General features: G+C 38.2%; 1 long non-coding RNA gene across 2 annotated transcripts; it reads right to left on the reverse strand.

Moving 5' to 3' along the window:
* Positions 1 to 17,133: 17,133 nt before the first annotated feature.
* On the reverse strand, positions 17,134 to 111,219 carry LOC141414073 (uncharacterized). 2 transcript variants are annotated; one of them, XR_012439170.1, is made up of 8 exons: positions 111,086 to 111,219; positions 57,065 to 57,255; positions 55,953 to 56,139; positions 51,404 to 51,450; positions 38,408 to 38,481; positions 37,944 to 38,148; positions 36,390 to 36,478; positions 17,134 to 17,198 (listed from the first exon to the last, which is right to left on the reverse strand). It is a non-coding gene; the product is annotated as an uncharacterized lncRNA (long non-coding RNA). The 2 variants fall into 2 exon arrangements; XR_012439171.1 differs by having other exon boundaries at positions 57,065 to 57,238; positions 111,086 to 111,214.
* Positions 111,220 to 121,896: the final 10,677 nt, after the last annotated feature.

Here is a 121,896-nt window from a genome sequence, read left to right on the forward strand (position 1 = left end):
CTTTCTTGTCTGATACCTTCTTCTGTTTTCTCCTTCTTGTCTGTGTATTTGTTTTCCCCATTTCTTTAACTTCTTGCTTTCCATCTCAGCTCACCCTTCCATTCTAAATATTACAATTGTTGTTATTACAAGCTAGAAAATACTTAATTGCACAGAGTACAGGGACAGTAACAACATCAAAGACAATGACGGGAAGACAGAAAAAACAGGGAAACCAGTTTCCCCACAGCAAAAAATGAGTACAGGAACCAGAGGGGAATGAAGAGAACAGAAACTCAGATCCAGACTCCAACAAAATGAAGATAAACTATGCCAAAGGACCCAATGAAGCCAAAAAGAATAATTTAAAAGAAGACATATTACAGGTACTCAATGAGAATTTTATAGAGATGATACTGGATAGAGTCAACCAAACTGTACAGGAGACACTCAAGAAATTCCAAGACAACAAAAATAGAGAATTTGAAAAAGCAAAAGAAGAAATAAAGGAAACCATAGAAGCACTGTATAAACACCAAAGTGAAACAGAGAACACAATGAATAAATGGATAAATGAACTCACAACGAAAATTGACAACATTAAAGAGGAAACCACCCAGGATATGGAAAACCTCAGGAAAAGAATGAAACAGAACTGCAAAACAAAACGGAAGGCCAATCCAGCAGAATAGAACAAACAGAAGACAGAATCTCAGAACTTGAAGATGAAATGGTAATTAAAGGAAAAACCAAAGAACTATTAATTAAATAACTCAAGACCTGTGAAAAGAAAATGCAAGAACTCACCAATTCCATCAAAAGACCAAACTTGAGAATCACGGGCATTGAAGAAGAAGAAGAGGTGCAAGTGAAGGGAATGCATAATATATTCAACAAAATAATAACAGAAAATTTCCCAAATCTAGAGAAAGATATTCCCATACAGATGCAAGAGGCCTCCAGGACACCAAACAGACCAGATCAAAATAGAACTACCCCATGACATATCATCATTAAAACAACAAGTTCAGAAACTAATGAAAGAATATTGAGGCTGTGAGAGAGAAAAAACAAGTAACATACAAAGGTAAACCCATCAAAATCACAGCAGACTTCTCAACAGAAACATTAAAAGCAAGAAGAGCATGGGGTGAGAACTTCCGGGCACTGAATGAAAATAACTTCAACCCCAGGATGCTCTACCTAGCAAAACCATCATTCAAAATAGATGGAGCAATAAAAGTCTTCCACAATAAGCAGAAACTAAAACAATATGTGACCACAAAGCCACCACTACAAAAGATTCTGCAAGGGATTCTGCACACAGAAAGTGAAACCCAACTTAACCATGAAAAGACAGGCAGCACCAAACCACAGGAAAAAAAAAAGCAAGACAGTAGAGAGTAACCTCAACTTAGGTACACACAATCAAACCATCAAACAACTAAGACAACTAAATGACAGGAATCACCACATACCTATCAGTACTAACGCTTAATGTTAACGGACTTAATTCACCCATCAAAAGGCACTGCTTGACGAAATGGATTAAAAAGGAAGATCCAACAATTTGTTGCTTACAGGAGACTCATCTCACTGACAGAAATAAGCATAGGCTTAGGATGAAAGGCTGGAAGAAGATTTACCAAGCCAATGGCCCCTGAAAACAGGCAGGAGTAGCAATACTTATCTCTGCCAAAGTAGACTTCAAGCCTACATTGATCAAACGAGATAAAGAAGGACATTCCATACTAATAAAAGGGGAAATAGACCAAAAGGAAATAATAATCATCAATCTGTATGCACCCAATGTCAACGCACCCAATTTCATCAAACATACCCTGAAAGACCTAAAAGCATATATAAACGCCAACACAGTGGTTGTGGGAGACTTTAACACTCCATTATCATCAATAGATAGGTCATCCAAACAAAAACTCAATAAAGAAATCCAAGATCTAAAATATGCAATAGGTCAAATGGACCTAATTGATGTCTACAGAACATTTCATCCAACTTCTACACAATATACATTCTTCTCAGCAGTCCATGGAACCTTCTCCAAAATAGATCATATCCTAGGGCACAAAGCAAGTCTCAGCAAACATGAGAAAATAGAAATTATACCATGCATACTATCTGATCACAATACAGTAAAAGTAGAACTCAACAACAAAAGTAAAGACAAAAAAACATGCAAACAGCTGGAAACTAAATAACTCATTACTTAATGAAGAATGGATCATCAATGAAATAAAAGAGGAAATTAAGAAGTTCCTGGAAGTCAATGAAAATGAAAACACAACCTACCGGAAGCTATGGGACACAGCTAAGGCAGTCCTGAGAGGAAAGTTATAGCCATGAGTGCATATATTGAAAAGACTGAAAGATCCCAAATCAATGACCTAATGATACATCTCAAACTCCTAGAAAAACAAGAACAAGCAAATCCCAAAACAAATAGAAGGAGAGAAATAATAAAAATAAGAGCTGAAATCAATGAAATAGAAACCAAAAAAACCATACAAAGAATTAATGAAACAAAAAGTTGGTTCTTTGAAAAAATAAACAAGATCAATAGACCCCTGGAAACCTGACTATAATGAGGAGAGAAAAAACTCAAATTAGTAGAATCGGGAATGCAAAAGGCGAGATAACAACAAATACCATGGAAGTCCAGGAAATTATCAGAGACTATTTATTTTCAAATAAATTTGAAAATCTGAGAGAAAATAAATAAATTTGAAAATCTGAGATTTCTAGATACATATGATCATCCAAAACTGAACCAAGAGGAAATTAATCACCTGAATAGACCTATAACACAAAATGAAATTGAAGCAGCAATCAAGAGTCTCCCCAAAAAGAAAAATCCAGGACCTGATGGATTCTCTGCTGAATTCTATCGGACCTTCAAAGAAGAATGGATACCAACCCTCCTTAAACCGTTCTATGAAATAGAAAGGGAAGGAAAACTGCCAAACACGTTTTATGAAGCCAGTATTACACTTATCCCAAAACCAGGCAAAGACACCTCCAAAAAGGAGGCCAATCTCCTTAATGAACATTGATGCAAAAATCCTCAACAAAATAATGGCAAACCAAATTCAACAACACATCAAAAAGATTATTCACCACGACCAAGTAGGCTTCATCCCAGGGATGCAGGGGTGGTCAACATAGGAAAATCAATAAATGTAATAAACCACATTAACAGAAGCAAAGACAAAAACCACTTGATCATCTCAATAGATGCAGAAAAAGCCTTTGATAAGATCCAACACAATTTCATGCTAAAAGCTCTAAGAAAACTAGGAATAGAAGGAAAGTACCTCAACATAATAAAAGCTATATATGACAAACCTATAGCCAACATTATACTTAACATAGAAAAACTGAAACCATTCCCTCTAAAATCAGGAACCAGACAAGGATGCCCACTATCCCCACTCCTATTCAACATAGTACTGGAATTCCTAGCCAGAGCAATTAGGCAAGAAGAAGGAATAAAAGGAATATAAATAGGTAAAGAAACTGTCAAAATATCCCTATTAGCAGATGACATGATCCTATACCTTAAAGACCCAAAAAACTCTACTCAGAAGCTTCTAGACATCATCAATAGCTATAGCAAGGTAGCAGGATATAAAATCAACATAGAAAAATAATTAGCATTTCTATACACTAACAATGAGCAAACTGAAAAAGAATGTATGAGATCAATTCCATTTACAATTGCCTCAAAAAAAATCAAATACATAGGTGTAAACCTAACAAAAGATGTGAAAGACCTCTACAAGGAAAACTCTACAGTTCTGAAGAAAAAGATTGAGGAAGACTATAGAAAGTGGAGAGATCTCCCATACTCATGGATTGGTAGAATCAACATAGTAAAAATGTCTATGCTCCCAAAAGTAATCTACATGTTCAATGCAATTCCCATCAAAATTCCAATGACATTCATTAAAGAGATTGAAAAATCTACTGTTAAATTTATATGGAAACACAAGAGGCCACGAATAGCCAAGGCAATACTCAGTCAAAAGAACAATGCAGGAGGTATCACAATACCTGACTTCAAACTATATTACAAAGCAATAACAATAAAAACAGCATGGTACTGGCACAAAAACAGACATGAAGACCAGTGGAACAGAATAGAGGACCCAGATATGAAGCCACACAACTATAACCAACTTATCTTTGACAAAGGAGCTAAAAATATACGATGGAGAAATAGCAGCCTCTTCAACAAAAACTGCTGGGAAAACTGGTTAGCAGTCTGCAAAAAACTGAAACTAGATCCATGTATATCACCCTATACCAAGATTAACTCAAAATGGATCAAGGATCTTCATATCAGACCACAAACTCTAATGTTGATACAGGAAAGAGTATGAAATACTCTGGAGTTAGTAGGTATAGGTAAGAACTTTCTCAATGAAACCCCAGCAGCACAGCAACTAAGAGATAGCATAGATAAATGGGACCTCATAAAGCTAAAAAGCTTCTGTTCATCAAAAGAAATGGTCTCTAAACTGAAGAGAACACCCACAGAGTGGGAGAAAATATTTGCCAACTATACATCAGACAAAGGACTGATAACAAGAATATATAGGGAACTTAAAAAACTAAATTCTCCCAAAACTAATGAACCAATAAAGAAATGGGCAAGTGAACTAAACAGAACCTTCTCAAAAGAAGAAATTCAAATGGCCAAAAAACACATGAAAAAATGCTCACCATCTCTAGCAATAAAGGAAATGCAAATTAAAACCACACTAAGATTCCACCTCACCCCTGTTAGAATAGCCATCATTAGCAATACCACCAACAACAGGTGTTGGCGAGGATGCGGGGGAAAAAGGCACCCTCTTACACTGTTGGTGGGAATGTAAACTAGTACAACCACTTTGGAAAAAAATTTGGAGGCTACTTAAAAAGCTAGACATTGATCTACCATTTGATCCAGTAATACCACTCTTGGGGATATACCCAAAAGACTGTGACACAGGTTACTCCAGAGGCACCTGCACACCCATGTTTATTGTGGCACTATTCACAATAGCCAAGTTTTGGAAACAGCCAAGATGCCTCACCACTGAAGAATGGATTAAGAAAATGTGGCATCTGTACACAGTGGAATTTTATGCAGCCATGAAGAAGAACAAAATGTTATCATTTGCTGGTAAATGGATGGAATTGGAGAACATCATTCTGAGTGAGGTTAGCCTGGCCCAAAAGACCAAAAATCCTATGTTCTTCCTCATATGTGGACATTAGATCAAGGGCAAACACAACAATGGGATTGGACTTTGAGCACATGATAAAAGCGAGAGCACACAAGGGAGAGGTGAGGATAGGTAAGACACCTAAAAAATCAGCTAGCATTTGTTGCCCTTAACGCAGAGAAACTAAAGCAGATACCTTAAAAGCAACTGAGGCCAATAGGAAAAGGGGACCAGGTACTAGAGAAAAGGTTAGATCAAAAAGAATTAACCTAGAAGGTAACACACACTCACAGGAAATCAATGTGAGTCAATGCCCTGTATAGCTATCCTTATCTCAACCAGCAAAACCCCTTGTTCCTTCCTATTATTGCTTATACTCTCTCTACAACAAAATTAGAGATAAGGGCAAAATAGTTTCTGCTGGGTATTGAGGAGGGTGAGCGGGAGGGGGCGGAGTGGGTGGTAAGGGAGGGGGTGGGGGCAGGGAGGAGAAATGAACCAAGCCTTGTATGCACATATGAATAATAAAAGAAAAATGAAAAAAAAATACATTTAAAAAATAAAACAAAATAAAATAAAAATTGGAAAAAAAAAAAAAAAGAATTAACCTAGAAGGTAACACACATGCACATGAAATTAATGTGAGTCAACTCCCTGTATAGCTATCCTTATCTCAACTAGCAAAAACCCTTGTTCCTTCCTATTATGGCTTATACTCTCTCTACAACAAAATTAGAGATAAGGGCAAAATAGTTTCTGCTGGGTATTGAGGGGGTAAGGGAAGGGGTGGGGGCAGAGGGGAGAAATGACCCAAGCCTTGTATGCACATATGAATAATAAAATAAAAATAAATAAATAAATAAAGACTGAATAATATTATTCTATCATTTTCTTTATCCATTCATCTGTTGATAAATACTTTGATGATTTCCATATCTTGGCCATTTTGAATAGTTCTGTAATGAGCAAGGAGTGCAAATATCTTTATGATGTAGTGATTTCATTTTCTTTGTATATATGCCCTGAAGAGAGATTCCTGGGTCATGTAGTATTTCTATGTTTAGTTTCTCCAGTACCACTACACTGTTTTCCAAAATGGCTGCACCCATCAGTGTTCTCGGGTTCCCTTTTCTTCACATCTCTGCCAACTTTTGTTAACTCTTGTCTTTTCCATAATAGGCATTCTGGCAGATAAAAGGTGATTGAAGACTTTAATTGATCTGGAAATTAATACTGCGTATTGTTGACAATAACCCTAGGGAGAGATTAGAATGAGAACAATTCCATGTCTCTTTTGAAACAGGAATACTTTGTTACCTCATTTTTACCAATTTAAAATTAAGCTAAGTGTCACATTGTAAACAGATCTCTTCATCTTATGTTCTGGATATCAGTTATTAATGGATGCCTGTGATTTAAGAGAATATGTACTTACCTGTGCACCATTGACCAAAGCAGGTAACATTCTGTCTTAACAGAAGCAATTGTTAAACTTGAAGTTTAATTTCAAGTTGGCAAATTCCTATGAAGAGAGCTCTCAGGTGGTCTTGTTACCTTTGAGAGGATCCTACAGTTCAAGTTTTCTCTCCTTTAAAATGCACAGTTCCCCTGATTCTCATGCACCATGCACCCTCTTCTTGTTACTGTCTTCTGATGTCCTGACCATTCTCCCTTACCCAAGTGTGAATTCAGCTCTTCATTCATAATGATCCCTTCCAACTCTGTAGATGCCATCACTCAAGGTTAACTTGATACCCTATGGCATAACCTCAGTCTATAAGTTCCTTGATTTTTTCTACTTCCCTTTCCTTTTTGCTCTTCATTCCCAAGCATCTCTCTCTCTCTCTCTCTCTCTCTGTTTCTCTTTTTCTCTCCTCTCTCCTCTCTCTCTCTCTGATTGTGTCCTCATCATTGAAGTCATTGAATGTTAATTCCATCCAAGAGATCCCATTCTCTAACCATCACCGCCTCTTCTCCCAGTGCAGTTCCTCCAGAATCTCCTCACATCAGTTCACCCCCAAGTCACCAATCCAATCCATTTTTACCCATCCACCTCTCATTTTTCTTTGCTTTCTTCTGTGCTCCACTTATACTCCATAATCCATCATCATCATCATCATGTTCTCCATCATACTCACCTGGTAAAACTCCGTATTTGTTGTCTAACTTTCTGCTTCATTGTTCCTGTAACTAAGAGATTGAACTGTTGAACACACCGTGATGGCTTGGTTTCATTTGAAATCTATGGATACAAACTTCAGCCAATAAGCAGCATTGTCTGGCAATCCTGTGTTTACTCATCAGTTTTTTTTCCATTTTCTGAAATGACTTTTTCTTAAAACACATACTCTCTCTTCAAATGACCCATGTCCCTTCTCTCCCCTGCTTTATTGATTAAAATAGAAGATATTAAAGCTATCTTTCTACTTCTGAGTAGAAAAAGTATTCATCCATCTTCTTTTTTTTCTTTTTTTTATTCATTTATTCTTATGTATATACATTGTTTGGGCCATCCTCCCCACCCTGCCACCCACCCCCTCCTAGATTCCAAGCAGAACCTGTTCTGCCCTTTTCTCCAATTTAGTTGAAGAATAGACATAAGCAATAATAAGAAAGACAAAGTACGTTTGCTAGTTGAGATAAGGATAGCTATACAGAGAGATCCCTAGCATTGCTTCTATGCACAAGTGTATTACAAGCTGGATTGATTCATCTCTACCTGACCTCTTCAGTACTTCCCAATCACCTTCCCATATTGATCTCTGTCATTTTAAGGTTACTGTATTAGCTCTTTCTATTCCTTTCTGTGCTGTGACTCTGGAGGCCATCCTGTGGGCCTCCAGTCTTCAGTCAGTGCATCCACAATTCTCTGCACCAGCTTGTCCTCTACTACATCAGTTGCATAGTACACAGATGCCAGCCAGTGTATCTTGTAGCCTCACAGCTTTTTTGTCTACAGAACCTACCTTTCCTGCTGATCTCAATAACACTTTGTGAAGTAGTTGACAAAACTATGAATCCCATTTCCTTATTTCATGTTCATTTTTCAGTTCATTCTAGTCTGATTTCTGTCTCTACCATTCAACTAAAATTGTGCTTTGGAAAGTTCCCAATGATTCCCATGTTGCTAAGTCCAGTGGACACTCTTTCATCTTAATGTATATACACTGCCCTGTAGCATTTTACACAGTTGACTGTGTACTTCTTTTTGAAAAGTCTTGTCTCTTCACCAAGTTACTCTAGACTCTTCATTTTCTTCTTATAATTTTGACTCATATTCTTAGTCCCTTATCTAGGTCCATCTCCTCTACCTGACCTCAAAGTGCTGAGTGCCCCATGTCTCAAGACTGGGTCCTTATGGCAACCTAGATTCTTTCTCTGTTCTCAGTGCTTTCAAAGCTACCTAAATTATGATGATTCTCAAATGGAAGTCATAAGCCTAACTTCTGCCCAAAGTTCCTGACTAATGTCTTACTGCCTACATGGTGTTAACATATGGATACTTAATCAGCACTTCAAATTTAATATTTCAAAGACAAATACTTAATTCTGCCTCCCTCTAACTCAAATTCCATCTCCCCGCCTATTTTCCTTATCTCAGTAAATGTCACTTCATCTATCAAACTTTTAAACCCTAAAGATATAACCAAGCAAACAAACAAAATAATAAAATAATCCTTTATTCCCCTCTTTTGCTCACCTCTCCCATTTGATCCATTACTTTGATCCCCTTATTACCTATTAGGATCTAATATTCTCCACAAATTATTTATCTAATTCATTGGAGGAGAGTTTTTGGTTTCTGTTGTGCCCCACTGCCATAATGTCTGAGATAGTAGATATGCTGTAAATTTTTCTTATATGTCTGCTTGAGCATGCCATAGCCTGAAATATCATAATAGTTGGCCATGTTTGGGTACTCAAGACAAAAAGCCACATGCTAGACAACATGTGCAGTAATATTTCTATTAATTTTCAAAATTATTGATTTTTCATGTATTTTTTCTTCTTGTTTCTCTTTCTTATTGAAGAAACAGAGTAAGGAGCTAACAAGGTTTACAAGTGAGGAAAAAGGGTCATGCCAAATAATTTTAGTCCAAATACCTCTTAAATTTGGAGTTATTAAGTAATTTGCCAAGGTCACGTGATTAGTTAGTGAGACAACCCATATGACAACCAGGTTTTCCAATTTCAAGACCACCTCACTGATATTCATGGTACTGAACTGCTGACCTAGCATGTGCTTTTTTAGACACATCTAATCAGGTGAATTTGAACATAAAGTATTTCCCTGTTGTAACTTTTTAAACAACTGTTGATTCTGAGAATTCATTCCTAGAGGAAGAATCAATGCACACATTAACTATAATACATGTGCTAATGAATTTAGCTTCACAGTAGGAAGATATTCAAGAGACAGAGTTTTCAGGTTAACTACATGCTTCTAGGATTTTCCAAGGATTAATAAGCATATGGTGGAGCCATGGGAGTCTCCAGAAATACAAGCATTTGTTGACTATTAGACATGTCTTGCTTGTGTTTCAGATACCCGAGAGAAGTAAAGCAGAAATGTGTTCTTGATCAATCCATTTGAGTTCACCATACATTTGTACTAGAATTATTGTAAAAGATCAGATTTTGGAAAACATGAGTACATTTTGAAAAATGGGGAATTCTATATTGGAGTTTGATTCAGAAATTTAAAGATATTTGTGATCTGTCTTCTTTCAACATGAGGTCCTAGAGCAGGAGGGATTGTTGAAAGCTTTTTTGTTGGAAAGAATCCAAGAGTCTATTGATTGGGTCCCACTTTTTATGTATCAGAATCTTTAAGACCATACAGACACAAATAATGGAGGTAGTTACAGCTTTCATCTTACTAAGCATGAACAGAAGCAAAAATATTTATTTATAAACATGCTGACTGCACAGAGATAGTTTTATGACTAAAGTGTTTAATGTAACAAATGAAAGGAAAAATTAAAGGAGCTAGTCTACTAGGATTTCCTAGCAGTAATCTACCATTTATGTGGCAACTCTTGACTGCTTGCCAATGGTTGGACTCAGGGGGGAAGACATGAGATATAAAAGAGGTGCTTGTTCCACAGTGGTCAGGGAGTTTACTGGGGGCCAAGACCACCTATCAAGTTAGCATAGAGAAGTTCTTTTCCTCTAGATAATGCATGTTTCAGCATAAATTTCACCTTTTCTAGTAAAAGAATTTCCATTTTAAAACTAAATCTTTTAAATTAGCTTCTTTTTAAAAAGTGTATTTCTCATGGAACTTGGTCTTGTCCTTCAGATTGCTTGTCATACTATATCGAAACTACTCATTTCCTTTTCTGACCCTGTTATTGAGGAAAAAGATTGATTCTTAGTTTCCATTGTTCCTTCAGTATTGTACTTAATAGATATTTCAAATTACTGTGGAGAAAATAAATGCAAGGATAAGAAACACATATCAACCCCACCTAATACTGAGAGAGGAATCAACTGAGTCATTAGGAATAAGGCATGCTTTGGAAGTTCAGATGCAGGTGACAAGAGTGAAGAATGGGTGGACTAGGAAGATTGAAGAATGGAAATAATGCCCATTGCTGGATCTTGAATGATGCATAGCAGGGTTTTGACAATGACTAGACAAGAGGGGAAAATGTCAGGCCAGAACTTGGGATAAAGACAATCTCAAAGCTTTGTCCTCCATTGTACTTAAATGGAGTTGAATTTTTACTCTAACCTTTCTCATCTCCCTATTCATCTGTTCCTCATGAACAACTCTCTGTGAACTTTTGTAGAAGATGTGCTGCCTATCACAGTCACATTCTGCCACCATGTGTGCATCAACTATGGATTTTTCCCCAAAGAGGGTTTATTCATCTCATCCCCTTAGCAACTTCATCTCACTTTGAAACAACCTAAAATGTTTTTTCCACCTACACTACTTTGGTTTTGCTCTACCACCTCCTTGCAATAATTGTATTGCTTACAGAAAAGACAATGTGATAACATAGAAAAATGGTAGAAAATAAAGCTTAATTGTCACTGTATTACTTCTGCCTCTCTTTGTTATTGAGTAGAGAGAGAAGCCATCTTAAAATAAATGGCTAAGGTGATATCTGCTAATAAATAACTGCCATCCTGAAGGATATGAAAGGGGCAGAGTGCCTTTGATGGTTTTCTGCTGTGCACACAGCTGGCAGGCACCTGGCTCACCAATGGAAGCTGCAGTCAAAAGATTTGGTTATTAGTGCAAGATGTTATTGTATACATTCTGAGATCAAACAGGAGGGATTGATGGAAGGAGGCTATGAAGTGGCAAAGAACTTTCTTTTACATTAAAGAAACTCTGACCTCTTTGGAGAACTGAGTTAACATGAAAAATCAGGAATGGATTCTAGGCAATTAGTTGCCAGGGATATACTAGAGAATGTATCAATTAGCACATCCTTTTATTTATTCTCTTTTCCTATGGGCCAAGCTTAATATAGTAAGTAATGGAGATAAGTTATGCGAAGCCATTAAAGACCATATTCTGGCTATTTTTAAAGCATAATCAAGTTGAGGGAGAAACCCAAAGATGAAGATCTGAGTATATTCTGTTTGTGCCACAGGCCCCAGAAGGAGTTGAGAAAGGGAAAAGCTTGGGGATAAGCAGAAGTTCACAACTTTCCCCTTGTGAACCCTCTACTCTCTTGAACACTGCAAGATGAAGTTTGAGAGAGGAGAGAGTTTGTGACTGGTCCTGGCTATTACTTGAAACCAGGATCTTGGATTGTAAATAGGCCTTCCCTTCTGTACAGCTTTCCTCTATCATTGTCTCCTGGCTTCAGAGGGGCATGGTGAACATAATTCAGCAAAACTTTAGAAATTAAAGCTTACTTACAGGTCAGTTTTGGATGTTACTAATGCTGCATTTACTCAGCAGCCAACTATTTAAGGTCTGAAACAAGGTCAGTTGAGGCAAAACCCAGCTTCTGTATGAGAGCCAACACGTCTCAGCAATTAAGTTCAGAGAAGCAAACAATTTTTTTGCAAAATGATAGCTCATTTATTAATGTACTGACTCAAGCCAAAACACAAATAATTCTAAGTTTGTGAGCTGTGAGGTAAAGGGAACTTTCATATTGTAAAATTTCCATTCCTTCAGCAATGTCTTCCTTTGATTGCTTTTGTTTGGTGCTTACCCTTTATCATGTAGTCTATCTTACTTTATCTTTTTTATTTATAAAGAAAGCAGAGAGGACTTTCTAGCAGGAAAAGGAGCAGACTTGTAGCATTTAGCAGGCTAAGTAGGGCAATGAGCATTCTGACATTCTCTTTGAATTCACTGACCTTGACTTAGAAGTGACTTCCCAGGCCAGGACCCTATTCACTTTCACATTGCCTTTTGCAGATAGCCACTAGGTTTGTGGCAACAAATAATGACAAACAGCGTCAATATTTGCCCCTCTACAGTGTTTATGGAAGGCGGACCATTTTTGATTCTGTACAGTGCTATGGTCATATGAGCTTAAGTTAATGAGTGATATTCTGAAGGGCACCTGCTGAACTCCTGAGCTTGGCATTTTCTCTGAGATGGAGCATATCCAGCTGGCATTATGCAAGAAATCAAGCCTAGCACCTGAATCAGCCCTGCTTTATGCCCAAAATGCTTGGTGTCAGAGGTTTAAGAGGGAGCGCTAAGCAGCTGTTGGCATGGGCCTGCAGAGGTCTAACATGATCAGCTCCCTGCTGGGAGGTGATGGAGGATAAGGAGAGAACTGGACTATCAAAACTCCAGGGAAAAAAATTCTGCTTGCCTCAGGCTTGGGAGAATATTTAGAGGTTATTTTAAGGGGTTCAACTGAGCTCAAAAACTGCAGCTTGAGTAACTGGACCCTATATAAGCTATGCTTCCTGAATAATCTTGTGTTCTCATCACTACCTCCCCTTCCCATGGCACTCTGAGAATATCCTGGATTTGCTTTGAAAAGATTGGAATGTTTTAGCCACTACCAGAAAAGGAAGCTAAATTTCCAAGGATAGTATGTATTAATGGAGTCCATCATCTTTCAGCAAGGACACTAAACACCACTTCACACCAAGCTCTGTGCTCTGGAACCATTCAGAGGCGGACTGACAACAGACAAGCAATGGAATTATGAGATGACTTGTACTACCACTACGTAGACAAAGGGACTGTCTCAGGGAGCTCAGTTTAGTCTAGATGCCTTGAAAAATGCTTTCCCTATATCTCTGCATGGTTGGTATACAAAAAGGCTACTCATTTTTGTAAATTGATTTTGTATTCTGTTTCTTTGCTGAAAGTGTTTATGATGTCTAGGAGGGTTTTGGTAGAGTTTTCCATTTACAATAGCCTAAAAGCAAATAAAATATACAGGAATAAATTTAACAAAGAATTGAAAGACCTCTACAATGAAAACTAAACCATTGAAGAAGGAAATTGAAGGAGACTACAGAAGGTGGAAAAATCTCCCATGCTCATGAATTGACAGAATCAATATTGTGAAAATGGCTATATTACATGTTCAATGCAATCCCCATCAAAATTCCAAAGACATTCATCCCAATTTGAAAGATCAACCCTAAAGTTCATATGGAAGCACAAAAGATCGCGAACAGCCAAGGTAGTACTGTGCAAAAAGAACAACAATTCCTGACTTTCAACTATATTACAGAGCCACAGCAATTAAAAAAAAAAAAACAGCATGGTACTGGTACAAAAGCATACATGAAGACCAGTGGAACAGAATAGAAGACCAAAATATGAATTCACACAGCTACTCCTATCTGTTTTTTGACAAAGGCACCATAATAATCGTTGAAGAAAAGACAGCCTCTTCAACAAATGTTGCTGGGAAAATTGGATATCTGCCTTCAGAAAACTGAAACTAGTTCCATGTCTTTCACTCTATACAAGTACCAACTTGAAGTGGATTAAGGACCTTAATACAAGACCTGAAACTTTGAAGCAAGTGCAGAGCAAGAAATACATTGGAATTAATAGGCACAAGCAATGACTTCTTCAATAGAACTCAAAAGGCTCAACAACTAAGAGAAAGGACTGACAAATGGGACTACATGAAACTAAAAAGCTTCTGCACAACAAAAGAAAAGGTCTCTAAGTTGAAGAGGCCACCCATAGAATAGGAGAAAATCTTTATCAGCTATACATCAGACAAGGGATTAATAACCAGAATATACTGGGAGCTCAAAAACCTAAAAAAAATCAACAACCCAATGAAGAAATGGGCCAAAGAACTGAACAGAGCTTTTTCAAAGGAAGAAGTCCAAATGGCCAAAACACATGAAAAAATGTTCACCATCCCGGTCATAAAGGAAATGCAAATCAAAACCAGGTTAAGATGCCACCTCACTGCTGTCAGAATGGCCACCAAGAACACAAACAACAACAAATGTTGGCAATGACGGGGGAAAAAGGAACCCTCATAGCCACTGTGAGAAATAGTATGGAGGCTCCTCAGGAAACTAAGAATAGAACTGCCATATGATCCAGCAATTCCACTCCTAGAGATGTACCCAAAGGAATGTAAGTCAGGTGACAATAAAGGCACCTGCACACCTATGTTTATTGCAGCATTATTCACAATAACTAAGCTATGAAAATAGCCAAGATGCCCCACTAATGATGAATAGATTAAGAAAATGTAGTATTTATATAAAATGGAATTTTATTCAGCCATAAAGAAGAATGAAATTTTGTTGTTGGCACGTAAATGGATGGAGCTGGAGAACGACATTTTAAGTGAAGTTAGCCAGCTTCAGAGAGCAAAAGACTGCATGTTTTCTCTCATATGTGGAATATAGACCCAATACAAATACAAACAATATTATGAAAAAAACAGGTCATGCTAAGGGGAGGTCACATATGAGAGATAGAGGGAAAAAGGATGAAGAAGGTGAATATGGTTGATCTATTTCCTATGTAAGAATGAATATAGAAATTAAACCTGTTGAAATCACTATAAGAAGGGGACAATGGTGACAGGAGAAAAATAGAATGAATCAATTTGGGTTATAATACATTTATACATGGAAATATAACAATGAAACACACTGTATAGCTATCTTAAATAAACAAAAATGAATTTTTTTTTCTGAAATGGAGGATGGAAGGTAAAACAGGTCCTGTCTGTGGGGCTGGTACCAGTGGGAGAGGGAAGATATAAGGAAAGGGTGAAAATAGTGGAAATATTATGTACTCATGTATGTAAATGGAAAAATGATACCTGTTGAAACTATTCCAGGAATGGGTGTTGGCGAAACAAAGGAGAATGATGGAGATGAATTCAACTATGACATAGTGTAAGAACTTTTATAAATGTCACAATGCAACCCAGTAGAACAATAATAATAAAAAATTGAACAGAAAAATGCTTTCCAAAAAGAGGTAACCTAGCAGCTATGGCTGGAAAAGGAGAGTCAAGAGGTAGGGAGTAGAACGGAGAGATGAGACTGTAGGCATAGTAGAAGGATGCTTAGAGCCAGGACAAGCCTAAGCCTGCATATGCTAACAGTGTGCTAAGACTTTCCCTGCCTTCACGCAGTGGCCTCTGGAGACTGATGGCATAAGGGGACAGCAGGGTCAGAGGTGTGTGTGTATTGGGTTAGCTTTAGAACACAGTTTTGCAAGTACTACTTTTTGCAACCTTGAGCACTGCATTTTGGACATCAATGCCACAGCCATTTGTGTTCCACGTCAGATAAATCTAGGGGACCAAGGTTATTTAGGAGATAGTTTTGGACTATCAGATTTGTCTGGTTTGGGTGAAAGTATGGAGAAAATAGTGCTTCAGGAGGTGTCTGGAGATCAGAATCTAAATGCTGGCAACACTGGCAATTACTAGCATTTAATTTCCCTAGTGTCCTTCTTGGCATCCATAAAATGGGCTTAGTAATACCCAGTCTCTTTTTCTCATAAGCAGTAATGGAACCAAAGTGAAATGATGTATCTCAGAGTGCTTTATAAAACATCTACATTCACATAAGTGTGAATGCTCCTAATGCCACAACACTGTACATATAAAAATTGTTAAAATGGCTAATTTTATTATATGCATGCTTTATCACAATAGAAAAACTATTAAAAATACTGTTCTTACTAGTTTTTATACAGGATTGAGCACTGTATGGAGAGAGGAGTAATACTACAAACACACAAATCTCCAAACTTGTGTGACTGCAAACCTCTAATGATAAGAGGTAGCTTTATCAATGTATTCAACCCTCAGTACTCAAGAGGGATTGGCTCTAGGAACCCCAGTGGATACCAGAATCTATGGGTGCTCAAATCCTTTGTACAAAATGGTACAGTATTTGCATACATCCTCTCATATACTTTAAATCATCTCCAGATGACTTACAAGGAGGCAGCTTCTGCTTCCTAGTAGCCACTCTCATTTGCTTAATAGCACCCCCAGTTCTCAAGATCTCAATGCTTTTAAAATAGTTTCTTAAACTTTTATTTACCCTTAAAATCCATCACTAATTAACAGGATTTTGTGAGTCTGAGTTTCCTCTAATTAACATGAATGTTTGAATTATCTTCCCAATATTCTCAATATACATGTTTTTATTGCACTGTGAGATAATTTACAAGTATTTGCCAAAAAATGCATTGGAGAGCATAAGAAGCCTATGATCTTTTTTCACTTAATATTCTCAACTAGTTTTCTGCATTCTTAGATTTGGAATGGAATTAATCAATGTTTCTTGTGAAGAAGTAAATTCAAATTCTTTATTACCATTGCTTTGACATTTAATATTTGTAAATTGGCCTTGTAATTATTTGAATGCATAGAATTAGAACAGCTGCTAAAATGAAATTTTTCTTAGGTCCTGGCTGCAGAAGAGTTTAATAACAATAATAAAGTATTATAATAACAATGACAATAGTAACAACTTGCCTTGGCATAGATTCACAGTCCTTGAAGTAGAAGTGGGTACATTCATTGTAGATATTATTAGCTGTTGACAAAAGAGAAAATGTGTTCCAAAGATGCATAACTAAAAACAAATAACAAACATTTATTGGGTATTTATTGCAAGGCACCATGCCAAAGTGCATATAAATGTTTGTTAAGTCGGTGGGCTAGGGAGTTAGGGTATTACCCTGTAGCTCCACTAGACCTGAGGACTCAGATCTCTCTAGATAGACTGCAGCTTTCCCAGGTGAAGTTTGTAATTCAACTCTAAAAGGTCTTCCAAGATCTTGACAACTCAGGATTAAGTCAGAGGACCCCTGCTGCTTGATCTGGAATTGTAGAAAACAGGAGGATTTAGCTCCCTGGAAGTGCATGAATTGTGTTTGCGCAAACATTACCACCTTCTTTTGTTTCAGCACTGAAATCCCTTCATCCAGGAAACTCCTCTATCACAGATAGACTGGAATAATTAGTCACTCCAGATCCAGTTGAGCATTTGGGAATAAAAGATGACGGCGTGGGTTTTATTGAAGAGTTAGTAGCTTCTGCAAAACCCCCTTAGATTTCACAGTTCAGCATTGTAACTCTTTCCTTGCAAATACCTTCAGTTCCTTTCTCTCCTGCAAGCTTGTCCACCTGGCAAAACTCCAAACTTGGATGAGCTCAACCAGCACACACTTGTGCCCAAGTACCATAAGGTTGCTGGAGATAATCAGGTAACCCTTCTTTTTCTTCTTACTGTAAATCACAAATGGGTATTTTTTTTCCATTCCATTCTCCAATAACTTCACTTTCTCACCCTTTCAGAAGCCTAGTGCAACTTCTTTCTTATCTTCCAATCACTAATACTCATTTTTGAGCCCACTGTCAGTAATTCATTGGGAAAAACAGATGCTGTTATAGGTCAACAGTCTCCCTCATTCTGTGGCCAGCTCTGCCTTCTCTCCCTGCAATGCAAACGCATCTTTGCTAAGGGTAAAGAGTTGACACACACACTTCTGCCATAATTCCATCCTTCTTTCTTCTTGCAGTTTTTAAATTTTCTCTTTTGTTTGGTCATTTCTCCCTTCTTTTTGGCACAGTCACAGCCACGTTCAAATACTAATAACTGTAGAAACAAATGTCTCTTCAACTCCTCTGTCCCTTTAGCTACAGGCATTTCTCTATTTCCATTTAAGGAAAGACAACTAACTACAAATTTTTATTTTTCTCATTTCTCATTGTCTTCTCAATTTACCCCTTTCTTGGGGCTTTTGTTGTCCTATCATATGGAATTTTTTATTCTCAAATTAGAGTGTGATTACCTTTTTTTACATTACATATATTTCAACTCAAATAGCACCTTTTGAGACAAAACTTCCTAGGTCATCATGGTTTTTATTTGTTTTCTTTCCTGATCTTTTCATGCTCTTCTTGGTCAATTGTATGTATTCTTTCGTAAAGTATATGTTCAGCTTTTCCCCATTTTTATTGATTTGGTCACTCACTGAATTGTAGACATTCTTTACATTGTCTTGATACAAAACTCTGTCAGATATGTGAGAGGTTTTTTTGGTTTTGTTTTTGAATTTGTTGGTTAATGAAGTTTGTACTCAGGGCCTTGCAATTGCCAAGCAGGTGCTATAACCCCTAAGCCACGCTTAGCTCTTTTTTGCTTTAGTTATTTTTCAGATAGAGTCTCACATTTTTCCCTGGGCCATGCTCAAATCATGATCCTTCAACTTAGGCCTTCAAAGTAGCTGAGATCACTGACGTATACCACCACCCAACTTATGGGCAGGGATGGGATCTTGCTAACTTTTTGCCTGTGATGGCCTCAAACTGTAATCCTCCAGATCTTCACCCTTCAAGTAGCTGGGATTTCAGATGTGAGGCTACTGTGCCTGGCCCAGATATGTGTACTGAAAAAATTTTCTCCAGTATATAGATTTCCTTTACCTTTTCTTAATAGTAACTTTTGAAGAGGAGAAATTTCAAATTTTGAAATCTAGTCAATCATTTCTAAGTTGATCATAGATTTTTCATCCTATTAGGGAATTTTTGCCAAGATCATGAAGATTTTTCTCATCTAGAAGTTTTATAACTTTAGCCTTTATGTGTATATCTATGATTTGTTTGGAGTAAATGTTGCTTTTTGTCTTCATTTTTTGGAGGAACTAGAGTTTGAAATTAGGGCCTTGTGCTTGCTAGGCAAATGTTCTAACACTTTAGCCATGCCCCTATGCCCCTTTTGCTTTGAATTATTTTTCATATGGGTTCTCATACTTTCTGCCCAGGCTGGTCTTAGAACATTATCCTCCTACCTTTATCTCCCTTATAGCTGAGATTATAGCCACAAGCTACCATGCCTAGTTTGTTTTTGAGACAGGGTCTCCTTAACACTTTTGCCCAGGCTGTCCTCAAACCACAATGCTCCCATGTGTGCTTCACACATAGCTAGGTGGAGTAAATGTTTATGGTGTGAGATATGGGTAAACATTTCTTACATATTTGCATACAAATGTGCAATTATTCCAGGACCAGCTGCTGAAATCCTATTCTTTCTTTCCACTGAGTTGTCTTAGCATCTTTGTCAAAATCAATCCAAGCCAGGTTTAGAAAGACAAGTATTTCACATTCTCCCTCATTTGTGGAAACAGAATATTGTTCTCCTGAAAGAGGAGAGCAGAATAGTGTTCACTAGATACTGGGAAGGGTAGGAGGAAAGGGGATAACAACAGGTTATATAAAGGACACTAAAACACTGTTAAGTGGGAGGAATTTGTTCTGGTATTCTTTAGCTTAGTAGAGTAACTATAGTCCACAACAATGTATGACATATTTCAAAATAACTAGAAAAGCTGAGCACTGGTTGCTCACTTGCTTACAATCCTAGCTAGTTGGGAAGATAATGGTTCAAGGCTAGGCAGGGAAAAAAGCTCATGAGATCCTCTCTCAACCAATAGCTGGGCATAGTAACGTGAACCAATTATCCCAGGCTATGCAAGAGACTGATATCAGGAGAATTGAAGTTCTAGGCCAACCAGGGCAAAAAGCAAGATCCTATCTCCAAAATAACCAGAGCAAAAAAGGCCTGGAGGCATGGCTCAAGCTCTGTGTTCAAACTCCAGTAGCACTAAAACTAAAATGAAATAAAAAATAGCTAGAAGAGAGGACAGGAATTATGAAACCAACTGTAATCCCAGCTCCACGGGAAGAAGAGATAGGAGTATCACTTTTTGAGGCCCCAGGCAAAAAGCTCAAGACCTTATAGGAAAAATAACTAAAACTAAAAGGGCTAAGAGTATGGCTGAAGTAGTAAAGCATTTGCCTGGCAAGCTCAAGGCCCTAAGTTTAAACCCCAGTACTATCAAAAAAAAAAAAAAAAATCAGTCTTTTAGACTAGCACTGTGCAAAGAACTTTAGGCAATGATGAATATATGCTCTTTCTGTGTTGTCTGATGAGATGTGTCTACCTAAAGCACAGCAAGAACTAAAAGCTTAATTTTATTCACATTTAATTTATTTAAATTTACATTTGAATAGTCACATAAGGCTAGAAGCTACCTTATTTTACAACATAATATTGGAAGAATCTTCCATCTGTTCCACTGTGTCTCTCTTTATACCAGCACTAAACTGTTTTATTTACTGTAGCTTTTTGATGAATTCTGAAATCAGATAGTGAAATCATCTAATTTTTTTATAATTTCCAAAGTTGTCTTTGTCTACTTTAGGTCATTTACAAAGCTGTATAAATTTTGAAGCAGCTTGTCAGTTTCTACAATAGCCTGCTGAGATCTAACTATGATTAGGTTTTGAAAGATTTGGTATTCTTATTTATTATTCCTCTGTGAACATCATATATCACCTGGGGTATTATATCTTTCTTAAATTCTCTTAGCAATACTCTATAATTTGACATGTTTTTTTATTTAATCCATATTTTATATTGTAAGTTTTGCAAACAGTATTATTTAAATTTAATTTTTGAGATGTTTACTCCTATACATAGAAATATGATTGAGTTTTCTACACGATCTTCTATCTTATGATTTTGCTACTTCACTTGTGTCTGTTAGCTTTTTCATTGATTCTTCAAGGTTTTCTACATTCACAATTATGTTTTCAGCAAAAAGAAAAGAACACATGCCTTTTACTTCTTCTTCTGCCCTTGTGCTTTATCCTAGATGCAAATCATTCAGTTTTTCTATCTGAATGTACACAATGATGGCTTTAGATTTTTGTTCTTTGTTTTGCTTTTCAAGATGTCTTTTACTAGGGTAAGGAAATTCCCTTTGACTCTTGATTTGCTGAGAGTTTCTTTCATGACTGGTAGCTGGATTTTGTCAAACAAGTTTTCTGTATCCATAGAGATAATTGCTTAGAGATAATTGCTTAGTTTTTCTTCTTAGTCCATTAATCTTCTTAGTATATTAATATGATCAATTGCTTGAAAACATTAGAAAATCAAGGTTTGATCTTCTAACGTTAAACCATGCTTGCTCTCATGAAACAAACTCTACTTGTTGATTATGTGTTTTTCCATTTATTGCATAATAATTTTGAAAAATTTTTTAAGAATTTTGGCTTCTCTTTTTAGAAGAGGTTTCAACCAGTGGTTTCCTTTTCTTGTGGTGCATTCCTAACCTTTGGGCAACAGGGTAATGACAACCGTATCAAATGAGTTAGTGAGTGAGTTAATTGAAAGAGTTAGAGTTTGATAATACTATTTCTTATTTAAATATTTGATAGAACTCCCTAGTGAGTCTGGACCTAAAGTTTTCTTATGCAAGGATTTTATCTATGCTTTGTTTAAAGAATTCCTTCAACAAATTTAGGGCAGTAATTCTCAAAAAGGATTAATTCTGCCCCCAGGGCACATGTGCCATGTCTGGAGACATTTAGGTCAATAACCAGGTAGCTACAGCTGGTATCTAGTGGGTAGAGACCACAAATTCTGCTACATGTTTTGTAGCTCACAGGTCACCCCTAACATACAACAGAATTATTTTCTCCAAAATGTCAATATTGCCATGGGTGAGAATCCCTAGTTTAGAGCTATTTGTCAATACCAAATTTACTGGCATGAAGTTGTTCTCAGTGTTTACGTATCATCTACTTTCTGTAATATCTAAAGCAATATCTTCTCTTTCTCCTTCATGATACTAGAATTTCCTTCCTCTCTCTCTCTATCCCTCCCTCTCTCTTTCCTTTTCTTCCTTCCTTCTTCCCTCTCCTTCCCTTCCTTCCTTTCTTCCTTCTTCTTTGTCTAACTAGAGGTTTACAATGACATTGAGTTTTTTACAACAAATACTTCAGTCCTAGGTGTTATAATTACCTGTCCCTTGTTTCACAGGCAAGTTCCTGGCTTGCTTTGCTATTGGAGAAACGTGTGACTGCTGTGGGTAGCTTTCCTACCTGCCAGAATGCTAATCCTAAAAGCCTATCAGGTCACACCTGCTGCCTGCTCCTCTTAAGACACAGCTGTTCTCCATGAACACATGGGAGCATGTGATTAAACAATTCCCTTAGGTTGTATCTAGAGATGAAGTAGAAACACTACGGTCTGCAACTATTTAAAGAGGCAAGGAAGAATTTCTTAATCATGAAGAAGTGTTCTGACTTGACCACAAATCCAGGTCCTATAACATAAGGCACTACCTCATACAAATCCTGCTCTTGTCACTGTGGCAGGCAACAAGGCAGAAATGCACACCATGTTCACTGCCCTGAACCTTCAAAAACCCCTCCTCATTATGTCACCCTTTTCCATCTCTGTTCAAACCACTGGAATTCCTGTACACAGACAGAAATTCTTTCCTAACTCTTCTTCCACAGATAGTCACTTGTGAAGTTTGGATTTTTATCTTTATTTCTTAACAGAGCTTCTAAAGAAATCTAATCAGTAGGAACAAAACTAAAAAATGAGGACTTTGGAAAATAGGCCATCAATGTCTTTGCTGAGTATTTGGCTATAGTTACATCCTTCTCATTCTAAATATTATCATTTCTGAACATGGTATAATTCAATGATTGTCAAACAAAATTAATGAACTGTTCATTTAAAAACTTTCCTTGCAAGTTCTTTTCTTGCAAGAACATCTATTGTTCCCACAGACTTCCATTCATAAGAATGAAAGAAAGCAGAACACACTGAAGATTGCAGTCAGCATAGTCTATGATTCCCACACTTTTACTTATTTTAGTTTGAAATAATCTAAAACTTACAGAAAAGGAGGAGATACAGTATGAAGCAGTATGAAGAAACTTTTGTCCCTGAACCATTCGAGAGTAAGTTGCCAACATGTTGGCCTTCATTCTATGTAATAAAATGTATATTTCTTAAAACTAAGAGCATCCTTATACAACCACAATACTATCATCAATGTCAGGAAATTAACAACCCCCATTCAAGAACTGCCAGATGTTTCAATAACAAGATGACCTAACTCATGTTGTACTTTTCCTGCCTCTACTGTTATTCCATAATTCAAAGATCCCTGGATCTTGTAAGCAGAATGGTGTTTAGAAGTAAACATTGCTTTCTGCTGGTGCTTATTAATTTTGAGTGTTGCTTCACTCTGGCTATCTCAGGAGACAGAGCTAAGATATGTTTGCATGTGCACATACACATTTATATCTGTAACTATTTCTACATATGAAAAAATGAGCTCACATCAATACCTCCAGTTTCAACCTAACATTACAGAATGAATTCTTGTTTTCTCCCATTTTGTATAAGTCCCTTCTCCACAGGAAGAAACTTCACTCCCATTATCCTTAACATATTTACTTCTTTGATCAATCCCCCACATACAATCCCTGATGGCCTCTTCACTCTCTTTAACTCTGACTAATTGCACTATGCTGCCTCCTGCTTTCTTTACTCTGTATGTCCTCTAACATCCCACCCTGGGATGCCCCCCCGTGGATGCCCTGCTGACCCAGCTGTTGCTGTAATGTTGAAGATGTTTTCCTGAGACAGTCCTATACTTTGAACACTTAACAAGTTCCCTGAGTTCTCCAGTGATCCCCAAGTTCATTGTTTTGACATGGAAGAGAATCGGCAAACAGCAGCAATTAATTTTGCAGAATTCGTGTTAAGTTTAAAGTGTGTCCCTTCAGGAAAGGGAGAGATATGCTATGACAGTGATTCTGCTGTTAGATAAGAAGACCAAGGACCTCCCACTTGCTTGTTCTCTGGAACAAATGTTGTTAGTAACTTACATAGCTGTGCTGATGCACCACTGACCCAAGAGGAAAGAAGCAGACAAAATGATAGTGGTAAGGACCATGCATTGTATAGGCCACAGTATACTGAGGAGACATAAGGGGTTGTAACAAAGAGAAAAGTTCATGTCATCTTTTGGATAACGTCAGTAGGAGCTGGCCGTTACTTATTCACAATCAATATTTTTAGATTGTAAATGCACTTTCACTTCCACTTCCTCCCATGAGTTTGAGTTTGCAGTCTTTTCCATTTATAAGAACAGAAATTCAGTGTTACATTTTGGAGTGAAGCTTCTATGGATTTGTGAATCAAATGTAGGGGAATTTCTAACTGAAGCCTATGGTGTAGGTGAGAGCAGTGGCTTTGTGCGCACTGGGAGAAATGGCTCCTAGTGTTTAGCTGTAGGCACTGTCATGATGATGTTCCCATTAACTTCCATTTCCTTGATCTTCCCATTGTGACATGCTGCCATAGTGTCCAGAGACAACTTCTGGAAAAATCATTTAGATTACTTTCTGATGAAGCTATGGTTGACCTGAAAGATTGTTTAAAGCATGGAGAACACAAAGCTTCCACTGCTATTTCTCATGGGTAGATTTCTAGAAGACCTGATTGGAGAAATTCTAGAGGTTTCTCTCAAACCTTATCTCTTTTAATGGTATGTAATCCATATGTTTCTTTTGTGTTCCCAGAGAATTCTACAAAATCCCTACTCTAGGTCTTTCTCAAGGTGGTGTTTTACTCCTGTCTACCGAAGGGCCATTATTTAAACTTTGCCACTAGGAAAACAAGTTGGACACAAACAGCTCTTCTGACTGAAATAAAGCAATAAAAATTTTAAGTCATTTTTCCTCCATAACAAAATGCTGGAATCAAAACCATATGAAACCCAAAACATCCTATCTCTCGTTCCCCAAACTCTCCTCCTTTTCCCTCCAAAGAAACCTGATTGTCAAGTTGTATTTCTGTCCTTCTGTAAAGAATAACCAGGCCTCAAAGTAAGAAGGTCAAATGGAATGGTCCAGATTCTCCACAATGCTTTTTTCCTTCTATTTCTCATGTTCCCTTATGCCACTGCCTAGATGACAAGGGCAAGGCAACAGGCAAAAATGCAGAACCAGAGTGGTATACAGAACAGCTTAGCAGGAGCTTAGTGGCCTCACAGGAGTACCCTAGGCGAGATTTCACCTGTGTGGGCTGTGGAACATGGCAAGCCATGGAGAAAACATGGGAGGCTTGCACACAAAGTAGACTTCCTCTGGGTCCCTATACCAACTTCTACCCAAATTTAGGGAGCATATTGCTGGCTTCTTCGGAAAGTAAAATACACAGGTGCTAGATACCAGCCTTCCCTATTTTTGAAGAGAAGAAAGGTAAGATAATTTAAAATGTCTCCCCTGGATTTGGTGGCGGCACTATATTGCATGCTGGCGATGTCTATGGGCTTGGAGGTACAGAGTGTTCTTCCTGTCCTGCACTAATGGACAGATTACTGAACTTGCTTTGTTCTTACATTTGCTCTTCATTTCCTGGCTCATTCTTCACTGTCAGGAAGTCAGATAGCACATCCTGTTGTTGTTCTGCTCTTCTTTAATGTCCACATTCTCTTCTAATTTGCTTCGGGCAAATGACCCAAATGAAACCAGATTTTAGATGTGAATTTTAAAATGACCTTGGAAAATATACATTCTTAACTAATAGACTTTTGCACATAAGTTGGACTGTCAGTCCATATGCTCATGAGCTTTGAACATTTGCTTTCGCATTGAGCTGCTGTTAAAGAGGATATTTGAGGTCTCATCTCCAGATATTATACTGGGTTGCTATTTTGCATTAGTTTGATAACTTGATTTCACAACAGAGTTACCCTCAATCAACACACATATACAAGCACACACACACACACACACACACACACACACTCAATTAAGCTCTTATGGTCATAGTTGAATTGCAAAGAAAAAAATCCTCCTGAGCTAGTCTACATGGAAAGGAATGTGGTGCAAATTAATAGGAGGTTTACAGCATCATGGAAAAAGCTGGAGGAACAGGCTTTTAGGCTGACATTCAGCAACACTCACAGTCTCTAGATTTATTCTGCTGGTGTTACAAAATAGGAAAGCTGACAAACCAGGAAGCTGTTGCTTCCATTTTACACTGTCCCCAGCACAGCGCATGCCCACTGGATGGACATTTCCCTCAATGCCATGTCTCACTGGAGTGTTTGCGACCAGTGGACCACTGAAGGGGCACTGGTGGACTTTTCAGCATCCTGAGTACCAGAAATACCACTAAAAGATCGGGAGCATGTGTTGAGGAAATAATCCACAGGCAGCCTCCTCACATCTAGTAATCATATCAGACAGTTTGATTTAATCAGGTGTTACCTATATCAAAAGTACCATAAAGAAGAAAATCTAAACAATGTACTAGTGGCTTGCACCCAATGAAGTCTTTATTTTTGGGGTCTAGTATGTAGTTCTGTGTATTTCTGTTTGTATGTATGTATTTTCGTACCAAAATGGAACATATATTTGAAACAATATATATTTTTATGTATGTATAAGCATATATATTTGGATGTATATATATACATATACACACACATATACATACAACAATGTATAGCAGAGAGAGAGTCATGTGCACTAAACTTGACTGACCACAGTTATCTTGAGCAGGGCTGGTAGGTAAGAATGGAGCCCTTACAATCACTGGTGGTGGACTCAACACAACTCTGTGCTGGGTGCTAGCTATACAAAGGCAGACACAGTATCTTTGAAGTAATTCACATGTAAGAGATACCCACAGGCAAATAATTATATGACAATAGGATAAATTCTATGGTGGGAATACACCTTCTAAATTTTTCATCAAAATATCTGTTATCTGTAGGTAAGTATAGGCATGCAGGTTAAAGTAACCCTCTGTAAAGGATAAAATTATTGTTCGGCATGGTGGTGCATGCCTCTAATTCCAGTACTTGGGAGGCTGAGGCAAGCGGATTGAGAAGTGAGGCCAGCCTGGGTTATAGACTCTGAGGCTTGAGACTCTGTCTTGAAAAGAGAAAAAATAAAAGAAATAATTTGACATTCCATATTTTATCTTTGAAATTCATGTGCATTTGGGGGGTCTATTTGTGACATATTTTAATTAAATAGACATATATACATTATTTTAAATAACTTGCTATTGAAAAAAGTTGTCTTTTGGGTTCATAGACAAAAAACATTGTTACACTGAGTCTATTATTCACAGAAAAACTAAAGAGGGTTGATGCTGAACCAGGAAATTCCTTTCTCTGCCTCAATGTCAGAATATTTCTTAAATCTGGGCACACCTACATATGTGCCTATAAATAGCAACTGCTTTCAGGATTTTTGTGAGCATCATCACTTTGTGAGTTATCTCTAATTCTCATGGTTAACAATGAACAAATTCACCTTATTCAAGGTTTTTCCTTTTATTGTAATGTTTCTCATGCTGAAAACTAATGAAACCGTGAGTCCATAAATCCTGGGAACTATATTCTCCCTAGGAGGCAGCACTCAGCCAGGAGGGGGTTGGAAAGGGAGCCGGGGCGCTATGAGTACCTGTGTGGGAGAGTATATACATTATCACTGAAATTACCTACAACTGTGGAACATGTGGTGATAATTAAAAGAAGACCTAATTATAGCGGTTTTGTGATTACTTTTAAATTCTCTGCAGAAAATGCACCCCTTCATTGTCTGTCCCCAGGACCGATAGCTTCCACTGTCCTGTTTAAGTGGTTACTGTTGTATATAACTTGAGTCACTTCCCAATGTGCTTCAGTTTATCTACAATACACTTACAGCTACTTAACACGTTATTCCTTTATAAAATTTATCTTTTTGACCACTTTATTAAACACACACAAGCAATTCATAACAGGAGGGACCAGAAGTAGGCCAGTTCATTATGTATATGTGCTCATTAAAATAGAACGTGAATAACTAGGTTACATTTGTTATCCACCCAGTTGTGTATCAAGGGTACCTTTTACACCTTGTTACTACATTGGGGTTCTTAAAATAGCTTAAAATTACTATTCACAACTCTGACACCTTTTCCTCCTTTTCTGTTGCTTGACTCTGCAAAGTGCATCCGAAACTGATTTTGAGGGAAGCCTCAAGCCATTTTTAATGTACTGGTTCAATTGTGTTTTATATACTGATCCTGGCACATTGTAAACATTCTTGTGATTATTGTTAAAATTCCACATGGTTGATTCAAAAACATCTGTACAATAGTGACAGCTTCATGTAAAAATGGCCCAGGGTGTCTGGTACTGTACAGGAGCACAGGTGAGAAGAACAGTAACACTGGGTTGTCTGAGAACCTCAAAGTACCAAGCTTTCCAGTCACTTCTCCAAACAACAATGGCCTATTTCTTTAGCTCACAGACTTTGGAATTCTTTCTTAGACGAGGGGGCCCCAGTTCTTCTGGAACTTTTGTTCTCCAACAATCTAGCCTGAACTTTCTGACATAGTGGCAGTGTTCTAGGAGGAGCAAGCCAATAAACAACACTGTCCAAATTTCTGCAGCATCACATGTTGCAACTACCAGGGAACTCAAGGACTAGATGAATACTCTAGGAAGGATGTGGCTAGGGAGAATGAAAGAATGTGTGGCCATATTTGCATCCTACTCCACATTTGAGCATGTATTCACACCCAATTAAAGTAACATGGAAAAAGCGGGATTCTATGAATATATATTAAGTATGGATACATACAAATTTTTAAAGTTTAAAAATATTTTCTAAATCTTCAAGTAAAATTGACTTGAGAAAGGTATTCTACGTTTTGGCTGCCATCTGACTCACTGCTTCGTATTCCTGGGAGTGCTGCACTGTATTTGAGAAATGACCAGTGTTATGGTAGCATAAGTCACTGGCATTAACTGTGCTTGTTACTAGGGTGTTGGGAAAGAAGAAAGAGGTCATACAATACTAAATTGAAGAAGTAACACTCAAATTGAAATTTGATCATAGATAGATGGAAGGAGATGGTCATAAAATGGGGAAGAATAGCCTTCTAAGGCTGGAGAAAGGAACAAAAAAAATACAGGGAAGAACTTATTATATTATCTCTTTAGCACTGAGGATGCAGGGCCATCCACCAAGTATAAGGTAAATCAATACAATAAATCTTTATCTGTCACTTTGAAAACTTGAAGTTGGGATTTCAGCAACCTCTCTAAAATTATTTTTAGAAAGTTAATTGAATTAGAATAGAAATAGGCCAACCGATTATGTATTTTCTATCAAATTTCTAAAAGATTATGATGCATTTGGTTTATGTTGCTTGGAGATATATAATAGTAACCATAAATAAACACAGGTGAGGAAAAATGATATTCCACTTAGAAATGCTGAAAATGGAGGTCCTTTTGGAAAGCTTCTGGAGGAAATATTTGAGTTTGATGTAACCATGTGGAAGATCTATTTAGACTGGAAGCTTGCCTGGACTGCCACTACCTTATCCACTTCATCTGTGTCTCATAGTGGGTTTTGGAGATAGGGAACAGAGCCAGAAAAGTTGCTACCATTGACTAGATGGTCAGGCAATCCCTTGGATGGAATAGTCACATGACCTTCTTCCACTCACACTGGGCTTGTCTCCAACATCTGCTGTTGCTGCAGGTACCTGCATGGATTTTGAAGGTTTGGACATTGCCCACTCCTTTCTGGCTAACAAACAATCACACATACAAAACAGCAACAAAGCTGCAGGCCTTTCCCCTAGCAAAAGGACTTGAGGGTGTGAAGTTTGGACTGAGGGTGGAGCTCAGTGGTAGAGAGCTTTCCATGCATGTATGAGACTTGGGTTTAATCCCGCCCACCCCCCACAAACATTTGCAATCTTAGGGGAGGGAAATGAAAGAAACTGTACAGTGCATTTTTGGTGATGGGGGTGGTGAGAAGTTGTTATTAGCACTTCCTTGAGGATGAGGCTAAAGTCATGGCATAAACCTAGACAGTGTCCTTCCCACCCTCATTTCTTTCTACTTCTCCCAGTACCCAAGTCCTTTCAATTCTGTCCCTGGCAATTTACCCAGTATTCTTTTGATAGATGCCTTCAGGTGTCTACCAGACCTTAAGTAGTGTGGTGGTTAAATGCAAAATTCTAATGGCAAACTGCTAGGGTGCAGTCTTTGCCCCATTCATTAGTTGTGTGACTTGAAACAACTCATTTAACTTTCCCAAACCTCAGTTTTCCCATCTTTAAAATGGGGATTATGATGGTATCCACCTTAGGAAGTTATTGTAAGTTAACACACTGAAAGTGCTAGGAGCAGTGCTGGCAACTAGGAAAGCCACATCAGTTTTAGCAACAGCATTCCTTGAAGATTTTGTCCCTAGGTGTCCTCATGCAAGCAACCTCTGGCTAGCTGCCCTAGAACTTCACAGTGCATCTGGACATCCTGCCTAGACACCACTTAAGGTGAATACTGAAAACCATTATTAAGTGTGGGGAGTGGATTATGAGAAGCCTATGAGAATTTGGCACAAGCATAGCTGTGCCCAATAATCTGCAGGCTGAGGTTGGCATGGCCCCAGCCTCAGAAGAGTGCAAGAAGCAGCACAGCTGCTTTTCCTAAGTTGTTTAGGGTCAGAGAAGCAGGTTTCTCTTGTTACAATGTCACACCCCTTCCTGAGAACTGTTGCTCCACCTCCTTGTTTACCACTGGATATAAAAGACTGGTTGAAGGAGGATGTGAGGCTTTTTGATGGGAGATTTTGATTGGCTAATGCTGCTGCTGGCTGTTGTGTCTCCACCAGCACAGCTTTCTGCACCAAGAACTTTATACATAGGCTTTAGAAAAGCTACACTAAATAAAACATGGGACAGAGCGAGTCTAAAGAAAGAGACTTTAAAGAACAGAAAAGAAAGACTTTAGAAGCAAGGCCTTAAAGAATAAAGATAAGAGAAAAGAAGAAAAGTAAATGAAGAGGATAATAAAGAAAAGAAGCAATAAGGCTGCTGTGCGTCTCCATCCAAGTGCCCAGTACACCTGACCCCAACTTTATGCATGTCTATTTGTCTATCCTTTGTCCTTTCTGCATCTCCCATCTCCCCCAGTTAGGCCCAGTTAAGTTCAGTAGTAAGAGGAGAGAGAAAAGGCTCACTTCAATTAAAATCATTTTTAAGACATTATCCACTTGAGGTTTGATGTTGTTACCAGATCTGGGTCACTGGTTTTAGAGTCCAGAAGGTTCTTAGTCCCATAAGAGGAAGAATTTAAAGACAGGCAGAGAGAGTGGGACCAGGTTTATTAATGCAAAGCAAAAATAAAGTGAAAGTACTCTACTCTCTCAAAGGAAGAGGGTGGGTGGGCTCAAGAGACAGTTGTGCTGAGGGTCCACAGACATAGGGGTGGTCACTCCACGAGAACTGGGGTATGTGTCATTGACTCCTGAAGACTGGATTATGCATCATTAACTCCTCCCACATGTCTAGTGAGGGAGTTTTGGGCTTTTGATGGTCAGACAGGGACTTTTCATTTTTCTTCAGGCTCTGGACGCTTAAGGTCAGGTCATGAGTCATTCTGTTAAATGTCAGTGGACCAGAATGTGATTTTTATTATCAACATACAAGCCATCATTCTCAGCCATCAGGTTTTCTAACTGCTTGCCTAATCTCTATTGAGGCAGGTTAGCAACAAAAAATAACTTGCCATAGGACTCTGTTCTCTTAAACAAGCAGATCTCCTACTCCCCAAGCATGGCCCTGAACCATCTCTAAAGCAATAAATCTGCTCTGAATTGTAAATGCCCTGGCGGTCATAAATATCTCTGCAAGTTAATATCCAAAGAGGAGCCTCTGGGACTGGCTTGCCTGCTTAAAAAAAAAAAATGTGAGGGGGAGGAGACTTGCCACAATTTGACCTCTCAGACCAAGTCCTTAACTTAATGCTTTATGAATATCAGCCACATCTCAGACATGCAATTAAACACCTTAAAATCAGTACAAGCACATGTGCAGAATATCCTATGTTATGTGATAAGGCTGTGTTAAATAAACCTGCCAGCCACCTTAGCCCCTTCATAAAGACTGCCCAGATTTTTCCCACCTTATAATTTATAAATTGGGCTTATACAAAGAAATTAATGCTCTGTGCCACCTGGCAGAGCCCACTACTTCTCTTGCAGTGCTTTGGAGGCAGGCTAGAATTAAAGAAAGTTCAGGACTCTTAGAACATATATGACTTCATATTGTGTTTTAGGTTGAACATTTTTCTCTTTCTTTGAGTCTTCTTTTCAATTGCAAATGTGACTCAGCCCAGGGACCACCCATGCCCTACCCCACTCATAAATTATTGGTGGTTAGAAATCATCAGGCTCTTCTCTTCCCATAGGTTAACATAAGTTTTAAAAGCACCAGGGAAAGAGACAGTCTCTCTGCTTCCAGCTTCCACCTGGTTCCACCATGCCCTTTTGTAATTCTCTTCCCTAACTTCTCACAAACTCCATCACTCCCACGTGTCCTGCCTGGATTCTTCCATGTGGGTCACAAGGAATCTGAAAATCTTCTGGTCAGAGACTTCATTATTGCTGTTAACAACTTCTCTTACTCTTTCTTTCCTTTTCTTTCAATAAAGTTTTGCTACTGTTTTGTAATTTATTTCTCTGTCCAGTTCTCTCTTCAGGTGACACAAGAACTTGGGTCTTCTTAGGCCACTCACCCGTAACACTATATCAATGGAACATTTATTTATTGTGACTCTTCCCAACTCAAATTTTCGGACTTTATTTCTTGAGTAGTTAATAGTGCAAACATATGTTTAGATGGCTGTGTCAGTCAGCTTGTATCATCATAACAAAATACCTGAGATGATAAACTTATAAAAAAGACAAGGTTTATTTTGTCTCACAGATTTGGAAGTTCTAGTTCACACCTGGGCAGACCTGGGTCTTTAGGCTTCTGGTGCAAATGCCAGGTGGCAGTGCCAGGGAGTATGGTGGAACAAAACTGCACAACTTCTGGTCAGGAAGGGAAAAGAAAAGAGGAAGGGACTGAGTTCCCAAAATACCCATGAGGACATGTCAGCATAGCCCAGTAATATAAGATCACCTACAAACCCTTACCTCCCAAAGGTTCCTTAATCGCAATAGCACCACCTTGGGAGCAAGCTTTTAATAAATACACGGGTCTTTAGGGGACCTTTCAGATCCAAACTATAGCAATTATTTATATTAACATATAAATAATATTAGTTAATTTGCTATTAAGTGAATCTTCCCCATGGATAAAGTGATGGAAAAATTATTAGTGTAAATTATCTCCCAAAGTTCAAATTCCTACAGTAACCTCTGGCAGAATAATTTCAATATGGCCTCAGGTGTTGATTTCTGAAATGCAAATACAGCTCCATTAGGCACAGCAGCTGTGGCTACAGTCTCTGCCTAAGCTATAGCTTTAATCAGAATGACTCCTCTGTACTTGCATTTTAGGAGTTGCTGAGGTTTCTGGCCCCCATACTCTGTCAAACTCTCTTAATGAAGTGACTCTCACACGAGCCAATTAGTGCCTTGTTTGTGCATTTTACATGAGAAAATGTGTCTTTTACCTTTTTTTGAGAAAAGGTCTCCTTATATAGCCCAGGCTGGCCTGAAACTTATGATCCTTCTATATCAGTCTTCTAAGTACCAAGATTCAGGCATGTACCACCACATCCAACATACAATTTTAGTCTCCCTAAGATTAAAAACATTTCTGGCACAAAGTACACTTCATCTAGTATTTGTTAGTAAATACATAAATGACTGAAATGTAAATTTCTAAAAGGTCAAAGAATTTGACCATGTTCTGCTTATAATACATTTTTAAATTGCTCTTTATTTATCTACAAAGAAACTATTCTTTGTATCCTTGCTATAATATTGTTGTATCCTATATAGGGAGCATTTCATAAAGTTATTAAAAATAAGCAGATGGTTATTCCCATTTTCTAGGCAAAAATATTCAAATTAGAATGTTTCAATGACTTGTCCCAGATTACCAAACCAGTGATTGGAAAACTCCAGAGCCTGTGTTCTTTTTAGCGTTAGGACTCTTAAGACAAATTATAGTCAGTACTATTCATCAGTAAACATCTAACAGCTAGAAATAAATGGAAGAGAACCTAAAGCAATTTAGAAACTGTCAGGGAAATCACTGCTTGAAAATATATTCACAAACTGTTCTAGTGAGCAACTCATCCTACTATTTCACCATACCCACTTTGCAGAAAGTATTTCAATGTTCTACTCGTACATAGGGGAATTCTGATGGGGTATTTGGGGACGGGCAGGTGGACATACCTGTGTCCATCCACCCTTGTAACCCAACCACAGTTTCCTCTAAATTTTGGACACATAGAATCATCTCTCCACAGGAGACTGTAGAATCTGTCTTTCAACTACCTAATGCATGCCTTCTCCTAATGACCCTTGGCTGGTGTAACATCTCTAATGCACTTTAACCATGCTACTAGACCAAGCAAATGGGATGCCATAAGAGCTTTACAATAGATGAGGTACCATCCAACAGCCCAGTCACTCACTATATTCAAAGGGTTTCCATTTCCTTCTGCCCATATACTACATACTTTTTCTAATAACTAACTACCACTGTGTCTGAAAGAAGGCTGGTCTTTTTTTAGCCCCTGGCCAACTTTACTCATGGCTTACAAAGAGGATAAATTATTGACCATTGTGATTACCTTAATTTTCATCCCTTTTCCCTTCCTGGACTTGGGGGGAGGGGCAAGGCTGATGTCCCAAACCTCTCATCTCATGGTTGGTTCCCCTGGCAACCAGCCTTTATTCTGTAGCTATCAGGGGCTTCACCTTTTCATGACCTCCAGTGTGGTTGCAAAGAGCTTATTATGAAAGTGGTCTTCTCACGCCTATCACTCAGGAAATTCCAGCACTTTCAGAAACTGGGTCAGGAATAGGAGATTAAGAGAAAATCTACATTTCCTACATCACAATATCACCATGGGCTTAACAGACAAATAAGTCAGAAAATATTAATATAGAGTTTTCTTCTGAAATTTTGAAGGGTTGCTCTCAGTGACTATTTCTGATTTATGTTACCAAGCTAAATGTTTTGGTTCAAACATCCTCTGACTTGGCAATACATGGAGTGAAAAATAGCCTCAAATCTGGCCTTATAAAGTGCCATTAAATAACTGAAATACAATTAAAGTTTAAGATGTTACAGAAATCCTGCCAAGATTCATTAGCCCCCAAAATCACTTCCAGTGTTTTCTACTTTATAAGAAAACAAAGTTTGATGGAATCTTAGGAGACACTCTGAATGACCTTGACATTCTAAGTTGGAAACCTAAAGATACGAAATCCAAGTTTTATTTATGATTATAAGAACAGGACAGAAACTGTTTATTTGCCTGTACACATGCCAGACTTTCATTTCCAGGTCCAAAACCTTATGCTAGGATGATGAATTCTTGCAACCTTGAGATGAATAAAGTTGCACTAAGGTAAACAGAAGCCTCCATAGGTTGGTGGATGTTTTCCTCTCATCTCTCAAGTCCATTACCAGCATATAAGGAGATATGCTCTGTGTCTCCTCATTCCAGGTTTAGTGTTGTCAGAGCAACAAGCATCTTAGATATCATTGTTGCTGTGATAAAGGGAAAGACAGTTTTGGAAGACCATGCCTTGGCAATCAAATACTCTTCTAAAAGTAATACTGTGCACATGTATATGTAAATGGAAAAATATAGCTCTTGGAACTCTGCCAGGAATTGTTGGGGGGAGATAAAGGGGAATGGTGGAGGGGGTGAATCCAAGAATGATATATTTGATATATTGTAAGAACTTTCATAAATGCCATAATGTACCCACACACAGCATAATGATAATAAAAATTTAAAACATGTATCCCAGGATATATGAAGGATCTTATATTCCTGAGTTGATCCTGGAATAACATATTTTTTCTGAATTAAAAAATTAAAAATTGAAAAATAAAAGCAATACTCACCTTTTCCACTGAGCATACTGTGGGCAAGAATTGGTCACCAGGCCCCACCTGACCTTAAGATCACCAAGAAGTACATCCATACATGTCCCCTGAAAGCAGAACGACAGAAATACTGAGTGGACATCACAAGGACCATCACACTGAACAATGGCTGGAAGTCTATTAACAAATTCTGAGAAGAATAAGTCCAGTATTGAAAATGATCTAAAGGAAAACAACCAAATATTTGGACAATTTTTAGAGAAAGCTCAGACAAAACTGCAAGATAAGAAGATATGGAAGCTTATGCATTTAAGGAAAATTTTATTCTTTAATGTTGGGTAATATTAACATATTTCTTATGTTGAGGAACTTAACATTTAGCTGCTTTTAGTGTGCCTGATTACAAATTGCTTACATTATAACTTTCAGAGAGTCAATAATAAAATGATCTCATAAATATCCTTAAGTGTAGGTGGGCTGAATATATGCCTGAAATGTGTAAGTGGGTGGGTGGGTGGGCCTTCTTCCTTTCTGGAAAAATCTATAAGTATGTAAAGGGAAAAAGAGAAAGAATCTAGAACCAAGCAAATTGCCTGGAATCTACCAATGATTCTAAACAATTGTTGAATGAAAGATTCCTATATATAAGGAAAGTATTTCTTTGTATAAAGAATTCCTTAGATGATAAACTCATATACTTGCTGGAATACACCCAGAGCAGGGCCTCCCTGGTACACAATAGCTGCTATTTAGAAGGTGTTGGATTGTGTGTATTGAATCCAGCAATGGATAATAATAGAGTGAAGAAAAGAAGGGACAAAGAGAGAAAAGATACTGGAAGGGAAGATATAATATAGCCAACCAACCAGAGAAAGTGAACAAGTAATTGAGATGGAAATGTAAATATTTACAGTCAGATACGAGATGATCCGACTCCTTCAAAGAAGTTTTAGTCTTCTACGTAAGACACTGTTCGATAATAAATTTTTGGCTAACCTTGGTCACAGTTCATCTCTCAATTTATAGGAGATGGTAAAGAAGCTTCTCTTTTGTATTTAGTCATCAAAATTAAAAATATGAATTCGGCAAAATATTTCTGAAATTCATCCTACAATGGCTTATAAGCACAGTGCACAGGTAATCAGACCTAAATATTGACATTAAAGGAAAGTAACTGGGTTGAGAATGTCCATGGGGTCCCTCTATATTAAAACTTGAGTAACTTTTATGGTTCATATCCTAGCCATATAGTATCTAGAATACAAACAGGACTCTTTTTAGCTACAAGTATACAAAGAAGCCACCTGGGCAATGGATTGCCACAAGGTCCTCAGTACCAGGTAATTCAGTTTAAATTCTAAGTATCAGCCCAAAGCTCCTGAGCACTGATGTTTGAAGCAAAGGGAAGGCATGTACTTACGAAAACACAGGCACATTTGGGTACCACAGTGTGACACATTAAGCACTACTTTCGCATTGCGAAAATTAAATTTGTTTATATTAAAATTTTACATTAATGGGTAGAAACTCTAGTTGTAATATTTGGAGAACGAAAAGACACTGATAATTCACCACATGTGGGAATGAAGCAAAGGAGATCTTGAGCTGACACTGCACTCGTCACACATCCTGTAGCATGCCACATTGAAGCCCAGGCAGAAAGCCAGAACAAGATGGTTCCCAGGATCCTGGCAGCCTGAGATGCTGTGATGGTGGGAGAGCCTTCACAGGTGGAGGAGGGAGAAATGTTCACATTGTATCCAGGATGAAAGCAGAGCTATGATGGAAGTCAAGAGTCAGTTTGTGTTGTAGGATGGATAGGCTTAAACACAATTAAAATCAAGTCTCCCTAGTACTTCTCATTTTCAATAATCAGTCTTGTGTGATTATTCAGAAGCAGCTGAAAGAATGTAAAACATCCTTTACACCCTTTTATAACTTAACCTGCACCTGTGCATTCATCCATTTCTTCTTATTTCTTATAACCTCATTAACATCATTTAAGGGTTTTCTTTGGACCAAAGTGGTTAACTTACTATGTCTTTATGGCTGGTGATCAGTATGGCTGTTCATCTCTACAAGTGCTTTCTTTTCTTCTTTAAAGAGAATTCTGTCGAAAAGAGCGCACACAATTTCTACAGTGAGTACAGGTTTGGGTTTTGTTTCTACCATGTCCATACTAACTAGTCAGGTCACATAGACACCCTGTCTCCCTCTCTACAGAGAAGGTAATAATATCATGTACTTCTGAATAATGCTAAAGGAAGAAAACATTGTGGATGTGAAATGCTTGTTATATTCTGCACTGTAATTACTGTTTACCGACATTCCTTTTATACTATCAACCTGCCAAAGAGATTATCGACAGAATTCCTTTGGGATGTTAAGCTGATTTTCATATGATGTGGGCAGAAATAAAGTAAAATTTGATCTTTACTTTACAGAAAATAAAATGAAAAGATAGAGAAATTGCATACTGACAAATTTCACTTGAAATGTAAACATATGATATAGGCCAGTATACAACCTAGTTTCAACAGTCCTCTAAAAATACCACTAGCTCATTGGTAAAACTAGAATTGGCTATTCACAATAGCCAAGTTATGGAAACAGCCAAGATGCCCCAGCACTGATGAATGGATTAAGAAAATGTGGTATCTATACACAATGGAATTTTATGCAGCCATGAAGAAGAACGAAATGTTATCATTCGCTGGTAAATGGATGGAATTGGAGAACATCATTCTGAGTGAGGTTAGCCTGGCTCAAAAGACCAAAAATCGTATGTTCTCCCTCATATGTGGACATTAGATCAAGGGCAAACACAACAAGGGGATTGGACTATGAGCACATGATAAAAGCGAGAGCACACAAGGGAGGGGTGAGGATAGGTAAGACACCTAAAAAACTAGCTAGCATTTGTTGCCCTTAATGCAGAGAAACTAAAGCAGACACCTTAAAGCAACTGAGGCCAATAGGAAAAGGGGACCAGGTACTAGAGAAAAGGTTAGATCAAAAAGAATTAACCTAGAAGGTACCACCCACGCACAGGAAATCAATGTGAGTCAATGCCCTGTATAGCTATCCTTATCTCAACCAGAAAAACCCCTTGTTCCTTCCTATTATTGCTTATACTCTCTCTACAACAAAATTAGAGATAAGGGCAAAATAGTTTCTGCTGGGTATTGAGGGGGGGAGAGGGAGGGGGCGGAGTGGGTGGTAAGGGAGGGGGTGGGGGCAGGGGGGAGAAATGAACCAAGCCTTGTATGCACATATGAATAATAAAAGAAAAATGAAAAAAAAATAAATAAATAAATAAAATGATTCACGAGATGGTCTTCCAGAGTATACCTCAAGATTTGCTTTCTATTTTTCATTAAATACAGGCATGTATACAAAGATCATGCAAAACCATTGATCAGGTAAATTTGAAACCACTTTCAAAGAACTTGAGAACACTTAGAAGAAAAATGTCAGAAATGCACAACAACATCTTCTCACACTGCACAAGGGAAGAACATGCCAGAAAGGTAATTTTTAAAATCTAAATTCATTCTTAATCAATTGCTAAGGGTGGCAGCAGATATTATGAGAGCTGTGTATATTCCAGATTTTCCTAAATTCCTGAAGTTTTTAGGTGTCTGGTTTGTTTTCTCAGAATGCAGTCAATATTCACTTGAAAACATTTTTGTTGTGTTTTTGAATGGATTGATGAGAGCTCTTGTAAGCACTGTTGCTCTTTTGGTGGCAGTTCTATACGTGGCTTTGAATTTTTTCAAATTTCATGAAGTTTTTGTCCTGATTCCTTTTATTTGCAGCACCTTCAGAACACATTGTAGGTTTTCAATTTCTAAGAATAACAAAAACTTGCAAGAAAAAAAATAACAACTTTGATCTGTATAAACTATGAGTGCTAAGTAGTACTGAAAATTATAAACCAGTCAAATTCTATCATTCCATGCTACCAGAAACCATATATAGGAGCTACTGCACTTCCTAATCCCAGGATGAGATGGCAAGGGTCATTTAGACAGCTACTGAATTTGAGTTCTTTGATAACTTTGGCCACATACCAAAAACATGAGGAAAAGGTGGCAGATTTCAATCTCTCAGATAATGAAAGCTAAAGCAAATTTTCATCTCATGATATATACATTAGGGAATAACATCATGCAATGAAATAGCTGAGTTTTAGAAAAGATATCACTAGACTATAAGCTGTATAAGGCAAGGATTTTGCCTATGTTGGTTACTAATTGATCTATATCTGACAGAGTACCCACGAGTACTATGCAGCTAAGAAATACTTGTTGAATTGTTGGAGAAACAGAAATCTTCTCCCAACCCAGAAATCCTCTCACAAAGGGGATAGAGAATATTACTGTTGACTAATATTAAGCCAGAATATGACATAGGAAATCCACTAAGAGATCCACAGTCCATAAGAACAGGAAGAAATCTCATTCTTACATATAGCCATGCAAGACACAACACATCCAGAGGTATTTCCAGGACAACCAGTAACCAGTCCTCAGGTAGGAAGACCTGACTATATCATCTGCCATGCAGAGTTCACCTAAAAGTGGCCTGATAATTGGGTGATCATCTATGTTATCTCATTGACTTTATTTAGAGGAAAATTCAAGTTTCTCATCTCTTTATGACAGAAGATACTTTTGCAAACTGACACAATTTGCTACCTGGAGTCAGGTTCCCCTCCCAGGAAGTGGGAGATAAGGATGCTATCCTTCCTAGGAGACGGCTCCCATGTGCTTGAGAAAGACATTCGAGCATCCCAAAGCTGTCAAAGGCCAATCTAGTCTGAGATAGCTTAATGGAGCTAACACATGCACTTAAATGCATTACAATAGTAGAGAGTACTTACTTTCTAAAGTGGATGCTCTAAGAAGGTGGGAAGGGAAATCTCTTCCCTTAATTTCAGTAGGGAGAATTAAGCTTCTTATTTTTAATTTGTATTTGTTCTTAAAAAATGAATGAAGGCATTTTCTACCATCAAAACTATTTTATCCTACAAGTAAGCACATCTGTTACCTTGATTACCAATAACAATATCTGAAGGGTTTATTAATATTGGGATTTTATTCTAAAAACAAGATTGGAGAAAGTCCAAATATGTTATCAACAAACAAAATTATGTTCTTTGATATCATATGTATAAACAGGACCCTAAATTGTAAGTTTGTTAATCATTCCTTCCTATCATGAGCACTAGTCTGTAAGTGTGTGCAACTAGGTAAATATTCATTAACTAATTATTAATGCTCTTCCAGGATCAAGCCAGAATTTTCAAAGTAACTAAAACAGTGTAACAAAGAAATGGATTAAATTAGGAAAAGTGTGTGAAGTCCTTCTCATCTCATCTTTTAATACTAGATTAATCACAGGCACAAAAATGCTCCCTTAATTGAGGTAAAAATACTCTTTGATTGGAGTTATTTTAATGAGGACTCCAATTTACTTTTTACGTGTAAATCAAACCACAGGGTGCTCAGAAGATGTTAATTGGTGATGAAATTAATCATTCCTTTGGGTTCAATTCACTTGATATTAAACCCCACCTATGACGTTAGGGATAGTCAAAATTTTCTGTTCCTACACTCATCACTAAGCACCACAGGCACTACATGTAGGAAACAATAATGAAGTAAAGATCTTCTTGCCCTTCGTGAAGAATTTTTCCCTATCCCCTTATCTATTTCTCAGATGTAAGATGACTTAAATTGCCCTAAGGCTAGTCTTTTTTAGGTACAGTGGTGCATACTTGGGCATTAGAAGGATTCCAAGAATCTCTGCATTTTAAGCTCAAATATCTTTGCCAACCAGGACCCATGTGCTGATCTTGTCTACAATGTAGCCAGAAGACTCTAATTTAGCAACGCTCCTCAGGGAAGGTCACTTGTGCCAGGATCGTGCCTTGTGCTCTCTGTGCATTATCTCATGTAGTAATCACAGAAACCTGGATGTGGCTTTTCACAGATGAGGAAATTGAGTATCAAATGTTAAGTAACTGTGTCTCCTGTATTGCAAAAAGCAGGATAGAAATTGAACCGGAATCTGTCCAACTTGAAAGAACATGCTCTAATTCAGACTTCTTTTTCACATGATCACAGACAATTCAATTTAACTAAATTCTAGTTAAGTTCCAGGACCTAAAGGAAACCAAGACCTGTTTAAGGAAAATCTCAAATTAAAACACTTAACAACTTGAGAAAAAGGATGAGAAACTAGGGCCTGATGAAAGCTGCAGAGGGAGATGATCAAGTGTCTGCCTTGCTTTTGGGCTTTCATTGGGGAATTTAGAGCTCTCCTTCAGGCAGTTGCTGAGGACAGCTTGTCAACTGGACAACACCTTTCAAGCCCTCTAACAGCCATTCTGAGGCACAGGCAGCAGCATCCTTGGGAAACATTAAGAATGGAGAGTGGAAGGATTTCACCCACACAAGTAAATATCTCCTGGGTGACAAAATAGTATAGTTTAAAAAAAAAGTGGCAAAGGCCTGTTAGCCTGTCCAGCTTTCCACTATGTGCTTAAGAAGAAATGGAGCAGATTACACCTCACCCCCGTTAGAATAACCATCATCAAAAACACCAACAACAAGTGTTGGCGAGGATGTGGGGAAAAAGGAACTCTTTTACACCGCTGGTGGGAATGCAAACTAGTGCAACCACTCTGGAAAAAAATTTGGAGGCTTCTTAAAAATCTAAACATAGATCTGCCATGTGATCCAGCAATCCCACTCCTGGGGATATACCCAAAGGAATGCAACACAGATTACTCCAGAGGCACCTGCACACCCATGTTTATTGTAGCACTATTCATGATAGCCAAATTATGGAAACAGCCAAGATGCCCCACTACTGACAAATGGATCAAAAAAATGTGGTATTTATACACAGTGGAATTTTACTCAGCCATGAAGAAAAATGAAATCTTATCATTTGCAGGTAAATGGATGGAACTGGAGAACATCATCCTGAGTGAGGTTAGCCAGGCCCAGAAGACCAAAAATCATATATTCTCCCACATAGCTGGAATTACAACCATGTCCTACCATGCCCAACCCTTATCTTGAGCACTTCAAAGGAGTATTCTGTGTCCAATGTTTACATCTTTATGTTTTGTTGTGTAAATGGATTCTAGCAGTATCATATCATACTTGTCTGGTTTCATCAGTTAGGTTTCAACTAGAAAGCCTGTATAAGGTAGAAATGGCATAAAAACCAAAAAAGAAAACACAATGAGAGAAAGCACTATATGCATACATAAAATATAGCTATGTGTAAGAAAGTTGATTGAGTAGGAGAGGAGGATGGACTCAAATGTGTCCAGCCATGTGTTCCATGTGTGCCATGGACTGGATAAAGGTGAGAACTTAACAACATCCCTTCCCAAGGTGGTTGAATTAATTCAGTAACTATCATCCATGATTTAGATTAAATATTTCTAGATAAATTGTCCAGTTGACTATGTTTCTTATTCGTTTGCTTGTTTTCAAACTTTATTAGTTCACTGTTTTAGGTTTTGGAACTTAAGACAAACAACCTTAGGATATCTGAGAGCAGCTGTTTGGCACAGCTTTTACCCTGAGATCCAGGGTCCTTTTCAGTCCCACCGAGCCACATGGAGATCTGAGAACCTCCTGGAAGTCTGTGCAAAGACATGTCTGAATGTGTGATTTTATGATAGGAGACTTTCCAGCAGACAAGTCATGGTTTGCAACTTCTAAACAAGTTCATGATTCTGCTAAGTTTAAAAACCACTGTATGTAGATTTTTTTTTTATCCAGAAAGTTAATGAAAATGAGAGACCAGTGAAGGCTCTAAACTTACTGGATTTTCAAATTTTTAAAAAATACTTATTTTTGTTCTTGAATATAATTTCTAACCTTTAGTCTCAGACATGATGTAGAAAACAATATCAAATCTTTGCATCATGATGAAATTTAGGAAATTGCATGCAAATATTGTTTGATTTGTATCTGTGTCAAGCCCTAAAAGCAGACACCTTTGGTTGGCAGCTTCATCACTAATCAAGCAGGAATATTACATCTTATCTGAGCCAATTTGCCTGCTGAGAATTTGAGGTTCCCCGCATGATTCATTCTGCATAAAATCATTTGGGTTTTGCTCACTGTAGATAATTGGTTCTTGGCACCAGAACTTAAACTATTTACAGTTCAAGTCTGTTAAAATGACATTGAGATTTAGCTTAAACAAACAGAATCAAAGTCAAGGGTGTGTTTTTGAAATGTTCTTTATTGTACATGTAAAATATGAAGTTTTTAAATGCCTGCAAGAATTTATGGTAGAAATGTAAACGAGGAACTCCAAATTCTAATTAACTGACACATTTTATTTGGCAGGCATAGGGAGAAGGGAGAAAACTAAGGGTTAAGAAGGAGTTTTCCCTCTTTGGGAAAGCATCACACAAAATGAGACTTGTCCTGTGGCGAGTGACACATGAGGTAATTTGAGGGTGTACAAAACATCAAATCTTTAAGAACAAAAAGCCAAAGACTCTGTAAAAACAGAAACGTCTTATGTAGAAGGCAATATTATGACACTGTAGCATATTTCTCTGACCTATGTAGACTAGTGAAGAACTGGAAGCAAACTGGAATAGGACCTGGGACAATGGCTTTCTGCCACTGGAAGGCAGAAAGCAAGGCAAAATTTTTGAAATTAGAAGTGATTATAAAAGTAGCCATAGTAAGTAGTATTTATTGAATATATAAGATATACTAGACACTGCTCTAAATTGTGAAGACTAGATAATACATAAAATATTCATGCCCGCTCTCTGGCATATGTAAATGCTCAGTGTAGTAACTACTTTTCTTAAATTTAATTTTTATCACTAGGTGAATCTTAGCAATCTTTATTTCCTTTTTCATTTTGGAATTAAATGTAATATTTTTTGAGCTTTTCAGATTCAGTAAAGGTGTTTAGATGAATTCATCTTTCAAAACAATTTTATGTAAGTTTTTCCAACAAACATGAGCATCTTAACACAGAGAAGACAATGCTTATGCTAATAAATTTGAAGATGCTGGAGCCCCAAGACTGCCCATGTCCTGAATTTATTTGTTGATGTAGCAAGTTGGGTCCTGGCTCCTGAACTGAGTAAGCCATGGGCAAAAGCCAAAACAAAAGAGCAAAAAAGATAGAGGGTCTGGAACTCACCAGAGTAAGGGGAAACCAGATGTAAACCAACCCACTACACCCTAATCCCAGAGAGCTGCAATATAAGTGTAAATGCTCTTAGGAGCGGGAAGGAGAGCTCCTAAGAAGTTGTGTGTCCTCTGCCCTCTTGTGAGCTGTGTAAGACAGTAACAATAATATCTAAAGGGATTAAGAGACAGCAAAAGTAAACTAGATTAATAATATGAAGTATAAATAACATAAAGGCTAAGAGGAAGGTAAAAAGAATTAAAATGTTATTACCCATTTGCATTATCTCAGAGAAAGATACAGGTCTCAGATGAATTAAGTGAGCATATTGTAACTTCTAGGGTAACCATTTAAGTAATAGAAACAAAATGAAACTTTCAATCCTGTAGAAAGACAAATGGCATAATAAAATAAAGTTAATTTCTCCCCAGAAATCAAGAAGAATAGTTTAAAAAAATGCTGGACAGATGGAACAAATAGAAAATATGAAATAGGATGGCAAAATGAATCTAAATGAATTTCCAATTAATTATATGTAGACAGACTGTTGAGTTAAAAGACTATTATAGTCAGGCAGTATTGTAAAGCAAAACATAACATGATAAAGTCTAGCAATATGGTGTCTGTAAGACAATTCTAAAATATATTCAGAAAGGCTGAATATAAAAAATATGCAAAATACTAAACGACATAAACACTAAAAAAAAATCATTGAGGTACTCTTTATACAAGAATGAATACAGAATTCTTAAACCATTTGAAACCACCATTAAGACGAGCTCAGGCGCGTTCAGGGTGGTATGGCCATAGACGCCAGCTGAAACCACCATAAGAAAGGGACTAAGGTTGAAAGAAGAAAAACAGAGTAGATGAACCAGTTTGGGCTATAATACATACATCCATGGAAGTACCACAAGGAAACTTCCTATGTAGCTATCTTAAGCAAAAATGTCATTTTTTTTTCCTTTTACAAAATTGGAGAATAAGGGGATGGAACAACTCCTGGGTGGGAGTTGGTACCAGTGGGAAGGGGAAGGAGGTGGGGAAAGGGTGTGGGAAGGTGAATATAGTGCAAGTTCTGTGTACATGTGTATATAAATGGAAAAAATGATACTTTTTGAAACTATTCCAGGAATAGGGAGAGGAAAGGATAAAGGAGAACAGTAGAGGGGGTGAATTCAAGTATGATATATTTGATACATTGTAAGAACTTTTGTAAGTGCCACAATGTACTCCCATCCAGCACAACAATAAAAAAAAAAAGAACCTGTGAAGATAAATGTAAGGTCAAAGAACATTCCTAATGATAAGAAGGTTCATTTCATAAGGATAAAAGTTTCCATTTGCCATGGGGTACAATTTGAAGTTTATAAACACCAAATAACATAGCCTCAAAATATACAAAGAAAGGCCAGGTGTGGTAGTACAAGCTATAATCCCAGCACACAGGAAGCTAAGATGGTAGGATCACAAGTTCAAGGTCAACTTGGGCTCAGAAAAATACTATGTAGTGGAGGCGCCAGTGGCGCTTGCCTATAATCCTGGCACTCAGGAGACAGACATTAGGAGGATCACAGTTCAAAGGCAGTCCCAGGCAAAGAGTTCGTGAGACATTATCGCAAAAAAACAAAAACAAAAAAATCACACAAAAGGGCTGACAGAGTGACTAAAGTGATAAGAGTGCCTACCTTGTAAGTGTGAGGCTCTGAGTTCAAACTCCGGTGCCACCGAGAAAATAAAAAATCTTGTGCACCGTTGTATGTGTGTATGTGTGTACAAAGAAAACAAAATGACAGGACTAGAAACAAGAAGATAAATCTACAAGCATGGTAAGGGATTAAAGTACACATCCACAAGTGCTTTATCACATAAGCAGAAAAAACAGCGTTATTCACATATTGACTTAGTGGACATTGAGTTCAACATCACACACATCGCCTTCCTTGACCTTCAAGATTTTCCTCACAAGTATGGCCTAATGCTCTTTTTGGCACCCTGGCTAAAGAAATTTCCTAGATATTTTGAATGAAAGGCCTTCCTCTAGCTGCCCTGACTTACTAACGGGCCAACTATGTGGTGAGCATCTTGGAGGCAGATCCAGTTCAGACATCAGATGATTGTAACAATGACTGACAACTTTACTGCTCCTTCATGGGCAGCCTGAGCCAGAACCACCACTGAGACATTCCCAATTCCCAACCCACTGAAAGTGAGAAATAATGATGCTTTAACTTCTGTTTTTTGCATGAGAAGAGAACTGTTGCATTCATTTAGTGGAATACTACACCTTTCTAAGTACTCCCCCACATTTCAAGGGCTATGATTGCATGTAACTTCAAAGCTATACTACAAAGTCTAGATGTTATATTGGATTTTCTCAGATTTTCAACAATCAAAGGCAAAACTGTGCCCTAGAAGGGTTAATGAAGATTGTGGCAGGTAGAACCTGGAGTCAGAGGTGAACTGATGCAGCCTCAGCTTTTTCAACAAACTCACCATTTGAAGGCTGGCATTTTTTCCTTGAGCACTGTGTTTCTCAGGTAAAGTGATTACTGTGTAACCACCAGAGCACTGTGTTGCCTTAGCAACGGGCATGTTTGGTTTCTAAGTTTGAAGTAAGAATGTCCACCTATGTGGGATGTGGGTGGAAGAGAAGGCTAGAAAAATCTCACAGAAGCTTCTAGGACATTAGAACTGCATGAGTAAGAAGAGAAGAAAGATCTAAGGATAAATTTAATCTACAATTTAAGGGAAAAGAGAAACCAAAGCAGAAAGCCCAACCTGCTGTCCAGTTCACAGGGAGAGGAGTGATGTGGAGGAGATAAATCAAATGAAGATACAGCACCAGGACAAGTATGGATGGTTCAGTGGTTGACAAAGCTACCTTCCAGAGCCAAAACAAGAGCAGACTGCAAGTGCATACCTATAATCCAGAACTTGGGTGGTAAAGACAGGAGAAACATGAGTTCAAGGCCAGCCTGAGCTATATAGGAAGACCTTGTCTCAAGATAGCAACCACAGGCTAGAATTAGGAGCCAGGAACAAGGGCAGATAAAGCAGAGAGGGCTTTCTGTGAACAGAAACCCTAGTCCTCTGACTAGGTCTGAGACTCATGTCTATTGGGCATCAGCAGAGCCTTCAGATGCCCAGGGAGGCCTAGACAACTTCTGTTTTTAAAGGCTCCAATAGATTACAAAAATCAAGGAAAGCCAAAGTAAAGTTATGAAAATAGTGATGTATATAAAATGTTTATATTTAACAAGGTAATATTTTTAACAAGAATGAACACAATGTTTTTGACATTCACAAGATGATTATTGTACATTTTATTTGAAAATGACCAGGTCTAAGTCCAAAGCCCTTAGTGAAGGAAGAACAGGCATCCTCCCCTGCTTGCCCCATCCAGTGAGTGTTGGGGTCCAGCTGCCTGATGGTGGGCTTGGCAGAGCTAATGTAAAGATAGAAGATGGGAGTAGATAAAAGCATAATTTGGGTGAAGAAGGAATTGAGAGGGATGGATGGAAGAAGGAAGGGCAGCAGAACAGTGCTGCTCCTGTGGCTTCTGGATCACTTAGGAAAAGTGGGTCCAGTCTTCTCTAGGGTATTTTGCCACCCCAGTTTGACTTCATTCTTAGATGCTATTTTACTGTAGGAAACTAACTCAATTTTGTCCTATATCCATTGCTTATCTTGGGATGTGCTTTAACCCTATGCTGTAGTTTGGTTCTGGAATGCCCTCCCCCAAAGGCTCATTGTGTTGAAGAGTTGGTCCCCAGTCAGGGTATTAGGACTTAGTGGAATCTTTAATAGTCAGGGCCCAGTGGGAGGTCTTCTAGTCCTTGGAAGTGTGACCTTAAAGGGGATCACGGTTCCCTGGCTCCTTTTCTTTTCCTCTTTCCTTTTCATCCTGGCCATGAGGACAGCAGCTTTGCTCTGCACATACTCCCCACCATGATGTGCTACCTTACCACAGGCCCAAAAGCAACAGCAGCACCTAATCCTGAACCAGAGTCTCTAAAACAGTGAGCCAAAATAACCCCTTTCTCTTTACGAATTGATTATATCAGATATTTGTTACAGTAATAGATAACTGACTAACCTCATAAAGAAAAATGTCAGTAGAATAGTTGGGTGGACACTTCCACATGGTGTCCACTCACTTGGCAATTCACCACTATGAATGTTGTAGCACTACTTTAGCCAAGTGTCATGAAAAATCTTCGCCCCTTTAAAGAATGGTCTCTGCTATACTTTCAAAATCAATAGAAAACCTTCAATCATTTCATTGAGACAGTTATTTTTCACAGTATACATTAGAGACAATATGGTCTTTGTGTTTTCTCTGCAGTGGAGATAAAACACCCGGTATTTCTAAAGGAAAAAAATGAATGGATTTCCACACATGCCCAGTACTCAGTGTTGTTAACACTTAGGCCCAGATAGAATCAGCCCAGCTGGTCTTGACAGTGAGGGCTACCTCATTAGGCTCCCAGTGGAAATGCTGCCCGTTTTCTAAGGTCTTTTCCAAAGGACCATAAATGTTCAATGATAATTGCTGTGAAGCTTTAAAATATGCAATGCAATAAAAATGTCTCATTAATAAAATAACATTAAACGTTTTACCATTATAGAAGTGATTTAAATTCTGAACTAATTGGAATAATAAGTGAATCCCTATGGTTTTTTTCCACAGATCTTTTCAAGAACATTTTAGAGTTCACGTGATCTAGTGAATAAAAGTTCATTTATAATACAAATCCTTTAAAGTTATCTTCCATTTGTTGTCATTATCTATGTTGCTTATTTGGACTACATGCTCTAGTGACACATGTACTCACACACACACATCTGTCTCTCATACTGGCTGTTTTGGTGTCATTCATGCTCAGGTTATCTCATTTCTCAACACAGAGTAAGCAACATACTGAGGTGGCCTGGAATCTTCCTGAAACAGCCCCTGAGTGGCTCCTTGCCACATTTTGTTCTGGTGACAGAGACATAAAGGAAGCTTCTCTTATTGATGCCTCATTCTGCACTGTACCTGCATTGTGCAGTCTGTGGATCATGATACCTAAAATCTATATGGTGCCTTAGAGTTCATTACCATTTCTAGTTATAATATTTCTTGGTTCTCTTTATATAACACTTCCTAACCCTTGTTTACCACAGTGCAATTTCTAACAATTAGGTTGAAGTTATTCTTTTAACTTTACACTGGATTACACAGACGTCCATATTATTCTTGTAGTTTAATCTTATCCAAACAAACAGATAGCAAATGCTCAACTCTGAGAGACCGGTGCAATTAGATTCCTTCTGTTTTCTAAGTTCTAATGAGCTAACAGCTCGCTAAAGTCCCAGGCCAGCCAGTGTCAAGGCTGCTGCTGGCTAGTTCACAGAAATGCAAAGTAGTTCTGTTTGAAAACTCTTCTACAGATATAAATTCTCCAGGAAACAGTAGCATCAAACAGAAAATAATGATGCTACTTATAGTCACTTTCAGTCACTTCTATAAAGCAATGTATCTCTTTCTCTAAATCTCAAATGGCTTTCTTGCATTACATAGCCATGAAAGAGGGAAAGAAAGCACACAAGGGGTCCCTAGTCCATAGGGCTGACTGGCAAATAAATAAAGGATGTTTGCTGTCTGCAATAAACCATATTAGTTACAACTATTGTTTTTTCCAAAAGAAAGATGATTAAGCCAAATTATAAGTTTGTAACTTCCAGTCTCCTAAGAGAGTATGTGTGTACCCTCTGGAGCTACACACAGTGTTAGCTAGCTTTCTGCTACAAACAACTGACATAATCAACTTATAAAGAAGAAAAGCTGAGCTTACCTGCAGTTTTGAATTTTCAGTTCATAACTGGTCCCATTGCTTTGAGCCTGTGGCAGCATGGAGCATCATGGCAGGGATACATAGGAGTTGAAGACCAGGTGATTCATGGGAGGGAAGCAAAAAAGAAAGGAAGAGACAAGGATGCCACAATCTCCTTCAAGGGCATGTCCTAGGGGCAAAAGTTATCTGCTAACCCCATCTCTTACAAGTTTCACCACCTCCAGTAGAGACAGAGTCTTTAATCAATGTCTTTGGAGGGACATTCCAATTCCAAACCAAAGCAGTTAATCTCCTCATTCTCCCGCCTGCTACCCATTTAGCTATGTCCCTGCACTCTGCATTTTGCCCAATGAGGAGATATTTGGTCCTGCCCTCATTAGACCATATTAAGTAATTACTAGAATTGGCAATATTGCCAATGTTTTTCACTGTATGTCCCAAGGACCTAGAAGAACACTAGGCCCATTGTAGGCACTCAATTAATATTAATTACTGTAATTCTGATGAATGGAAAAATGAGTGAAGACTTAGGGCAAGGCCTGTAATTTGAGAAATTTACCAAGAAATTGAAATAAAGATGTTATATATCAAAAAGGGGCAAACCTAAAATACAAAGTTTTCTCTTTAATATTTGGGGCTTGAGAGAATAAGCAGCAACTTCTTAATGCAGAACAGCAGACTCAGGAGAAATGGTTTATCTTCAGCCCTAGCAGAGGGTTGTTTAGTATGGACTTGGAGTTCTAAAACGCTGTAGCTGTACCCAACACTATTATATTTAGCTTTCTGCAGTAATTCTTAGGCACAGCCAAGGCTGAGACCTGGTGCCATTATGGAGTGAGTGTGATAAATTTCAGGCCTAACTCTGGCTACCAACCTGTACATAGTGGAAGACAGCTAGCATCTTATGGCAATTCTTTATATATGAGAAACAACAACCACCATAACTACAACTGTGAAAAACAACCCAGCTAACAAAGACAATAGCACACAAAATTCAGTAAATGTGTGCTAACTTCTCTGTTTGGTCATCTGGGACTCAGATACAAACCTATACAGTCTCAGTATTGCACAACCACTCCCTATTCCTGGGCTAGACTAGAGTTAAGACCTTTGTGTGTGCTTCCATATCCTATGAAAACTCTTTCTACATTTGTAAGGAATAATTTCTTGTTTAATATCCACCTTCTCAATTAACTAACTGTGAGATCCCTTGAAGGCAAGGATTCTGTCTTGCTTATTCACTGTCATATCCCCAGGACTTAACAAATGCCTGGCACAGAAAAGAAACTCAATATATGTGGAATTAATGAAGAGGTGAATAAGTGAGTGGATGGTTGGCCCCATTTATCACTCTTTTTGTTTATAGAATGTCCCGTCAGAGTCTGAGGATCTGAGCAACCAGTGCCACCAGCTGTGGTTCCCTGGGACACACTTACTGTTTCTCTCTCTTAGAGCACGACCCCACATCAATATCACTTTTATAATGTAAGCCTGCATGTAAGGCAGGGTAAATTTGACTGAGCTCTATGTCCTCAAGGTATCTAGCATAGTGCTTTGTGTACAGTGAAGAAAAGGAAGAAGAGGAGGGGGAGGAAGAAGAAGAAGAAGAAGGAGAGAAGAAGAAGAAGAAGAAGAAGAAGAAGAAGAAGAAGAAGAAGAAGAAGAAGAAGAAGAAGAAGAAGAAGAAGAAGAAAGATGAATGTTGATCCTCATAGAAGTATGTATGCACATCACAACCTAAAGAAGTCAAAAAGAAACTCCAACACAAAAACCTCCAAGGTGGAATTTTAGACATTGTGCACTTGGGTGGTAAGGAAATGTCCTCCTACGGAGGACAAGGCAGACTTTCCGGAGGTGATTAGATCACAAATTTGTTCACCCAGTAAATATTACTGAGGGTCTGCTGTGTGCCAGGCATTGCTCCAGGTATTCAACCTATGTTCCTGAGGAAGACAAACATCCCTGCACTTCTGGAACTTACATTTTAAAACTTACATTTTATATTAGTAGCTGTAATAAACAGATAAGTTATACAGTGTAATTAAAGAGTATACAGTCTCTGAAGAAAAATGCAGCTGAGCTGGTGAGGGGGTCAGGGGTCCAGAAGGTGGGGTGCTGTGTTTCACTGGTAGCTATTCTGTGTTCAGGGCAGCTGTATGGTGATCTCAGACTCGGATTATGGGGATCAGGAAAACCAGAGGTTGCTGGATTTGCCAAGGAAGGCTTGTGTGTGCTTTTAAAAAGTTGCTTGAATCTACAGAACCCAAATATTAATTAAAAACTAAGGAGAAAGGTAGATGATAAACAATGTCATTCAGAAGTCTTAATGAGCTCTGCTTACAAACACTTAAAGAAGTGGAGAAGAACAGAAAGAAAGAGCAATTTGTCTGATTTGGTGAATACTCACTATAAACTTTAATGTGTGTTTTGAGTAATTAGGTGTTGCCTTCATAGTAAGTGATATTCACTGCTACTGAATGGATGATTTGAAAACTGGCACTGTTAGCAACGTGAGCATGCGTTTGGGAAGAGTCAAGTCTGGGCTAGGCTAGAACTGATCCAGTGGTCTGAAATTAAGAGGCAGAATGTTCCAACACCTACTTTCCAGAAAGGACTCTCTGGGTTGTTTGCCTTTCCAGCCAAACAACGATAGGGGAAGCTTCATAGGTCTCTAGCTAGCTGTTACAGAACCACAAGATATGTGGGGCTAAGTGAGACACAACTTCTCTCTGCCTCCTTCAGAAGCTATTGTTTAGCATAGCCCTGAATGAAACAGTGTTGAATTGAAGATGAACATACTAGGTTTAGTTAGCCGAAATCATTTAATTCAGTAATGACACTGGGAGATATGGATAAAATTAGGAGAAGATGCTACATAGTGCTTAGCTGTCTGTGACCTCAAACTAGAGTTGGTGATCTAGACTGAAGTGGAGTCTCCATGTGAGACCACACTGAGAAAGCCCCAGCTGCTTACCAAACTGGGGGACTGATACTTATGTTAACATTATAAAGAGAAAATCTACATGCAAATGAGAAAAATAATACTTAGGTTCTGCTTTCTAACCAGATTCAAATTGGAAGAAAGTTTGGTGAAGGCTTAACAGATGCATACCAATAGAAGAAGGCTACTCTCATGTTGAGCTTGTCTTGAGTTATAAATAAAAAGACTTGTGTTGAGCTGTTATGCTACATCAACACACTTCCTAGTATTATGCATAGTTATGTTGTCCTTCCTGCAGGTATGATTGTAGGTAGAAAAAGCCTACACCATAGGAATCACATTGCCTCAGTTAGCACAGTGAGGTCCACATCTACAGAGCAAGAAGTTCTCAGAAGATAGTAGAGCTGATTCCTTGAACGGTGGCTTTTTATTAAGTGACTTGAATTCATGCAGTTATAGCCACCACCTGCTATCTTAATTATTCTAGTTGGCCTTTTCTACTTCCAAGGGGGGTGAATCCAAGCAAAGAGGTAAGGGTAGGTTGAAGGAGAAGTCAATAGTAGTAAAATCTTCTTATTTCACTCCTGTATATTATAAGGACTTGACTAAAAATTTAGGTCTAAGGTCAAAGTCGGTGAAGAGATTTTTTAGATATTTGAATAAAATACAAATGAAAACACTGTAGTAAACTCTGGGCATGTAAAAAATTTGGTATATTAAGATGAAAATTCCAATTCTATGACAATTTTTAATTTTTCTTGAAGTTATTAAACAATAATCCTTAATAATAGTATGCTTAATTCTATAAACTTGTCCTTCCATATTTATTACCATTTATACATAGTAAAAGTATATTAAAACATACAAATTACACTTTTTAAAGCAATAAGGACAAAGTATAGATAACAAAATGAAGAATCAGTCATTACTACTCAGAGATGAACACTGTTTCATTTTGGTGTCTATTCTTCTAAACTTTTTAAAAATCTGTAATTTACAAATTATTTTATAACTGTGATAAAAATAAAACAAATGATAAATTATTTTCCTTATATCTACAATATATGGTTTGTAATCATTTAATAGGCATATCTGAGAAAACCTTACTCTTAGTAACTAGTAACAGATAAGTGAAAATAATCATAAGAAAAAGGGCTATATTTTGACTAAAATATAAAATATTTAGAAGAAAATCTTTGTAATATTGGGCTAGGCAATGTTTTAATCAGGACACAAAAATTATGAACAAAACCAAACAAAAAAAGAATTTTTACAAAGGATTTTTGTCAAAAATATATATTTAAAAACATTAATTAAAAGAAGATAAATAATATCCCCATCCCCTCAAAAAACTGTATCAAATATTTGAATAGACACTTCACTAAAAAGGATATGTGAATAGTCATTATGGTTAATTTTATGTGTCAACTTGATTGGGCCATGGGTGTCTAGACATTTGGTCACACATTATTCTAGGTGTCTATGTACGGGTTTTCTCAGAGAGGTTAAGTTATGAATCAGTAGACTGAGTAAAGTAGATTGCCCACTCCTGAATGTCAAGGGCCTCAGCTAATCAATTGTAGACTTGACCTTTGCAAAAAAAGTTACCTGACTGCTGAGATGGGGCATTGGTCTTCTCCTTCCTTCCAGGAACTTATACAAGTGGCGCTCCTTGTCCTCAGGCCTTTGGAACCAGACAAGAACTGTGCTAGCAGCTCTCCTGGGTCTCCTGCTCACCAAATGCAGATGTTGAGAAAACCTCAGCCAGCTTCTTATAATGAGTCCCCCTGTGTACCTGTGTGTTTATATATATGTATATGTAGAAACATCAGATAAATGACAGATTAGACAGATAGATGTGTAGATACATAGATACATAGGCACATAGATCAATACATAGATAGATAAATATTCAATTGGTTCGGTTTCTCTAGAGAAATCTGTCATGTACATAAAATGTCATTAGTCATCAGAAAAATGCAAATTAAAATCACAAAGCATTATCACTACATACTTATTAGAATAGCCAAAATCAAAATGGCAGACTATGCCAACTATTGCAGAAGATCAGAGCAGCTGAAATTCTTGTACACTACTATTAGGAATCTAAAAAAGTACAACCACTTTGGAAAACAGTTTGGCAACATTGTATGAAGTAAAATGTATGCTAACTGTAAACTAAGCAAACTTCTCCCCAGAGAAATGAAGGTGTATGTTCACAGAAACTCTTACATTCATGAATGTTCACCATTGTTCCTAATAGTCAAAAGTGTGAATAACAGAAAGTATATCATCTGTTGAATGGCTAAACAAATTGTGGAATACTCACAAAGGAATAAAATATTAAACATACAGAAACATGGATGAATCTAAAAAAATACTGTGTCTAGTGAAAGAACTAAAATACAAAAGACTATATGGTATCACTGCATTTGTGTGAAATAGTAGAAGATATAGGTCAGAGGATGGTTGGGTCACAGAAGAGCATTATAGTTCATGATTGTGCACAAAGTATGTGTTTGAAAAGATGAATTTCATTATAAATTAAGCCTGAATAATCTGGAATAAAAATAGAGAAAAAAAAGGAAGTAGAAAAGAGCTATTATTAGAATGCTTTGACCATGCTAAAGTCACGAAATCAAAAGAGATTTCCCCAACTTCTCCCTTTAGCATCAGGCCACCTCTGATAGATATGACTTTCAGAAAAGACATTTCTTTACCTTAGTCAGCAATTTTTTTATTTGTCTTTTGGATCCACATAGCCAGTATTCTTCAGAACCCTCAAATCTTTTTCACAGAAACTGAATGTTGTCTACTTTCATGATTTGTGAACTTGCAGGGTAAGAAAGATGTGATTGTTTTCCTTCCCATCATAAGATTCTTGACCAAAACTCCTGCAACAAAAGACACACTAACAAAGACAAGAATAATGAATTTATTTAATCAAAGTTTTACATGAGGCAGGGACATTTAGAAGTGGAAACCAAAAGACCCAGGGAAAACTTTTCTGTTTTTAGTCTTAAGTTTGAGAAGAATGGACAATATATACAGATGCAATTGGACAAAATGTTGTGATCTTTTGTCCAATCAGATATGGGAGCAATTAATTAATTAGTAAGAATACACTAACAAGATCTATCTGTTCAGATTCTTCTTGGTGTTTCCATGGAGCATTCTTTTCTCCCATGTGTTGGGAGGGACTTTTCCAGAATAAGGATTTAAGAGGAAAACGAGAGAGAAGCTGTTCTAGGATTTATGGCTTGCTTTGAAGAAGAGAGGTTCTACATTCTATAAAATGTTTTGAGGAATGGGAATTCTGCTTTCTCTGACTCACTTCAGGGGAGAATGACATTAAGAAACAGGAGGGCAGGGGAAGGTTAGAGACAGACTTGCTTCTGAGGGCTTCCAATATTCTTTAATTCAAAGTACCCAAGATGCCAAAGAGTCATACTTTTCGATATCATTTTCTGAGTTCCAACAGAGTGAAAACAACAAAGCATCCAGGCAGTTTCTCATGCCTGTAATCCTAGATATAGGGGAGGCTGAGATCCAGAGGATCACAGTTCCAGATCAGTCCAGGCAAATAGTTTGTGAAACACAGCTCCAAAATAACCAGAGCAAAATGGACAGATGTGGCCCAAGCAGTAGGGTGCCTGCTTTGAAAGCACAATAACCTAAGTTCAAACCCCAGTCTCACCAAAAAAAAAAAAAACAAACAAAAAGAAAACAGCAAATGAAATAGGATAGGGATGGCATAAAAGGGCGAGGAAATACAGTAAGCATTGCAAAATCAAGGGAATTCATCGCAATAAGTGAAAGTGCAATTAAGTCAGCAACTGCCTCATGGGTGAAGAACTTTAAGGTTACTATATATTTTGGAGATATATATCTGTGCTTACATAAAGGGCACAGATATATAATTTAAATGAACACTTATGCAGTCTTTACAAAGTACTAGACTTTTTCTAGGTCGTTAGGGTTCAGACATCAGGACACACGGTATTTATCCTTGGATGATCTAGAAGAAACAAGCACTCCAGAAAATTTCTACAATTCAAAGATTGTCATAATGGAACTATATATAAAAATGCAATGGCAACCAGCTGTAAGAGCAATTAATTCAACCTGGGAAATTTAACAATGGCTTCTAAGTGTGACATTTGAGCTAGAGTTTTTCAGGTGAGCAGGAATGAAGTGAGTTTCATGCAGAAAGAGGAAGAAGAGTAAAAAGAAGGAGGTATGAGCATATGGAGGAGATTCAGAATGCCAATAGGGAAAATTTGAATCAAGATAACAGGTAAAGGAGAGGATGGAAAGAAATAATGCTGGCAAGGGTCAAACAGAGAAGGACCAGGGCCAGTGGTTTTCATTCTGTTCTTCTTGAATCTCCAATGTCTATTTTAGGCCATTAAGTGTGGTACAGCAGCTTCTCTGAGACCTTGCCCAGGTGCACTTTACTGAGCTAACACACACATGTTGGCTGAAGGCTTACAACTACTTCTTTGGAGACTTGTTTTGGCGAGCTACTTTGCCTTGGATATTATTCCTCTTCCCCCACCAATATCATGGGCAATCCAGAGTCTGAGATGCAGCCATCTGAGGATACAAAAGCCAGTCCTTTTACTTCAAAAGAAAAATTTCAGTATTTCTGCTGGAGAACTCCACCCCCAACCTATCGATCAGGCCAATGCTTGGACTTAACCCAATTCCTTTCCTCTTCACAACCTTTCCTCTTCACTCTCTCCTGGAAGGTTTTTCCTGAGAGGACTCCCTCAGTAAACCACAACCACCTCAACTCTTGTTTTAGGCTCTATTTCTAAAAAATCTGACACCAGAAATAAGCTGAGCAGATTTGTGTTTCAGACTGAGATCTCAGAATCATGGAAGTCAGACAGATTTTGGCAGAGGGGAAAGTTCAAGAACAAAAGATTTGGGAGGTGCTGGGGGCCTGCAGCCAAGGTGTCAATAGTATGGAAATAGGAAGAAGAGTGTGATGCCATCTCTTGGGTCAGAGGATCTGTGAAGAAGAGAGAAAAGTGTAGAAAGAGCCTCAAATTTTGAGAACACTTGGATAACCTTTGGTATCATTTACTGAAGTACACATGAAAGAAAGGAAACTTATCTGAGAGGTAAATTTCAGACACAGTTGAGCCTGATACATCTCTTAAATGGAGAAGCAAATGGTGCATCCAAGAGATAATAGCCAGTAAATAATTTGAAATAAAATTCTAGAGCCCGGGTAAGAAGGCCAGATAGAAAGCCAGGTTTGGGAGCCATCAGCAGGTACTTGGCCACTGAAGCCATAACCATGGATGAAGGAACATGGGCCATGGACAATCTGTGTAAACCTAAAGCTTGAGAAGTGATTGGAGGAAGAAAAACCAGCTGGAGAGATAATTGAATGATTCCAAGGGGTAAGAGGAGAATTCAAAGACAGTTGTAATTCCAAACAAGAGTAATGACATTTGGGGAAAAAGGATGGTCTCAGACACTAAGCATAGCTCAGAATTCAAGTAGATGATAACCAGGAATAGACCAATAAATCTGGCAGTCTGAAGGTTCCAGATGACTTTGACAGAATATTTCAGTCCAGGAGCTAAGGAACATTGGGATCCAAGGTGCACAGACAGTGAGATGGAGGGGCCAGATGTTTGCAATGCTAGCCATTTGTTCTGTGATTTCTTCCTGCATGTTAAGCATTCAGTTATTTTTATTTCTCCTTCATAGCCATTTTTCTTTTGGGGCTATGAAAGTCAGCTGTGTACCTGCAGAAAGCAGAAGCATCCCTCAATTGGGAAGCACAAGCAGTCAAAAACTTTTTAAACAGATAAAGTAAGATCTTAGCCAATCTTTCTGCCCACCCAAAAGTTCACAAAGGGACTATTCAACCAGTCCCTGCTAGCTTTGCAGACATCCCTGCCTGCTTTGGGCATGCAGTTATGCACTGCAATCTTGGAATCACAGTCAGCATTAGAAGGAACTACAAGTCACAGGAAAAACTCATTTCCTGTGGAATCACATAAACTCCACATTTGTGAGAAAATGGGCAAGAATGACAAGAAAACATAAGATAAAGCTGCACTTCCCAAACTGCTTTGTTTTATATCTTTTTCTGTCTTGCAACTTTCTTTCCTTTCAGTTTGTCTTTCTTTGTGTTTGAGTAATCCATTCTCTTGGTTTTCTGGTTTCTGCTCCTACCTGTAGAACACACTTCCTGAGTTTGTATTTGTTTGTTTGTGGTTTTTGTCATGCTAGAGATTGAATCCAGGGCCTTGCACATTCTAGGCAAGCACTTCCAAAATGCTACACCTGCCTAAGTTTTAGTGTCGGATCAAAAGCTCAAATTCAGAAGAGAGTTAGAAGCAGGCATTGATGTCGCAGGACAGACTAGCCTGTGTGTCTTCTCTGTCTGTTTGGGACTTGACCACTCAGTGAAGAGACCTGACTGCTGCCATCTGGCTTAGGCTCCTAACACTTCAGGCTTCTTAATTTCCCTTGGGGGTGAGACCAGCAGGGGCAGGGTGGAGACCTTGTCATATGACCTCACTTCACCATACAGACATCTAGATGCAGGTAAAGCACCCACTTCAAGGTAGAGAATCTAGCTTTTTAGCAACTATGAGGAAAGGCCAGGTGACACAACCTAGAAATGCAGGGTGACCAACATCCTGCAGGGTCCAACTTTGACCAGAAAGAAACAAAATATGGAAAGAAGTAGGCAGGTAAGTTTTCTTTTGCTCTGAACCAGACTGCATGGAAGCACAGTGTTTTTGCTTAGCCTATCTGGAAGATGGTCCCCTGGTCATCCCCAAGTGGGGTTCTTAGGAGGTGGTAGACAGATGAGCATGGCATCTCTTTAATTTTGCTTTGCTTCTTTCTCATAGTACGTTCTTCTTCCCCTCACACTGTCTTGAAAAATATACCTTCCAATAAACCCCAGTAAGCAAATTTTACTTCAGGCTTCGTTTGGTATGGGATCCAGTGTAAGTCAGAAACATAATCTTGGAAGAGAGATTGTTTATAGAACTTAGAGTTGGAAGGGTCTTTGAAGATCATCAAATTCAAGCTCCTATCCACCTGAGAAACTCTTCCACGTGCTTGGATGCGTACTTCCTCAAGAGTCCTTCAGCTCCTTGTAGAGAACACAGTACATGGATATTTCTTTCTTGTATTGGAACCAAAGTCTTCTGGGGATTTGGGGATTTTTTTTTTGGTTTGTTTGTTTGGTTGGTTGGTTGTTTTAATTCATTCTAGCCATTAGTTCTAGCATTTGTATCTATTGTAAAAATTAAGGGAGGCCATTGTTTTGGACTGAGCTCTTGCACAAGACCAAGCCAAATTGAGTCACTCATGCTGTATTCCACATAATCAAACTAAAACTTAAAGAAAGCAGGTAGATTCCAAAGCAGAACAGTTTTTTTCTGAAAACAGGACTCTAGTCTACCTAGTCAGTGTCATTAGGAAGTTCTCTCTGCTTTAATTCTTTAAAAACAAGGTAACCTGAAGTAGTCTGATGTTAATCAATCAGCTTTTTTCCATTGTTCTGTTTCTTTGTTTACACCTTACAACACCCACTGTTCTACGTTCCCCCAGTGGGCATGCTCCTTCTGTTCCATAGAATATGCTACAGTTTGATTTGAACTGCAAATCAAAGCCAATTAGATCTATAACTAATCTGTCACAGTCTTGCTTTTTGACACTTCTTTTATTTGAATGTCAGGCTTTAAAGAAAAGCATGATGCCAGAGTTACCCATTTGGGAATACTAGTCCTGAAAAAGGAGACTTAAAAATTATTCTGTTTTTATCATATTACAAAAGTAGGTAGCAGAACTAACATAAATTACTTTATTTACTTAACTTTTCCAGTTAATCGATGGTTATATGCTGGGTATTTCTTCCCAATTTGCATCTGTCTCCCTCTCAGTGTTCTAAGTTAAGTTTATTGAAATTGAACAAAAGGGGACTGTGCCATTACATAACACTTCTCTAGAGACTGCACTCCAACAAGCACCCATGTCATTTTCCTACAGAGACTGCTGTTCATTCCCCATATTCCCATTCCTATTCTACCTGCTTTCATCACGACACCTACCTTATGTTAGAACCCCTTGTTTATGTATATTGCTTGCCAAAAAGAAGAACTGCTAGCAGCGTGTTCCTGGCCCACCTTCTGCTTCTGATCCCTGTGAAAAACCTCAGCATCCTGGATACTGTAGTCCTCCAATGTGTAAAGCCTGGGTTAACTGCAGTCCCATTTCCTTATAGTCTTATAAATGCAGGTGGCCCTGCCTATCTGTCAAGTGAGGGTGATTAGTACTAAGGGACTTGGATAAAACATCTGAAAATTGCACACTTTTTTCTAGGCTTGTAAAGCAAAACATAAACATATGTTGACATTCCCAGTAGTGTTTTGGGTAAGTGACTTGAATGAGATTTGTGGGGGAAAAAAAATGTTACTTGTTATTTCTCTTCCTTTTGATGTTAATCCCATGGCATCATGTTAATTTCTTCACATCAAAGTTCTTTTTCCTCCAAACAGAGATATTGATTCCTTTCCTAGTGCCCTGAAGAAGGCTTCCAGGCCAGAATCTTTGAATCATGCTGTGACCCATTACCTCTGCAAATTGTGCACAAGGAACTTTTCTTTTCACCACTGTTTCTTGACATACTTCCCAGAACTAAGGTTTGACGTGGTTATCATTTTCCCTCTTTTCTTGCAAATGCCAAGTGAAGAGGCATGCTTATACATGAAGAGCAAAGCTGGCATTTCACTTTCATTTTCTCTCAGTGGTAATGAGTGTGTGCCTCTTCATCCACTTACATCATTTCTGCCTCTTGTGATGAACAATGTACATTTGTTAAAAAAAAAAAAAAGAAGAAAAAGAAAAAGCTTCATATAAGACTGTGGTCTATGGCCTTGCACAAAATGTTAAAGGGCTGACCTACTCCAAGACACCTTTCACCTGGCTGACACAAAGACAACTAACTTGTTGGTGTCCTCACACTAATAAGAGGGGAGAGGGTATAAAAGAAGCAAGCTAAGAAGATTAATACGGCTGATGTACTTCCTATGCAAAAATGAATGTGGAATTTAAAACCTGTTGAAATTACCATAAGAAGGGGACCAAGGTAGAAAAGAGAAAAACAGAGAGGATGAGCCAATCCAGATTATGCTATATATATATGCATGGAAATGCCAAAATCCCCTGTACAGCTATTTTATACAAAAAAAAGGGGTTTTCAAAAATGGAGAATAACATTGTAAGAACCTTTGCAAATGTAGATGTCATATGTATCCCCACCCAGCACAACAATAAAAGAAAAAAATGGAGAACAGGAAGGTAAAACAGGTCCTGTCTAAGTGTTGGCACCAGTGGGAAGGGGGAGGTTATAAGGACAGAGTGTAGGAGGTGAATATGGTGGAAATATGATGTACTAATGTATGAAAATGGAAAAATGAGACCTGTTGAAACTCTTCCAGGAATGTGGAGAAGGCGGTTAAAGGAGAATGATAGAGGAGGTGAATTCAGCTATGATATATATTGTATGAACTTGGGTAAATGTCACAATGTAGCCCCAGAACAACAGTAAGAAAAAAGAAGATCTCCCCAAAGAAAATTCACTCTTCCTCATCCAGACTCAAATTTGGGGCATGCATATTTTTAACTTCTGCCTGGAAGTGAGGAGGGAGGGGGGAGGAGGCAGAGGGGAGAAATGACCCAAACAATGTACACACATGTGAATAAATGAATAATAAAAAAATTTTTTTTAAAAGTTGAGCACAGAGGCATATACCTGTGATTCCAGCTACAAAGGAAGCATAAATAGGAAGACCACAGTCCAAGCCCGCCAGGCATAAACATAAGACACATTCAGTCTCAAAAAATATATAAAGCTATAAGAACTAGGAAGGACGAGGCTCAAGTGGTAAAGCATCTGCCTAATAAGCCCAAAGCCTTGAGTTCATACCCTAGTAACACAAAAAAAAAAAAAAAAGAAAAGAAAAAAAGACATAGGAGCCTTGCCAGGTGGGTGCGGTGGTGCACCTATATGATTCCAGCTACTCAGGAAGCAGAGATTAGGAAGATTCTAGTTCAAGGTCAATCTGGAGAAAAAATTAGATTCCAATCTTAGCAAATAAGCCAGGCATGGTGTTTTCACATCTATAATCTCAGCTACTGGGAAACAAAGGTAGGAGGATGTCTGTTCAAGGTTGGTCCTGAACAAAAAGAAAAACCCTATCCAAAAAAAAAAAAAAAAAACCTTAAAAAAAAAAAGGGCTAAGTGTGGTTCAAGTGGTAGAGTGCCTATCTAGCAGCTGTGAGGCCCTCAGTTCAAAACCCCAGGACCACAAAAAAAAATTAGGAACCTTATTCTGTAGGTTCTACATCTTAAATCAGATGTTTTTGTCTATAACTCAAGAACTCAGAGCTCCAAGTATTATTTTGTTTAAATTAAATCTAACATAAGCATGCAATAAGATACAAAATAAGTAAATTAAATAAAATAGGGATTTAAAATAAAATTAAAATCTGTTTAAGAAATGATGTCTATAGAAATAACTTATTACATAATTTGAACCATATCCCCAAAGAGAATTTGAACTTAAACCAAGTACAGTGTGGCCATTGCCCCTACTGGACAAGTGAGGCAGTGCATGCTTAGCCTGTTGGGCCATGTCAATACCCATGTACTTGGAGAAGTAAAGATTTGCCAGGACCTGGTCGCTATGGTCAGGGCATTTCCTAATCCTGGAATGAGAGCACCAGTGTGGTATAGTGGAGAGAACTGAGACAGAGATATGCAAAAACTGTTGCTACTGAGTAAAAGGAATTGTCCTATAGAAACAACTCCCAGCCTAAGGCAGTCCTGGAGTATATCAGCCTGTTTACCTCTTTACCTTTTCCTCCTTCAGAGCACTTGGGTAAACTTTGTCCTGTGAAAACATACCTTGATTTTTACAAAAGAACCTTAGGGAACAAAAAAATCTAATTTATTCATTATGACATAGACCCCAACATTGAGAAAATATGTTTATTCAACATACTAATATTATTAAATTTATCCAACATGCACTGAATACAAAATATGTATTAATTCATATGATATTAAACATACAAATAAATACATTTATTCCATGCACCGTTCATTGTGTAAATTGAAAAGCAACATATTAAAGCAAGAGACTGAAAAGAAAAAAAAGGAAAAAAGTGTATTAGTCATATTTTTGCCACTATGACCAAATGCCTGGCACAATCAGCTTATAAGAAAGGTTTATTTTGGCTCCAGGTTTGAAAGATTTCAGTCCATGGTCACTTGGTCCCTTTGCTTGGTCCTGCGGTAGCACGGTGTGCATGGCAGGAATTTGTCAAAGGAGGCCATTCACCTTATGATGGCTGGAAAGTAAAAAGAGAGTAGAGGAGGTGCTGGCGACCTTCAAGGGCATACTCCCGATGACTAACTTTTTCTCACTAGGCCCCACCTCCTGACGCTTCCACCACCTCCAGTAGTGCTGAGGCTTAGGGACCAAGCGTGCAACACATGGACTTTTGAGGTACATTCAAGATCCATGATATGACAAATACGTATTCCATAAAAATGCACAAAATTGCCTGAGAAAGCTAATTTAGGTCATCACAGTCATTAATGCCTGTGTTCCATCTACTTTATCTAATTAGCCAGTAATGAGGCAAGTTCCTAGGAGAAGATCCTGATGGATCAGGGGCAGAAAATACCAAGATTCTCTCTGGAGCCTGGAAAATGTTAAGTAAGTCCAGTAGGGCGCAGTATAGAGGGCCTATGGCTGTCAGAGGAAAGGTGCTTTGAACACAAGAATAGGATCTCTGAAGAAATTTAAGAGGCATTTAGCTTACTTTGCAATTTTGACTAGAGCCCATTCTGCTTGAAAACAGCAGCTGCTGCCTCATCAGGAAGCAGGACTGGAAGAGGGAGAGTCAAGTGCAACAAATATTCCAATTTGAAACACTAGCCTAGCTCTGTTCATTAAATATGGTATTTTTTGGAGCTGCTGGTGATATACCTTGTAAACAAAACATACAACCAGACACACACACATCACAACTTGAAAAATACTTAAGTCTTAATATCATCTGTAGTGGGCACACTTATTTACTCTGGAGTTAGCTGGACCAAAACAATAGCTTCCTATATTTGGAGAAACTGCAGAGTGTACTCTTTCAACCTGTAAAGTGATACTGAGCAGAGTTCTCCAGATTTTAATGTGAAGAGACAATGAGCTTGAAAGAACATATGCCAGCCAGGTCAGGTGGCTCACACCTATAATCTTAGCTACTTAGGAGGCAGAGATCAGGAGAATGGTGGTCTGAGGCCAGCCCAGTCAAAAAGCAAAACCCTATCTCAAAAATACCCAACACAAAAATAAAAGGGCTGATGGAGTGGCTCAAGTGGAAGAGCACCTGCTTAACAAGTCTGAAGCCCTGAGTTCAATCCCCAGTACCACCAAAAAAAAAAAAAAAAAGAATGTATGCTGGTTTGCTCCATGCTCATTTACCCACAAGTAAAAGAGGGATGGGGGGAAACACATTTCTCCTGGAGTGGTTGATATGCTCACCATCCACCTATCCATGAGAGCAGTCTCCACTTAACACAAAATCCATGTGTGTATGGTGGAGGGATGGTTATGTGAGGGAGAACTGAGCCACCAAGCAAAGGCATGTTAGCCATCCATTTAAATTAAATTAAATTATTCTCTTCAAGATAAATCCTTTATGTCCACTTTGGAGGAAACAGTGGACACAGTGGGAATAATAGAGTGGAGAAAACAAGAGTTTTCATAGTTGCTCTGGCTACAATTTAGAATTGTACCAAAGAGTGGTGACATAGTTGCAGAGTAGAATGAAGCCCTGCCCATTTCTGTCTCTTCAGGCTCCTTTCTACTACTAATGCCACCCCCAGACCCATCCAAATAACCTTTCAAGACTGAGTGATGCATAGTTTGAAAACCATTGCTTCAACATAGTTCTCCCAGTTCAAGAGCCAACTTTAAATAATGGTGAGACAGTGATCAAGCCATTTAAAATTTGCTTTAATTTCTAGTAAGTTTTTATCTTAATAAAAAAAAAACTAGAAAGTTTAGAATTGAAAATATCTTTACTCTATATCTTTACTCTTCTATGTACTGCAGAATTTTACAGAATTTAAGTTGACAGAATGGGAAAGTATCTGGGAATAAAATGCCTACAAAATATATCAAAGTTAACAGAACTTACTAAAGGTTTATTCATCCCCTGTGTCTACTAACTTAGTCTGCTTGATGGCACTATTCATGGTTTGAGACTTGGTTTTACTGCTCAACTTTCCATTCTTTGAATTTATAACTAAACTCCTTTCTTTGAGTACAGCTGCGGGGATATGCAGATAACTCTACAAAGTCATGGGGAGCGTTTATTACCATCATTATTGAACCCAAGGTTTCAAAAGCTATAAAATGGAAACAATCATACTGTGAAACCTCAGGAGAAAAATGCTGACCAATTAATTCTGTGTATGAAAGTCATGGATGAAAGCTTCTTAATATGGAAGAAAATTAATCCAGCTGTGTTCTACCCTTTAAGACACTGAGAAGTGAAATGCCAAAAAAAAATATGGCAAATAAGACTCCATCTTTGCCAAAACCCCAGTTGCACAAGGGAGATTGTCTTTATATAAGCAGAATCCCATTAACCTCCATTTGCTGCTCTGTGGAAGATCTTGATACGGCAACAATACAAACATATTTAGTACTCAATTGTTTTCCCTCATCAAGTGCACCATAGCCATGAAGAACAGAACTGTAAATCAAAGCCATTAGATATTGCGCTTTCTCTGCTACCCAGTCTCCCAGGTCATCTGAACTCCTTGACCATCAACTCCTTTATTTATAAAGTGAGGTTACAAGACTAGATAAACTCATTAGTTTACACATTAGAAAGTAAGTGCTCTCTAAAACTCTGCTGAGGCTGACCCCAACCATGACCACCTTCTCCTGGCCATCTGCCTCACTGCATTTTAAGCATGGGAAAGGACCAGCAAAGGGAATGGGGAAAAGAAGTGGAAGAAGAAATGAAGCCCAAGGTTTGTCAGTGACAAAAATTGGACAGTAGCTGCCTTCATTTCATTTTTTTCTCCTCCTTGCCCCACATCACATTCAGATCTATAAAAAATGCAAGCTAGCATTACCTGCTCTCACCCCAACACACACATACACACACACACACACATACACACACACACACGCACACACACACACCTCCTAGTCATTCTCCTGAATGAAAGGAAAGAATTGCAGAAAGGAAGCCCTGGGAAGCTGTCCCCATATTGTTGCTAATTTGCTGTGACAATCCAAGGCTGCACTTGGTCTGACCTCCTGACTAGGTTTCAGTCTTAAGCTTGTGTCACAGTATCCCCTTATTCTCTGAAAACTAAGAGGGATACGAAGAGTTTTCTGGCTTCAAATGAGGTGGATACATGAATCCATGTCGCTCACCCAACAATGTTTTTCTTCCTAGTTCTGGAGTAGAAAGAAGCAGATGCCAAGGGGTCATCTGCCTCCTCAGGTACGGTGCTGTGTGGATCAGGCTGCAAGGCAGATTCTTCCTAAGGACCAGGAGAAGGAAGAAGTTGGCCAGACAGAATTTGCTGAGAGAGAATCCAGCAAATTCTACTGCTTTGGACCTCAGCTCCTTAAGGAGAGGTCAGAGTGAGAGAAAGATCCCAAAGCTGGATGTGAGACAGGACTGAGAACAGGGACAGGTGAGAGTGTCATTGGCTCTTGAATACTCATTGGTAAGTATCTCATATCTTGATTTCATCACCTATATTTGAAGGACAATACTGAAAATTCAGAAAACATTTACTGAGTATCAGCTCAGTCCTAGGCACCTGGACCTTGGTTTTAATGATCTCACAATCTAGTGAGAATGACCAATACCTGGTCAATTACACATGAAGGCAGACAGTAACAACTGCTAAGTCAGAGACACAGAGAAATGCTGGGTGACTCAGCACATTCTTTTCTCTCTCTCTTATCTGGGACAACACAGCCTTTTCCCCTTTCTGCTGAAATTCATAGCACAGAATGTCTCTTTCTAGAATTCTGGTCATTTGTCTTTCAAATACCTCACCACTGCCAAGCACCTTGTTAATATTCAATAAAGACAGAATTGGTTGACTGTCACTTCTGATTATAGATGACATTGGGTATGTATTCCTAACCATTGGGAGCATAGATGGGCAGGGAGAGATGGAAATCTTTTCCTAGCAAAGTTTCCCATGGATTCAACTCTCCCATAGCCACAATCACCGTGTGCAAGTCACATCCTCTTCCTTCTACTTTGTCAGTACCTGTGTGGCCCAGGAAGCAGATTTCTTATGATTTCAGAAGCAGACCCTGAGACAAAGGAAAATGAGTTAAAACCCATTTAGAAAAATAATTAGCCAGCCCTTTAAAAGGAGGAGATTTTTTATATAAAGAGGAAAAAAGTTATGTATAGAAAAGGAGATTTTCTAACTTCTTGGATGATTCTACTTAGCCCAAGTATTATAGGTGTAAAGATTTCTCTAATATGTGTTCCTAATTACTGTGATTGAATCAGAAAATGATGCCATATTCCTCCTTTCAGTAGAAAAGAGGACAAACTTTGAGATGTTCTACTGTTTCCTGTAGTGCTTATGCAGGGTTTGAATTTAGTCAACCTGGATTTGAGTCACAGGTGTGCCATTGACAATAGACCCCTTTCCTTGTCAGAACCTGTTTCCTTTTGTACCTCAGTTTTCATCTTATGAAATGTGAGCAATAACTATACCTATTTCATAGTAGTCTTATGAGAATTTGAGGAGGAGATCTATTTAAAACTCCTGGAGCAGTACCAGGCACATAGCAAACACTTAGAACATATAAGTTTACTATTAGAGAAGAATGTACTCTTAGTGTGTGCTCAAAAGCTTGGGAGCTCCTTGGCCTACACTTTTAGAGGATGTGGTCTCTACCTTCAAGGAAACTTAGGCTACTAAACTTTGGGGACACTTAAAACATAGTAATCTATTGGAGTACTTTTTCTGCCATTTACAAACTGCCATGATGAAGTTTCTTTTCCTAAAAGTAGGGATAAGAAAATCTACCCCATGTGTTTGCTGGGGCCTGAAGTAAGCTAATGTATGCAGCATAGAAAAAGACTTTAAATAAATTGGCCAGTTTAGGTTCCTGCTTTGCTAAGCAGAATGGTTCTCACCATCACTAGGTATGATTGGGTCTTAAGCAGCCAAGTTATGTACACCTTAGAGCAAAATTCTTACTTGCAGCCATTCCTTGGACTGTGACCCAAGGCAGCCACAAGTTACACAAGAAGCATAAAAAGAAAGATGAATGAGACCAATCAAACACTTGGTTTTAGAAATTTAAATTGGGAGAATACCACAAGAATTAACTGTTAGCAGTGGAATAACAAAACTGAGAAAAATAATTTACTCTGGATCATGAGGACACATGTCAATTTCACTTAGAAGAGAAGGACAGCAGCAAGAAGAGAATGGAGCAAACCACTGAAAGTATTTGAGCTCCTTTGATGGTGGATACCTGAAAGAAAACATACAAAATGTCATTGACTTCTCCTGAAAGCCACTTTTGAAGCTGGGTGAAAGTCTGGTTTCTGTTCTTGGTTTCCTGCACAACTCTCCTGTACCTTTTCTACAATATGCCTTCTCTTGCCCCATCCCCTTCCTTTCTTAAATTAATTTGTATGAGTCTCTGTTTCTTACAGCCAGAAGAGCCTAAACTGTAATATAGATACATAGAAGACCTTTAAATATCAATTATTATTATTAATAACTGGGAAATAAATGAATTATTGTGTGTTAAACCAGTAAAACCCCACAAGGAGACCTCCAAAATATGTAGGTGAGGGGTTTAGGAGCATCCAAAACTCCAAGGAGAGTCAAATGAAATAAAGCTCATTTTTTTTAAATCAAAACACCAATTATAAACTGCTCTTCTTGAAGAAAGAGGGTGTGAACAGAAAATGTAACTTTCTAGCTATCATAGAAGAATAAATTTCAAAAGCTTAATGCTGGCTGTGTTTACCTAATACCATCTAGGAACAGAAACAATAAACCCAGAGTATAGATGTTTCCCAACTGCTGAGGAAACTCACTGCCAAGAGCAGAAGTGATTCCTGGTTAGAAACCCCTTCAGGATAGTTATCATTTCAACTATGCTCTGAATTCATACTCACAAAGTAGTCTTTTGATTACTATTTTGTCATTCCAGGTATTCTGATACCAAAATGGTAAATGAAGTTAGCCAGGCTCAAAAATCCAAAGGCTACATGTTTTATCATGTATGTGGAATATAGACCAAATACAAATACAGCACTATTATTAAAAACAGGTTACACTAAGGGGAGGTCACATATGAGAGAGGGAGTGTAAAAGAAGGAAGCTCAGAAGGTGGATATGGTTGATGTACTTCCTATCCTAGAATGAATATAAAAATTTTAACCCTATTGAAATCACCATAAGAATGGGACTAAAGGAGAAAGGAGAAAAATAATAACCAATGAATTTGGATTATAATACATATATACATGGGAATGTCACAATGCAACACCATTTTTAGCTATCTTAGATGAACAAAAACTCAATTTTTTTACAGAAACAGAGAATAATGAGGCAAAACAGGTCCTCTCTTGGAGGGTTGGTACCAGTGGGAGGGGGGAGGATATAAGGAAAGGGGGTCAGAGGGTTAATATGGTGGAAATATTCTGTACACATATATGTAACAGAAAAAATTAGACCTGTTGAAACTTTTCCAGGAAGGAGAATGATGGATGGGGTGAATTCAACTATGATAAATTGTGAGAAATTTTCTAAATTTCACAATGTACTCCTAGGACAACAATAATAAAAATAAAGTATATTTTAAAAAAAGATGTTACCCAAATGGAAGATAAAAGCATCCAATGACAGGAAAAGGAAGCTTCTTCCTACATATGCACATGTGGCTGTGCTAAGACTACAGACTTCAGTGTTTGTGAGTGTCATAGCTGAAAGTGAGTCCCTCTCTGACCAGGACAAGTCTACAACACTGACTAAACTGACAAACAAGATTTTTAGGGTGGGACCAGATCCAAGATGGTGTCTAGGGTGCTGAAGCAGACAGCACAACCTTCATGACACCAAAACTTCACTAAGACACTGGAGCCACACTTGGCAGAAATAAAGCAGCAAGAAGAATCAAAACTTAATTCAAGAAGAATTAACTTAGAATTAATTAATTTCACATGCACGGGAAAGCAATGCAAGTCAACTCCCTATATAGTATCCTTATCTCAACTAGTAAAAACCCTTGGTCCTTCCTATTATTGCTTTTACTGTCTCTTCAACAAAATTAGAGATAAGGGCAAAATAGTTTCTGCTGGGTAGCGAAGAGTAAAGGGGGTTAAGGGAGGGAGCAGGGCGGGGTTAGGGAGGGGGTCGGGGGAAGGGAGGAGAAATGACCCAAACATTGTATGCACATATGAATAAAATAAAAATTAAAAAAAAAAAAACTTAGATACCCTGAACCCCTAGCCGATGGAAAGCTTCTCCATGCCACATTACACTGAGAAAAAAAGAGGGCTGCCATGCTGCCAGATGCCAACTCCAAACCTGTTTGGGGGACATTTGGCAGACCAACAGGTGAGCACCAAGCTTCACACAGTATTCCCATAGCCACCTCTAGGATAAACCAGCATAGCACCCTGGGCAGACTAACTCCACACCCCCACAAAAAAAACTGAACAATAAACAAGGAACTGAAAACTAACACACAGCAGAGGGACAGAGTTGCTGAAAGCACAGAAACAGAAGGGGGAGGGACAAGGAGCTGATCTCTGTGTGAAATTTCAGTAAACAAAGGCTGAAAAAGCAGAAGGGCAGACAGCGGGCAGGTGAAAAGCCACTGCCTGAAATAGGGCAGGCAGTGGTCCACAAAGCTCATCTCCTGAGACAGTGAGCAACGTCCAAAGTCAAATGACACTGCAAAATTGAAAAACAATCAGCAAACCTTCACAACACACTGACAGCAGGGGGCCGGTTGATGAATCACTGACCTTGCCCCAGAGAAAGGGAGCAAGGCAAAGAAACAAGTCCCCAGTAATCAAGTACAGCAAAAACCCAACTCCAATGCAGGACAGCTGGTGGACTACAGAGCTGATTCGGGAACCTGAGGACAACATACAAACTTAAACTGCCAAACCCCATTGAGGGAGGAGCTGACCAAGCACCTGCCTCTGAAAGAATTAAAAAAAATAAAACAGTACATAACCACCTGGCAAGAATAGGATGGTGCTTCTGCTTAAACACCAAAACCGGGATTGGATGCTGGAGGTGTAACACAATAACTTAACATATGACGGAAATTCTATTGTTCCTGAACCTGGAATTTTTGTTTGTTTGTTTGTTTGTGTTTGTTTGTTCATCTCTCTATGTTGATTTCTTTGGACTTTTTGTTGTTGTTGTTAGTTTTACTATTGTGAATTAGCAAATATTAAATTAACCCAGACCAGGGACAGAAATAACATACACACACTTAGCTACAAACCCAATACAGCCACAAAACAAAATAAAACCAAGGGAAAGAAAACAGATAACCACCAACTAGCCTATCAAGAACATAGTTGCACAGTATCAAGTGGAGTGATGGGAAGAAGAAAAAATAATGGAAACCATTCTCCCCCAAAAAATAATTTAATACAGGATTCAGAAGAAAATGAAGAAAATGGGTACCCAGTTTCAGACTCAAAATAAACAAAGATAAATGATGCCAAGGAACCCAATAATGCCCTGAAGAACAACCTCAAAGAAGAAATCCTGCAAGTAATCACTGAGAATTTCATGGAGATGTTACTAAACATGGTTAACCAAAACATTTAAGAGGCACTAAGAAATTTCAAGACACCAAGAATAAAGACAATGAGAAGACACAGAAACAAACAAATGAACTCAGAAGAGCCCTAAATAAACATCAAAGTGAAACAGAACACTATAAATAGAGAGATAGATGAGTTAAAGATGAAAATAAACAATACTAAAGAGGAAGTGACCCGTGATATGGAAAAATCTCAGAAAAAAGAATGAAACAGAAATACAAAACACAATGGAAGGCCACTACAGCAGACTAGAATAAGCAGAAGACAGAATCTCAGAACTTGAAGATAGAATGGAAATTAAAGGAAAAACTGAAGAGCTATTAGTCAAACCACTCAAGACCTGTGAAAGAATATGCAGGAACTCACCAACTCCATCAAAAGACCAAACCTGAGAATCATGGGCATTGAAGAAGGAGAAGAGGTCCAAGCAAAAGGGATTTTAAATATATTCAACAAAATAATAACAGATTACTTCCCAAACCAAGAGAAAGCTATGCCCATTCAGGTACAGGAAGCCTCCAAGACACGAAACAGACTTGACTAAAATAGAGCTACAACACGACATATTATCATTAAAACAACAAACACAGAGACTAGAGAAAGATTATTGAAGGCTGTAAGAGAAAAAATAAATAACATACAAAGGTAAACCCATCAAAATCACAGCAGATTTCTCAATGGAAACCTTAAAAGCAAGAAGGGCATGGACTGAGGTATTCCAAGCACTGAATTTAAACAACTTCAACCCTAGGATTCTCTACCTAGCAAAACTATCACTCAAAATAGATGGAGAAATAGAAGTCTTCCACGATAAACAGAAACTAAAACAATATATGACGACCAAGCCACCACTCAAAAGATTCTTCAAGGAATTCTGCACACAGAAAATGAAAGCAAACAAAACCATGAGAAGACAGGCAGTACCAAACCAGAGGAGAAGAAAGACAAGGAATCAGAGAGTAACAGTAATGCACACAATCAAACCCTCAAACAACAAAAACAACTAAATGACAGGAATCACCACATACTTATCAATATTAACACTGATTGTTAATGGACTTAACTCCCCTATCAAAAGACACCGTCTGGCAAACTGGATTAAAAAAAGAAGATCCAACAATCTGTTGTTTACAGAAGACCAATCTCATTGACAGAAACAAGCACTGGCTTAGGGTGAAAGGTTGGAAGAAAATTTACCAAGCCAATGGCCCCCCAAAACAGGCAGGAGTAGCAATACTTATTTTGGACAAAGTATACTTCAAACTTACATTGTTCAAACAAGATAAAGAAGGACACTCCATACTAATGAAAGGGGAAATACACCAAAAGGAAATAACAATTATCAACCTATATGCACCTAATGTGAGTGCACCCAATTTCATCAAACATACTCTGAAGGATCTAAAAACATATATATACTCCAAAATAGTGGTAGCAGGAGACTTTAATATCCCCTATCACCAATAAATAGGTCATCCAAACAAAAAAATCAATAAACAAATTCTAGAACTAAATCACACCATAGATATAATGAACATAGCTGATATCTACAGAATATTTCATACAACTTCCACACAATATACATTCTTCTCAGCAACCCATAGAACTTTCTCCAAAATTGATCATATCTTAGGGCACAAAGCAAACCTCAGCAAATATAACAAAATAGAAATAATCCCCTGCATTCTGTCTGATCACAAAGCATTAAAACTAGAACTCAACAACAAAAACAACAGTAGAAAACATGCAAACAATTGGAAGATGAACAACACATTGCTCAATGATCAGTGAGTCATTGATGAAATAAGAGAGGAAATTAAAAGGCTCCTGGAAGTTAATGAAAATGAAAACACAGCCTACCAGAACCTATAGGACACAGCAAAGGCAGTCCTAAGGGGCAAGTTTATAGCCATGATCATATATATTAAAAGGTTAGAAAGATCTCAAATCCATGACCTAATGCTACATCTCAAACTCCTAGGAAAACAAGAAGAAGCAAAACCCAAAAGAAGCAGGAGAGAAATAATAAAAAATAAGGGCCAAAATTAATGAAATAGAAACAAACAAACAAAAAAAATACAAAGAATCAAAGAAACAAAAAATTGGTTCTTTGAAAAGCTAAACAAGATTGACAGACCCCTGGCAAACCTGACTAAAATGAGGAGAGAAAATACCCAAATCAGTAAAATCAATGAGAAAGGGGAGATAACAACATACACCATGGAAATACAGGGAATCATCAGAGACTACTTTGAGAACCTATATTCCAATAAATTTGAAAATCTTGAAGAAATGCACAAATTCCTAGATACTTATGACCACCCAAAATTGAACAAAGAGGATATTAATCACCTGACTAGATCAACATAGTAAAAATGGCTATACTACCAAAAGAAATCTACATGCTTAATGCAATTCCCATCAAAATCCCAATGACTTTTATCACATGGATTGAAAAATCTACCCTATAGTTCATTTGGAAACACATGAGACTGCGAATAGCCAAGGCAATACTCAGCAAAAAGAACAATGCTAGAAATATCAAGATACCCAACTTCAAACTATATTACAAAGCAACAGCAATAAAAATAGCATGGTATTGGCACAAAAACAGACATGAAGACCAGTGGAACAGAATAGAGGACCCGGATATGAATCCACAAAGCTATGCCCACCTTATTTTTGACAAAGGCACCAAAGACATATGATGAAGAAAAGACAGCCTCTTCAACAAATGTTGTGGTAACAGTGTTATCTGCCTGCAAAAAACTGAAACTAGATCCATGTTTATCACCCTGTACTAGTATCAACTCAAAATGGATCAAGGACTTTAATATCAGACCCAAAACTCCTAAGTTAATAAAGGAACGTGCAGGGAATACTTTGGAAGCAATAAGTATAGGCAAGGACTTCCTCAATAGAACCCCAGCAGCTCAGCAACTAAGAGAAAGGATGCACAAATGGGACTATATCAAATTAAAAAGCTTCTGCACAACAAAAGAAATGGTCTCTAAACTGAAGAGACCACCCACAGAGTGGGGGAAAATATTTGCCAGCTATACATCAGACAAAGGACTGATAACTAGAATATACAGGGTGCTCAAAAAACTAAACTCTCCCCAAATCAATAAACCAATAAAGAAATGGGCATCTGAACTACACAGAACTTTTTCAAAAGATGAAATTCAACTGGCCAAAAAACACATGAAAAAATGCTCACCATCACTGGTCATAAAGGAAATGCAAATCAAAACCACACTAACATTCCACCTCACCCCTGTTAGAAGAGCTATCATCAAAAACACCAACAACAACAGGTGTTGGAAAGGATGTGGGGGAAAAAGGAACTCTTGTTCACTGCTGGTGGGAATGTAAGCTAGTGCAACCACTCTGGAAAACAATATAGAGGCTACTTAAAAAACTAAACATATGATCTAGCAATATCCCACTTCTAGGGATATACCCAAAGGAATGCGACTCAGGTTACTCCAGAGGCATCTTCACACCTATGTTTATTGAAGCACTTCACAATAGCCAAGTTATGGAAACAGCCAAGATGCCCCACTACTGATGAGTGGATCAAGAAAATGTGGTATTTATACACAATGGAGTTTTACTCAGCCATGAGGAAGAATGAAATCTTATCATTCGCAAGTAAATGGATGGAACTGGAGAACACCATTCTGAGTGAGGTTAGCCTGGCCCAAAAGACCAAAAATCATATGTTCTCCCTTATATGCACACTTTAGATCTAGGGCAAATGTAGCAATGTTGTTGGACTTGGGTTACACACTAAGGGGAGAGCACATACGGGAGGAATGGATATAATAAGCAGGAAACCCAAAACTTGAAAGTGTTTGATGTCCCTACTGCAAAGGAACTAACACAGAAACCTTAAAGTGACAGAGGTCAGTATGGGAAGGTGACCGGGAAATAGTGAAGAGGTCAGGTAGAGATGAATCAATTCAGGTTGTAATACACTTGTGCATGGAAGCAATGCTAGGAATCTCTCTATATAGCTATCCTTATCTCTACTAGCAAAAACACTTTGTCTTTCTTGTTATTGCGTATGTCTTCTCTTCAACAAAATTGGAGAAAAGGGCAGAACAGGTTCTTCCTGGAAGCAAAGGGGGTGGGAGGAGATAAAGGGGGTGGGAGACAGGGGGAAGAAATGACCCAAGCAATGTATGCACATAAGAATATTTTAATAAAGAAAAATAAAATAAAAAAGATTTTTTGGGTGAACCCAACTAGAAAATGCCACTCTGAAAAACAACACACTTGTAAAAAGTATACAATCAACTATGTAGAAAACATATTTAATATATATATATTATGAAGCAAATATATGTACATATATATAAAGCATATATATGCTATCTACTATGAATGCTTTTTATTATACATTATACACATATATACATACACAAAACACACACACATATGTCTTTTGTTCTTGGTTCCATGTACAGAATCTCCTGCTTGATGTGTGTCTTTTGTATGCTAATGAGATGACAGTTATGGGAATCTTTCAGGAGCTTCAGGGTAGAGGTTGGCTCCAGAAAGATCAAGCCATAACTAGGGGTTGAGATTTGAATCTCTCCACTGGAATCTCCCACTACACCCTGAAGCAGATATGTCCAAAATAGTTTTCCTTACAAATTCCTCCTTTCTAACTTCCCCACCTCTGTGGAAGATGCTGTCATCCTCTGGGCTGCAAACCTTAGAATGGATCAGGACCTCACTGATCCTCTATGTTATGGTCAGTTAACATACTCAATAGCTTCCTCCTCTATATTCTAATCACTAGCTTGACCAGTAATATGACAGAGAACAAAGAGCACAGCTTTTCTCAAAGCCCTTCCTTAATCCACTAGGAAATGTCAGCTCACATATGATTAAACAACCAAAGTCTCCTCCAACAACTAAGCTTTTCTCTTTCCTCACACTACAAGTGGCCACTCCTTCAGCTGTGTACAGGGCAGCAGTTTTCCCACTGCCATTCCTTCCCATTTCTTCATTTCTATGGTCAGCATTAGGTAGGGTAGTGCATATTTATTATGGATGTGTGGCAGCTGTACTATCACTTACATTTTGATTCTGATTATTGCCACCAGTGCAATGACTGACTTCACCCAGGAAGAGAGGAACAATAGCACAAGCCACAGGACAACTGGCATGGCTCAGCCCCAAGCTGCCTGCTCATTGTGAATTGTGATCACGCCCCAGCTGTCAATGGAACTGAATAGGGCAGAGATTCCCTCAACCGTCCACGTCACTGTGCACAGCACAGTGGCCTTGTGATTTGTCAGAACCAGCTTCTGCTGCATCTGGCTGCTCTAGGTACATTAGGCATTCTCCTCACACTGTGACTTTTCCAATTCTGTGTGCAGGTCAAGGTTGCCTTCTAAATGTGGTATAAAGCCAAGATGTGGGCACTGAGGAGAATGTGACCTCCCAAAAGTGAGAATTTACTGAAAAATGCAGTCACACATGCAGGTGAGCTAGGCATCATAGATCCCCATTGCCTGAGATGCTGCATTTTCTGAAACTTTGATAGAAAACTTTATCTTTCAGAGGGTTGGTGACAAATGCACTGATGCTGACTGTGTGTTCGAAGGGACAAAGGAAAAGAGATCTCACAATCTTGTACTCTCAAATGCAAATGAAGTCAAATCCTTTAAGAAAATGAAGGTATTATAATGCTATGTATGTACAAACTCAAAAGATCTCACTTTGTGTTAAAAAACAAAACCCAAATCTACAAAATCTGCTGTGTCTTCTTATGGATTTGTGACTGGATTCCAAATTTATTTTAGCAAGTTTTATTACTTGCTTTTCCCACAGATAATTTAGGATTCTCTTTACTCCTCATGCACTGAGCCTTGATGCCACCAGACACCAGTGTAAGAACATGGGAACAGATTCTTGATCTCTTCCTGAGTCAGGGAGAGATGTGTATGCACATGTGTATGCAAATGTGCACAAGTGAACAAAGACAGGCACACAAGCTCACAGCCATCCCAAGAATGGAACTCCAATGTCAGTGAATGATACTTTCATTATCAAGTAGCTGACAGGTCAAACTCTAAAAAACGAGATGAATTAATGTCCTTCATTGTGTTTGCTCAAACATAGTTGGAAGTCATTTTCTCTGCAGTTTACAGTCCTGTATACTCATTACTCATTCTCTCTCTCTTCCTTTCTTTCAGTGTGACTGAGGAGTCCTAGAAATAGAAAGCTTAGCCAAAGGATGTATTTTTTACTATTCATTCCCCTCAAATAACCATTGCGTGTTTAACAGTTTAAACCTATGATTTAACATGAAGGGTTAGTTTTGTTCGTTTGTTTGCTTGTCACTCAAGCTTCAGGCTCCAAACAAATCAGCAGCAAGTGGGCAGGCTGAGTTACCCCATGGCCCAGGGACCAAAGCTGTTAGGGGTTTCATGCTTTGGAATGCTGCCCTCATGACACTCCAGACTCATCAAGTGGAAAGGAGCCCATGAAGAACAGTAACGTCCCCTGAAGGCAAGGTTAGTATTTGAATGAAGATGGTATAGTATTTGATCTGAAACTGCCACAATACTACAACCACTTCACCAACAACAAAAGTTAGGATTACTGCTATTTTTACATATATTGTCTGCATTTAATACAGCCTTGATTCATTCCATCCCCACTAACTACCTTGTGGTATACAAGGCATCCTACTGGCTCCTGGAGAAACAGTCCCCAGTTCCCAAATGTACATTCCAGTGACTACTGATAGAAAATACATGAGCAAAAAATAATAAATATATAAAAAAGAATTTGGTAAATGTGATCAAGAAAGTGAAGAATGCTAGAGAATAATAAGTTGTGTCGGGAAGTTAGGTCAGTTAGATGGGGTACTCCTGATTAAATTGTCTCTCGTAAGCTAAAAGAGGAGATAGAATCATATATTCAGTGAACACAAGTGAGTGTTTTAGGTAGAGTGAGGTGTGAAGAGAACACTTGGCTTGCTGTAGAAACAAAAAGAAGCTCTTCTCTTCAGAAAAAACCTGAAGAAAAAGAAGTAAGTTGGAGAAGAAGTTAGATAGAGTCCAGATCATATAAGGATTTTGACTAAAGATAGAATTTGAGGTTTTGTTCTATGTTCCAAGGGAAGTCACAGAAAAGAAAGGCAGCATAATCACAATTGTGCTCAAAAAGGTCATTCTAGTTCTTCCTTATCCAGCCATAGCAGACTAGGTAATCCTCTCAGTTCCAAAGTGTACTAAAGTGGTCCTCCATGACTAGTGACCTCAAATGCTTGGGAGAAGAAAACAAAAGTCCTCACTGGAGAGCTGCACATTTATTCTAGTTTTTAAATGTTCCCTAAAAATTAAATTTTGTAACATCAAACATAACCAGATACACTAAAAAACCATACACATACAATTAGAAAAAAAACATTAACCACTGGTTTTGGGGCCAGCTTGACTATTTTCCTGGGATTTACTGTGTCTGGTATTCACCCTGGTTTCCCCACTCTGAGTCTACAAGCAGCTTTCTGCTAACTCTGCAATTTTTCCTGTAACTGTGACCACATTCTGTAGAGGGTGTGGGGACAAACTCTGTAAGTATTTAGCCAAGCCCCTGACACATATTGGGGCTCAGGGCTTTGAGAAATTACCTCCCCTGAGTCTGCTAGCATAATAAACTCCCTCCTTCTTCCTGTGAAAATGGTCTCGGTGGCTTCGTTTCCCTCACTGTTTCCTGTAACATTTCTGATGCATTGGCCGGGAATGGGAGAGACCAAAGCTGGCATTTTTGCCTCCCTGGCTGTCAGGCTGTGACCCAACTCCTGGGGATGCAACCCAGTCAAGGTGCCACTGGACACTTAGTCCAGACTGCTAGGGAAGCCTCAAGTACATACATGCCAACAGAACCTAGGTAGAGACCTCAGGAACCAGGAAAATTTGGAACAGCACCCATCTGGAACAGTGAGGACCTGGGTCCATCAGAATAGGCCCATCCATGAAAGGCAGAAGAGGAGTTTGATCACACCTCTTGATTTTTGTGATTATTCAAGAGGAGGCTGGGATACCTTCCAGAATAGGTTAGTTAGGTTGGATGAATATCTGATGTGCAATTGATTGCATGAAAGGAGTGTGACTTCAGTCACCACATGGTGTGTGGAGTTCATTTCCAGAAGTCAGGGACATTCTCATTTGATCTAGGGTGACTCCTCCTTGGGATACCATTCTGGGTTTATGAGGATTTGCTAAGGCTATGAAATGTCTGAAATATCTCTGCAAGGAGAATGGGTAGGGGTAGAAAGCAAAAGTTGTCTGTCTTCCCTTTGAGGATCCTGTATCTCATTTCCAAACTCCCTGATCCTCTTGTACCTTGTCTTAATATGGGTGGGAGCCAAAGTAAAAAGACTCCCTTACAACGTATGCTTGACAACTTTAAGAGAAGGTACATAGTGATTACGGGGGAACTCACACCCCAAAACCTTTGAAAATTCTGTCAAATAGATTGGGTGACTTTTAAGGTCAGATGGCCTTCTGAAGGGATCTCTGGATCAAGAAACCATTTGGAGAGTCCATCAGGTAGTGACAGGGACACCAGGTCATCCTAACCATAGACAAATGGCAGTCATTGGCAGCTCATCCTGGCTTAAGACGTGCTTTGAGGACAATTGTCAGATTCTGATGGCTAAAACAATGACTACTGGGATGGTTAAAAGAAAAAAAAAAGGAGAGACTCTTAAACTGTGGAATCCTGAAACCTTAACAATCTGCCTGGAGCACTCCTTTGCTGCCAGTTCAGAAACCAGGCACCAATGATACTGCCCAGTGCACGATCTCCTAGCAGTCAATCCAGCAACAGTGACTTCGCATCCTGTTCTTCTAAACTCATACACTTTGTTGGTCTTGACACCAGCAGAAGCAACCTGATTCTCATGTTTGAACTTAAAAGATGCATTCTTCTGCATCCAGTTGTCACCTGTGAGTCAACCCATCTTTGCTTTCAAATGGGAGGACCCCCAGTCAGTGGACAACAGCAGCTAACCTGGACTCATCTCCCATAAGGCTTCAAAAACTCCCCAACCATCTTTGGAACTTCCCTGACATCAGATTTGTGGGCATACCCAGCAGAGGAAGTGGCTGAACTCTCTTATAATATGTGGAAGACCTCTTCCTCATGCCAGCTAATCACCAAGACTGTCTTAAAGGGACAGAGCTCTTACTCCATCTCTTTTGGGAAGCTAGACACAAAGTATCCAAAAAAAGGCTCAGATCTGTCAAAACCAACTCAAATATTTGGGGTTCCACATCTCCCAAGACTAGTGGAAACTTGGTGCAGAAAGAAAACCAGCTCTCTGCTCAATCCTGACTCTGACTACAGGAAGACAGATCCATGAGTTCTTGGGAGCAGCTAGGTTCTGCCAGATTTGTGTGGGGAGAGGATTAAACCCTATGAGAATTGGACACAAGCAAGGTGAGATGCAGTTAATTGCTTTTACCTGTAGGTTGAGATAGGCACAGCCCCCAGCCATGAAACAGGGAAAGACAGAAGAGCTGTGTCTCCTAAGTTGTATTCAGAGAAGGAGGAATGCAGGTTTCTCCTGTTGCAAATGTCATGCCTCTTGCCGTGGCTCTACCCTGTTTGCTGCTATAAAAGACCCCTGAAGGAACAAGAGGGTCTTTTGCCTTTTGGGGCTTTACTTTGGGCTTTTGGGTTTTTGGACTTTTCACTTTGCTTTTGGTGTGGGAAGCTTTTGGAAGAGAAAAGAATTATTAAAGGGGAAAATTGCTGAAGGGAAAAGAATCGAAGGAAAAATGCTAAAGAGGGGTTGATAGAAAGTCTGTACTGAGAACTTTAACATAGGCTTCAGAAAGCAAAGCTGAGAAAGAACTTTAGACATAGGCCTTAGGAAAGCTAAAGCTAAAGAAAAGCCAAAGAGAACATGGGACAGTGCACAGTGCAAGTCTAAGGATGAGACCTTAGGAGTTATGCATATGCAGTTTTTAGGCATGGCTGCTGGTTTTCAAGTTTGAGCACTGAGGCTTTAAGAGAGCCAAAGATAAATGAGACAGTGCAAGCCTGGGGGCAAAAGACTTTAAGAGTAATTAGGCTAAAGATAAGCTAACAGCACACCTGGGACAGTGGGAGCCTAAAGAAAGAGGTTTTAAGCAAGGTTTTAAAGAAGGCTTTAGAAGCAAGGTTTTAAAGAACTGCAAGGAGTAAGACCTTAAAGAATCAAGATAGAGAAAAGAAGCAATAAGGGCTGTGTGTCTCCACCTGAATGTGCAACACACCTGACCCCAACTTTATGTCTGTCTGTCTGTCTGTTTATCCTGTGTCTTTTCTAAAATCTCCAGTTGCCCCCAATTAAGCCCAGTTAGGTCTAGGAATAACCAAGGAGCAAGAGAGAAAGCTTGCTCCAGCAAGGGAGGGAGTGTGAGAAACAGCACCCCCTTCAGATTTGCATACCTAATTTCTCATTACTAGCAAAGCCTTTGTATAAAGTCATAAAGGGGGGTGAAAGGGAGCCCTTAATCTGGGAGTCTAAGCAACACCAGGCTTTTCAAGCCATCAAGGAGGCATTATTCAGTCCCCTGCTCTGGGACTCCCAGATGTGAGAAAGCCTTTCTTCCTCTATGTGCATGAGAGAAGAGGCATGGCAGTTGGAGTCCTGACCCAATACCTGGGCTCATGGCATCAGCCTGTGGCTTATCTCTCCAAGCATTTAGACTCAGTGGCAAAGAGATGGCCTCCCTGCCTGCAAGCTCTCGCAGCCACACACTTGTTAGTAGCAGAGGCAGAAAAGCCAACACAGAAGGGACCATTACTGTACAGATCCCACATTCTCTTGTGACCTTAATGGAATACAAGGGGCAGCACTGGCTGACAAATGCCAGGATGATCAGATATCAGAGTGTGCTCTGTAAAAATCCACAAGTAAAGCTAGAGATTGTCTGGACTTTAAAGCTGACAACCCTCCTCCTGTCAGCTGTGAGGCCTCCAGACCATTACTGTGTTAAAGTGATTAATGGGGTCTTCTCAAGCTGCCCTGACATTTGGGACCAACTCCTATCTCTGCCTGACCTCGAGCTGTTCATAGACAGGAGCAGTTTCCTTAAAAAGAAAACAAGATACACTGGCTATACAGTAGTGACTTTGGACTCAGTCCTAAAAGCTCAGGCACTAGCTCCGGACAGGTCAACACAAAAGAAAGAGCTCATTGCTCTGACAAGCTCTCTACAGCTGACAGACTGTTAATATGTACACAGACTCTAAATATGACTAAAAATAACCTAAAACCATCACACAACATACCGGCCTCAAAGATCACACAAGGTTGAGAGGATGAATCAAACACTAAATCTCAGATAAGTAAACTCTGTCAGGAAACTCACCTAACTTGAAAATACATCTTGCCATTAGCTTTACTTAGGATCAGGTGCAGCCCCACCAAACAAACTGGGTTCTCACTCTATGAGATTCTCTTTAGAAGGTCACCTCCACTAGTAAAAGGCATTAAGAGAGATTTTTAAAAAATAGAAAATCTAACCTTGCTCCAACAGATGCACAGTTTGGGAGAAATGCTCAGTGACCTACAACACCATGTTGGAGAAAAACTCCCTATCAGCTTAACCACTGATGTACATTCCTTTAAGCCAAGTGACTAGGTTTGGATAAAAGAGTAAAATCTCTAGCCTCTCCAGCCTCTCCAGCCTCTCCAGCCTCAGTGGAGGGGACACTTTTCAGTGATCCTGACTATTCCCATGGCAATCAAGGTGGTGAAATCACCTGGATCCATCACACCTGAGTAAAAAAACAGTTTCTGAGTGGAAGAGACAACTAGACTCTAAAAATCCACTTGAACTAACCCTGAAGAGGGGACCTTCAGCATTGCCCTAGTCACAAACCAGAAGCTGACTAGTCAACTCACAGCGGAAGCTTGAGGAATCAACTAAACAGACAATTAATGAACTATTGTTTTACATAGTTAGTGTTCTGTAGTGATACTTAAGTTCTGCCATCCCTTGCCTATCTCTGTTCTTGATAGTGTAACCTTGCTTTGCTTTGGTCGATGGGAATAGCAGTAACTGCCCCAGTGGGATAAAGCCAGATCAAAAAGCTTTCTCTGACAACTTTCTTCTTTTCTCCTGCTAACAGGATGTGGTATTGTCTTTGGTTGCTTCTATTCTGGGTTCCTTTTGAAAATCTGAACCCCTCATCCTATGAGTTGTGCTTACTTACTACTCAGACTAAAAATGCCTTTACATGGGAAAGATAACAAAGAAATCACAGATAAAATAAAAAAGATTGTTCATATTCCAGTTCAAACTTGGAAAAGGGTGAAATGCTGATAATTTGCTTAGAGGATGATTCTGTACAACAGGAGGATTTAAAACAATGTTAGGGGCTTATTATTTATGGTGTTGGGCTGTCTTATACTCCCATGCTTGCTGCCACTGGTCATGTGGTCCGTATAGACCCTGATAAAAGCCATAGTGAAATGAAAAATGGCCACACAATTATATCTATTGCAAGGTTACCAGAGGGTAAATCCCATCCCTAAAAAAGAAAGAGATGATTCATTTTGAAAAACAAAATATCAAAGCATCAAAAGGGGAAATGTTGGGGCCAGCTTAGCTATTTTCCTGGGATTTACAGTGTCTGGTATTCACTTTGGTTTCCCCACTCTGAGTCTACAAGCAGCTTTCTACTAGCTCTGCAAAGTTGCAAGCCTCCAGCTAGCTCTGCAATGTTTCCTGTAACTGTAACCACATTCTGTAGGAGGATGGGGGACAAACTCTGTAAGTATTTAACCAAGTCCCTGACACAGATTGGTGCTCAGGGTTTTGAGAAATTATCTCTGCTGAGTCTGCTAGTGTAATAAACTCCTTGCTTCCTGTAAAAATTGTCTCAGTGACTTTGTTTCCCTTGCCATTTCCTACAACATTTCAACTCCATAAATTGGAACCATATTTTACAGATTTTGAATTAAATTTAATATATCCTTGTCTAGGTTGAAGATTTTAGCCAAGAACTAAGAACATTTAGAGGTGGCATCAAATTAGAGAAGAATCAACTAGAAAATTTTAATTTAAAAGACAAGAGCTAAAATTAAAGATGTAATTAATGGTTTATCAGCAGATCGCACATGGTCAAAGAGAGAGTTAATGGTTTAGAAGATGGTCAGCAGGAAATATTCAGAAGGAGCATGTGCGCTCACAAATATGTGTGTAGGCCCAAATGAGAGAATATAGTGGTAACAGACTAGCGTATTAAATAATAAGAACTGAAAGAAGTAAGACCAAGAATGGAGCAGAGACAGTATTTGAGTTAATGTATCAAAATTATTGAAAGGTAAAAGACCCAATAACCCTCCACAGGATACACACACGCATAAACTCTACACACATCATAGTAAGACTGAAAAGTTAAAGAGAAAATCTGAAACGCCATAGAGAAAAATAATCAGATTGTCTTGATAAAAGGAACACTGTCACTTGGCTTTTCAACTAAAAAAACTTAAGCCAGAAGATAATGAAGTGAAAATTTTCAAAATGTTGGGAGAAATAACTTCTAATCTAGAAGAAATAGCTATAGATCCTATAGTCTTTAAAACATAGCAAGAGGATATTATGAATGACTTAAGCCTATGCATTTAAAATGTTCAATGAAAGTCACAAAGTAACAAATATACATATAAAGGCACTAACTAACTTCACAGAAGAGATATAAAAACAAATAGAAAATCTGTGTATTCCTATGACTAAAGACATTGAATCCATAATTAAAGTGTAGTTCAGGTAATTTCACTAAGGAATTCTACTTAGAATTTAAGCATTAAATATCCCAGAAAAAATCTTTTAAGGTAAAGTTTCCAAGCTTGTATTTTGGGGAGTCAGCATTACTTTGATTCTAAAACTCAATAAGTGCATTATAAGAATTCTAGAATAATTTCATCAAAATTTTATTCATGAGTAAATTTTAAAAAATCATCAAACAGAATTTGGCAAGATATAAGAAGGATAAACATGATGAAGTTGTATCATGATTACAAGTTTGGGATTAGAAACTGAATAAATGAAATTCTCCATATTGACGTTAGGAATACAATCTATGCAATTTTCCATATTGACAGAATAGAGATGGAAGATTCTATAACTATCTCATCAGATGCAGATAAAGTCATAAATTCAATTCCGTTTTTGACAAAAATCCGTATTCTTAACAAACTAGGAATAGAAGAATAGCGTCCTAAACTGATAAGTGATTTCTACAAAAAAACCTTATACCAAACTTAACCTTTTTTTAAATTAGCATATAAGAGTGTATGGGGGGGTGCACTGTGACATTTACATATGTACTTACAACATATCTTAATTAGATTCACCCCCTCCACCATTTTTCCTCCGACACCCCCCTCCTTTTTAGAATCATTTCAGCAGGGTTCATTGTTCTATTTTCATAAATGAATACAAAATAAATCCACTTTATTTGCCCTCCTTCACCCTTTCTTTATACCCTCTCCCCTCCCACTGGTATCCACCCCTGGGCAGGACCTATTTTACCTTCTGGTCTTTCAATTTTTTAAGTGTATATTGGTAGTTCAAAGGGGTTTTACCCTGGTATTTCAGACACGTATATATTGTACTTTAGTCAGATTAACCACCTGTCTTACTGACTCTTTCTCTATCATCCCGCTTCCCTATTATTCAACAGCATACGGTGCATTGCTCTAAAATATTTTCATACAAAGAAGCAATGTTTTAATATTTTTCACTTTTCAACAATCTCATTCTCATTCCCTCTCCTTCCGTCCAGGAGTTCTCTCAGATAGACCCACTAATACAATCATTTTCTCTCCATAGATAGATAGATAAACAGATAGATAGATAGATACATAGATAATCATATGTGCATTTCTGTGTATATTTATTTTATAGGTATAGATTCCACTTATGAGGGAAAACATGCAACATTTGACATTTTGAGCCTGGCTTATTGTGCTTAATAATGTTCTCCATTCATTTACCTGCAAACAACATATTTTAATTCCTTTTATTCCTGAATAATATTCAATTGTGCATATATACATTTTCTTAAGCCATTCACCAAGGGGCATCTGAGTTATTTTCAAAGCTTCGCTATTGTGAATAGTTCTGCAATAAACATAGGTATACAAGTGACTTTATCATATCCTAGAGCATATTCCTTCAGGTATATGCCTAGGAGTGCTATCACTGGATCATATGGTAGTTATATTTCTAGCTTTTCTGAGGAACTTCCATACTACTTTTCATAGTAGTTGCAACAATTTGCATTTCCATCAATAATGTGTGTGTTCCTTTTCCCCATATTGTCACCAGCATTTGTTGTTATGTGTGTTAATGATGATAGCCATTCTCACTGGAGTGAGGTAAAATCTCAATGCATTTTGATTTGTATTTCCTTTATAGCCAAGAATGTCGAGCAGTTCTTCATGTATTTATTGAATATTTGTACTTCTTTTGATAATTGTTTATTCAGTCCATTTGCCCATTTATTAGTGGGTTTTTGATTCATTATGGGGTTACAGTTTTTTTGAGCTCCCTGTATATTCTAGTTATTAGTCCTTTGTTAGATGTATAGCTGCCAAAGATTTTCTCCCATTCTATAAGCTATCCCTTCAATCTAGTGAGTGTTTCTTTTTGCTTTGCAGAAGGATTTTAGTTCCATGCAGTCTTATTTGTCAATACTTTATCTTCATTGCTGAACTACTGAAGTTCTATTCATAAAGTTAATACTTAGGCCTACATGATCCAGTGTGTTCCCTATTTTTTCCTGGAGTAATTTCACAGCTTCAGATCTTTGATCACTTGGAACTAATACAAGTAACAGGTGAGAGACTGGGATTTAGCTTCAGTCTTATACAGGTGGATATCCATTTTTCCCACCACCATTTGTTGCAGAGCTATCTTTTTTCCAATGCATATTTTGGCTCTTTCATCAAAAATCAAATGGCTGTAGCTATGTGAGTTTGGAATGTAATAGGGTCTTCTATTCCATTCTATTGGTCTTCTTGTCTGTTTTTGTGCCAGTACAACATTGTCTTTAACACTATGCTGTGGTCAGGTATTGTGACACCTCCAGCATTGCTCTTTTTGTTCAGGATTGCTCTGGGTATTTGAGGTCTTCTGTGTTCTATCTGAACTTTAGGATGGACTTGTATGTCTTGTTGAAGAATGTCATTGAAATTTTGATAAGGATTTCATTTACCATATAGATTGCTTTTGGTAGTATAGGAATTTTCCAAAACAATGATTCTGTCAATCCATGAGCATGGGAATTTTATTAAAGGCTTTTCTTGCATCTATTGATATGATGATGTGGTTTTTGTCCTTGATTCTATTTATGTGTTGTATTATGTTTACTGATTTGCATATGTTGTACCATCCTTGCATCTCTGGAATGAAACCTACTTGATCATGGTGTATGAACTTTCTAATATGTTGTTAGATTCTATAAGCAAATACTGTATTGAGGATTTTTTTCATCTTTGCTTATCAGGGATATTTCTCTAACTTTCTTTTTTATTAATAAGATAGTATTGACTTCATAGAATGAGTTTGATAGTATTCCTTCCTTTTGTATTTTATGGAATAGTCTGAGAAGCATTGGAGTGAGTTCTTCTAGAAAGGTTTGATATATTTCAGCAGTGAATCCATCAAGACCTGGGTTTTTCTTTGTTGGCAGGCTCCATATAACTGACTCAATCTCATTGTTTCTAATAGATCTATTCAAGTTATTAATGTCCTCTTGATTTAATTTTGGTGGCTCATAAATATCAAGAAATTTGTATTTTCTTCTCCATTTTTTCAAAAATGATTATTTGGATTCCCAAATAATCTTCTTAATTTCTTTCGTATCTGTTGTAATATGCCCCATTTATCTCATATTTTATTGATTTGGGCCTTCTCCTTTCTTCTTTAGTTAATTTGGCTAGGTGTTTGTTGATCCTGTTTATTTCTTTTTTTTTTTTTTTGGAGAACCAACTCTTTGTTTCATTGGTACATTGTATCACTCTTTTATCCTCCAATTCATTGATTTCTGCCCTGAGTTTTTTATAGTTTATTCATTTATTCATATGTGCATACATTGTTTGGACCATCTCTCCCCCTCCCCAACCCCACCCCTTCCTTTGCCCCTCACCCCCTCCCTTCCAGACAGAACCTTTTTACCCTCTTCTCCAATTTTGTTGAAGAGAAGACATAAACAATAGCTAGTTTGAAAAAAAGATAGCTATACAGACAGATTCCTAGTATTGCTTCCATCCATATGTATGTTATAACCCAAATTGGGTAATCTCTATGAGATCTCTTCACTACTTCCTGCTCAACTTCCCAAAGTGGCCTCTGTCAGTTTAAGATTAATTTATTTCCTCCTCTACAGTGGGCACATCAAATACTTTCAAGTTTTGGGTTTCCTTCTGTTTCCTTATTCCTTCTGTATGTGTTCTCCCCTTAGCATGTGACCCATGTCCAATAATATTTCTGAATTTGTTTTAGGTCTAAAGTCCGCATATGTGGGTGGTCTCTTCAGTTTAGAGACCATTTCTTTTGCTGTGCAGAAGCTTTTTAATTTCATGTAGTCCCATTTGTCCATCCTTTCTCTTAATTGCTGTGTTGGTGGAGTTCTATTGAGGAAGTCCTTTCCTATACCTATTGCTTCCTAAGTATGCCCCGCTCTTTCCTACACTACCTTCAGTTTTGCATCTAATATTAAGGATCTTAATCCACTCTGAGTTGATACTAGTACAGGGTGATAGATATGGATCTAGTTTCCATTTCCTGCAGGCAGATAACCACTATTCCCAGCAACATTTGTTGAAGAGGCTGTCAATTCTCTACTGTATATTTTTGGCAGCTTCATATCTGTTTTTGTGCCAATACCATGCTGTTTTTATTGCTATGGCTCTGTAATATAGTTTGAAATCAGGTATTGTGATACCTCTAGCATTGTTCTTTTTGCTGAGTATTGGGTTGGCTATTCAGTGTCTTGTGTTTCCAAATGAACTTTAGTGTAGATTTTTTTATCTCTGTGATGAATGTCATTGGGATTTTGATGGGAATTGCATTGAACAGGTAGATTACTTTTGGTAGTATAGCCATTTTCACTATGCTGATTCTACCAATCAATGAGCATGGGAGATCTTCCCACCTTCTGTAGTCTTCCTCGATCACTTTCTTCAGGGGTTTGTAGTTCTCCTTGTAGAGGTCATTCACATCCTTTGTTAAGTTTACTCCTAGGTATTTGATTTCTTTGAAGCTATTGTAAATGGAATTGTTTTCATATACTCTTTCTCAATTTGTTCATTGTTAGTATATAAAAAAGCTAATGATTTTTGTAAATTGATTTTGTATCCTGCCATATTGCTGAAGCTGTTTATGGTGTCTAGGAGTTCTTGGGTAGAATTTTTTGGGTCTTTGAGGTGTAGGATCATGTCATCTGCAAATAGGGATACTTTGACAGTTTCTTTACCTATTTGTATTCCTTTTATTACTACTTCTTGCCTTATTGCTCTGGCTAGGAATTCCAGGACTATGTTGAATACGAGTGGTGAGAGTGGGCACCCTTGTCTCATTCCTGATTTTAGGGGAAGTGGTTTCAGTTTTTTTCCATTAAGTATGATGTTGGCTATAGGTTTGTCAAATATAGCCTTTATAATGTTGTGGTACATTCCTTCTATTCCTAATTTTCTTAGAATCTTTATCATGAAGTGGTATTGGAGCTTATCAAAGGCTCTTTCTGCATCTATTGAGATGATCAAGTGGTTTTTGTCTTTGCTTCTATTAATGTGCTAGATAACATTTATTGATTTGTGCATGTTGAATCATCACTGCATCCCTGGGATGAAGCCAACTTGGTCATGGTGATTGATCTTTCTGATATGCTTTTGGATTCAGTTTGCCATTATTTTCTTGAGGATTTTTACATCAATGTTCATTAAGGAGATTGGTCTGTAGTTCTCTTTTTCAGATGTGTCCTTGTCTGGTTTTGGGAAGAGTGTAATGCTGATTTCATAGAATGAGTTAGGCAGTGTTCCTTCACTTTCTATTTCATGGAAAAGTTTAAGGAGTGTTGATATCAGTTCTTTAAAGGTCTGATAGAATTCAGCAAAGAATCCATCAGATCCTGGACATTTTTCGGGGGGGAGATTCTTTATTGCTGCTTCAATTTCATTTAATGTTATAGATCTGACTAGGTAGTTCAGTTTTGGATGGTCATGAATATCTAGAAATTTGTCCATTTCTTCAAGATTTTCCAATTTATTGGAATATAGGTTCTTAAATTAGTCTCTTATGATTCCCTGGATTTCCTTGGTGTTTGTTGTTATCTCCCCTTTTCATTTCTGATTTTATGATTTGGGTCTTTTCCTTCCTCATTTTAGTCAGGTTTACCAGGGGCTTGTCAATCTTTCTGACTTTTTCAAAGAACCAGTTTTTTGTTTCATTGATTCTTTGGATGGTTTTTTTGGTCTCTAATTCATTGTTTTTAGATCTTATTTTTATTATTTCTCTCTTTCTACTTGATTTAGGTTTTGCTTTTTCTTTATGTAGGGGTTTGAGGTGTAGCATTAGATTGTTTATTTGAGATCTTTCTGTCCTTTTAATATATGCACTCTTGCCTTTGCTGTATCCCATAGGTTCTGGTAGGTTGTGTTATTTTCATTAACTTCCTGGAACCTTTTAATTTCCTCTTGTATTTCATCAATGACCCACTGATCATTGAGCAATGTTTTGTTTGGCTTCCAATTGTTAGCATATTTTCTGCTGTTGTTTTTGTTGTTGAGTTTTAGTTTTAATGTATTGTGATCAGATAGAATTCAGGGGATTCTTTCTATTTGCACTTATTTGCTGAGGCTTGCTTTGTGCCCTAAGATATGCTGCTGAGAAGAATGTATATTGTGTGGATGTTGGATGAAATATTCTGCAGATATCAAGTAGGTCCATTTGATCTATGGTGTGATTTAGTTCTAGAATTTCTTTATTGATTTTTTGTTTGGATGACCTATCAGTTGGTGATGGGGGGTATTAAAGTCTCCTGCTACTACTGTGTTTGAGTCTATATGTGCTTTTACTTCCTTTAGAGTATGTTTGATGAAATTGGGTGCACTGACAATGGGTGCATATAGGTTGATAATTGTTATTTCCTGTTGGTGTATTTCCCCTTTTATAAGTATGGAGTGTCTTTCTTTATCTCATTTGATCAATGTAAGTTTGAAGTCTACCTTGAGATATATATTCTACTCCTGCCTGTTTTAGGGGGCCACTGTCTTGGTAAATCTTCTTCCAGCCTTTTACCTAAGCCAGTGTTTGTTTCTGTCAATGAGATGAGTCTCCTGTAAACAACAGATTGTTGGATCTTCCTTTTTAGTCCAATTTTCAAAGTGATGTCTTTTGATAGGAAATTGAGTCCACTGACATTCAGTCTTAATATTGATAGGTATGTGGTGATTTCTGCCCTTTGGTTGTCTTTGTTGTTTAAGGGTTCAGAGATATTGATTTCCCCAGCTGTTAGCTGTGTTATGGTACCCTTCAGCTGAAGCTGTTTGGTCAGGTCCTCCTCCAACAAGGTGGGGCAGTCTAGTTTTGAATGCTGCTGTCTTGTTCAGGAGATCAGTTCTATGATCCACTACCTGTCCTGCTTTGGAGGTAGGTTATTGCTGTGTTTGTTATTGGAATTTCCCCACTGGGAGTTTATTTCTTTGCCCCACCCCTTTCTCTGGGGCAGGTTGTGTTCCACCCACCTTCTCTGCTATCTGTGTTTTATTATAGTTTGCTGTTTGTTTTTCAATTTTGTGGGGCAGTTCAGTTTGGATGCTGCTCTCTGACTCAGGAGGTCAGCTCTATGATCCACTACCTTCCCTGCTTCAGGAAGTGGCTTATTGCCTGTTAACTGTCAGTCTTTGCTGTCTTTCCTGTGTTTGTTTATTGATAGTTTGGTGATGAGATTAGCTCCTTGCTCCTCCCCCTTTCTCCAGGGCAGTTTCAGCATTCCATCTGCCATTTACACTGTCTATGGTAGATAACAGTTAGCTGTTTGTTATTCAGTTTTTTGCTGGGGGGAATCAATTGCCCATGGACTGTACTGGTTTATGTTCCTGGAGATGGATACAGGAGATCCATGTGGTGCATGGTGCTCACCTGTTTGTTCTGTCAATTGACATACAGGTAGGTTTGGGGCCGGTGGCACTTGAAGTGGTGGCAGTGGCAGCAGCAGCAGCAATGGCAAAAAATGGCACCAAATTTTCTCAGTGTAATGTGGTGTGGGGAGGCTTTCCATGTGCTAGGGGTTAGGATGTCAAAAGTTTGATTCTGGTTGGTGCTTTATTTCCACTTGATGGAGGAAGAAGAAGAGAAGGAAAAAGGAAAAAAAGAAGAAAAAAAATCACCATGGGGAATGAGGGTTTCCCCTGGGCTGAACCACTGACTGTGCAGTGGGTTGCAGCTGTTAGGTGCAATTAAAGGCTGATTTGAGGGTCAGTCTTTGAATTTTTTCCTGCACCTAGTGTGGTGGCAATTATTATTTTAGCTAGAAGAAGTCAGAATTACCCAAGTATGGCTGCAATGTCTCAGGGAGGTTTTTGAAGTCAGGGAGCTTAGGCTTTACATTTCTGTACCTTAGTCACCATCTTGGATCTCTCCTCCCCTGATTTTTATAATTTCTTTCTATCTATTACTTTTTGGATTGGTTTGTTTTTCTAAGAGCATCAACTGCATCATCAGATGATTTATTTAACATCTAATTTTCTGATGTGGATGCTCATGGCTAGAAACTTTCTTTTTAAGACTTCTTGTGCTATGTCCCACATGGTCTGGCAATTTGTGTCCTCAGTTTCCATTGAATTTAGGAATTTGTTAATTTCTTTCCTAATTTCTTCAATGCCAATTAATGATTCAAAAGTGTGTTATTCAGTTTCTGTGAGTTTGAATGGTTTTCATGTTTTTCCTTGCTGTTGATTTCTACATTTATTATATTATGGTCACTATTTTGACTTTTTTGTATTTTTTGAGGTTTGCTTTATGGCCTAGGATGTGATCCATTTTGGGTAAAGTTCCATGGGCTGCTGAGAAAAATGTGTAATCTGCTGCCATAAGATGAAATACTCTAAAATGTCAGTTAAGTCAATTTTGTTCACACTATTGTTTAGTTCTAGGAGATTTTTGTTAATTTTTGTCTGGATGTTCTGTCTACTGATAAGAGTAGAATGTTGAAATCTACTACTATTATTGTATGTGGAAATGTCTGTTCCTTTAAACTCAGAAGTGTTTGTTTTATGAACTTCTTGCTAAATCATTACCTTTATTAATATCTAGTGACCTCCCTTATCTCTTCTGCCTGATTTTTACATAAAATCTGTTTTGGCTAATATGAAGATAGCTATTCCTACTTACTTTCAGTTTCCACATGCCTGTTAAATCTTTTTCAACCTTTCACTTTTAGTTTGTGGGTCTTTTGTTTTGAGGTGTGTTTCATAATAGACAACAGATTGTTGGATCTTGCATTTTGACCCAATCAGATAATCAATGTCTTTTGATTGGAGTGTTAGGGTTATGATTGAGAGGCATTTACTGATTCACATGTTTCTGTTGCTTTTTTTTTGAGATTTAGTCTCTTTTTAGTTGTTATTTTGGCTTTGTTCATCTCTGGGTTTGATGGTTTACTGAGTTAATCATACTTGCTACTTTCCTAGCTCACATGGGTTAATTCCCCTTTTGAGTTTTATTCTTTCTTGACCTCTCATGTTTATGATTATTTTTCTTCCTCTTCTGTTTTAATTATTCCCTTAAGTATCTTTTGTAAAGCAGGCTTGGTGGACATGAATAGCTTTAGCTTATCCTTGTCCTGCAAGGTCCTTATTTCTCCATCAAGACTGAAGAACAGCTTTGCTGAATATGGTATTCTTGGTTGGCAGTCACTTTCTCAGAACTTGAATTATCTTGCTCCATGATTTCCTAGCTCTTAGGGTTTGGACTGAGAAGTCTGAGGTGATTCTTAAATGTTTACCTTTGGATGTAAGCTGGCATTTTACCCTTGCAATCTTTCAGTACCCTTTCTTTGTTCTCTAGTATTGTCAGTTTAATTTTCATATGATGTGGGATTTTTCTTTTGTGGTTATGTCCATTTGGAGTTTGAAGTGCCTTCTTTACTTAGGTGTCTATATCATTACATAGATTTGGGAAATTTTCTCCTATGATTTCATTAAGTATGTTTCCTATGCCTTTAGTTTGTATTTCAGCTCCTTTCCAACAGAAGGAAAGAAGGGGAAATAGGTTTGGTACTTTGATCATGTCCCAGACACCTCATATGCTGCAATCATATGTATTCATTTTTTTCTTTTTTGATTTTCTGGGTGCAATATATCCTCAATCGTGTCCTCCATCTCTGATATTCTTCCTTCTGTTTGATATTATCTGTGGTTAACATTATATATCCACTGTGGTTTTTATTTCTAACATTTCTACATGGTTATTTTTCATAATTTCCATTTCCTTAGTGAATTTCTCTTCCATGTTGTTTACTTTCTCATCGACTTCTTAGGTTGATTTCATCACTTCATTTATCTGTTAATTTGAATCCTCTTTGAGGTCATTGATTGTTTTTTAACAGTGGGCTTCTAAATTTTCTCTGACATTAAGGACAATTCATTATCTTTGGATTCAAATGTTGACTTGTTGTGGTGGAAATTTGGAGGTGAGACATTGTCTTTGTTATTTATATTTAAATTTCTACACTATGATTTATACATCTGTTGGACTAAGTTTCCTTTTACTTCCTCATGTAAGAAGATAATAAACTACAGTAACAAAGTTAACAACTAAGCAATAAGTCAAATATTTGAATGAGTAATTGGAATCCTTACCTGTCTCCCCCTAAGGTTGTACTGGAACCAAAATCTGGTTTCTAGGGGTGATGATCTGGGATTAGAAATTGAGTATTATGGGAGCTGGGCATGGGAAATGGAGGGCAGTGGAATTGATGGAAAGAAGAGGACATAGTTGTAGAAGAGAGTAGTATGAGAGACATCTATACATTTATTTATATGTAAAAATGAAACACAGTGCCCTGTGTTTCATTTCTTTAATTGACCTTATTCAATGGAGCTGCTGTGGCAAGATGTTCTATATATTTATAATGGAGAGTGGTTTGAGAATAAGGAGAAAAAAAGAGGTATTAAAAAAAAAGAAAAAGTTTTCAACAATTGTAAACCAAATTTTAAAAAGAAGAAAAAGAATAAATAAAAGAAAAAAGGAAAGAAACAGCCAAATGAAAACAAATTGGATGAATGGCTGATAAAGGACAAAGAAACAAAAAAACCCCAACAAAATAAATTAAAAACCCACATATTTTTTGTTGGAGAGAAGTGTCCTTGTACCCCCTCCATTTTTCCAAGTTAGTCCCTTTTGCAGAGGTTCCTATGCAAAGAGCTTCAGGAGGGTGGAGTTGTAACTCTAGCTTAGGGTACAGAAGGGTCCTCAAGGAAGGGCAGTTGGAACAGCATGATTGACAAACTGCAGGGAAATTCTCTTACACAGCTTTGCCCTTTGAATTGTTTTGGGTCTTCTAGGCCTCTGCAGATAGGAAGATGAGACTTCTGTTGAAATGTGAAGAGACTTGAGTGGGTGGGGCCACTTGTTCTGTTAGTGGGGTGCAGACAACTGGAAAGGGTAGAGCTGCTGAGCTCTGGACGTTTTTCTGTTTTTCAGATTGTCCCAGTCAAAAACCTCACCTTCTTTACATTTGCATCTGGTGACAGTCTCCCATGCAGACATGTGGTTCTGAGACCTGGAATTCCCCAGGCTGCAACATTTTAAATCTCCAGATTTGATCAGTTTCAAAGCTCTTTCCTTGTCATTGTTTGCTCCAGCAGCTGCTCCAACTTGAATTTTCCCTTAGTAAGGGCACTATGTTTCATTTCTTTAATTGACCTTATTCACTGGAGCTGCTGCAAGATTGGGTAGGGATGCTGACCTCTGTGCATTTTTGCTCTTTTCCTAGTTCATGCCAAAAACCCTCAGATTGCCCACTCTGACTTCCCTCACAATGTTTGCCCCTAGTGGCAGATTCTCACATGGACACTGTGGCTGGGAGTCCCCAACCTCTCTGGGCTGTGATTTTTTCAAATCTTATTGATCGCTCATTCTCCAAGCTCATTTGCCTGCAAGGAGCTTCAGATAGCTGAGCTTTCTGCCGGTGAAAGCTAGGTGCTTTGTTTTGGAAAATTTCAACAAGCAGTTAGGCAAATGAGCTTCTACTTCTCTCCATCTTGCCCCCCTCCCAAGCATTAACCTTAATGGTGATGTTAAAAATACATCATAAGAGAACGGGAACAAAGCACTATTATCTACTGTTAACACCACTGTACTACAACATGATGGAATTCATGTCTAGTGCTGTGTATTATGAAAAGGAAACAGACATGAATAAAATTGGAAAGAAAGACAAAAATAATCACTTGTCCTCCAAAGAGACATGTATCCTATGCCCCAGCTCCTGGAAGGTAACATTAGGAATTTCCTGAGTGCTAAGAGTCTCTGTCATTCATGGTGGGCCCCTCACATACCATCTTATAGTTTATATGGCAATGAGTTGATTTTTGTCAGCCCAACCTGTGGAAGGGTGGCTAGAGGTGGAGTTTAACCACATGAGAAATAACTAAATCAATAGTGCCTATGCTATGAAACACTAAAGCAGTTCTGGATAACATTACTCAGGAGAGTTTCCTTGGTTGACAATACTCTGTGCAGAGTCACACATGGCCAGGAAGAGGTTATGCCATCCAGGAATCCACAGGCACAGGACAACTAGAAGCTCTACATCTTCCCAGACCCTGCCTAGTATGGCTCTTCCTTTGTGTGGTTCTTTCTAATTTGCATCTTTCCCCTTAATAAATGTATTCTTGCTGAATAGCATATGGTGAGTTCTGAGAGTCTTTTTGGCAAATTTCCAAACCAAAGATTAGTTTTGGGAAGTTCTTGAACTTTTATTTGGATAGATTTGAAGCCTGGTGAACTGTGCTCTTGACCTCAGATTTGATTAACTTCACAAATTATTTGATTGTGAACATATAAAAAAACTATACATACTATATATACTGAAATACATATTTATACTGGAATATATATATAGATAAGTTTTTGCATTGATATTGACTACAATTTACAGATACAAAGTCAATGTAAAAATTTTAATTGTACTAGTACCAGCAACAAATCCAAATTTTTAAATAAAACTACTATTTTCAATAGTATAAAAAATATCATTTACCTAAGAAATACATTTTGTAAAACTAGAGAAATTCCTATGTAGAAAACTATTAATATTTTTAGGGAAATTTAAAGTGCTCTGAATAAATCAAGACATATATATTACTTGGATTGAAGACTCAGGATTTTTTAAATGTCAGTTATTCACAAATTTGTGTATAAACTTAATGTAGTCCAACTAACATTCCAGCTAGTTTCTTTGTGTGTTTTAATCAGAAAGTATAGAGGGAAATACACAGCCATGAATAGCCAGAACAATAATAATACAGAATAATAATATGAATGAAGTTATTCTACAAGTTAGCAATATTTTTATAAAGTAAGTTGAGGGTTAGACATGGTGGTTCATGCCTGCATTCCTAGCACTCAACAGACTGAGGTCAGAGGATCATGAGTTCAAGGTCAGTGTGGGCTACATGGCATGACCCTATCTCAAAAAAGGAAGTTATTCAATCTATTATTATTATCATAGAGTGAGAAAAAATAATACAGGAGGTCCAAGGACAGGGTCACTTATATACTGAAACTGTATTTAGCATAAATGAAGAGCAGCTGGGAGAAAATAACTCCCTTTGATAAACGGTACTGAAACAATCAAATGGCTACTTTACACCAAAACTGAATTCTAGATCTAAGTGTTGAAAGCATGACAAAAAAATTTTTGAGAATAACACACAAGAGTGTCTGTAAGATCTCATGTTAAGGAAATAATTTTTAAACAAAAAAGTAATAAGCATAAAAGAAAAATGAATTTGAATACTCCAAAAGCAAGTACTTTTATTAGCCCAAAGTCATCATTTGCTTATTATGTGTGATTGAAGACTATTTAAAGATGGGTTATGTAATTTACAATTTATATTAGGTTTAAAGTATAAAATGGAATACTTTCCCTAGCAGTTAGAAGAGGTAGCTACACTAATATTACCTGATAGGCTTTATTTTAAAGTTTATATTAATACAGGTTTTTAATATAATAATATGATATAACATAATAAAAAGCCTATATTAATAGAATATAAAGTCTATGCTAATAACCTATCTTAATAGACTATACAGCCTATGTTAATATAGCCTTTAACATAAAGTTAGAGATTCAAATAAGTATCAGATTATATTTTTCTACATTTTGCATAAAACTGTCTTTACATAGTGGGTCATGAAATTTATGTACATGCTATTCCAAATATATGTAAAAGTTTTTCAATAACTGAATCAAATATTAGTTTTTAAACACTTAAAAACTCAAGAAAGAGTCACCATCAAGAGAGCCATCAACCTTCAGCACGAGTTTCAGAGAGAATAAACCACCGGGCTCCAGTGGCTCACTCTTGCAATCCTAGCTACTTGGGAGGCAGAGACCAGAAGAATCATGGTTTGAGGCAAGCTCCCGCAAACAGTTCACAGATCCTATCTCAAAAATACTCAACACAAAAAAATGGGCTGATGGAGTGTCTCAAATGGTAGAGTACTTGCCTAGCAAGCTTAAGACCCTGAGTTCAAGTCCCAGTACCACCAAAAATAAGTAAATAAAACCATATTGATTCATAGCAATACCCATTACCCAAATAGGAAACTAGTCTCTAAACTTATAAAAAAACTATAAATTAGAAAGTCAGGCATCACATTAGTGTTAGGTCCCTGGCATTCTTGGAGCAGGCAGAAGTTCCCAAGGCTAGCACCAAAACCAGACCCCCTGATTAATGACTGCTTACCAAACTCCCCTAATTGTTTCCTGCTTGTTTCTCTGCTTACAAAACTCAGGAACTTCCAGTTACTCAACTAGCCAGGCATGTCGACCTGTTCCATCTGGTGATCACAGAATATCGGAGACCAGAGACTCTCTCCCTCCCCCATAACTCCTCCTATAAAGCCCACTACCCATTTCAGCCAAGCCACTGCACCATGAACCTGAGGGTCAGCCCAGCAGTCTGTAAGAAATCTTTCTTTTCCACATGTGGCATGGTCTATATTCAGCAGTTCCTTACACTTAGGAAATTAGACAAGAGATTCAAATAAGAACTTCACAAAAGAGGATACTCAAATGGCCAACAAATATATGGTAAGATATCAATGTTTTTATGATCAGGGAAACTTGAATTAAATTTGCTATGAGATACCAGCAATGGCAAAAAAGAAAATGACTATTGAGTATGGATTAACAAAGTTATTAGGCACTTCTGGAATAAGGTAAATGCATACAGTCACTTTGTAAATAATATGACATTATCTCCTAGTTGAATACACACTTGATAAGTCAATCCACTCCAAGTCACACACCAAACAGAAATACACCTACATGCTTCAGCAGCACACAGCTTGGGAGACCTACTCGTACACATCTCTTTCTACCTTCACATTCAAAGACTTTGCACTGGTGACTTGAAATTAGCCATGTGGAAGAATTTACACTATGAAAATAGTCAAGTGTTATAACCAAGCTTTTCTCCCCAGGGAATCAGTTCTTAAATGTTTACTGCCATGCCTCTGGCCCCAGGAAAAATGTGTGAGAATGCTCTTAAGAGTGTTGTTGACAAAAATCGTATGTTCTCCCTCATATGTGGACATTAGATCAAGGGCAAACACAACAAGGGGACTGAACTTTGATCACAAGATAAAAGCGAGAGCACACAAGGGAGATATGAGGATAGGTAAGACACCTAAAAAACTAGCTAGCATTTGTTGCCCTCAACGCAGAGAAACTAAAGCAGATACCATAAAAGCAACCGAGGCCAATAGGAGAAGGGGACCAGGAACTAGAGAAAAGGTTAGATCAAAAAGAATTAACCTAGAAGGTAACACACACGCACAGGAAATTAATGAGTCAACTCCCTGTATAGCTATCCTTATCTCAACTAGCAAAAACCTTTGTTCCTTCCTATTACTGCTTATACTCTCTCTTCAACAAAATTAGAGATAAGAGCAAAATAGTTTCTGCCGGGTATTGAGGGGATGAGGGGGAGAAGGAGGGGGTGGTGTGGGTGGTAAGGGAGGGGGTGGGGGCAGGGGGGAGAAATGACCCAAGCATTGTATGCACATATGAATAATAAAAAATTAAAATTAAAAAAAAAGAGTGTTGTTGAGAATATGCCACAACAGGAAGCATGAAGGTGTTCTTCAAGAGTAGGACAGGTCAGTAATTTATAAGTTACTGACAGAATTGCAATGGGGTACTATATACCAGGAAGTGAATGAACAAACTAGACTACACACAGCAACATGGAAAACTTCTCTCAAGCATAATATCGAATGACAACATCCATAAAAATAGATAATAATGAAAGGATTTCCACGGTATGATTCCATTTACATGAAGCTTATAGTTAATGTTGAGCAATAATTTTTAGGAATGCTAACTAAAGAGATAAAAGTTTGAAGAACTATAATCCCACCTACTTAGTAAGCAGAGATCAGGAGGCTTTGAGGCTAGCCACAGCAAAAGTAAGCAAGACTTCATTTTAATCAACAAACCAGGCTTCATGGTGTGTTCCTATGATCCATGGGAGGTGAAGATTGAGAGGAGAGTATCACAATCTGAGGCCAGCCTCCAACAAAAACACATAGACGATACCTGAAAGATAACAAAAGCTAAAAAGGGCTGGAGGCATGGCTCAAGCAGTAAAGGCTTTGGGTTCAAACCCCAGTACCTCAAAAAACAAGTTGGAGAAAAACAAGGACATGATAAGCACAGTTTTTGGGAGAATAATTATCTTTGATTAGGCTGATGATGGTCTATTTCTTCACCTTAGATGTTGTTACATGAGTGTTTGTATTTCATTAAGCTGAGTATTTGGCTTTCAGATAATTGTACATAAAGGACTGTAGTTAAAAACAGGCCTACCTTAGGTCAGGTGGGGTGGTACATACCTGTAATCCCAGCAGTCAGGAAGCTGCAGCAAGAGGATTGCAAGTTCAAGCCCAGCTTCAATTACATAGTGAGACCCTTTCTCAGAAAGCAAACAAACAAAATAATAGCTCAAGCTCTAGGAATAGAATATATAAATACACAAAAATCTCTTCGAAACATTCTTGGAATATAGCACAGTTACAGTTCAGCAAGTGGTTTTAGTATAAAATAGGATTTTAAAGTGGTATCTGCTCAAGGATATGGTATTCTTGGTAGAGAGGAGTTAGCATGGCATGCCAACTAGATATGAGAGAAATAAAGCTCACATTTTACATTAATTTAAGTTGTTTTCTTCTTCTCCCACATAGACTAGAGACGCTGCCTGCAGCTGGTCATCCCACAGTGAATGAGACACAGCTCCTGCATTTGAAGCCAGAGCACAGCAAAGACAATTCATTCACTCATTTAATATTTTCATGGACATTTCCTTGGTCTCTTCCATGTACCAGTTTCCAGAGACAAAAGTAACTATTTCAAGGAATATACACGTCATCTTGGAAAGAAAGATAAAAAAGCACATTTGAATATTAATATTTGTCAGAGGAGAGTGCACAGTACAATGGGAGAAAGAACTAACCACAAACCAAAGCTACACAAACTAGGTGCTTAGTACTCTGAATTAACTCACTCTATGTCCATCACACAGTTGGAATGGTCACAGACATTGAGCTGCCCAAACTTTCATTTCTGAGACTCCCCTGCAACAAGGGTTCTGGGTGCAAGTTGTTCTCCTAGCTGATATATTCATGAGACGCACAGGGCAGAATTGAAGTGGAGCCATCTCTGCAATTATTGCTCTTTCTGCTGGCACATGAAATCAGAACATGACAGGTTTTTCTGTTGCTATGGTTTGAACGCACCCTCCCAAAGTTCATGTGTTGGAAAATTGACTCCCAATGAGATGTGGTTAAGAGGTGGAACTTTTTTTTTTCCTGACTGGGGTTAGAACTCAGGGCCTACACATTGTGCCACTCCACCAGCATGGCTTTTTTTGTGATGGCTTTTTTTTTTTTTGAGATAGGGTCTTGTGAACTATTTTTCTGGGCTTGCTTTCAACTGTAATTCTCTTGATCTCTGCCCCTTGAGTAGCTAGGATTGCAGGCATGAGCCTCCAGTACCTGATGAAAGATAGAACTTTTAAGTGGTGATCCAGTCAAGAGAGTTCTGTGCTCATGAATGAATGAATAGATTTGTTATTGTCATGGGAATGGGAGTGGGTTAGTTACTGCTGTTGTAGGAGTGAGTTCCTGAAAAGGGTATGAGTCCTGCCCCCTTTTCCTTCTCTTGTACACATGCTCTCTCTTCTGTGATGCTTTCCATCATGCTATGATGACCAAGATGGCTCTCACCAAAATGTAAATCCTTCAGTCTTACACTTCTAGAACTGTAAGCTGAATACACTTAAATTCATTTAAAATTAGGCAGCCTCAGGTACTCTGTTACAGCAGCAAAAAACTATCTAAGACACTATTCTTGTGTCCATTCCCCAGTTTCCTGGATGATAAGGAGTTGCAGAGGCAGCAAGTGTTTTGTAACCTGGCACCTGCTTCCTGGATTGGCTTAGACATCTATTTCCCTTCTACCTTGTGTGGAGCAACAGTTGAGGTGCAGTAGCCCTTAGTTGCCAGCATAGCTCCAAGGGTATCCTCCAAGGTAGCAATCTCTCTCGGGGAACAGTTGTGTCTTTTCAACAATGTCCCTGGAAGCCCAGCTGGATTCAGCCTCTTCCATCTTTTTGATGGTTCATTAGGGCCTACTTCCTAATTTTTAACCTCTTTCTCTTCTCAGTGGTCTAACACAAATGGAAGTATAAATTTTAACTTATGAAAATAAGGTTTACATATATCTCATTATAATTGACACCAAGATAACATCTATTATTCTAATACTATTTTCTCTAAGAAATCTCATTCTCTATCTGCAGGAGCCCATGTTAAATATTCACCACCAAAAGTGAAAGTAAACATGTATTTTCTTACTCACAGTGCATAAGAATACCTCTTATTGCAAAGTGTGTTTTCCTTTGCTGATGGTGAATAGTGATCTATGCTCTGACAGTATCATACATGACAGTATGCTCCTGTCATGTATGTTCCTTCTAGGAAACACCTGGCATCAAAGGGCGAGGTGACTTGAACAAGTAAAGTGTAGGCTGCTAAGGTATCATACCTATTTCTAAGGATAAAGTAGATTAAACAGATAGCTAGATACATAAATAAATAAATAGACCATATACACTCCCAGGCACCATTTGTTTGTTCAAGGAATTCTGAGCATTATACTGGAAATTTTCCTAGATGACATGTGCTCCTTGAATTCCCAAGAGCTAAGAATAAAACAAATTGGCAAATGGTGATTCACAAACACATTTCCTTAAAAACCATAGTCCTCCTGGGCACAATAAAAAACATCCAGGTAGAATCGCTCCAAGCTTTGTACTTAGGGAAAAACATATCTCACTAGTTAACAAGGTAGGCATTGTCTTTTCTCCACATAGTTTTCTTAGATGTGCAGAGTCCGTTAATGTTCATTTTTACCCTTGGAGCAGAATTTAGGAGAGAAAAATACCTTGGAGCAGAATTTAGGAGAGAAAAATACAGCATAGCACTTGTATACAGAAAGCTGTCAGAGAATGTCTTTTGACTCAATTGTCAGCCATGACCAAAAATACAAGTCAGCCAGTGACCAGTTTCTCTTAAAGGGCAGGAATGTTCCCTGCATATTGAGCACTTACTATGCTTACCCTGTGTCAGCCCTTAAGGTACATTGTGCTTTATTTAATTTTCACAGAAACCCTGTGAAATGAGTACTATTGCTGTTTCCCACATATACCAAAGTGATTTTTGTTCAATCACACGGCTGAAAGGTTAGAGCCAGGAAGTAGACCTGGATTGACTTCCTCTAGGAGACCTGGATCCTGTGCTGTGGGAACAATAAGCCTCAGATGTGACTGTATGTGTGACTGCATATAAAGCTGCATGGCTGCAGCTATAGCTCATGCTCAGGTTCTCGTGTGGTTTCCAGACATCTCACAAAGGCCACAGACTAGCACCTCTGGTAGAATACGTCTTTTGGCAGAACAAATCCAAGACTCTAATTTGTTTCTTTTAGAAATTCAAGCTACAAGGATGCGTGATGTGAATGACCAGGCAGAACTTCTGTATTGCTTCTCAGAGTATGCTTTGTGGCATTTGGCCCTTACAGGAGGGAAGAATGGCTCAGAACTGGGTATTTCTGTAGAGCTGTACCAAATCCATAGGGTTTAATATGGCTCTCCAGTAAATTCCAAAAGTGAAAAAATCACCATGCTAACATAAATTGAGTTAAAATTCAAGGTTCCTCCATTATGTCAATGAGTCCAATTTTGTGAAAGCTCTACTTCTCTTCTCTTTGGGCACACAGAACCTACTAAGTCCAAAATTCCAAAATACAATGTAGAAAGAATTATAATAGTCTAGTGAACTGATCAAGTAACTATAGCTAAATTGAGACTTTCCATGGTGCTGTACAGTTGCAGGTCAGGATGCACACCCACTTACCCCAAATTCAAGAAAAGACTTTAGCAATCCATGCACATATCAAACAACCAACTCTTATTAACTCAGCATCTACCATTTAAAGATGAACTGACGTTCAAGAGTAGTCATTTAGCTAACTGAAGGCAAAATAATGATTTCATGAAGATCATTTAAGGCCTATTGTGACACTTTCAAAACTGAAATGTCATTACCTATTTGAGCTTTCATTTCATTACTGTTTTTAGTATCTTTCAGAACAGTATGAGATTAAGACCAAAGCATGGTGAGTTCTTACTCCAACATTTGTTTCCAAGTCAAATTATTTCACCCTAATTCACCCTGGGATACAATTCTGTGCTCTTCATTAGCCCCTGAGGGCTTAGAGTTATAGGTGCTTTGGGACTCAGCAGCTTTAGGACTCTGTGGATTGCACGTTCTCATCTTTTGCCCTCAGAATTGCTGGATATGACTATTGCACATGCTTTTCCACCTTCCTGGTTTATATAAAAAATGACTTGCATTTTGTGTTGTTGATGTGAAGGAGAAAGCTAAGTGTCAAGTGGCTGAGCTAAGAGTCCTTTGGTTTATGGGCAGGAATACCAGAGCCCATCATTATGGACTTAATATTTGTGTCCCTCCAAAATGCATATTCTAAACCCCATTGTGATGATCTTTAGGAGTGACGAGGTCATGAGAGTGGAGCTCTGAAGATAAGACTAGTACACTGATAAGGGACAGAGGACCTTCTCATGACATAAAGAAGCAAAGAGAAGATGGCTATCTAAAAACCAAAAAGTGGGCCCTCACCAACACCAGATCTGTTGTTGTCTTGATGTTAGACTTCCCAGCCTCCAAATCAAGAGAAATGAATGCTGTTTATGTTACTTAATGCACTTAGTTATGGCACCCCAGTATCCAACATTTCCTAAACAAAGATTGAGGGATTTAGCAAGAAGTCATCTCTCTTACTAGTTTTCCCTTTGTCCCCTATGAAAAATACAGGGTTTACTACTTTGTGTTGGGAGAAGGCTTCAAATAGAACAGTATAATAACAGGTTTGAGGAGATGTTCATTGGTTAAAGGGGTTTTGAGTTTGGGCAAGCCCTTAGACACAAGATTGGGGCATACTTTTGTTGATTGCCAGTCAAGGTTCATTGGTTGCCCAAAACCAACACTTCTAAAATTATGAAAAGCCAAGTTGACTTTTGTGATTAGAAAAGCAGTCAGTCCTGATCCCCAAAACACATCAATATTTCAACCCTGAAGGAAAAAAGAAGTCATTAAAGATACAACCTAATAGTGAATTGGATCCTGGGGCTAAGCAGCCCCACCCAAGAGGATGAACATGTAGAACTTGCTCTAGAGCCACAAATGCCCCTTCCATCAGTCCCCATCTGCAGGCTGCCTCCTGAGCCATGTACAGCAGAGTAGACCAGAAGGTTGCTCAACTTAACCATATAGCCCTGCAGGTACAGATGTCATGGTTTTAATGCAACTCAGAGCTTCTGCATTTGCCAGTCAGGAAGCACTACTTCTCCTGAGTTAGGAAGTGGCACACAGTGAGAAACTGTACCTGACAATGCCTCATTCAGTGGCCTCATGGCTGATTAGCTTTCAGCAGTTTGTTAGCACTATTGTAGTAGGAAGAAGTTGACCTGGAGTCAGATCTGAGTTTAAGTTCACCTCCAGCATTAGGTCTCTGACCTACAATTATTTAGTGACGTCCATTAGAACACATTCCCATCATAACCTTCTCTTGGGTGCTTGTGGCCTCACTACCTGCTGTGTCCACATGGCTATGTGGGTTGCCGTGTTCTTATAGGACTCTAGCCCTTGGACAACAGAAGAGTGGGAGACTTGGCTTCAGATCAGAACACTTAAGATCTAACTTCTAATTCTGTTCAGTGACAAAGGATATAGAACTTGGTATTCACCAAAGACCATATCGGCCACCAAGTGAAGAAACACGATCTGTAATAATAATAATAAACAGCATGGAAAAGCCATCCAGAGAAAAGAGAAAGAAACCTTCCAGCCACCTTCACATTATTGATTGCAGTTCTTAAAGCTCAAATGTATCCCTGTTCCTCCTACGATTTGGTTACTCAGTATCTGATGGTATCCTCCAGACAATAAACAAGTAGTTTGTGTCAGAATTTGGTCACTTGAAGCCAAAAGTCCTGACTAACCTAAGAACTACAACTAATTGACTTTGTCATATCTACTACAGATGAAGCCCATTTTCAGCAATCAGGTTATGGAGAATCCAGATATTGTCCATGACACTGAAGGGATACAAAGTTATTATACAAGCCCAGGGGAACCCTACAGTGGGGCTTCAATCACATCAAAGTAGAATTCCTTGAGAAAAAAAGAAGAGACTCTGGTTGACAAATATTTGGGAAATACAAATGACTGGCTCCTGCTCCCACTATTGGAGTCATGTATAGAAAATGATCGCAGATGTCAAGCAGGGCTTTCCTTACAAGATGAGGTCTGTAACATTCAAGAGAATGGGTCTCTTGTTGAAATCTGAAATTTCTCAGGTTCAGATTAAGCCAAGTATTGCTTATTCAGCAACAAGTCCAGAAAGATGAGTTGATCACTGAAGGAAATGACCTTGACTTGTTCTAATTCAACTGCTTTGATTCAGCAAGCCACAATAGTTAAAAAGAAGGATATTACAAAAATTTTGGATGGTATCTATGTTTCTAAAAAGGAATAGATAGCTCTGCAGACTGATGAATAAGATCTAAGAGTTGTCTAGCTACAGAAAAAAGATTCTGTATTATAAAACCAACTTGTAATATTTTAATGCTGCAATAACAGATCTCTGTTGATTTGTGAAAAATAAAAAAGATCTACTACTGCCTACCTTGTTTTGGGCCTGGTTCAGCACTTAAGCATATGCTTCTTATTTACTTGACTTAAGCAAAAAAATTCCAAGGTGGAAATTATAATTCCTGTTTTTTTCATATAGGAATTTTTAAGTTCATAAAAGTAACTCACCCAGTCTCACAAACAATTGCCAGACTTTGCCCATGATCTAAATCTAACTAACATCTGGCTCATGCCCTTTCATCACAGCCTTACCTTCATTCAGATGGTTCTTTCTCACTTCACGAAAGACTTGAACCGGTCAATAACATCTCCATAGAATTTTTGAGAAACAAACGATATTCTGTGTGCAAAGTCCCTTTGAAAATATAAAAGGAATGTACAAATATTAAATTACTGCTTCAAGTAATACCTACAGGATTTTTCTCTGAAAATTTAAATAAAAATGGTGTTGTTTGAGAGTAATAGTTATACTCCTGGCAAGCTTAGAAATATTTTATTACTGAAAATGTTCCAGTAATTCCCGATTTAAAAATTACTTCTTAAACCCCATGCTTCTCCTAATAGCTCTTGACAGAATGAGGAGATCAGTGTACTGATGCACTTTCTCTGTCCCTAGTGTCTTTGGTCTCAATTGGTCTCTTCTTTTATGACTTATGTATTTATTTCCTTGTCCTGTGATTTATCCTGTGCCCAGCTATCCCACCACCACATGTGCTACACACTCCCAAATCCTCAGAGCTGTCGACTGTGGATTCTGGAGTCAGTCCGTCTGTTCTAAACGTTGTGCCATCTCTGAAAACCTGTGTGATCTGGCTAATTACTCATCCCTCGAGGGCTGCTTTTCCCTTCTGTACTTAGGGCCCAAATCAGGACTGACTTTGTAGTGAACTGGGAAGTAATGCCTATGAAGTGCTTGTTGCAGCCACAGGTTAACTGTGAATTTGCACGTTATGGTATCAGTAGTCATTTTTTATGATTATTCATTATGTTGTGTATTCCTTTTTCACTCCTGGAAATCTCCTTTGTACTCCTGTCATTTCTCCTGCAGTTTCTCTTCCTCACTCTTTCTGCATTCTGTGGTCAGCATTTCAATCCGTCTGTCCTGTTTAGTTTCTTCTTCTGTGGATCCACCTTCAGTGTACTTGCACAAAACCGTGCTTGCTTTTTTTCTGTTACATGGAGCTGGGTAGCGAAAGAGATGGTTCTGCAACTACAAATTTGGTGAGGCTGCAGGGATAAAGGAGTCCTCGTATGTTGCTGGTGGGAATATAAATTAGTATAACCACTATGGAAAACAGTATGGAGGCTCCTCAATAAATAAAATTAGAACCACCAAATGATCAAAATATTCTACTCCTAGAATATACCCAAAGGAATGTAAGTCAGGTAACAATAAAGGCACCTGCACGCTCATGTTTATTCACAATAGCTAAGCTATGGAAACAGCAAGATACCCCACTATTGAAGAATGGATTAAGAAAATGTGGTGATTATATAGAACAGAAATTTATTCAGCCATAAAGAAGAAATTTTGTTGTTTTCAGGCAATTAGATGGAACTGGAGAATATCATCTTAAGTGAAGTTAGCAAGTTCAGAAAGCCAAAGGCCACATGCTTTCTCTCATATGTGGAATATAGACATAATACAAATAGAGCAAAATTATATGTACAAACATATATACAGAACAAGTATCCAAAAGTGGGACTGGTAGAAGAGACCAAGGGAGAAGGAAAAGAAGGAAAGAAAGCTAGCGAATAATAATGAAATATATCACATCTGTGTAGGAACAAGACACAAGGAAACACACTGAAAACTGTTAAACAACAAAGGATGGGGGAAACAGTAAGGAAGTGCAGTGGAGCAGGGGTTACATGAACTTAAGCACAAGGAATGTACAGGTATAATACCAAGACAAAATCCCAATGGACAACAAACAGGTACCTGAACAATGAAGGACAAGAATGAAAAACAGATCAAGCTAAAGGGAGGACACTAACAAGAGGGAGAGAGTAAAAGAAGGAAGTAAAGAAGGTGAATATGGTTGATGTAGTCTCTATAAAAGAATGAATATAGAATTTTTAAACATGTTGAAATCATCATAAGGAGGGATAAGGTAGAAAGGAGAAAAATGAAGGAGATGAACCAATTTGGGATTTAATACATATGTACATGTAAATGTCATAATGAAACTCCCTGTCTAGCTATCTTAAATAAATAAAAAATGTCTTTTTTTTAAAATGGAGTACAGGAAGGTAAAACAGGTCTTGCTTGTCTGGATTTTGTTACCAGTGGGGTGGGGAAGGATATAAGGAAAGGGTGTAGGAAGGTGATGGAACTATTATGTATGAAAATTTCATGTCTGAAAATGGAAAAATGAGACCTGTTGAAACTATTTCTAAGAAGGGGAGGATAAAGGAGAATGATGGAGGGGATGAATTTAACTAAGATATATTGTAAGCACTTTTGTAAATGTCATAATGTATGCCCAGTACAACAATAATATGATAATAAAAATGACTTTAATAAGAAATATATGATTCTAATGCCTGCCATTGCTGGGTTTGTTGAACTTGCAAAACTTACTTAGCCTTCCTGAGTCTACAAATAAAATAGATACTGATCCTATTGACTTTTGTAAGAATTAAATGAGATAATTTATACTTAAAGTTCTTTGTAACTGGGAAGTGTCATATGTAAATTAGTTATTCTTTTGAATTGCACCATTATTTTGAAGTAAAGGATGCCATTTTAGGAAAAGCCACCAGGAAGACCATATCTCTAAAAAGCAAAATACATTCTTTCTTCACAAGGCTTCTGAGAAACTGGTTTTAAAGTGTTTTACAACTCACAGAAAAGTCACTTGCATTTTCTACTTCAAAGAGTATTAACAGTGTCCTCCTGGGACAGAAGCAATTTTGCCTGGAATCCTCTTCTACTTGCCTCCTCCTTAGAGATTATGAGTCTGAAGGCTTTGCTGAACCATAATATTTGTGTATCTCTCTTTGGGGGACTGGAATACAGAATATTCCATATTAACTTGGAGTCATTTAATTTGGAATTTGGAATAATCATGGGTAAAGCTTAGCTATTGTTTACCTTTGCTCTTTCTACAAGATACAGTATTTTCTTAAAAGATAATTGTTTAATAAAATATCATGGTGATAAATGAGGTCACTCTTTCTGCATACATTTTGCAGGTAGCTTGAAAACACATCTTCAATAATAATAGCTGATATTTTGTGACAAGCATGGTTCTAAATGCTTTACATAAAGTCACCTAAAATAATTTACACGATGATTATAAAGACATACTTTTCTAGACATAGAATTACAAGAGAAATTTGTCTAAGTGAGATAAGCTGGAGATATAGCTCAATGGTAGAGCACTTGCCTAGCATGTCTAAGGCCCTGAGTTTGATCCCCAGAACAGCAACAAACCAATGAACAAATGAATAAATAAACAAATAGAACATCTAGGCACATCATGGTAGATTTGCTGAAAACTAAAAAGTCTTTTTAAAGGTTTTTTTTTAAAACAAAAACTCTTAATTTCAGCCAGTGGAGTAATATGGATGACTTCTGGAGCTCTGGTCAAAAATATCAGAGAAGACAGAGGGGACAGAGGGATGGCATCTTTATAGGCAAATAAAAGGCAATTTTTAGCTTATATATCCAAAAAATAACTTTAAAACATTATGGTGATCATCATTAGTGGGGATGAAAAATGTAGTCACTTTGGAAGACAATTTGGTGGTCTCTTACAAATCTAAAGATTCTTTCATGATATAATCCAGCAGTTGGACTCCTTGATATTTACAAATAAGTTGAAAACTTATGTCCACATGCAACACACACAAATTTTTATAGCAGATTTACTTATAATTGCCAAACTATGGGCTCAACCAAGATACCCTTCAACAGATAAGTGGATAAGTGGTGGTTCATCCATATAGTGAAGTATGATTTAGAAATGAAATGAGCAGGACTAGGGCTGTAGTTTAGTGATTGAGCAAAAGCTTAGCAAAGACAGGAGCTGAGTTCAACCCCCATCATCAGAAACAGACAAAAATAATAAAAAAAAAAAAAGGAAAAAGAAATGAACTACAAAGCCACAAAAAGACACAAAGGAAACTCACATGCATATTTCTAGCTGAAAAACTCAACCTGAAAAGACTTCATACTATGTGTATGAGTTATGTCTCTTCAAAAAGATAGAGCCAATTGGGTGGGTATGTGTGTGAATATAAGATTTATTTTAAGAAGCTGGCTCACATAATTATGGAGGTGAGCTCTTCAACACTTGCAGTCAGCAAGTTGGCAACTCAGGAGAGCCAAGGTTGTAGTTCTAGCCCAAGTTCAAATCTGAAGGCAGGAGAAGACTGATGTCCCAGCTTGAAGGTGGTCAGAAAGAGTGAACTCCCATGACTTAGCCTTTGTACTCTATTCAAGCACTCAGCAGATTAGATAAGGGCCTACATATCATCCAGAAACACCATCCTAGACATATATGCAATAATGTTTAACAAAATATCTAGGTACCTTGACACCCATCAGTTTGACACACAAGATTAACTTTTACTCTATATGATTTTAACTATTTGACATTCTAGAAAAAGCAAATCATGGGAACATTAAGAAGATTGAGATTTTCCAGGGATATGTAGGGATAGACAGAAAATGGAATTTTAGTGCAATGAAACTATTCTTCAGGATGTATACTAGTGGAAATGTGACATTATGTATTTGTCAAAACCCATAGAAAGTATAAGTCCCTAACACTCCGATAACTCTAACATAAATTATGTTAGTTATTAATATTAAATCAATATTGGTTCATCAATAGCAATGAATGTATTGAATTAGTATAAAAGTTAATAATAGGAGAAATGAAAGGGGATGAGGCTTATGGGGAAACCATCTATTTTGTGCTTAGTTTTTCTATAAACCTAAAATTCCTCCAGATATTCAAGACCAAAAAATTCAAGGTAAATTAAACTTTTTTTTAGACAAGCTTTCACTATTTAACACAGGCTGGCTTCAAGATCCTCTTGCCTTAGCCTCCCGAGTGCTAGGATTACAGATGTGCTCTACATCTGGCTAAAGCATTTTAAGAGTTAGAAAAATGCTCAAGTTCCTTAAAATGGCATCAAATAGAAACACAAATATTTAAAAATGAATGAAATATACTGGCATTCATAAAAATTTGAAAGATCTTATTTCCTCCCATAATTTCTCTTCTTAATGATTTTGTTAGTCAACATAATATCACTCTGACTCTAATTAATATGAATATGAAAGAAAATGCAAATTAGTTTTCTAAAATACTCAATTTATATATTTGATCATTTAAAAAGCTGTTTCATCCTAATTAAGTTGAATTTGTGAGCATTCACTAATAGAATATGTATGAAGTCTAAAAGAAAAATATTAGATCAAAGATCTGCTCTTGTTATGAGTTTAGATTATTTCAGCCAGGCCTCATCTGGCAGCCATGAGAGTGGGTCACTCTGGCCACTGGAAAAGTGACCAGCCACAGAGGATTGCAGGTGGCTGGCAGCCTCCAGCTGCAGTGCCTTTGAGATCCACTACAGTGTTGGAGCTGAGAACATGAGAACATCCTGTACTGACCAGTACAGTAGCAATGACAAGGGGCAAAGGGGGCTGTAAAGGAGAAGGAGCAAGACGGTGCAGTCTACTAGGCCACAGGAAGGACTTTGGATTTTGTAATGAGATGTGCAGTCTTTGAGGAGTTGTGAAAAGAGGAGAGGGATGATGTAATTTACTTTTTTTTTTTTTAAGTGGTACTGGGATCTTTAACTCAGGACCTCATGCTTGCGAGGCCACGCTTTCCAGCCCTTTTTTTACTTTTAGTTATTTTTCAGGTAGGGGCCTGTGTTTTTGCCCTGAATCTGCCTGGATCTCATTCCTCTTACACTTCCTGTCTCACTGAGATGACAGATGTGTACCACCATGTCAAGCTTATTGGCTGAGATAGAGTCTCATTAAATTTTTGCTTGGGCTGGCCTTGAATCACAATTCTTTGGCTGTCTGCCTCCCCAGTAGCTGGGATGACAGCCATAAACCACTGCTCCCTCACCTTCTTACATTTTAACAGGGTCTCTCTGGCTGCTGTGTTGAGAATAGAGTGTGGATAAGTCGAGACACACTCCTCCTTCAGGTCTCTGTCCTGGCAATGTCATCTGCTCAATGCTCTTCCAGACATACGCATCTTGAATCCCCTTTTTTTTTTCAGGAATTGTTTCCAAAGTCCCTCAGTTTTCATATGAGGGTCTACTAAGCCCTCAGTGATTTGTGTCATTTAGGAGGTGGCTTGGAGTGTTTTCTCACACCCTACAATTCCAGGAGTGTGTTAGAAAGTATCCCCTCTCCACATGTACACACCCCTTGCTTCAGAATCTTCTGGACTCATGGAAGCAGAATCCCCTAGAATTTGTTCTTTCCAAGTCTAATGATAGAAGTAAGTTACGAGAGGCAGAATTGAAGCCAGCTAAGAAATTGGAACCAGATAGACAAGCCAAGATTGGATCATGGTCCAAGGCCAGAGACTGGGCAAAAAACATAAGACCCTATCTGAATAATAACTAAAACAAAAAGAACTGTGGACATGTCTCAGGTGGTAGCACCTACCTAGCAGAGTTCAAACCCCAGTATCTCTAAAAAAATTCATTACGGAATTGTATGCCCTGGGGCCAGTCACTTCTTCTGTCTGTGTTTCAGCTGATGATAAGTACAAATCTTCAGGGGTGGGAAATTAAGTGAGTTAGCATTGAGTACTTTCATGACTTGCACAGTGACACATGGAGAGCGTGAGCAAGGTTAATTTCTAATTATTGAAACCCTGGTCCCACCAAAAAAGAAAATGGAGTAATTTCTAATTATCACCTTTATAAATGCAAAATGTTTTCTCTCCCCCAGATGGTACTTCTCCTCTAAGTAAACTTTTAATTCATTAAAATTATGTTTATATTTAAGTAAATTTTTTATTTTAAATTTAAGTAATTTTAATGAATCTCTGCTGTATGCATGCATTTGCATATATTATGTTATAGTTACTATATGTTGTTTCCTTGTCTAAATCAATAGCTCTTTATTTAAGAGCAGCTGACATCTCAATAGGGACTGCAGGGTAATAGGAGGCTGGGTTCCTGGTGGGTCTTAATTTTATCCCAATCAGAGAAAAGTTTCATGTGCTCTACCCAAAAAGTTTTCTCTTTGTTCAATTCTGTTACACTAGATGCCAAGACAGGATTAAAGAGGTAGAATTTTATTTGGGGTAGATAATGCCCCAGGGTCCAAAAAAAATGAAGGGAAATAGAGAAACTGGGAGAACTGTCAGACCAGTGCTAGGAGTCTGATCCCAAGGGAGAGAGAAAGGAAGGAAAAGGCAAGAGGGTAGAAGTGCTAGTTAAGGATGGTTCAGCAAAGCTTTGGGAGCAGAATCAAGCCAAAGGCAGCCATCTGAGGACTCCCTGATCTTCAATCTGTGATGTGCCTTCCTTGGAGCAGGTGCTCTGGGCATGCTTTGTCACTGGCAGTGGAAGCGTGGCTTCCACATGGATTCAAATTGGAGCTCCAGCTTCGTCCAGGACCTCAGAGGGTTTTGCCCCTGGTGGGTCATTTCACAGTAAGCAGGAAAAAAGCAATCAACCCTCCTGTGGAGCATTGAAAGAATCTGGTTGTTAAGACTAGTGTGTCTGTGTACCTACTTTGCTGTCTCTGCTTTCCCTGATTTGAACCAGGATATTTAACTCTCAGCTTAACACTTTCCCTCCTTTGCCAAGATGTGTCATTCTAATAAGAGCTTATCTGTAAAACCTAACAAACTATTCTGTGCCTGAGGAGCCTTTCTCTGATTTATGAAGTCTTTGAAAGAGTTCATTTATTTCACAATCAAGGCGTAAGCACCTGTATGTTGAGGCTGATGCTTCAAGGGCAAAGCAGACATCCTAGTGCTGCCCTCAAAATGGATTTTGCTATGCACTTTTTTGTAATGTTTACAAGTCCTCTCCTAGAAAGTGGTAGGCTGGTACCTCAAAGATGGATCTCTCTAGAAGTAAGTTTGAGGGATTATAACAGTATGCATTTGTAAGAAATAAAAAGAAAAAGCTATTCAGCCAGGCCTGGTGGTTCATGTCCATATTCCCAGCTCTGAGGCAGGAGGATCTTAAGTTTAAAGCCATCCTGGGATACATAACTAGATGCTTTCTCAAAAATAATAAAAGCATAAATAAATTAATTAATTTAATTAAATAACAAATAATAAAAAGGCCCTAGTAGCACACAATGACTTGACTTTTCCCCCCTCACTGAAAATCTTTGCAGAAGTGTGGGCAGAGTGACCATTCCAAAAATTGGGTCCTCCCCAAGCTTTTGACTTCTCTGACAAGAATCACTTTCTATGGATTCTGATTTAATTTACCACCAGGTTTGATGTGACTTATAATAACATTTACATCCTTCTTGTCAAGTCCTGTGCTGCCTGATTGGACCTCTAGTCACATTTTGATTAATTTTAGCCTGCATTTATTCTATGTACTCTCATGGTGGAATTAATTATTTCTGAGGCTCCAAATGCCAGCCCTGGCAGCACAATTGATGGGTGTACCTGGAGTCCTAGAATGGAGCATTGCTTTTCTGTGGCCCATTCGTCAAGGGATATATTTGTCAACAGAGAGAAAATTCCTCACCAGATTTATACACAAGTGATCCCTAGTAGTACAGAAAGTAGTAAGCGCCATAAATCTTGAGAAAAGTTTACATATATCTCTGCCCTGGAGCCTTTAATATCCTTATTCCTCCTGCTTACTAACAATATCACTCCTGATAGGAAAAGTCTGAGTTATGCTCTCAGACCTCATGTTGGTAGAGTAGAGGATGTGGTTACCTGGTAATGGAGCTTCTGAAAACCTAGATTTTATTTGATACCAAAAGATATTTCTTTTTCTTAGATGTAGAAATCAAGGTCATCTCTTCTGGTTATTGTAATTTTCCTATGTATTGGACACTTGACTAGAAGTTCAAAGGAAGGACCTGAGGAAGATTTTCTTCCTCAAAATGAGTCATACATTAATAATTCAAGTGGTGAGCCTCAATCCTTAACAAATTGCTTCTCACCATGAAGTCTATGGGTATATTCGCTTATGGTTGGCACCACAGTGTGATCAACCCAATTATTTTAGGGAGATTTTCTCTGTTCCCACTCTACATTAAAGATGTTTGGCTTACTAGACATTCCATTTATAATATGTGAGAGTCCTGCATCATAAATTGAAATCTGAACTTTGGTGCTTCCATTTCCATAAGAAGCAGGTGATTTTAAGTCAGTCTAACTCTTCATTAACCCTGATTATATTTGTATTACCCTGTGGGGGACATACATGATGTCTGACAGTTTTGTTCAAGATTTGGCTTTTGCTCAGGGGATTGTAGTTGGTCATAAGCATACCTATAAGGACTCATTTATGGATGCCTGCTTCTAAATACTTACAGACAGATTCAGGACCACTAAATACGACACTGATAAATCCCATAAGATCCAATAACCCTTTCATAGAAAGGTTTGCAAGGAGGTCACAGAGTGAGGAGGCAGCAACATGGCAGCAGACCAGAGACTAAGAGACTGAGAAGAATTACCCAGAGAGGAATTCCCAAGGGAAAAGAAACAGATGAAGACATTTTCACAAGTACAATGTCTGAATTTTAAGTTGTCTCCTAGGCTGGTGGTGTGGCTCAGATGGTTGAGTGCCTGCCTAGCAATCACCAGGTTCTGAGTACAACCCCTGAGTACCACCCAATAAAAGTCCTTTTTGAAAGTTGTCCCCTGTCCTGTGCCCAGCTCATCTTCCACCACTCTCATGTCCTAAATGAGACCTCCAAACACAAAAGAAAGTTCTACCCAGGGCAGCCTTATACCAGGGAGTGATGAGCAGGTGAAGAGCTGGAGGTGGGAGGAGCCAGTGGAAGGGGGAAGAGGGAAAGGGGAGGATAACAGGGGGTGAAAAGGTCAAAGTATCTTGTGTGTGTCTGTGTGTATGAGAGAGAGAGAGAGAATAGCATAATGAAACTCACTAAAAACTTTAAAAGGGGAGAAGTTTAAGAAAGAATAATAGAAAGGATGAATTTGATCAAAGTACATTATATGCTTGTGTGGGAATATCACAAGAAAACACCCTTTGTATACTAATTTATACTAATAAAAACAAGTTAAGGGTCAAGCAATAAGGAAGGTGTGGTCCTCACTGGTCTACTTCCAGTGCTCTGGACATCTCTTACAGGCCAAGGAGAGCCTGAGGCAGAAGATCATGGAGAGTGGTGGCCCATCTATTAAATCTGAAAGGGATCACTCAAATCAGTCCCATCCCTCATTATTTATGGGGGGGGTCTCAGAGGGAGGGCCCTTTGGCTAGATGTGGACTGAATCAGATTTTTTAATTGTTGTATTAGGGGGGTACACTGTGACATTTACAAAACTTCTTATAATATATCACATTTTAATTCACACCCTTCATCATTCTCCTTTTTTCCCCCTCCCCCTGTTCCTGGTATAATTTCAATAGGTACCATCTTTCCATTTACATACATGTGTACATAATATTTCCATCATATTCACCCTCCTACATCCTTTCCTTTTCTCCTCCCCCTTCCTGAATCAGCTCTTGATTTCAAACTCTGGAAGGATCTTTGGTGTCTTCACATCTACAACTCCAGAGCTCTGGCTGCATGGGTCTCACTCCCCAACCCACTCTTCTCTAGAGCAACTGGAACCAAGGTCATCAAGGACTATTTTCTTTCATACTTTTCTTTTTATTTGAGGGATACAATTATAAGTACTTATTATGTACACATTTTTCCAACATATTATGTATGTTCATTTTTCCAAGAACAAAAGAAAACTGGGTAGAGTTAGAGTGATATGGCCAGCTACACAAACTATTAATTTTTAATCTGACATCTCCCTTTTCAGTACAGCTCTGACTCTCCCTCTCACACCCCCCAAGCTCTGAAGGAAGTTGGCTTTGTAGATTTAAAGACCTACCTTTTT

Source organism: Castor canadensis, chromosome 11 (genome assembly GCF_047511655.1).
Source record: "Castor canadensis chromosome 11, mCasCan1.hap1v2, whole genome shotgun sequence".
In the NCBI taxonomy this organism is placed as follows: domain Eukaryota; kingdom Metazoa; phylum Chordata; class Mammalia; order Rodentia; family Castoridae; genus Castor; species Castor canadensis.